Source organism: Drosophila ananassae, chromosome 2L, assembly GCF_017639315.1.
Source record: "Drosophila ananassae strain 14024-0371.13 chromosome 2L, ASM1763931v2, whole genome shotgun sequence".
NCBI classification, from domain to species: domain Eukaryota; kingdom Metazoa; phylum Arthropoda; class Insecta; order Diptera; family Drosophilidae; genus Drosophila; species Drosophila ananassae.
Window position 1 is genome coordinate 29,140,815 of NC_057927.1, and position 144,179 is coordinate 29,284,993.

At 42.0% G+C, this 144,179-nt stretch overlaps 4 protein-coding genes and 2 long non-coding RNA genes across 17 annotated transcripts; 2 read left to right on the plus strand and 4 right to left on the minus strand.

Moving 5' to 3' along the window:
* The first annotated feature begins 8,969 nt into the window (after positions 1-8,969).
* LOC26515379 (rabankyrin-5) lies at positions 8,970-104,031 on the plus strand. 5 transcript variants are annotated; one of them, XM_032449757.2, is made up of 7 exons: positions 8,970-9,085; positions 9,288-10,027; positions 26,718-26,852; positions 27,005-27,099; positions 29,301-30,157; positions 30,212-31,634; positions 31,694-31,942. In XM_032449757.2, the coding sequence occupies exons 1-7, from the start codon at positions 9,013-9,015 to the stop codon at positions 31,824-31,826; spliced, it is 3,456 nt and encodes a 1,151-aa protein (XP_032305648.1). In that variant the 5' UTR covers positions 8,970-9,012; the 3' UTR covers positions 31,827-31,942. The 5 variants fall into 5 exon arrangements, 3 of the variants coding, with proteins under 3 accessions (XP_032305648.1, XP_014760943.1, XP_032305649.1); XM_014905457.3 differs by having other exon boundaries at positions 9,004-9,154; XM_032449758.2 differs by lacking the exons at positions 8,970-9,085; positions 9,288-10,027 and adding an exon at positions 16,808-16,917.
* LOC26514730 lies at positions 12,808-16,747 on the minus strand. 8 transcript variants are annotated; one of them, XR_006506867.1, is made up of 4 exons: positions 16,609-16,724; positions 15,914-15,920; positions 15,026-15,082; positions 14,012-14,045 (listed from the first exon to the last, which is right to left on the minus strand). It is a non-coding gene; the product is annotated as an uncharacterized LOC26514730 (long non-coding RNA). The 8 variants fall into 8 exon arrangements; XR_004309764.2 differs by lacking the exon at positions 14,012-14,045 and adding an exon at positions 14,930-14,954; XR_006506866.1 differs by lacking the exon at positions 14,012-14,045 and adding an exon at positions 14,930-14,954 and having other exon boundaries at positions 16,593-16,674.
* Positions 59,814-64,931, minus strand: LOC123256982. Its single transcript, XR_006506868.1, has 3 exons — positions 64,768-64,931; positions 60,058-61,146; positions 59,814-59,996 (listed from the first exon to the last, which is right to left on the minus strand). It is a non-coding gene; the product is annotated as an uncharacterized LOC123256982 (long non-coding RNA).
* Positions 64,943-65,609, plus strand: LOC6505746 (NADH dehydrogenase [ubiquinone] 1 beta subcomplex subunit 2, mitochondrial). Its single transcript, XM_001964308.4, has 3 exons — positions 64,943-65,156; positions 65,222-65,345; positions 65,403-65,609. The coding sequence occupies exons 1-3, from the start codon at positions 65,059-65,061 to the stop codon at positions 65,469-65,471; spliced, it is 291 nt and encodes a 96-aa protein (XP_001964344.1). The 5' UTR covers positions 64,943-65,058; the 3' UTR covers positions 65,472-65,609.
* Positions 89,701-90,138, minus strand: LOC6502725 (transcription elongation factor 1 homolog). Its single transcript, XM_001964307.4, has 2 exons — positions 89,974-90,138; positions 89,701-89,913 (listed from the first exon to the last, which is right to left on the minus strand). The coding sequence occupies exons 1-2, from the start codon at positions 90,087-90,089 to the stop codon at positions 89,781-89,783; spliced, it is 249 nt and encodes an 82-aa protein (XP_001964343.1). The 5' UTR covers positions 90,090-90,138; the 3' UTR covers positions 89,701-89,780.
* A 32,907-nt stretch (positions 104,032-136,938) lies between the features above and the next one.
* LOC6502724 (vacuolar protein sorting-associated protein 11 homolog) lies at positions 136,939-139,358 on the minus strand. Its single transcript, XM_001964306.4, has one exon. It carries the CDS (start codon positions 139,255-139,257, stop codon positions 137,119-137,121), a length of 2,139 nt encoding a protein of 712 aa, XP_001964342.1. The 5' UTR covers positions 139,258-139,358; the 3' UTR covers positions 136,939-137,118.
* Positions 139,359-144,179: the final 4,821 nt, after the last annotated feature.

Consider the following 144,179-nt stretch of genomic DNA (forward strand, 5'->3'; position numbering starts at 1 on the left):
AGAAGGAAAAGTACTTTAGCAAGCTATTGTCGCACCCTAACCACCTGGCGAGAGGTCTAACAAGGTTGAGTAACCAATCACGACTTCGTCGGAATGACCTACCCACCCAGCGACCGTCTTGAGGAACGTGCAACCAGAATGCAGTCTTAGTCTACTGTTAGTTAAATGTTAATGTTAAGATTTGAAAACTTATTGTTAGTCTCAAAATTAAGAGAAGATCCAATAAATAAAAGCAAAGTTTAATAAAAAAAAAAAAAAAAAAAAATTACCTTCGCTGACTTCCTCCTTCTCTTCTATATAAGCTTATTAATGGTGATGTAGACATGTGGAATACAAATGTCTTTACCATATATAGTTGCTTTTCTCTAACCTTAACCATTGTATTCTCAACGCATTATCTGACCAACTCTCTTCCTCGTAATATTTTACTCTATTCTACTCTACGCTTACTCTATCTAGGATCAATCCCCGCGATTCAAGCCGTACGGTATGAGGCAGTGACCTTCGGTGAGTCGGGCGGGAGGTGGCCTACACGTATGCACTGCATACTATGCAGTGGGAGCCCCGCGAAAAAAACTTGGATGAAAAAAAGGAGACTCATTGGTTTGTATGATTTATCTTTTTCTGGCTTCGGATCATGATTATGATTGAGTGTTTCATTGTTCGGGAAAGAGACTAAATTTGTTAATGCCAATAAAAAGTTTTCTCTAACTTATTATCCAAGATAATAGTTTTTTTTACAATTAAGGTGTGATTTGATCTCAGGTGACTTGTTTGGAAAGATGTTCCTTCAGATGTTCCTTAATTACTTAGAGACGTTAGTGTTCTGGAATGAAATCTGTGTGGAGTGATCGTTGGTTATGGTTTGGCTTATAGCAGGTATTATGAACTTGCCAGTAACTGCATTTGGTTTAAAGATGTTGTGCAGGTGTTCCCCAAAAACGTTAGCTTTTTCTGTATCGCTCATGCAGAATCATTATCCTGTTCTTGCAACGGTGTTTTAGCTGGAATCGATGGAATTATATGAATGTGAATTTTTAGAAACCTAAGAGCGCTAAGCAAGTGATCGTTTGATAAATCAGATCGGTTATTTTCATTTGGTGTTTTTGGAGGGGTGGTCCTTGGATCTGATCCGTCGCTGTTTGTCACAGCCACTGAACCTTTTGATGTACTTTGAACCCCACTTGGCCACCGAAGAACATTAGCAATAGACAATCTATGTGTTGAGGCAAATTATATTGTCGGTTCTGCGTTAGGGGGTCTAGGTGCCCTTAATGGAGGGTACTGGAGGACATCGGCAGGTCCAACAGCTGGCGTAGTGTTGTACCTCAGAGGGTATGTTTAAGGTAGTATTATTGCTTCCCCACAAATTACCCATTTTCTGACTGTTCCATGTTCTGACGTAAAATTTACATTCGTAGAGTCAGTTTTTTATCTTGCTCATTTTAGAAGCATTTTCGTTTTTTTTCGGGCTGCTGTCTAAGCGTTTTACATTTGCATACCTATCAAGTTCAGTTTGTAGCATAGGTCGTTAAAGTGAATTTTTTGGTTTTAGATGTGCCTATTGCACAACCCATTATCATTGTGAGAGCAAAACTCTCCTTTGTAACAGTACTAATTGATGTTGACCCAGCGGTCATCGTCATCATACTTGCATAGTTTTGCGAATTTTTTACGGAGTAATTGGCTGCTGGGGGAAATCAATTTGTTGAAAAGTAGAAAGAGAAATGTTAATCTGCCATATCCGGACGTGGTTCTTCGATTGCTTTCATCATATTGCCTATATCTTTGACCTTTGATATAAGCTTGAACTTTACGCGAAAAGCTAAAATAGATTGAATTATTTTCGGAGTATATTCGACCTATATAGTTCATTGAACTATACCCGGCTTAGATACACAATTATTCTTCAATATTATTTCTGCCGCGCTTTAAGAATATTCATAAATATATTCTCTTCCTGAGTTCTATTCTCTTGACGCGTAACCGTTACATCATTGTTAGTCTGAAGTTGTTATTCGTCACGGCGTCTAGCCTCACTCGTATATATCTTTGGTTACGTCTTCTCTTTGACTGATCGAAACGTGCTTCTTTACCACAGCGTTTCCAACTTGCACTGCTAAAAAATGCGAGTTTGGAAGATCCATTACTGGTGATTCATGCTGACTTTGCAATAACTGCTCACATATTAAATTGATCTCCAAGGAGAAAAATTCCAATAACCACCTGCTGGCGGTTTAATCGGTACCCCTGCTTCTCATGTCTACAGAATGCTCCTGTTGTTCCGTCTCCTAGGCCTCTCACTGGCATGGCGCCTGAAATAAAATCTTCTGCATTTGCGCTTAGAGCTGTTGCACCATATTTGTCCGCCTTAAGCCGAATGCCACTGTGCATGATGTCAGGAGTCAACTCTTAAACCATCTTAAGGTAGCTCCTAATAAATTAGCTTTTTTTAAATTTAACTTTAAACATACGCGTAGTTTATCTTCTTTCAAAATAGTATTACCTGAATCCTACCTTGAAAAAGTACTTGATCCGAATGTCTGAACACAGTATTTTGCAAGAATTTTTAGCTTAAGACTCTCTAAATCCCAACTATGCCGATTCTGCTCAAAAAAACTGAAAATGCCTGAATGCCCACTGTCGCGAATCGATTATCGATATTTAGTATTTAAGTAGAATTTTTTTATTGTGCACTCGTGAAGAGATTGGGCACACTAGGATAGAAAATAATGGCGCGTGTGGTGAATTTGTCGTTGATGCCATAGAGTGTGGGAGGTTAAACTGCGGAAAGATTTTGTAATTTTATCATTCTTTCTTACTCTGACATGTAATCCCCATTAGAATAAAACATACGTTGTACGAATACACATTGGCTTGTGTTTTAGAGGCGGATTGCCCCATCGCCGCCGTACATATGTTGAAGGCATCTCCCACCCGAGAGACGACAGAAGCTTTTATTCTCAGTCAGGCGACTGGCGACAATGTTTTGAAACAGCACCCTGATGAAAGGGTTGATCTTGCCTGGACGACATGATACACCATTCGCCCAGAAGGAGTCCCCGACTAAACCAGTGACATAATATCGCAACGCAAGTAGATGGCAGCGTTTTGGCCCCGCAACCGAGTGTAGGGGCGTCGCAAGCCGGCGGCCGAAGCAGTGAAGCCCCGGCGTCATCAGCTCAGCTGGCAGCATCTGGAGCCCCCAGGAAACCGATGGTGGCCGACCTCATGGAAAGGATTGCCGAGCTAGAGAAGGAGTTGGAACGCGCTCGCAGCGCTAATATGGAGCGCACTGACCCCGTTATGTCGAGTGAGGTTGGGGTAGATCAGCCGCCATTTGCAATCGGCCTGACCGTACCCAACCCAACAAGTGTTTATCATGCGGCGTCAGAGAGACCGCCATCATGGAGCGGATCTAAAACGGTACCGTGTTCGCAGAACTGTACCACGAGGATTAATCACGCATTGCCACCGGCACTACGGTTACAGCGCATGGCTTCGGGCTACACAATGAAGTGACCGGCGGAACATCGGTACGAGCGCTTTCTCCTGGAGACGGTGCTTGGGCGACGAGTATTGGAGGAACTGCACGCTGGGCGCCACGAAAGCTTCCTGAACTGCCTACGTTCGGAGGGAAGCCAGAGGACTGGCCCATTTTCTACTGCGCGTTTACGGAAACGACGCAAGCGTATGGTTGTACGGACTTGGAGAACAACCAAAGGCTACTGAAGGCGTTAAAGGACGACGCGCGTGAGACGGTGAAGTCGTTGTTGATTCACCCCAGCAATGCGAATGCAGCGGTGGAGCAGCTGCGTTTCAGATACGGCCGACCGGAGCAACTAATACGCAGCCAGCTCAACAGCATTCGAGATGTGCCTGCAATTACGGAGCACAATCTAGGAAAGCTCCACACACGTCAGCAACCTCAAGGCTTTCCTACAGTCAGCGAAGGCGGAGCAGCACCTGGGTAACCCTATGCTGATGGAAGAATTTGTGGCTTATGCTTCATGTGCTTGCAAAGCGGGCATATGACTGGATCCTGCGCTGCGTCAGGAGAGTGCCCCGTGAATGGATGCAGGAGGAAGCATCAACGTCTTCTTCATGAGGCAAACAATGAAGGCTTCAGGAGACCGCCACAGCGAGGCGGCAATTGGAGAAGCTACAACCGGCAGGCAGTCGGACCGAGGAAAGGCGTCCGAGTAAATGAAGGAGCAGCCTCATCCGTGGATGCTTCTGCGACGCCGGAGAGAAATTTGAGCTGTGTCGACGAGGACCGAGAACGACTTCTATTGACGGTGACGCTATACGGAGGTGGGAAGCAGGTGGATACGAACGCTCTTCTGGATGAAGGTTCTTCGGTGACGATGGTCGACAACGAGCTGGTTGCAGAGCTAGGCGTACAAGGAGTACGTCGTCAGCTGAATGTTCAATGGTTCGGAGGCAGGGCCACAAGAGAGCCTACTAACGTGGTACGTCTGCAGATCAGTGGAGCAGGCAAGTCCTCCCGACATGTGCTGAGAAACGTGTATGCCATTTCGAACTTGGGATGAAGGGATGTTAGGAGAGTGAACAAGGACGCTCGATTACCAATGAAGCCCTACGTAAATGCAGTGCCGAAGCTGCTTATTGGTTTGGACCATGGACCATGGGCATCTAGGACTGCCATTGAAAACGAGACGGTTTGCCAGCGAGGGACCGTACGCGGCCGCAACCGAATTAGGATGGGTTGTTTTTGGACCTGTAGAAGGGCGACGAGACACGCCATCACCGAGGTCTTGTCTGCTAACCACGTCGTTGGATGATAACGTGGAACGGATCGTCGAGGACTACTTCGAGATCGAGAACTTCGGTGTGAAGGCGGCGCCAGCGGCCGCAGCCAGCGACTACGTGAGGGCTCAGAAGATCTTGGAGGACACTACGGTGCGAGTTGGCCGCCGATACCAGACGGGATTATTGTGGAAAACGGATAACATTGTGCTGCCACGTAGTTATAATATGGCGTACAATAGATTGATCAACATCGATAAGAAAATAAAGCGAGATGGGCAGTTCGCCCATGAATATTCACGGATTGTGAATGATTATGTCGACAAGCGATACGCTCGGCGTCTGGAGCGACAGGAGATCGATTCGGGAAGCGATAGAACATGGTACTTGCCACATTTTGGAGTGGAGAATCCCAACAAGCCAGGGAAGATCCGATTAGTATTCGATGCAGCGGCACGAGTGGGAGGAGTATCGCTGAATTCTGCGCTGAGCAAGGGGCCGCAAGACTATAAGGCCTTGGCATCTATCCTCTTCCATTTTAGGGAAGGTGCCGTCGGAGTCTGCAGCGACATTAAGGAGATGTTTCACCAGGTGCTGATCCGACCCGAGGATAGATGTGCGCAACGATTTCTGTGGAGAGATGGGAATGACCAACGGGACCCCGACGTCTACAAGATGTGCGTGATGACCTTTGAAGCAGCATGCTCACCGAGTGCGGCGCATCATGTGAAGACAGTGAATGCCAAGCGATTCCTGGATTCGGATCCCAGAGCAGTCAAGGCCATCGTGGACTACCACTCCGTGGATGACTATGTGGATAGCTTCGCCACAGAGAGCGAAGCCATCGAAGTATCTAGCAGAGTAAAGAAGATACATGCAGAAGGCGGTTTTGAGGTTTGCAAGTTTTCGTCCAGTTCGCCTACAGTGGAGAGGATGCTTGGACCCAGTGATCACGCCCAGAGTATTGGATGGGGTGAGGCCGAGCAAAAGATTTTGGGAATGCGGTGGCAGCCAGCCACGGACGACTTCAGGTTTCGAGTGAAGTACCACAAAGTCGCCCTCGTCGTGTCCGATGGGAAGAGAATTGCCACAAAAAGGGAATTCTTGAGTATGGTCATGTCAACGTTCGACCCCTTGGGATTTTTGTGTTGTCTAATGATAACAGCGAAGTTGTTGTTGCGAGAGGTCTGGAGAAGGAAGATCTCATGGGATGAACCACTACCGGATGAGATGTACAACGCCTTTATGGATTGGCGTAAAGAGATGGAGAAAGTGGAACGTTTTCGGAGCCCACGTCACTACTTTGGATCTGGGCTGGTGAAGACTATCGAGATGCACGTGTTTGTGGATGCGAGTCAGTCGGCATTCGCGGCAGTGGTCTACTGAAGGATCACGTATGAGGACGGCGACGTGCAAGTGAGGTTCGTGTGCGCAAAGACGAAGTGCGCACCGATGCGTACGATGACAATTCCACGGTTGGAGCTGCAGGCAGCAGTTCTAGGAACGAGATTGATGGAGACAGTCAGACAGGACCATAGTGTGCCCATTGCAGAGATTGTGCTATGAACGGACTCGTAGACAGTGCTGCGTTGGATTGGCAGCACGCACAGGCGCTACAAGCAGTTCTTAGGGAACAGAGTAGCCGAGATGCAGCGAGTGTAGGCTGCACAGAGCACGGCCGATGCCGCCGATTATGGGACTCCTGCCAGAGGATCGTCTGGAGGCCAATGGCTGGCCGTTTAAGAGCACGGGCCTCGTCTACTTTTGACCACTGCTAGTGACCGTTGCTCGGCACCAAGAGAAACGGTGGGTGGCCTTGTTTACGTGCCTGACGATCAGGGCGATTCATTTGGAACTGGCACATGACCTGTCCACGGATTCCTGCATAATTGTAATCAGGAATTTCATCTGCCGTCGAGGGCCTGTACATAGGCTGCGCAGCGACAACGGCAAGAACTTCGTTGGAGCGGACTGAGAGGCCAAAAGATTTTCGGAGATCTTCGAACCCGAGAGGATCCAGTCGGAGCTGTCAAGTAAGGGCATTGAATGGATCTTTAATTGCCCAGCGAACCAGTCAGAGCGTGGAGTCTGGGAGCGAATGGTGCAGTGCGTGAAGACGGTGCTGCGTCACACAGTACTGGAGAGTTTCCTGATAGAGGCGGAGAATATTGTTAATTCTCGTCCGCTCACCCATTTGCCAGTGAGTGCGGACCAGGAAGCCCTCTTACCCCAAACGATCTACTCAAGGGAGCAGCTTGCCCACCGGATACCCCCGGCCTGGATTAGCCTCGTTAAGGAAGGAGCTACGCGCAAGCAGTGTCGCGTGGCAAGGATGTTGAGGAACCGCTTCTGGAAGAGGTGGGTCTTGGAGTACCTACCCGCGCTGACACGGAGAGAGAAGTGGTGCCGCAAAGAGAAGCCGATTCAACGAGGAGACATCGTCTTCGTTTGCGATCCAGCCGTTCTGCGTCGAGACTGGCGTCGTGGAGGAGACCTTTGCTGGAACGGATGGTGAGGTCAGACGAGCCCTCGTTAGAGCCATGGATGGAGATCGCTGGATAACGCGCCCCGCTTCAAAGTTGGCGGCTTTGGATTTGAGTGAAGGGGTTCTTCACGGAGGTGGGGATCTCGCGGATCGATTATCGATAGTTTAGTATTAAGTATTAATATTGGAATTTGTATTGTGCCCTCATGAAGAGATTAGGTACACTAGATAATATGGGCGCGCTCGTGGTGAGTTTGTCGTCGAAAGCCATGGAGTGTGGGAGGTTATACTGCGGTAATTTATCTTTATTAGGATCACTCTTTTGTCTCTAATTTGTACTCCCACCAGAATAAAACATACATATATACATGCATACACTTTTGGCTTGTGTACTAGAGGCAGGTCGCCCCATCGCCGTATGTTAAAGGCAACTCCCACCCGAGTGACGACAGGCTATATAGGATATAGTCGGTCGATTCTTATGAAATTTTGTACATTTTGGTCAAATATAACATATATGGAAAGTCCCAATCCTCCCCAAAGTCCCCCAACCCCAAAAACACCAAAGTTATGGCATTTCCGATCAATCAGTTATATGGCAGCTATAGGATATAGTCGACCGACCCCAGCCATTCCGATTTATATACTACCTGCAAGGAAAAGAAGGATGTGTGTAAAGTTTCAACTCGATAGCTCTAAAACTGAGAGACTAGTTTGCGTAGAAACCGACAGTCAGGACAGACAGACATGCTTATATCGACTCAGAAGGTGATCCTAATCAAGAATATATACACTTTATAGGGTCGGAGATGTCTCTCTCACTGCGTTGCACACTTTTGACCAAAATTATAATACCCTCTGCAAGGGTGTAAAAACTCCATGGAACTAGCGTAGTGTTCTGAGCACTACCATACATGTCCCCTTGGTGTCTTAAGAATTTTTGGAAAGAACAATAAGCCGCTCAGCTGCTGCGTCACCCGTTGGCTCATCTGGATCCCAATCCCTTACGTTGCCCTTTCTCATTTCGACGAATGGTACCAGGAACATAACAGTGTTTTTCTAGGAGCCAGCCTGATGCTAGCTCTGGTGGAGTTCTGCATATTTGAAATTATTATGAGTGTGCCGGCCTGGCATCCGAAAGGGCTTTGGTGACAGGCTGCAAAGGACTGCCGATCGAAAATCGCAATTTTCCGTTTAAAATTCACACACAATTTTCAAGAAAAAAAGTTTATTTTTTATAAGGTGGATGCATTTTTTCAAATTATCGTGAATATTGTGAAATCGTTGTGTTGTTGGTAAATTGTTTTGAATTCGAATATAAAAATAGACAATGTTAAATGCATTTTCTGTTAACATAGCCGTCCTCTTAAATATTTTTTTACAATTTCCTTGCACAAGATGTTTTATTTATTTTGCATCAAAATGTTTTCTATCCCACAAATCCCAGACTGTAAAAACTGTTTTTTACCTACGTATGCCTCTTTCGCTCGCTCTCACCCATAGCTTCAAAAAATTGTTTGTCGATCTGAGTACTAGACATGAACCTTTAAAAACGTCATAAATATAATGGGAAAACCACTGCCAATAACATAACAAGCACATTGCCAAGTTTTATTATTATACTCTTTTTACTATGCATTAAATAATTTTATATATATTTTACCAATTGCGTCGTCTCAATTGCAGAATAGTTGTTATTTGAGAATGCTGATATAACGTTCAGCAAGATAATGTAATGATTTACTTGGAACTAGTTCATGAGCAAACCACAATCAGCTGTTACCGCAAAAATAATAACAGACGTACATATGTATATATATACACACATAGGTAGTCGCTTTTGTTTTTTTTACCTACATATGTCTATTAAAATATTCTGATATATTTAATAAAAAATGGGTATGTTGTTAAAAATGTAAAATACCTATTAAGGTATACGAAATAATTACCTATTTACGCAATTTCGTAAACTTTTTTTTTGTTTCTCGTTTTAAAGTTAAATTGATAAGTTATATTTCAAATTATTTTAAAGGTGAAAATAATATATCCTCCGAGATAAAATTGGAAAACCACTTCACATTAAAAGAAGAATATACAAAGCTTCAACAGGACTATGCTAAATTGGAGCAAAAGTACAATGATATTGTTGCAACGCAATCATGTGGAGATTACACAGGAGAGCTAACAAGTTTCTCGACTAGACTTTCATTAACCGCTGCGTCGTTATATGGGCGTAATACATATTCAGATATTAACATTCGCACCATATCGAAAATCTTCCCGGCCCATAGATTTGTCCTTCATGCACGATCTGAAAAATGGCAAGATGATGCATTATGCAGCATTCATGAACTTGACTGGAGTGACATAGAGGAAGATATTGTTTTGGTTCTTTTACGTTGGATATATACAGATCTGGTCGATTTGCACCATGACGGTTTAACTTTGGACTTAATTAAAGTTGCACATCGATTTAGTTTACCAACTCTCTTGGGATTATGTGAAAAAGCATTAGTCTCTTCAGCCGGAATAAGATCTTGTGTACGTTTTTATTGTGTTGCCGAAGAAATAGGAGCATCTACGTTGTTAGAATATTGTTCTGGAATAATATCAACGCATTGGAACGATCTAACATGTGAAGACTTTGAGCATATGTCAGGTCCGTTACTGTTTAAAATGCTTAAGAACAAAAGCAAGAATCCACTCCATTCAGCTGTAAAACTCGAAAGAGAAGACGTGGTTTTATTATGCATAAATGAAAATAGTGACACAGTAAGTAATATATGTCAAATTTAAATAAAGAAACTAGAATAAAACCTTTTTGTCACTCCTCGCATAATTTCACCTGATCCATTAACTCGAACCCTTAACCTCTAGTCATAAAAAGATAGTTTTGTGGGAAGTTATTTATTGAAAGAGTCCTGCTAAAGTGTTAAAGAGAGACAAATTTTCTGGATACTGTTATCCCCCCTTGGCAGAAGGTGATGATTGGTTTATGTTAAAATAGTGTTCGTGGGTAAGTTTTGTGTGGCCTTGTCTGGGGCGTAGTATTTATATATATACCCTTGCAGAGGGTATTATAATTTTGGTCAAAAGTGTGCAACGCAGTGAAGCAGACATCTCCGACCCTATAAAGTATATATATTCTTGATCAGGATCACCTCCTGAGTCGATATGAGCATGTCCGTCTGTCCGTCTGTCCGTCTGTCTGTTTCTACGCAAACTAGTCTCTCAGTTTTAAAGCTATCGAGTTGAAACTTTGCACACATCCTTCTTTTCCTTGCAGGTAGTACATAAGTCGGAACGGCCGGGATTGGTCGACTATATCCTATAGCTGCCATATAACTGATTGATCGGAAATGCCATAACTTTGGTGTTTTTTAAGTTAGAGGGTTGGGACTTTCCACACATGTTATATTTGACCCACATATCTTATGTACAAAATTTCATAAGGATCGGCCAACTATATCCTATAGCTGTCATAGAACGATCGGAATTGGCATAACTTTGATGTTTTTTAAGATAGAAAGATGGGATTTGGTAGAGATTCTGATTCTGAAACAATCTGATCTGCCAATTTTTATAAGGATTTGCCGACTATAAACGATCCGCTATATATCTAATAACATAAGATGGGTGGCGCCACCTAGCGGACTGCGACTGAACTGCAAGGGTATATCAACTTCGGCTCCGCCCGAAGTTAGCTTTCCTTTCTTGTTTTATTTTTTTTTGTCGATGTGCGTGTTGTCCTTGGGTGTGTAACATTTTGTTTTTTTTCGCGTATTGTTAAGAATTCTGACCTTAAATGTTATTTGATGTCTGTTTAATGACTCTCGGCCACAAATCACCATAATTTTTTGACAAAGATCTTCCAGAGTATTTTTGCAAAACAGCAGTCTGTAAGAATTTATTTTTGTTTTCTCAGTTTTTGGCTTAAGAATTGGTAACATGAAAGCCTCATTTTGTATGCTTGTCGTATGTGCCTGTCCGAGCTGTCGGGTTTTCATGGTGAATGTGATTTTTAGGGGGTTCTTTTGATGATTGTGGTTTTATGATTGATCTGGCTGGGGTTCCGCGGGGTTCGGTTATGATGTCTAGATTTTTGAGTGTTGTTTTTCTGACGGTGTGTTGGTATTTTTGGATTCGAATTTGCAACTAATCATAATAACCATGGAACCCATGGATTTCATGACATACATGCGAGTACCTTTATAAGAGTTAATGTTTAACCAAATCTTCTGATAAAAATGGACTTTTGCAACACACAGCGTTGCTACGGTATGCTTCCACTCGAAATCTCCTAAATTTCATTCAGCTTTAATATAGACTATTCCGTATATAAACTTTAGGTGGAATAAGGTGTTGGAACAATTTTAGTTCAGAAAGTAGTCTGTAAAATTTAATTATAGAGTTGTCAAGTACCTTATTTTTTTAGAGCTCCAATTTAGTATGTTTTCTTAAATAAATGTATTGAAGAATCAATTGAAAACCCATGGTTCTTGGGACAGGAAATCGGAAATAGGCTCAAAATCTTAAATTCTTTGTCAACGGAAATGTTTTAGAGCGGAATTGCTTTGATTTCTGTAGCACACTTGGCCATAAAAAATTTATATGCACACAAATTTATATTTGTAATATAAGATATTTGCCATTGACGCTGTATATCCGAAAGTACACAGTTGACGAAGCACAGTTCCCAATATAAAAAAGTTAGAAAAAAAGCGTTGCTAAAGGAGGCTCTAATACTTCTCCCTCCATCGTACCTATTTCCAGCTAAGACAGTTGAATTCAGCTGGGTAACATCAGGCTCTATAAGGCTGGAAGACGGACGATCAGGTCGAAAAAGGCGCTGGCGTTGGAGCATAAAGATTGCAGGATCTTCTGAAGGAGAAAATAAGAAAATGGTGCTTGTCGGTATAACTCGCCGTGTTTCTCGAAAACATTTTTTTCGCTTCAAAAAATATATTACACAAATAAATATAAGCTTATTTATATATGGTCGAAATAGGGATAGGCTCTTTATAGGGATAGGGCATATTTACTTTATAGGGTTGGAGATGTATCTTCCTAGTAGCAATAAAATTCTTTGCTTTGAATATGAATTGGAAGCATATACATATTACCCGTCCAAATCCTCCCCAAAAGTCCAATATTGACTTACAACAAATTATTTATATTTGAAATTTTTTAGCTTTGTTTTTTGTAACTTGTATTAGTTTATTTGAGTCATAGGTTTTTATAAATAAAGTGGTAACTAATATAAATAAACAAAACAAATAATCCTTTTTGATTAAATAAGTAAGAACCAGCAGAATTGCATAGATTTCCACGGCAATAGCAATGTATTTTTGCAGAAACCGCAAATGGATCCGTTTTAATTTCATCGCATTTCTCACTATAGGCTTCCTGAACTGCATGGTCTTGTTTCCATTTTTTGTTACGAAAAATCTACAAATAAATTGATATCCCAAATTATTTAGTTTTTCGAATACGTATATGCGTATATGCTTATATAAAATATTTCACCTGTGTGGTATTTTTTTGCTGGGCACATCCCCTTGTGATTGTTTCCTGTGACTTTCCACTTGGCAGGTGTAATATTAGTATTGACTTTAGGCACATCGTTGAATATGGACATTGCACTATATAATCGGTTGAGTCTTTAAACCTTGAGCATAACGGAGTAATAATGGTTTCATTGTCGAGAACATATTTTTCTACAGCTACAGAACATTTGTAACATAATAATGCATCACCACACCAACATTTTCCTGAAATAGAAAAAATTGTCATATTAAATACCGATTAAGCACCCGGTACTCGTAGAGAAATAAGGAACAATTAGTTCTAGTGAATTTATGTTGGAAGGGAGAAGGAATCATCTCCGGCCCTATTAAGCATCAATGACCAAGTCGATATAGCCATATCCATATTAACGCGTATATCTCAGAGACTATAAAAGTTATAAGGCGCTGTCCATATATTACGTAATCATTTAGGGGGAGGGGAGGGGTCAAGGAAATGAATATGTTTGATTACATGAGGAGGGAGGGGTAGGAGGAGGAGGGGGAGGGTGTTCATCAAATGATTACTTTTGATTACCAGGGGGGAATGGGTCAAAAATCGCAGAAAACGTAATATATGGACGGCCCCTAAGATCCAGAATATTTTCCAAACTGGCTTTGAATTCAAACTATTGCCATGCCCAATTTATATCTACAAAACAAAATCCAGCCAAATCAGATTGATTTGTAGAGGAATTTCAGACTTTTTATCATGCATCACGCTGGATTGTCTTTCTTTCTTGTTTTCTCAAGTAAATATCTCAAATTTCGCCTCATGCCATAAAAAATATATTTTTCAAAGAATTGGGTGTGGTTTTCAAATTAAATTTAAATTTAAGATTATAAAAATATATCATATCAGCTGCTTACTTTTCTGCCAGGTGGCATCAGGCCAGGTCGGAAAGATTCCTGACAATTGTTATTGTAAATATCTCTGAGAACTATTAAGTAACTTTCAACCTTGTGTTTCGCCCCCAAATTTAATTTTTTTATAAAAAATCAGTAAAACTTTCTATACCAGTTGACAGAAATGACTAGTAAATTATATGTTGCTCATTAAAAAAACTAAGTTTATTATAATTCAATAAAATTAAGAAGTGTAACCACTTCCAGGTGTAAAAAAAAAATTATACGAACCTAATAAAATGAGTATAAAACCAAAACCATTAATAGTTTTGAATCTGAGGTCCATTATTATATTTACATCGGCAAATTATGTAAAAGTCCTGTAATACAACCAAATTATTTATTATTTAAAATACATCAGACTTTATGCCAAACTCTATTAGTAATTGATATTAGCAAAATAATTAAAATTTTTTCCAATACAGCTTTTTAAAAACTTTCTTTTTATTCCCTTGCCGAGGCTATTATAATTTTGTCAAAAGTGTGCAACGCAGTGAAGGAGACATCTCCGATCCTATAAAGTATATTCTTGACCAGGATCACCTGCTGCTGCCATACCACTGATTGATCGGAAATGCCATAACGTTGGTGTTTTTCAAGTAAAAGATGTTATATTTGGCCAAATTATCTTATCTACAAAATTTCATAAGTATCGGCGGACTATATCCTATAACTGTCATAGAAAGATCGGAATTGACGTAACTTAGGTGTTTTTTAAGTTAGAAAGATGGGAATTGGTACAGATTTTGGGCATTTTTGGTAAAGTAATCCGATCTGCCGAATTTCATAATGTAACTGAACGTTCGGAAATGGGACAAACTTGCTATTTTATACATTTTTATTAGAAAAATAATTTGATGAGGAAACTTTATACGATCTTATATATAATACATATATATAATAATATTAGCTGCTACTTAACTGCAAGGGTATTAAACTTCGGCTCCGCCTAAAGTTAGCTTTCCTTTCTTGTTTTCAATAGATATTATTTTTGAAAGGTATATGTACCAAGCCAAATTATAAAATGGAATCGAGCATGTAAAATCTGCGAAGATAAATTTGTTTTCTGGCGGCCTGGGTATAGTTTCGGGGTATAAATCCAGCATTATGTTTTGATAGCCACCGCAAATCTGACGTTGTCGTTCATAGTCCCTATTATTCCTTTAATATTTAATTTATTCCAATAAATAGATTGCAATACTTTTATTACGTTTTTGCACAAATTAAACCTATTTTCCGTTTAAGAAAGAATAATTGAATTTAAATACCCATTTAAACTTTAAAGTGAGCTTAGAGATACCTTCAGCATTTGTAAATGGTGTTAATTTGACCCTCGCTGAACACTGGTTGCACGATCCTAGAAAACGTCATGTTAAACGAAACATGGATTCAGTAAAAACAAGAAAGGAAAGCTAACTTCGGGCGGAGCCGAAGTTTATATACCCTTGCAGTTGAGACGCAGTCCGCTAGGTGGCGCCACGCATCTTATATTATAAGATATATAGCGGATCGTATATAGTTGGCCGATCCTTATGAAATTTGGCATATCGAATTATTTAACCCAAAGAGCAATCCACTGAAACTCCCATCCCTCTAACTTGAAAAACAACGAAGTTATGGCATTTCCGATCAATCAGTTATATGGCAGCTATAGGATATAGACGGCCGATCCTTACGAAATTTGGCAGATCGTATAAGTTTGCCCAAGTTAGAAAGCATAGAAAGTCCCATCCTTCTAACTTGGCAGCTATAGAATATAGTCGACCGATTCCGGCCATTCCGACTTATATACTGCCTGCAAAGGAAGAAGGGTGTGTGCAAAGTTTCAACTCGATCGCTTTAAAACTGAGAGACTAGTTTGCGTAGAAACGGACAGACGGTCAGACGGACAGACGAACATGCTCATATCGACTCAGGAGGTGATCAGGAGGTGAAGAATATATATACTTTATAGGGTCGGAGATGTCTCCTTCCCTGCGTTGCACACTTTTGACCAAAATTATAATACCCTCTGCAAGGGTATAAAAAGCAAGGGCCATGTCCTTGTTAAGCGAGGGCCAAGTGTATAAAGATTAAGAAAACCAATCTGCAATAAATTGTTTAATTTTTTAATAGCTATAATAATCATTTGCATCAATGCAGTGCCACTGAAAAAAATTCCATAAAAAAACCACAAACATTTACTTACGGGATTACTATGCGGAAATCGCATCGTGTATAGAAAGTTACAGGATATAGGACAGCAGATTGTTATTCGTACAATACATGATTGGATTAGTTAATCAAAAATAAAATCGTGGAAAACTAACATAAAGTTACGGCATTGCCGATTGTTCAGTTATGTCCGTATATGGCTATATATGTATGTATGTATGTAATGGCTATAGGATATAGTCGACCGACCAATACACGACGTGCAAAGGAAATTTAATGCTTGCAGAGTTTAAAAGCGATAGCTTCACCTAACTAATTGAATAGATCAATTAAAAATCCATTGCACACTTTTGAGCCCAAACCCACGTCAAAAAAAAGTTCCCTTAACTGTTGGTGCCACCATTAATAAATACATATATGTACATACATATGTAAAAACATATGTATCACATGTGGTGTAGACCACAGTTTTAGTTTGCGAATTTTTATACCATTTTAAATTTCGTTTACATGTATGTACATACATATGTACATATTTTTATGTAAATATTATAATTGAACATTGAAAACTTTACAATTGGATTATTTAAGACAAAAAAGTTTAGTTATTTAGTTAATAATACAAATAATACATTCATATAAAGCTCAATCATATACATATGTACATACATATGTAGATTATAAAAATCTTTTGTAAACGCATTAAATCGTACATCTATTTATACATACAAATGTTCCAGTTTTTCAACAAATATATCGCAGATGTGTATAATAAATTTAAGAGTTAAGCAATCGCGAATTGACATGGAATTAATTAATATTTTTTATATATTTGTGCACATACATTAGCTACTATTTGTTGAAAAACTATACACGATTACGATAATATGAAATGTACATATATATGTACATATCTTCGGAGATTGAACTAGTTCAATCAAACTTATCAAAACCTTTTCTAACCAAATTGAAGCCACTGTTTTAAGGGGGTTCTCTCGTGTGGCGGCCAGTTTTTTCAGCGACCAGTAATTAGATAAGGTTTTTCAAATTTTAATTATTTATTATATCTATATATATAAAAGAACATCGTGTTTTATGTTACACCACTTATAAATCAAGAACGGAAGAACAGATTTGAGTGAAAATTGGTAGGGAGGTAGCTTAGAGCCAGGAGAAGGACATAGGATACTTTTTGTCCCGTTCGACAGCGTTCCTCCCTGGCCCATACTTTTTTATTTAGGCAGACAGCTAAGAAGAAAATGTCAAATGTCAAAATGTCAGTTACAAACGAAGTCAAATTCATAGTCAGGCTCTCAAATTTAACAACGAACCAAAAAGATTGTGTTGCGCTGAAATCAATATTAAAACTATTTCTATTAAATAAATAATTAACAAGTGGATTGAAGTGAAGTGAAGTTTAATTAATAATGCCGCGACCAAGACGGTCGAATCTTTCCCGACAAAGCCGTAATGCAAGAAGAATACAAAATATTGCATATGAAAGGACTGAAGAAGAACGAGAAATTGCACGTGAACAGCGCCGCAATAGTATGGCTCGACTTCGTGCTTCTCAAATAGATTTCAATTTGCGACGCAGATATTTAGCTGATTTGAATCGAGCTGCGTTTCGATACGATTGCAGCAATGATTACAGCTTGCATCCTAGCGTTTGCATTGGGCAAATGGACGTTGTTTGCGAGTATTGTGGTGCATTAAAGTTTTCCGGAGAACGCCTGGATTATGCTGCGTTAATGGTAAAGTGAAATTGCCAGTGTTGACTCCGCCACAAGAGCTATTGTATTCATTGCTTTGCGGCGAAACACAAGAATCACGCCACTTTCTTGCAAATACTCGAAAATACAATAGTTGTTTCCAAATGACGTCATTTGGGGCAGACATTATCGAAGAAGGAGGTTTTAATCCGACATTTAAGGTATTTATTTTTGTACTTACATAGAATGTAGTTAAAGAATCTGGTTTTTATTTTGTAGATAGAATCGAGCGGTTTAATATCATTTCCAAATAATTTCTGTAATTTTGTCTCATCAAAAGACGAACTTATCAACAATGTATTTCCAAATATTATTTCTAACTACAAAAATAATGAATGGTTGAGTGAGCGAGCAATTTTAGCGGCTAAGAATAAAGATGTAGATGACCTGAACTACATAATTCAAAATAAGATCATTGGAACAATGCATTCATTCAAATCTATCGACTGCGTCACAAATGAAGATGAAGCCACCAACTATCCAATTGAATTTTTAAACTCTTTGGACGTGCCTGGCTTACCACCGCACAATTTACGCCTAAAGGTTGGCTCCGTAGTAATCATGCTTCGAAACATAAACCAACCAAAACTGTGCAATGGTACGCGTTTGGTGGTTAGTAAATTGATGAACAATGTAATTTACGCTACGATAATGATAGGAAAATTCAAAGGTGAGGAAGTTCTCATTCCGAGGATCCCGATGATCCCAACCGATATGCCGTTTGAATTTAAAAGACTTCAATTTCCGATACGTCTTGCATTTGCCATGACAATCAACAAATCACAAGGCCAATCCTTAAAAGTTTGTGGTTTAAATCTAGAACATTCATGTTTTTCCCATGGTCAATTATACGTGGCATGTTCACGGGTCGGAAGACCATCTGCGTTGTTTGTTTTTACGCCTGATAATAAAACAAAAAATGTCGTGTATCACAAGGTGCTTAAGTGAAGAGCAACCTATGTACTAAAATACAGAAATAATAATGAATGATTAAGGAGGAGAAACAAAGAATATTGTATACCCACAAGTATTACAGAATTTAATTAATTTGAAAATTATTCTTTTTTGTTTGACTTATTTTTTATGCGTGCAACAACAATATGCCACAGCGAAACGTGGCAGGGTACTGCTAGTTGTTTTATAAATTCTTTCAAAATCCCCCCACGATATCAAACATAATCACTTTCAGCCATAGCTTGCAAATAACTGTTAACCGATTCGAGCGGTCTTAAAATAAGTGTTTGTCACTGAGACTTTGAGCAAAAAGTCTGAGAGCAACCGATTGAGTTGCTCGTATACAAATTTTGCTCGCGCTCAGTCAAAGCACACTTTTTTCTGTTTTCGTTTGGTCTGCTCATTCTAGGACCGTTTGCTTGCGTTCGACGATTCAAAAAGTCTTGTGCATGTATGTGTGTATGTGAAGTTTATTGGGGTCAACTTGTCAATTTGCTTTGTAAATCTCTCGTGTAAACAGTGATTCATCAAATTTATTGAAAATGGGACGAGAACTTAATAAAAAAGTGCATCCATTTTTTATATTTAACAAAATGGACAACAAAGTTGTCCAAAGTTTAGTTGTTAAGCTTAACTCAAAATAAATGAATTTATTAGTTTGAAATTGGAAAATTCACTTTTTAAATTTTAATAAGTTTTTTCGTCAAATTTCATGTACCATGTACCACTGTGCAGCGAAACGAAAACAAATTATTGAAAAGACTTTTTGCGCTGACTTTTTCAGTCAATCGGTCTTTTACTGAGTCTCTCTGTGCGAGTGTCACTCAAATCTCTCATTGAGCAAAACAAAACAAAACAAAGCCTGCTGCTCAGAGAGGAACCGAAACGGCATGCTTTGTTTCGGTTGCTCTCGCAAACAGAGCGTAAGCAAAAAACGGTTAAAAGTTATTTGCAAGCTATGCTTTCAGCTGAATTCACATATGGCCATTCACATAAGACCACTTTATGTACATGTTTTACTCTTTTAAATTCGAAAAATATGGATTTTATGCCGGGACTGCATTGAAAAACCTGCTTAACATACATTTTTTGCGATAAATGTACATAGAGCACCCATTCCTAATCTCCCATTTCCAAAGGTCCAGAATCGAGGGGGTATAAAAGGGAACTTGCCAATGAAATTGTGTCATGATGCTCGATAGTACTATTAACGGCTGGAGCAGAATAAAGGAGGATATAAGTTGAAGCGACCCAGGAGACTTAGGAACCTGGAAGAGACACCAGGCGGGCTCATTCTCCTGGCGTTGTCCTGGAGAGTGGAAATCATTCAACAAACCCGGAACGGCGACTGCTGAGCGACGGAAAGACAAGCGTCATCGGTGTAGCCGAGCAGGAGTAGCAAGAGGAACAGTAAGGATCTGGCGGAGGAACAGAGTACGTCATAATCAACCATCAGTTTATTTTCCAGTCATTGTAAATATTCAAGGTCTTCAAATATAGGAGGCATTATTTGTAGTAAAGCTATCTGTATTATTTCTGCGGTGTGGTGTGCGGTAAAATTGTCCCACAAAATCTTTGAGCCAACCGTGGCATTTGTTGTTAGCGAAGAAATAAAAAAATTAATTCGTTACAACCTAATATGAAAAATATGTGGAAACTGTGGAGGGAATCACACGGCAAACTAATTGGGGTGTGGGATATCCAAGAAGATGAAGAGTCGCATGCGACAAGCGAAAGCAACGCGCCACCAAACCACACGCAACGCGTACACGTCAAAAACAATGCCAGAAGCCTTCTTTGCTGAAGCTGCGAGATCCTCGTTCGGTCCCTTAAACACCTCCTACAGCATAGCTTATGTCGGTGCTCTAAAATCAGGAAAATCCACCTTAGACCAACCTGCAAAACGCTCAACAGGAACCAGGACAGACACATTTTTTTGACCATCTTTTAATAAAACCCATTGCACAACCATTGCTTTATTAACCTTGGTGGATATATGGTCGCTAAATTTAAGATTCAAATCAAATACGACTCATGCTGACGTGAGTTTATCGTTCTAAGGAATACCCATTGAGGAAGTATGTGATTGAGTGAGTTTACATTTCGATCAATTAATCTTTAGGTTGTTTGCCTAACACCATGATTGAAATTTATTCAAATTGGATATAATTTGAAACAGCCCAATCCAAATCTAGATTTGCACTGGGCACTGGTAAATCTATACTGACGACAAAGCTTATAGTCATCGGCATACATAAGTACAAGTGAATTAGTTAAGGCAAGGGGGCAAGTCGTTCAGGAACAATGTAAAAAGTAGGGGTTCAAGATGGCTTCCGTATAAGTAGCAGTAGTAGATCAGTAGTAGATCAGTAGTAGATAAGGAGTAGGTCAGTTGGAAATCCCAAAAGACTGATTTGAACAGAGTCAAATGCCAATGTAAAATCAATGAGACATCATCTCTTCGTAAGCTATTCCGGCAACCATCCGTGACAAAAGATGGTAGCCCCAATAATTAATGGGAAGCCATGCTGCCACGCTGATATTATTGATCTAAATGCAGAGTGATTAGTTTTTCAAAAAGCTTTGCAATTTCTGACAATTTATAAATGCCTTTATAATTGGAAGCGACGATTTTTTCCCCATTTTTATGCAAAGGAATAATGTAAAACTCGTTTCATTCGATTGCACCCCCGGCGCATTTCTTCAAAAAACATCCTGATACTCCAATGGAGCCTGCCGCATACACATGGTTAACATAGGGAAAAGCATGGGCATAATAAAGGGTTGTCTGATTGGATATTATAAGTGTATGGCTGAGGTGGAATGGTGCTAGATGAATACGTTGTTTGAAAAAACTGCAGGAAAGAGTTCCGCCATTGCCTGATGTTCGCATATGAGTTTTCAAACATTTTTATGCTTAATGTTTACAAAGTTATAAAACTGCTTTGGATGCTCCTGAGTAAACTGAATGCGCAGTGACGAATATAGCGCGGCGATATTCGGCGTTATCCACGGTGAAATTGGATCAAGCTACTAAGTATCTTGAATTATCTATTGAACAGCAGTTATTTTATGTTTATTTAAAAGTCTATTTCTGATGTTTTTTAAATTTAGTAGATCACTTGCATTAAAAGGTGAATTTATTAAATCGGACGTATATTTTCCCGGCACGCAAGAGTCGGACTTATCTACGGACCACTAACCCTTCAGGACGTTGACAAAAATTAAGTTGCATTAATGCAAAAAACAGTGAGTTCCCACTTTTCGCCCTCTAGCTTTATATGGATTCGGACATCAATTGCCCTAATATCACCCTGAAGTGCTCTATTGAAAGTGTTATCAGAGAGAAACGGCTCCCCGAGGTGACTTATAGACTCTAAAGGTCTCTATCGTCTGTAAACTATTCAATGGAATCATTAATTTTGGTTACTTCTCAAAGAAGCCAACCCTTTCGGGTTTCATAGTCTCATACACAATATCAGTCACAACTCTACAATTCTCAGTGAAATGCAACACAGCAATATCGGGCGACTACATCATTAAAGATGGAGTTCCACATGAATGCGTACTTGGACCTTCTCTCTATATGTGCTATGTACACTGCGTATATTCATAGAAACGAACTACTAACAACTATTTAGTAAGGTTTATAATTAGCTAAGTTAACAGTATATTTATTTTAATTTTAAATTTCGTTGTATAAATTGGTTTCTTTTAGAATTTGATGATTGCTTTAATGTTTTCTGCTGTTGGGTTCTTGAGATACTCAGTGACTGGCCGATTTTTTAGTATATTTTGCTTGTTCTGAGATATTGCTGGGCAGGAGTCTAAGATGTGTTCCATGTTTGTGGGGGTTGATGATTGACAGCGATAGCAGTTGCGTGGGGTGTTGGGGTCGAGGAGGTGCGGGTGTGTTATGCTTGTATGTCCTAGCCGAAGTTTTATAAATTTAATTTGGTCAATTCTGCTGATTTCTTCTTGTTGTATTTTTTAGAATGTGCTGATATGTGAGTGTTGTTAGTGTTAGTGTTTTTGTACCATGTGTTGCATTTATTTATTATTTGGTTTTGGTTTTGTCACTTGATGCCTATTATTAGGGCCAGTTTTTATCTTATTCGACGGGTTTCTGGTTTAGCCCAGAGCTCGTGCAAGGTTGAGTGAATTGATAATTTGGTTATACATTTGGTTTATAGTTGTATAATTTCTTCTTTTACTAATGGGATGTTAACATCTCGGTATCTGTATCAGTGTTGCGGATGCACCAGAACGCTGCGGATAAGGTCCTTACCAAATTTTATTTTATATTGTTGCTGGCATTGCCCTAAAGTTCTTTGCCACATTTTTGAGTCCTAATCCTAACAGGACCGTTTTCCCTAGTTCTTGCTACTTTTAATCGTGCGTCACACACCGCAGGATGTTCGCGAACATCGCCTCATCCTTGATCGTAATGAACAGTGCGTCCGATCTCGTCATCTTCGTGGGCGCTGAGTTCGATCTTCGCTGCTTCTTTTACCCCTTTTTGCGACCTATTAGCTTTGTTTCGGGTTACTATTCTGGATGGCCGTTTCTACGGCTTGCCCTGACACACAAGCTCCTTCGTCCTCGTTTGCGTCGTCGTTACGAAGGCCCCTCTTGCTCCCCTTGGTGTTTGGGATGTCTAGTCCGGTTCCCTTTTTTCTGTACTCCGTTGCCAGTCGAAATAGGGCTGAGGTTTGAGCCGCCTGGGAAGCCATATGCACTTCCTTGCCTTCCGGTTTGTCCTTCCGGTTGGCCATTCGCTCAAAGAGAGTTCGGATGCTCTCCATTTCGTCCCTCATTGGTTGGTTAATGGACCTCCTTTTTCCATCCTTCAGCAAGTCCACTAGCTGCGCGTTCTCCTTTCCGAGGTCTTGCGGCATTGTTACCCATCTCCTGGGTTCTGCTCTGTTGATCTTCTTATTTTGCTGTCTACATCGATTTTTTTCTTTCATACTCATGTCAATATTTCCCAACTCCTGAGCCGTTGTCCTTATGGGTTGTGCAGTCGCGCGGTTGGGATCAACCATGCTAGGGTTAACGAGGTATAGAGTTCAGAGTCAGATTCGCGAGGGTCAGGTATTGTTCATCTTAACCCATCTGCTTATGTTTCAGAATCCTATCTTAGGGCTCCAGTAAAGCCTTAGTCGCCTTATCGCGAGTTGCTCTTTCCCTGCATGGCATGAAGCCCGACCAACTATTGACCTGATTGAACCCTTCATCCTGCAGCCAGAACATGTTCCAGTGGTATTCCAAGCGCCATTTTTGGGAAAAGCTTTCTTCCGTTGCATCACATTGACCGGAAGAGAAAGAACTTTCCCCGTTCCTAACCTTAGCATTAGTGCCATCGATCCTGGCACGTCGGATTGACGTCGGTATTAGGGCGTTTCGCGACATACGTCGAGGTTTCCTACCGGCTAAGGCCGTTGCACTGTTGTGCGCTGTTGTTAAAAGTTTTAACATTAATTGCAGCTTTAAGGAGCGCCACATAGCATGCCTTTTCACTACCACCTTTAACCACCGCCTGCCTATTAACAGATAATTGTGGATAATTTGGTTGTTAAGGGTGGCGGTGTGTTTGCCTTTTTGTTGTTTATTCTTAAGCGCCAGTCAGTCGGGCTAAGTGGGCAGCTAGTAATGATGGTGACTTAATTGGACATTTTGAGCGACTTAAGATAGTATTGTCATCGGCGAATGTAGATGCCTTTAGTCTTTTGGTTTGTGGTACTTCTGCCCCGATGTCGAATTGCCGATTTGTTTGGCAACTATGTTATTGTGACTCACCATATATGCTCGGTTTATTTATTTCGGCATTGAATTTATTCTTACATGGCTACTATACAATCTAACTTACATAACCTAACCTAAGCCTAGCCAGTAAGTCCATAAAGCATGTTTTTCTGAGCCCCACCTTTTTCGGAGGCTGAGCGGTAACGAATTATTGCTCGATCTATTGGCTCATTTAAAAGATAATTGGCCCTACGACATGCAAGCCGAAAGGGAGCAAACGTAAGAAGATCCCTCGTGGGCACATTAAAGTTGATGAGTCCCAATAACATAGGGCAATCAATGTTGTGCGTCGATTCTCCAGTATACACATATGAAGGAGAAGGCACCGGCTATGGTAAGAGGATCCACATACCTTAAAGGGAGAAGTGTCAACTTTAAAAATTTCTTCTGCAGCCGCTCAACTCTTTTAGAGCTTATTTTATTAGCGGGGCTCCAAATAATAGACGCATATTCCTTGACCAGACGAATGCGGCATATACACTGAGCCTAAAGTACGGGCTCTTGAATTGATCTGTGTGCCCCTTCACAAATCCCAGCATGGCGTACGCCTTAGGCATAATAAAATGTAAATGACTAGAAAATTTTATTTTTTTTCCTAAATGGACGCCAAAATCAACCACCTCCTCTTTTAGTTGCAAGTTGTGGTTGCCGATTGCATAGGCAAATATCAAGCGCCAAAACGCTATATATGTAGCGAATAAAATGACATTTTAATAAAATTAGAGGAAGAAGATTGAGGGTGCTCCAAGAGGAGACTCGCAAATCCTTCTGCAGCAGATGACTATCTCTAATGTAAACTTGACAAACTTTATCGAAGCCCTGGAATCATCAACCTGGAATCGGCGCCGAAAGGCTTCAAGACAGTGCTTAGAGAAAACCACTAAGTTAGTTGAGTTGGATGGCCCAGGCATGAATCTATGCTGATTGTGTGATTTAAGGCTACGTATCAAAAATGTTAACTTTTTGGTGACTATAAGCTTAAGCAACTTGGCAATGTTAGAAATCTTGGCGATAGGACGGTAGTTGGTGACTTCTGACCTACTGCCACCTTTATGAATGGGCGTGATCGAGGAAATTTTCCATCGAAAAGCTAATTCACCCGATGATAGTGATAAGGAGAACAGAAGTTGCAGTGGCAAAGGATGAGATACATTTCTTTATGAAGAATGGGGAGATACCATCCATGTCAGTAGTATAAGACTTATTAAAGTAAGGTCACAATCTAATATGTCCAAGTTTCCAACCTTAAGAAAAGGCAAAATTTTGTGAATTACTTCCTGCTCATCTCAAGAGTCCATCAAAACTGGCAATATCGGCATTAATAAAAGGTTCTTTAATACACATTTAAGAAATAGGTGAAGCGGAAGTAAAAAAAACAATAATATTAAATAATTTTTTTGGATTTTATTTTTTCGCTCCGACAATAGTGGTTATCTTTTGATTTTTTTTTCGCTTTAAAAATAATGATCATTTTAAGATTTTTAAAATAAAAATAATTATTCCCTGGTTTTTTATCCTGGCTATTTTAAAGGCGTTTTCCAGATAAACATTCCAGATTAGATAAACATTTTAGAGGAAATTTATAGGAAAACATTTTTACTCTGTGACGATGTTATCGACAAAACCGTACCAAATACAATAGTCAAATTTAGCAGTGGCTCGGCCATACACATCGATATGGAGTGCTACAGACAAATTGATTAATTTCAAGCTTAAACAGCAGAAGAATACGGCTGGAACACTGCCAAGAAAAACTATTATTATTATAACAGTTATTATTAACTGTTATATGAAACAATTTTACACAATTTTTGTACATAAAATATTTTTGGAACGTTTTTTAGTCCATTAAAACACCGGACGAAGCCGAAGTTGATATACCCTTGCCGTTAAGCAGTAGCGTATATTATTATTATATATATCGGATCGTTTATAGTTGGCCGATCCTTATGAGAATTTCACCAGCAAATCAATTTTCTAATAAAAATGTTTAAAACAACCCCAAGCATCTTTAAAAATAGCAAGGTTGTTCCATTTGCGATCGTTCAGTTACATGCCAGCTATAGGATATAGTCGGTCGACCCCTCCGTAGAGACTAGCTTGCGTAGAAACAGACAGACGGACATACATATATCGACTCAAGAGGTCATCCTGATCAAGAATTTATAGTATATGTCTCCTTCACTGCATTACACATTTTTACGCAAAAAAATCATTACAGATGTCCAAAATTCCTAAAGGGACAAACTTTATTCTGTTTAATTAATTGTTTAATTGTTATTTAGTAATATATGTATATTTTTTCAGGTTTCAGACTGTGTTAATACTTTTTCAGAACACGGTCTTTTACCTTTACAAATGGCCCTAACAGCAAAAAACATGAAAATTTCCCAAACACTTGTGGAAAACGGAAGGGCAAATATTAATGCGCATGACAAAGAGGTATGAAAATTAGCCAAATACCTTTATAAGTAACGAGTAAAAATATAAAAGAATTATCGCACATAGAAGCTTAAAAATAGTCTCGTTTTGCCGAGAAAAAATAAATACTATATTAACTTTATAATATAACAATTTTTAAATAACAATAATAGGGTTCGCCGCTGCTTATATGGGCTCTGAGAAATGGTGACATTTATTCAACAAACTTTTTGTTAAATAAAAATTGCCTTTTGGACCTCGTGTCAAGGTAAATACGTTTGTTTCTTTTTTAAGTTTTTATCAGGGGTGGCACAGAAATCGACAGCGGAGTTTTAAGGTTTTTAGCCATTACACAAAACAGTTACCTTTACAAAATCAGAAGCCTTTTACGATTTAATTTCCCATGGGGTTGCACTATGGTCCAGGCGACCACTTTTGTTGGCATAAATTAATAACTCAAGAATGGAACCAGATTTTTCGATTAAAATTTAAAAAAAATGGGTGTGGCACCACCTTTTAAAAAATTTTTGTTTTATTTTATTAATTGTTCTAAAAAATGATCGTGTGGGAACAAATATAAAATTTATTTTAAGTTTTAATAAAAAACAAAGATAAAAACTGCATAAAGGAAAGCGCTTCAGAGATCTGAAATAAATATGGTTTAAGTTTGTATTATGCTTATTATATTTGATTAAATAACAGACCTTAATGTTGTCAAAGCCCTTAATTTTATTTTAAGTTTTGAAAAAATAAAAAATTGCTTTCTCCTTCGATTCTTGGGTCTTTACAGACTTCAAAGTTTCAAACATTTCCGATTTGTTGAATTTGAGGTTATGAACTTCAAACGCAATTCCAAAAAAGTGGTTGAAAGTGGCAATTCTGTCTATATACAATCGAAAAAGAAATAATTGCTCTACGCCGTACAATAGGTTTCAAGGTTGGACTAGGCTGGACTCACTTTCTACAGCCTTTTAAAAACAAGATTTCTAAGCAAATTTTCTCTATTGAGACAATTCACTTTAACATATAACTACGAAGGTGCAAACCCCACTAATTTTTATACCCTTGCAGAGGGTATTATAAAGTTGGAAAGGGTAAAAGGGTATTATAAAGAAGGATGGGAGTTTCAATGGATTCCTCTTTTGTCAAAATAATTCGATATGCCAAATTTCATAAGGATCGGCCAACTATATACGATCCGCTATATACCTAATAATATAAGATGCGTGGCGCCACCTAGCGGACTGCGACTCAACTACAAGGGTATATAAACTTCGGCTCCGCCCGAAGTTAGCTTTCCTTTCTTGTTATTCATAACTTAAGGTTGATCAGAATATTGTCCTTTATCCGTAATGAAAATGTCTCTTTATTTTTCAATTTACAATTTTCTGACTTCGGATTTCACGAATGAAGCGCCATCTATGAAAATTTTTGGTATGCAACATTGATAGTCAGTCTTCGCTGAATACAATTCCTTTAAAACCACTTCTTTATTTTAACTTTTAAAATTTGAATTTTGGCCAACAAAAGTGGTCGTCTGGATCATAGTGGGTTGGTAGCAACTTCATTGATTCAAAAAAATCATTTATTTTAACACTTATAATTTTAATAATTTTATTAACATTTATTTTGAATTTGGGCCTCAAATAATATGCAAGTTAAAGAAATCCTAAACTAACATCTTCAAACAACCGAATGACTTGACGCGATGCCACTTGACAAAAGTATAAATTCCCAAAAATGTTTTCAAAAATTTTACAACGGTAAAATATTTTGTTTACTTTAACAAATGTTATTATTTTCAGTAAAATTAAAAAAAATGTAATCTTGTTTCACGAATATATATTGTTTTAATACCTTGCATTGAGTTCTGAATAAAAAATTAAAGAAAACAAGAAGGGAAAGCTAACTTCGGGCGGAGCCGATGTTGATATACCCTTGCAGTTAATGTTGTTCCATTTTCGATCGTTCAGTTATATGTCGTCTATAGGATATAGTCGGGCGATCCTTATGAAATTTGGCAAATATGGCAGCTATAGGATATAGTCGACCGATCCCGGCCGTTCCGACTTATGTACTACCTGTAAAAAAAAGACGGATGTGTGCAAAGTTTCAACTCGATAGCTTTAAAACTGAGAGACTAGTTTGCGTAGAAACCGACAGGCGGTGGTCCTGATCAAGAATGTATACACTTTATAGGGTCGGAGATGTCTTCTTTACTGCATTGCACACTTTTGACCAAAATTATAATACCCTCTGCAAGGGTATAAAAATAGATGGCACCACCTAAGCCAGCCGAATGATAACTTTATCATAGCGGGAACATTATATAAAGGTCGAATAGGCTATGTCACACCTGAATATAATTTAGGAGGTTTCGGGTGGGAACGTTTTCTGTGGCACCCCTTTATATATGTAATATTTCCAGTATACTCCAGTATTATTACGCTTCACAACGTTTTTTTATAGATCTTCATCAGATACAGCTTTACACATAATTTGCAATTATAATTGTAAAAATGAAAAGTGGAAAGAAATTATGGAAATTGGAAAAAAAATTCTACAGAGAAGACCCAACGTAAACATGCAAAATGCTAAGGGAGAATCACCTTTGCACGTAGCTGTCATTAGTGACAATAAAGAAATGGTGCACGAACTTCTTAAAGTACCTAATATTGACATTAATTTGCAAACTTTTGAAGGAAAGTCTGCTTTGGAGCTAAGTTTAACGTCCGAAGAACTAGACTTTAGTATCGCTTCAAATCTTTTAAATATAGGTGCAGATCCCAATGTAGTGAAATCATTAACAGGGGACAGTTTACTTCAGTTTTTTGCAATAAGGGGAGAACTTTATGAGGACGCAGCAATTTTCATGACGGAGTTTTCAAATCTGGATCACAAAAATTTTCGAGGGTTAACAGCATTACACATAGCAGCTTCGAATAATCAATCAAACATAGTGAGGAAGTTGCTAATAAAAGGAGCATCATGCAATATATTATCGGGTGATGAGTTCTTAAGATCACCTATACATATGGCAGTTGACGCTAATTCTGTAGATACTTTGGAAGCTTTTGTTCAGATGAAAAATTCTGTTAATACTATGATAGATTTTAACTGTAAAGATGGCAATGGGGACTCGCCTTTAAGCTTATGTTTATCTCTTAATAGAACACATTTAGTACCCATTTTAATTCGCGGTGGTGCGGACGTTAATTTTAGAAATTCAGAACACTTAACTCTATTGCATCAATCAATTTTAAAGCGAGATGATGAGACTGCTGTGTATTTACTTGAAAATGGTGCAGACTTTACCACAGTAAAAGGTAAGATATTTAGATGAGTATATTGGCTGTTGCTATTATATATTTTTTTATTAGGGGAACAGTCGTCTCCATTAATTTTGGCAATTGAATTAAATCTACCGAGAGTGGTAGATGCCCTTTGCATAAAAGGAGCTGCACTTAGCACCTCTGATAATAATGGAATTTCACCATTGTGGACTGCTCTACAATTGGGGTACGAACTTGAGGCGCAGATACTTGTAAGGCACGGCGTTGATACTGACTGTTGGGACATTGGACCAAATGGGTGCATGCAAACACTTTTACATCGCGCAATAGAGGAACGAAAAGATTTTGCTGCTATATTTCTTATTGAAAGCCAATGCGACTTGGACTCTGCACGGCAACCAGGCCCGAACGATGAAGGTGCCGAAAGTGGACAAGATAAATCTTCCCCATTGCATTTGTGTTGTCGGTGGGGTCTTACCAAAGTACTCCAGACCCTAATTGACCATGGTGCTAATGTAAACTTGCAAGATACTGATAAGAAATCACCGCTTCATATAGCTATCGAAAACAATTACGATGAAATAATAACTATTCTTCTTTGTCATCCGGTCATAGACCTAAAAATACGAGATATATCTGGTAATACATCCTTTACAACTGCCTTAGAAGTACGTAATCACAAGGCTGCACAGCGTATTTTAGATAGACTCCCATCAGCAGCTGAGCAAATGGATCAAAGGGGGCGCAACTTCTTGCATCTAGCTATTGCAAAAGATGATTTAGAAAGTGTTCTTTTTTTAATATCAGTGCAGGTAGATGTAAATTCCCGTGTGCATGATGCCAATCAATCTACGCCATTACATTTGGCTGCATCATCCCAAAATGAAATGATTACTAGAAATTTAATTTTAGCTGGTGCCCGCATAAATGAAAGGGATGCGTTACAAAAAATTCCTCTGCATACTGCTATCGAACTGGGAAACCTTTCCGCTGTATCTGCTTTAATTCAAAATAATGCTGACTACGACGCAATAGACGTTGACGGCAATAATGCTTTACACCTTGCTGTTCGTAACGGGCAGTTTTTAATTGTTCGGGAACTTTTAACAGAATCAACGGTAAACGCAGAAGCTATGAATTTTAAAGGACGGAATCCTTTGCATGAACTATGTCGAGTTGTTGAGGACAATACCGCTGCTACCATTTGCGAGTTATTTCTAGAGTGTATGCCTAAATACCCAATTAACATTCCTGATATGGATGGAAATACTCCGTTACTTCTCTCTTTCATGCGTGGGCAGTCACCACTTTGTAAAGTTCTTGTAAAAGCAGGCGCTTGTTTAGGAACTGAAAACAAGGATGGAATTAATATTTTTAACTTTAAGCTTGCCACAAACCAATTGCTCCACAAATTGTTAGATCAATTGCCGCAGGAATCACCCTGGTCAGAGTCTGATGTATGTCAAGAATGTACCGTAAAATTTACAATTACCATGCGAAAACATCATTGGTATGTATATAATTTAGTCTCTTGATTTTATATTCTAATGTGATTTTCTTTTAACGAAGCCGACATTGTGGACGTGTTCTTTGTTTTAAATGTTCCAATAACGATGTTCCAATTTTGAAATTTGGTATAAACAAACCGGTCAGAGTTTGCTTCGTCTGCTTTACCATATTGCAGTGTGGAAATGGAATGTAACTTTTTATAAAATGATTAGTACAAGTTATTATTTGAAAAAAGTACACCTAATGTTTATTCAAAGCAAAAAATAAAAAAATTTACAAAAAATTTAGTGTCATTCAAAACAAAAAGAAGTGGTGTCTATACAAAAAAGTTGTTTTATTTAGCTGCGGTTCGGACAATAATTTTTTTTATATTTTAGTAAAATAAAAATAAATATAAATAATATTCTGGATACTAGTACTATATATCTGTACTTTATTTACGCATTTTCTTACCAAAAGACCAAGATTCTTTTTTGATTTTTGGATTTAAAAATGTCCAATTTTATTGAGCAGAGAAGTGTCCAATTTTTGTTTGTGGAATAAAGTTTCGGCTGCGATAACACTGAGGATGTTGCGGAAGGCACCCTCTTAAATTTCATTCCGCAAACAAAATTTGATGGCACTTCTCTGCTCTATGAAATCAGTCATTGTAAAAATCGAGAAAATACCCTAAATTTTTTTACTTTTTGAGTGCGAAACTACAAACCCCAGCCGATTGGACTAGCAGTAATGGCCTGGGAGTGAACGCATAAAAAACAGAATTAGTTCTCTTTAGTAGGAGATATAAAATTTTACCCCTCATTATACGAAGACTAAACAACCAAAGACTTTCATTCAGCAATAATGCCAATTACCTAGGGGTAGTACTAGACAGAAATATTAACTGGAAACTAAACATAGAAGATACGTCAAAGAATGCTGCCATAGACCTTATCACCTAGGACTCAAATGGAGCATGTCTACCGATATAGTGAGCTGGTGGCCAGCACTCCAAAAAGGCTACTTCCTCAAAGGTAGGAAAGACCTAGCGAGCATCAGTGGCGAGCTTCGATCCCCTCATAACGAAGCCCCAAGTGCTGTTCTCATCCTACCTAGTGGCAGGCACGGAGCAGTTCACCATTTTACTAAATCGTAGAGTAGTTGCATTATTGACATATTGAAGAAGATTGCATATCCTATGTGATTATTTGAAGAATCCGCAAAAATCTTCTCTTCTCTACATGATAATTGTAGCAAAATCTGTATGTTACAAAATATTCAAAATATGCCGTTAATCAATCCTATGCACAACATTTCCACGCTTCCAGCCCAGTTTTCTGTCTAGCGTGATCCCTATGTACTTTGCATTGCTGCTGACGGTAAGAGCTTCGGAAGTTCAAAATGTTGGAAGTGAATAGGACAAGTTCCATATTGGATTAATAACTCATTAGCTCGCGTGTGCAGTGATATATTTGGAGGTAAAATAATAATTTTGATTAATTTTCCCTCCAAACATAGCCCTGCTCTGCTTCTACATCTGGGTGTTGCTTTTATTGCTTCTATTCTCGCTCAATAGAGATTCTTATCTCTATTCTTTGCATTGTACTAACTCGCACCAACTGCTACCTTTAATCTCCCCCTTTCGTTTCCCTGGTACAGTGGTTCAAGGTTCCTCAATAATATAAACAAATAATATTAATAAATTAATTATTTAATTTTTAATAATCTTTAATAATTAATTATGGCAATCTCCTCTTCCCAGCCTACCATCCACTACTGGCTATGTGAAAACGTTTTACACGCTAAGTGTGCCGGGTTCACGACCTCAGTTTCGGATGCTATTTCACGTAGGTCTGGTCTCCACTTTTTCTGTGATGGTTGTCGAGCTGTTCAGGGCGAAATGAGATCGTTCATGAGGCAGACTAAAAGTTTATTCAAGGAGTTTATTAGTGGTTTTCGTAAAATCAATGACCAACTCTGTGCGCTCGATACACAGTTTAGTAGGCTTCAACTACTAAATGAGTCTTCAAAGCGTACGAAATCCTCTTTTAGTGATGTGCTTGTGGCGAATAATCTTCAGCCTGCTCAGCTGACAACTATGCAGCCGTTTATATCTCTGGCCACCCCAAGGGCCAAACTTGAGAAAAATTCGGCTTCCGAAAATCTCAGAATTCATGAGCAATTATCTGATATGTCCTCTTTGGCATCGCTTCAAGTGATCCCAGACCCAATAATTCAAACCCCCGTAACAGTTAACAAACAGGATAATCAACCGTCTGGACCCCCGGTACGTACTGATGCCGCAGTATTAGTTACGGTGGCACTTACAGGTGATACCACCATCGAAACACATTTTTGTTTCCCGGCTTGCCCCTGATACTGCTCAGATTGATCAGCCGAGATGGCTTACATCAAAGCCAACACAAAAGTCGACATAAAGGTGGTGGATATTAAAAATTTTAAATATTCATACACCAGGCACATGTCATCTTTCAAAATACGTGTGCCCTTGCAGATGTTCAAGACGTTTGATTCCGCCAGCTTTTGGCCAGAGAACATTTTCGTCCAAGAACCAAAAAAATAGCTAAGTACGGTGAAAAAAAAACCAAACCTGTGGGTGTAAAACTCTCACACAAACTTAAGCTCCGAAGTTTTTCCTAGTAGGTACGCCACTTTTAGATGTGATAGAACTCTGCGAAGGTGAGGAGGAGTGTTCATTTCTGTAGACTCCAAATTCGCTTCTGAAGAGGTAATATCACAAGAGTTTGATGACATTGAATTTCGTTGCATCTTTGTATGTTACCTGTTCTTACATACCACCTTCTTCATAATTTGTCCGCTATTCGTTTGGTTTTTGAGCGCCTGTCTGATGGTGACCAGCTGATAGCTCTGGGTGACTTTAATAACCCAGAACTAATGTGGTCTAATGTTGATAATTCTTACTTTAAGTCTTTACTGCTTAACTCACACCACGACTTCCCTGCAGGCATGTTCGACATGTCATTCGGGCAAATTAACCACGTTTGAAATTCTTTAGGTCGGCTGTTGGACTTATTTTTTGTTTCTGATCCTGATCGAATTACTCTTTCCAGAACTTTGCCCTTTTCTAACCCTGAGGATCAATATCATCCTACTCTTGAGATTTGAGGTTAAATTTCATAAAGTTCGTTTCTTCCGTAAGGCTGACTATGAAATTAAATAAGTTAACTTCGGAATTTCATTGGTCTGATTTACTGGCATGCGAGGATATAAGCATTGCATTACAAAAATTTTATTACACTTTAAACATATTTTTCGACGCTTGCGTGCAGTGGAAATATCCGTCCGCTTCAACGAATCCGCCTTGGTATACAAGGCATCTTATAAATTTAAAGAATAGTATGAGTAGACTTTTAAATAAACATAGATTATCTGGCTGTACAGTTAGTTATTCAAGATACTTAGTAGCTCGGCCCAATTTCACCGTGCATAACGCAGAATGTTATAGGAGTTATACTCGCCGCTGCAGGATTCACTTTACCGAGCAGTTGTATAACTTTGTAAACACTAAGCGTAAACATGTATCTTTTCCCCCACTGCTTACGTTTGAGAACTCTTATGCGAACACGGATCAGGCAATGGCCGATCTCTTTGCTCAGTTTTTTCAAACTACGTATTCACCTAGCAGTAGCTCAGCTCAGCCTTACACTTATAATATCCAATCAGCCAATCTTATATTTCGCCCATCTTTCGATCAAAGTGGTGCGTTATCGGATCTTCTTAAGGTCAAGCCCGCGTATTCGCCAGGCCCTAATGGAGTACCAGGCTGTGTTCTGAAAAACTGCGCCGAGCCTGTGCAAACCTCTCGTTAAACTTTTTAATCTATCGCTGGAAACTTTGATCTTTCCCCTTATGTGGAAGGAATCTTTCATTATTCCGCTGCATAAAAATGGGAAAAAATCCGACGCTGGAAATTATTAGGGCATCTCCTAATTGTCAGCAATTCCAAAGCTTTTTGAAAAACTTATCACTCAAGAGCAGCTCCACCACTACCAGCTTATTGAAACTAACATCTTTTATCACGGATGGGTTACAGAATGGCTTACAAACAGACGTCATTTACATATATTTATAAAGCATTTGACTCTGTTAACCTTTCGCTTCTTTTAAATAAACTCAGTTCTTTGGAATTCCCAGCTGATCTTTTTATCTGGATTTCGAGCTACTTATCTGGGAGAACCCAACGTGCCTTCTTTAAAGATTTAGTTTATTTTAGTCCGCGCAACATCTGTGGAAGCCCCAAGGAAGCTATCTTGGACCCCAACTTTTTACACTGTTTATCAACGGCTTGCCCCTTGCCCTAACTTATTCACTTGTACTTATGTTCAATGATGACAGTATAAATTTACTAGCGACCAGTCTAGACTTCAATCCGATTTGGATAAACTTCAAAATTGGTGTTTAGCAAATAACCTAAAGCTTAATGGATCGAAATGTAAACTCATATCTTTTTACCGTTGTAGTCCTCACCAAGCTATGTACTTTCTCTATGGGAATTCCTTAGAACGATTAACTCAGGTTAACGATCTAGGTGTCCTGTTAGATTTGAGACTTAAATTTACCGACCATATATCTTCCATGGTTATTAAAGCTATGGGAGTGCTTGGTTTTATTTAAAGATGGTTAAAAGAAATTTAATGACCCCTACATAACTAAAACGTTATATACATCATTGGTCCGTCCGATTCTTGAGTATGGATCGTGTGTCTGGAATCCTCAATACAGAGTACACCAAGATCACATAGAATCTGTACAAAAAAACTTCCTGACTTTCGCTCTTAGGAGACTTAATTGGAATGTAAATCTTTACCTCCCCTCTTATCGTAGTAGACTTTTATAAATCAACTTACCATCATTAACAAACCGTAAAACGATACTGGGGGTCATGTTTCTATATAATCTTATTTATAGAAATGTAGACAGCTAGCATTTACTAACACGCGTAAATTTTAACGTTCCTAGTAGAAGGACTAGAAACTTTCGTTTCTACTCCCCAGCGACATATGCCTAACACATTCGACATATGCCTAACACATCTCTCTACCACATCTTGTCACTTTGCTCCTTTAACAATCTTAAATTGCTTATATTGGCCGCCTTATCTGTGCAAAACTTTTCCTCGTGATATATATGTCCTATTCTTCGCTTAAACTATTTCGGATCTATTCCCGCGATTCCTGTACGTTACGCGGCAGCGTCCCGCGGTTGGTTGGACGGGAGGGCTATACGTATACTGTGGAAAAAAAAGCCAGCTAGAAGTCCGTCCGCAGTTTTAATATAGCCTACTGAATGCTGGACGCAGTACTGAATGCTGGAGCAGAAACTTGCCCAGAAATTCCTTTTCGCCATAACCACTACGGCTTTTTGAACTAGCGAGGTCTGACTTGTATGCCTTCCAAGCTTCTTCTGTGTTACTTCCCTTCGTGAAATTAAAGGCGTTAATGGCTTCTGTCAAAAATGGAGCCAGCGTCGGATCACCATGGTTGTTTCTTTAACCTGTCCTATTTTTCAGACAGGCTTTGTGGTACGCCGTAGACTGCCGTGAGCGCCCCCACAATGGAGTTTAGTCCATTCAGCCTATGCACAGCATGGAATTTAAAGCCTCAACCAAGAACCTCCTCCAAGATCCAAAGAATGTCTTCCTTTTCATCCGACATTCCTTCGGGGTCGAACGGCCCCTCGTTCAGCTCCTCCAAGACTGGCTCCTGCACGTCTGCCTGCAAACTCCGGCCTTGCTTTTGGCATCCGACCTATAGATTCGCACCATCACTTGCTCGAAACCGTATTTGATCCGATTTTCGGCTATTCCAGGAGCTTTACGGGTTTCTCATTTAATGTACAACCTGTCGGAGTAATCCTACCGCATCTTTCACCTTTGGTACCCGCTATGGAAAGGGCTGGGTTACACATCCTCAGCATAGCCTGAATCGAGCTATGTTCCACCGTCTTCTCTGCCATACGAGCGCAAATGGTACTTCGTCCTATTCCACCCCTCTAGCTTAGCTCCAGGGTACTTGTGTACTTGTGTACCCTTTCCAAGAAAGGATCATGTGCTTACAGAGACATAAGAATCTTACTTCTTAGCACGCAATCACCTTAATGCTACCTTGGTACCAGCCTGAGTCTTCGCATTCTGGTGATGGTCCTTCTTTATTTTTCCTTCATTTCTTCCAAAGACGTTCCGCAACATCCTCAACGTTTCCGCAGCTGAAATTTCATTCCGCAAATAAAATTTCATGGCACTTCTCTGCTCTATGAAATCAGACATTGTAAAAATCAAGGAAATACCCCCAATTTTGTGACTTTTTGAGTGCGAAACTACAAACCCCAGCCGATTGGACTAGCAGTAATGGCCTGGGAGTGAACGCATAAAAAACAGAACTAGTTCTCTTCAGTTGGATATATAAAATCTTATCTCTCATCACACGAAGACTAAACAACCAAAAGCTTTTATTCAGCAATAATGCCAAGTACCTAGGGGTAGTACTAGACAGAAATATTAACTGGAAACTAAACATAGAAGATACGTCAAAGAATGTTGACATAGCCCTCATCACCTAGGACTCAAATGGAGCATGTCTATCGATATAGTAAGCTGGATCTACATGGCCGTAGTCAGACAGATTTTATTGTATGGAGTACTGGTATGGTGGCTGTTCAGTTACTGAGTGTTTTCGGTAGCTTTATTTTTTTCTGTTCTAAATATTGCCTTTAATAAAAACAACCACAGTTCGATTTAAAGATGTTGATACAATTTATTTAATTGTATTGGCGTTTCTACAAATGATATATTTACAAATGTGACTGAGTAGGGTTGACGATCAAATTAAAATGATGTCGCGGGAGCGCGGCTCAATGCTTGATGCTGCGGAGCGACCGAGAGATCCCGCGAGAGAGCGAGACAAACGCTTGTGCATAACGGCAGATGCAGGTGGCCGATCGAATGCACAAGAGCGGGCGACGAGAATAGAGCGGGAGACGCGAACATAAATATAAAGAAAGTGACGTTACGAGTTCAATAAATTATTGCCGGCCAAACTTCTTTCCGGCGGCTGCTTGACCCGACATACTCCCCGCGTCGGAAGATGGGCTTTCAACAGCATCATGAAGGGGCAGCAGGCACAATTTATTGACTGCCCGCCTCGTAGCACCGGACGCCGTCCCCAGCAGCGCCACCCGACACACTCCGTCATCTCCGACGACCATTTCCGTTACCCTCTCCAGGGGCCACCTCATTGGAGGTAAGTTTTCGTCCTTCGCCAGCACGATGTAATTTACTGCTATGCCTTGACCAGGGATGCGCCATTTGGACCGTTGCTGCAACAGGGTTAAATACTCTTCCTTCCATCTGGACCAAAAACACTGCTAAAGAAAGACAACCCGTTTCCAAGCATCTAGCCGATTTATGTTGAGTTTTGTCTGATCTGGCTCACTGAAACTAGAAGGAGGACCACCGTGCAGAAAATGATTAGGAGTCAGGACATCCAGATCAGAAGGATTTTCAGGGAGAGGGACTAATGGACTCGAATTAATCACTGTAGCAATATTGTACACCAGCGTTTGCTAATCGTCGGCTTTTAGTACAGCCGAGCCCACGACCATGTAAAAATGATACTTGGCGGTCTTAACAGCAGCTTCCCACAAGCCGCCAAAGTGGGGAGAACCGGGAGGGATAAACTTCCACTCAATGGACTCTGGAAAGCAAAAATGCAAGACAGCTCTCTGGTGCTCGTCGCTAAGAAATAGTCTCTTTAATTCGCTCAACCGATTTTTGGCTCCAACGAAATTGATGGCGTTGTCGGACCAGATCTGTCGAGGCTTCTTCCTGATAGAAATAAACCTCCTCAGTGCATGCAGAAAGGCGGCGGTGGACAGATCCCTCACCAGCTCTAAACGGACCAGCTCTGTCGTAAAACAAATGAAGACGCTAATGTAACATTTTATGGGAGCCTTGTTGCGAACCTCCGACTTATAGAAGAAAGGACCGCAAAAATTGATGCCGGAAGCACGTTTTCGTGAAGTTGCTGCCGTCATCAAAAGTTAGATAAGACTCCTGATCCTCTTTAGGCACGCCGTTTAACACGCTAGGGATATTGGAGCACCATTCCCGCACCTGAAATTCACTCTTGGACAGTAGCGAACGAACGAAACCTCAGCAGGATGTGAAAAAGCTTATGTTGGATGACCGGCCCAGCCATCAATATGTCATCAATATGTCAATAAAGCACACAGTGATGTGGCAGAAAATATTTGCAATCTCGATGCAACTCCGGCGGAACCAGGGACAAATGACCTAGGTTAAGATACTCCTTTATAAAGGCCGAATACTGAGCGCGCAGTTCGGGCTGATGAGACAGTTTCCACTCCAACGACTGGAAACGACGAATCACCCAATAAACCGGTATTATGTTTAATTGGTATAGGCCGTATAGGCACCACCTTCTAACCGCACGAAGTTTTTAACAAAGTGACTCTCGCAATTCAGTTTTCTTTTGACGCCTTATCAATCGGATCGGAGCAGGTTACCACTTCCCAGAACTGTCGTAGAAGTTGATCGAGCCGCTCATCTAAAGGCCCATTTGGGCAGATTAGTCCCGGCCGCTCAGCAGCCATGAGAACCTTGCCGTTGTCAGGACCTCCGCCTCCACAAACAACCCAACCGAGCCGAGTTTTTTGGATTGAGGGCAAATCAGGCGACAAATGAATTTGCCCGACACAAAGCAGCTCGTAAAATAACCCAGCTCTAATTAGCAAATCAACTCGCTGCGGCTGGTGAAAATGAGGATCTGCTAGCTTTACATTGGCGGTAATTTTCCAAGAGCTGACGTCCAATGCAAAATTGGGCTGAAGGTCAGTGATGTTGGAGGCTACGATCGCGGTTAATTTCGCAGAGTAGTCAGAGCATTGGGATTGCAAGCTGACTTGCACAGAAAACCCATTGTTAGAAAACCCTGCGTCACCTATACCGGATACAGAAACCGGAGACATCTTCCGCAGCTGCAGCTGGTTCGCCAGCCTTGAGGTGACTAGATGCACCTGCGAACCTGCTCGCAGTTCGCTACTGAGTTCTGCAACATCCATCTCGGACAGCTCCTTGTGTGTGCTCTTGAAATCCGCAACGATTCCCTCCAATCCCTCTAATTCCCTCCGCTGAGCCGCACATTTAACATCGCGTCAGGAAATGTCTCCACTGATTTCAAGGAGGATAACAATCCTTGAAGATCCTCAAAAAGGACAACTGCACTTTGACTCGGGAATACTTTCCTTCCAGAAGAGGCACAATCGAAAAACGGATTCATTTTCGCAACAAATTATTTTAGTTTGTTTATTTATTGTCAGCTCACGACCCACTGTGCAACTTCTATATAACGGGGTAATATATGTATGAGCGATTGTAGCACTCTGCAAACAGCGTATGTATGTATGTCAACAGATGCTAATATTTCGCGCACAAATCACAAGCCTACCTAGTGGCAGGCTGAGAGAACCCCATCAGTGGAGCCTTTTTGGCACGGAACAGTTCACCATTTTACTAAATCGTAGAGTAGTTGCATTATTGACATATTGAAGAAGATTGCATATCCTATTTGATTATTTGAAGAATCCGCAAAAATCTTGATAATTGATAATTGTAGCAAAATCTGCATGTTACAAAATATTCAAAATATGCCTACAGAAATTTAAAAAAACTAACTTTAAAAACTGAACTTTAATATTAACTTATTAAGTTAGCTTTATAAGGTTTATAAATTAGCAAAAAAATAAAAATAAAATCTGTTGCGCTATCAGCGTTTTGATAGCGACCGAATTAATAAGGAGAGGTTTAATTTGTAATTCAATTTATTACGGGTCAATTTAACCCCAAAACAATTTAACGGCCGATCCAAAACAATGCCGAACAACAAGTGCATAAAACCAAGAGCTTACGCAGAAGCTCCACCAAAGCTCTCAAAAGAACATAGAACAGCTGATAACTGGCAATTAGTAATAATTATGATATTTGATGCTGGCACAAGTCCCAACAACCACCCCCCGTTGAATTTCAACTTTCAACAAAAGTCTTTAGGGGCATGGGACAGCTTCATCTCAGTTGCAGGTTGTCGTGTTCATCCAGCACTCGAGCCAGGCGTCAATAGAGTGGTTGAAACATCTTTCCGCGATTGCGCGGAGGCGCACCTTTCGACTGCAGGATTGGGAGCCTTAACGGGTGGAGCAGCAGCCACCTTGGCAGCTGCAGACGGCGGCAGCGACGAAGCTGACGACCTCCCCCAGTCAGACCTGGGCGCTGGCTTAATCGGCAGCGATGACAATGAAAGAAATCCCGGGCCAGATGAGGGATTAAGAACAGCAGCATCAGAAAATTCATCGCAGACAACTGCCAGATGCAACGTGGAAATAGCGACCAAGGGGGGAGCGGTGGATAGCAGGGGCACTGATGAGATGCAATTGGTTGTTTAAGTTTCGTTCCAATTTCAAATCCCGAGAACCCGATTGGATGTCCCGGTCCAGCGGGGAATCCTGACTGCATTAGCGACGATTTTTCAACAGACCACCATGCACCTTCATAGCCGCTATGAACCTGACCTGATGGTCAAATCGTCCTTCTGCACTGCACCCTTGACTGAAATGGATGCGTCTGTTGAAAGTGCCCCCGAAGAAATTTTTTTCTACCGGTGAGCTTCCACCGGTTGCGGCTGCCGCTGTATGGTCCATTGACTCTCGAACTCCTTCGTCCAACTGGACATGCATTAGTTGATATCCTTCATGAACAGCATCAAGTCGTTCTGCATTTGGTCCTTAAAGGCGTTGAACTCGGAATACTTTCCAGCCTCATACTTTTGTTGAGCCTGAAGCAACGCCGTGTTTACCGCTGCCCGGATTTCGGAAGGTAGCTATCTCTCTTCGGGACCGCCTTTTTGCTTTCGTGTCCGTTTCCGAAAATGATACCTTCGAACCCCATCTTTGCTTTCGTCTCATTTCCGTTGTCATTCCGCTTTTACAACTTTAAAAAAACTTTTTTCTAACCCCCTTTCATTTTAGTTTTTTTTAGTTACACAGACCACATCTTCGAACTGCTGGACTAAAACCTAGGGATTATCACTTTACTAACATATGTATTTTACTTTACTTTACCATACGAGAAAACAAGAATGTAAGCAAATGGCTTCATTTCGCAGGTCTTGGCTCGTCCTGGGAAAACTGGATCAAAAAACAAACAATAAATAACTACGTTACGCGAACAATATGAACAAAAAATAAAAAAATACGACTCCTTCCTTTTTGTCAAGATGATTGGATAAGAGTTTGCAAACTTCTGACTGCCGCTATAACAAAATGTATCCAATAATTATACAGATTAATAAAATAATTCAAGAGATTAAAATATACGAAGTTCGCTGCTCACACTTTAAACAGACAATCTATTGGGTATGGGGGGCAGCAGCGTAGACACTATCCATGTTCCAGAGACCAGAGACCGGCGCAATCGGGCAATCCAGCGGCGATGGTTGCATGCCCAAAGTTCATCGCGAAGGCTACACAGAGGCAAAACTGGAAGGACGGGCCCGGAGAATATTGGGATCGAGTGGGGCTTATACCCTTGCGAGGTAGAAGGGTATATGGTCTCCGACCTTATAAAGTATAGTCTTGATCAGGACTTTGACTTAATAATAATATAGCAGCGCCGCCGAAACCGGCCACCGTTGTAGAATATTTGAAGCGGCAAAGCTGAAGTTAACTCGTCATTCGCCACGACAGGTGCACTTGTGAACCGCAATCCAACTCCGGGGAAGGAACACTAACTCAGCATTGCTATCCTGGGTCCCAACAGTGTTGATTAAGCGGGATGGGTTCGCAACAGAAACTGCACTGATGGGACGTGAGACTTGTGCGGGTTAAACCTGCCTGCGAGGGTACAACAGGAAATAATGACGGTGATTGCACGTCGAGCAGCGGGAAGCTGAGCATCCGCGAGCGAAATGGCCATTCACTAGGCAAACACAGAGAGTCAGACTGTTATTGCCGGGACGTATGGCTCCCACGTTTCTTTAGCAAATACACAATTTTTCTTAATAATAATCTTTATTCATCAATATGCGTGTTATGAAAAGCGCTAAAAAACTTCGTGTTTCTTCCAGACGTTAACTTCACCGTATTTCTCTTTTTTTCTTTCTCCCTAGCGATGGCCGACGCTTTGCCTTCTTTTGGCCGTTACTAACCTATCGATAAATTTACATATGTGTGCTTATTCTAACAATTCAAATTTAAATAAAAAATTATATTACGGCGGCAACATTTCCTCCCCCGTAATTGATCCCGGTTCGTGGTCAGTTACCATCCTCCAAGCCGACGTCCAAAACCGCTATCTTCGTTGCTGGTCTTTCCAAAACGCCGTGCTGGGTCTTTATAGTCACTCGTCCTTTTAACCACAAGCTCCTGGGGAGGAGCTCATCTACGATGACTACGATGCTCCCAATGGTTATTGGAGGTACCTTCTCAAACCATTTGGTGCGCCTGGTTAATACGGGCGCATACACTTTAATCCATCGCTGCCAAAAATGGCCCCCGAAGCGCTGAGTTTCAATTCATCTACGCTGCAGATTCATCCCTTCTTTTGGCAATGGCTTGTATCCATTCGCTGACCCCAACAGTACGTGGTTCGGAGTCAGAGCGGCGTCATCCTCAGTGTTCAGACTTACGAACGTCGCGGTCGCCAGTTGATGATAAATTGTGCCTCCATCAAACTTAATGGTGATCTTATGAGAATATGAGAGAATATTTCCTTTGGCGTCCCTCGAAGCGCCATAAAATTGGAGAGGCACATGATGCATGAACTTGTGTCAAGACTATAGGCGATCTCAATAACGGGAAAAAATAATCGACGCCTGTGTAGGTAAACGGCCTCTGGAAGCTTCCTATTCGCGCTCTCGTAATCGGTGCCATCTGGGTGCCAATCAGGTGGTCTGGGAACTGCACTGTCAACTTTGCATCGTTGGCATGTACTCCGCACGGATTTGTACAACACTCGGAGGCGGCTGATGTAAAACGAAGCCTTGATGTCGTTTATTGCCGTCTCGTGAGCGAGATGATGGTACTTCTCGTGAAAGCTCCTCACTATTAGGTTAGTTATCCGGCATCCTGGAGCTAGTATAATAGCGTCCTCAGCTAAGTCAATTGAGTTCAGTCTGCCTCTAGTCCGCAGCTTTTAGGAACCCAGGGCCCGTTATCCACGTCTTCTGGTGGGTTTGGTCGGTGATCTTTGTAGCTCCGTCTGCTACGTTCAGCTTCGTGGGGACCCACCGCTATTGCTCGACTTGCGTTGTTTCCAGGATTTCGGCGACTCTGTGCGTCACGAACTGATAAAAGTTACGGGTGTCCATAGTTAGCCACTGCAGTGCTGTCTTTGAATCCGACCAGTATGTGGCGTTGTCGATTTGCAGGTTGCGCGTGCTCATCACCTTGTGGGCTAAGCGTGCTCCCCTAACTTCTGCCCGCAGCTCCATACAAGGAATCGAAAGTGGTTTTAAAGGTGCCACCTTCGACTTCGCCATCACCAAAGAGACGTCGACTTTGTCATCCATTGCTACACGCAAGTAGCAAACAGCAGAATACGCATATTCGCTGGCGTCGACGAATGTGTGGAGCTCCGTTTGACGTGGATCTGATGTGTCTGGGGAAAAGCATCTAGGCACCTCGAAAATCCTGATCTACTCTAAAAGAGTTTTCCAATGGCGCCAGTCTTCCAGCATCTTCTCGGGCAGCTCCTGATCACAGTCAATATTTAGCCACCATATACGCTGGAGAAGTATTTTCAGCCTAATCGTCTGGCACGACAAGAATCCTAATAGATCGAAGATCGACATAAGAACTTGCAGAACTTCTCGCTTGGTCGGGACTACGTTTTCTGCCAGGACGTCGCGTTTCAGCCTTTCAAATCTGCAGAGAAACTTAAACACATCCTTATGTGGGTCCCAGGACATACCAAGTATTTTTTCAGTCGGAAAAAAATCCACAGGTTTTTGGCTACCCACATTGCCATTACTTTGCAAGCTCTTAAGGACTTCTTTTGAATTTGATGACCAGTTGCGGATCTCGAATCCGCCTCTTCGATGAACCCTATGACTTGTCTGGTGGTCTGGATGGCCTCCTGTTCGTTTTTCATGCTATCGATGTAATCGTCGACGTAGTGCGCCTTTTGGATGGCGTTTAAGGCCAATGGGAAATCTTCGTGATGGACTTCTGCATTTTTATCTCGAACAAAGTGAGCTATGAATGGTGCGCAACTGATCCCAAAAGTCATAGCCCGCATAACATAGGTTTCTATTTTATCGCTGCTTCTGTCATACCATAAGAATCGTTGCGCGTGCATATCCTCCTCGCGGATATTGATAATGTGAAACATTTCCGCAATGTCTCCGCAAATCGCAAACTTGTTGACACGAAAGGTTAGTAAGACCTCTATGAGTTGGTTCAGGCAATCTGGTCCCCTGATTAAATAGTCATTCAGGGCACATCCGTGTGACTTCGCTGCTGCATCCCATACCAGCCTTAGCTTACTTGGCGTATTTGGATTTCGCGCTATGAATATCGGCAGACACCATGTACGGCTGTTCTCACGGCAGGTTTCCTCCTTGGATAGCTTAACCGCGTATCCTTTGTTCCAGAGGGATCTTTTTCTTTATGCAGGTAAGGCGCTTCAGATTGTCGATGCCACCACGCCACGGAAAACCGTATTTCGTATTTTCCTGATTTCTCTTGGCAGGTGGTCTCTAATATTTTGACTTCTAGCTTATCTTCGGCTGAATATAGCTTACGTGGTACGAGCGTCTCAAGGCTGTAATGGTCCTTGATGTCGTCATGAAGCTCCTGCCAATCGCAGTCGCAGTGATGCATGACAATGGATCGTTGTGGGTTCGTCGATCCTTGGATGGTCCATCCTAGCATACACTTCCATGCTATCGGTTCGTTCCATTTCCCTTCTCGGATCCTGCGAGGGACTGCTAGCTTTCAATTATTTGACCCGATTAGCAATGTCGGCTGGGCAGAATAAGACTCTAGCGGTAAGTCTCTCAAATGCTGGAATCTGCTACGTAGTTCTTTCATCTCGACTGTCTGTTTTGGCAGTGCTAGGTTCTGAACGGTCTGGACGTTGTTCAGCCAATAAAATCTATCGGAATTGATTTCCGAGATTTGGACTGACGCTTTCACGGATTCACTCTCAAATCGTGTTGTTTCTGCGGTCCACAGTAAACACATTGGCGCAGCTTGGCCTTCTAATCTTTGGAATACAGATGCGTCTACTAAAGTCACGGATGATCCTTCGTCTTGGAATGCATAGATTTCGATCATCCTGCTGCCATTGCGTAGCTTAACTGGAATGATGCGAAAGAATTGAATTCCGTAGTTGTCGTCTTGATGCGTACTCACGAGACTTTGTGTTCTGCCTTGTTCCGTGTGAAGTAGCTTATGGTGCCCCCTTGTACATCCGTTAACTCCACAGTTTCCGGTTCGGCATGTATTGCGATGTGAGTGTTAACTGCGCCTGATTTGTAAAACGATGGCGCCATTACTGAAGATGCTGCCTCAGCGATCTTGTACAAGCAATCGCTGAATGCTTTAACTGCCCAGTTTAGCTTGTGTTGGTGGGGAAGCTTATCTACGAGCTCCTTAACCAGCCAGGATTGTTAAGATGTGCCTTCAGATCGCATGCCTCCATAATCGCACAGACGTTGCGAACTGCTAGCGCGTACTCTATTAACTCTAAGAACATCTTCAGAGTGCTGATGACATCTGGAACTAGATTAGGAAGTAGACGTTTATCCCTAATTAGTTCACGAGCCTTTCCTTTAAGCGACTTTTGCAGACGTAGCATGTTTTCCACGTTAGTGTATATCGGCTGCTGTGGTGCTGTGTTCGAACGTGCTGATAAATAACGGCCACTCCTCCGGATCTCCACTGAATGTTGAAAGATCTTTGGGTATAGCTTGCCGGGCCGCTATTTGACTGCTCGTTGGTGAATCTGTAGCTCGAACCATCCCTGCTTCCGGTACATCAGTGGGATTCATCTGCATGAGAATTTTATACTTTTCTTCTATAAACTTTGCCTCCGTTTGCCTTTTCTCCTCTAGCATCTTTAAAAGCATTTGGTTCCTAGTCCTTTCCGGATTTCCTTCCTGCGCGTGTGTGTTCTCTCCGCTGCCGGCCGTATCGGTTAGAGTATCGACAGCTAGCGCTTTGTCGTGCGGTTCGGGGATGGCCATTGCGTCTTCGCGTGTTTGAGGCTGTACCGGTGATCTTTGCATACTGCCGTACGGTGCTATGTGGCTGCAACCCGCGAGGCAGAAATCGCAACTACATTCCCTGCTCTCAATGTCGTCCGCTACGCCGGCACACTCAAAATGGTACCACCTTCCGCAATCGTCACACTGAACCCAATTTTCTAACGCTGTCTCGTTCTTGTTCTCGTAAATTGGCCAAGAGGACAAACAGAAGTGCTATGTTCATGCATGTATACGTGTGCTTCTTCGTTCGATCTGCGTTCGATCTTACCTAGCTTTTCTTTCTAGGGCAGCCACGCCTTTACCTCTGCCTTGATCCGCAAGAGTCTTTTCGTTTCTGTAAATACGTGATCAACTCGACCTAGCTGTTATCTGCAAGAAATCCGACGCTTTGATCCGTAGGTAACGAAGTTCTCAGAACGAAGTTTGTCTGTTAAGAGTAAACGTTATATGCTTACACTTTTGTTCGATTATTTTAATGCGCCAATCGAACCAGAAGCAGAAATCAGCATTATCTGCGGGAAGAATGACCGACTGACCGAAGCAAGCAAAAACCAAGCAATGCATGAATAAGCAATCTGAGTTAGCAGACTCAGAGGTGGATGACCCTGGCATAAACATTAGTTTACCACGTCCATAACATTGACCTTTCTTAGATTTAATTATTTATAATTTAGCATCTTATCTAAGAATTTTTTTTCTGAAATAAAGATAATTGCGAAATCAGAGTGAATCGTCTCATTACTCAGTTTCTGAACTACGGGACTTAAAATCCACCTACTTCGAGTGATCCTGTGTAAAACGGTTCACAAGTTAGGACTCTCTTAAAAGCTATATACTTCGCGTGGCTCCAGTGTAAACGGACCACCAGTAGAACTTTCATCATCGAACCTACTTCGAGTGGCCCCTGTGTAAACGGACCACAAGTAATACTATAGTATCTAATCTACTTCGAGTGTTGCTCCCGTGAAACGGACCACAAGTAGACCCCGAGTTACCCAACCGACTTCGAGTATTGCTCCCGTGAAACGGACCACAAGAAGGTCCGACCGATAAGGAATCAGCCGAACCACCATACCATCTTGCCTTGGGCATCTGGAGCGAATAAGGATAGCGGTATCGCCGACGAACGTTGACATTGTTAGTTGTGCGTTTGTAGGAATTCTTGGGTTGGAATCGAGTAGGCTTCCTTGTGGAACTCCAGCTTCGATGATGTAGTCGCCCGAAGTAGGTGCGTTGCATCTCACTAAGAATACCCTATGGTAGAGCTATGATTCCAGTAGCTTATGGGTGTATGTTGGCAAATAAGTTTTAATTCTGTGCATGAGTATTCAGTATTCTCGCTGTTCGAAGGCTGAGCGTATTTCGGATGTTAATCTGTTCACTTGCTCGATGGTTCCGTGGTTTCTTCGGAAGCCAAATTAGTGTGCCGGGATAATTTTGCAAGCTTCCAGATGTGGTATTATGCGAGTTAGCAAGGATTTTTGAAACAATTTAGACAAACAAGACAGAAAACTTATTGGTCTGTATGATGACGAAGTTGTATGGTCTTTTCCAGGCTTCGGTATCATTATAATGTTGGATTTCTTCCACTTTTTTGGGAAATAGCCAAGATTTATGATACCATTAAATAGTTTGCAGACGACCTCTATAGCACATTTTGGAAGTTGCGATCAGCATCTTTGGCGTCAGTAGGTCACCACCGGGAGCCTTTTTTGGTTTTAGACCTCTATTATAAATCAATATTTAATTTAATTTAATTCAAATAAATAATTCAATATCGCTTCAAGTGTCCAGTGGTATATTTGGAGATAAAATAATAAAATTATATATTTTCTTCTTCTTCATCATTTTCTTTGTTGCGTCTATTGTCGCTCAATAGATCTCTATTCTTTACAGTTTTACTAAGCCTGACTAATCGCTCTTTTTAATCTGGGTTACATGCCATTACACGTAGGTCTGGTCTCCACTTTTGCTGTGACGGTTGTCGTGCTGTTCAGGACGAAATGAGATCGTTCATAAGACAAACTAAAAATGGATTCAAAGAGATGGTACTAACGGTATAACGGCACTGGTATAACGGCTCTAAAGGTTTAAGTCTACTACGCCCAACTGCCGGGCAGTGGCATAGGAGGTGCGAACCGACTCCTCTTCCTCCTCCACGTCCCTGCAGTTGTCGTTGTAGGGCACCATTAGCCGTGCTGTGTGTGCGCCAGCCAGTCCCCAGTAATTGCCCTTACCGCTAAACTGCAGTCTAGCTTGTTGACGAAAATGAGTATCGCCAATCTTTTCCGAAACGACTGGGCCAGATCATGCGCGAGGTACTGCTGGTCTGGAGATCACTTTGGGCTGTCAGATCCAAATAATCCCTGTATTTGAGCCTGCTAGTGAAATAACGTGAAGTGGTGCAGTTCCAACTTGGTATGACCATAACTAGTTCTTCTCCATTCATTCGCTTCACGCAGTTTTATTACCGCAAGTGTGGATAACTTTATCCCCATCAGTTCCACTGGTTGTATGATGAATGTTCGCAGACTGCCTACCAGTTATTAACTACTACCAGTTAGAGTTTGAGTTTCCCCTAGGAGCTTGGGAGCTTAAGGTTAGATATTTTATACTTCCAAGTAAACATAACGAGCTTTGTCTTGAACGGATTAACTTCATACACCTTCTTTTTCGCTCAAGTTCAGAGCATTCCCATTGGTAAGATTTCTCTGCCTTAGGAATAAACCTTCGTACGAAGACTGTGCTCCATTGCTTTAGGTTATTTGAAAAGATTTTGGGGGAATTTTGAAGGATTTAAAATTTTTTATCGCCCATTTAAGATTCCCATTACTTAAGAGGTATTCGAGTGTGCCCTGGTATCCCTGCCTACGCATCTACTGAGCTGTCCTTTCCAGAAAACTGGAAAGTGAAAACTGAAAAGCGATGACTCTGACTTGCTCCTCGCATCCAACTTGTAGATCCTCACTGCTACATGCTGTTACACTGCTACACAGCTCGGACCCGTACTTAATACGATTACCGGCACCCAGGATCTTCACGGTTTCCTCTTTTAGGGTGCGGTCAACACGTCGCCGTAGCACCACTGCTTTCTTCACCTTGGCGACCCTCTAGACCGCTGTTGGAAGTGTAGGATTACACATTCTAAGCATGGCCAGAATTGTGGTTGGGTCTGACGGCTTCCATACGCGGGCCCTCGGTTTGCTGGGGATCTTGTCCCACCGTCTCCAACTTGGCTCCTGAGTATACCTCTCCCTTTTATGCTCTTGTAATTGTCACATCCTCTTGTCACTTCCTCTCTTCACCTTAAAGCGAACGGACGTGTTTTTTTTTTTAAACTCACTACTTTATTATAAAATCTTTCATTAGTTAACATTAAACATTCCGGTGTTTACTTTTATTATATTACATTTATAAAAACCAACTTTTGAATTTCATACATCCGTATTGTTTCGCGTGTGCAGCATATAATCAGTTTCAAAAAACTAATGTCTTCACTAACACTTACCTAGTAGTAAACTTCCTAAACTGTATTCTGATAGTTCTTCCTTTGCATAGACTTTTCAGAAACTTGGTTAGAGCCGGAGCTCTTATGCTCCGAATTTTTTCCAAGTATGTATAGCACTTTTGACGTGAAAGAACACTTTGAAGGGAAGCAGCGTTAATTTCTGTTGACTCCAAATTCACTTCTGAAGAGAATCACGAGATTTTGGTGATATAGAATTTTATTATAATAAAATCGTATTGTCTGGTCAATCTTTATACGTTACCAGTTCTTACATACCACCTTCGTCCAAACCGCCCACATACTGGCAACATTTGTCAGCTATTCGTTTTGGTTCTGATCGCCTATCTGATGGTGACCAGTTGGTAGCTCTGGGTGTCTTTAATAACCCAGAACTCATGTGGTCTAATTTTGATAATTCACCGTCTTTACTGTTTAACTCGCACCACGACTTTCCTGCGGGCTTGTTCGACATGTCACTCGGGCCAATAAAGCAAGTTAGAGATTCTTTAGGTCAGCTGCTGGACTTGTGTTTTCTTTCTGATCCTGATGGCATTACTTCTGGAAAGAGTAATGCCCCTTCCTAACCCTGAGGATCCATATCATCCCACTCTTGAGGTTTTAATCGAAAACAATAGCTTTATTGGCCTTAAGTCTACACATAAATCTCATAAAGTTCGTTTCTTCCGTAAGGATGACTTTATGAAACTAAATAAGTTAATTTTGAAATTTGATTGGTCCGATCATGGCATGTGAGGATAAAAACATTGCCTTACAAAAATTTTTTCACACTTTGAATACATTTTTCGACGCTTGCGGGAAATATCCGACCGCTTCAACTAATTCGCCTTGGTATACAAAACACCTATTAAACTTAAAGAACGTCATGAATAGACTTTTAAATAAACATAGATTATCTGGCTGTACAGTTAGTTATTCAAGATACTTAGTAGCTCGGCCCAATTTCACCGTGCATAACGCAGAATGTTATAGGAGTTATACTCGCCGCTGCAGGATTCACTTTACCGAGCAGTTTTATAACTTTGTAAACACTAAGCGTAAACATGTATCTTTTCCCCACTGCTTACGTTTGAGAACTCATATGCGAACACTTATCAGGCAATGGCCGATCTCTTGGCACAGTTTTTTCAAACTACGTATTCACCTAGCAGCAGTTCAGCTTAGCCTTACACTTATGATATCCAATCAGCCAATCTTATATTTCGCCCATCTTTTGATCAAAGTGGTATGTTATCGGATCTTCTTAAGATCAAGCCCGTGTTGTGCCCAGGCTGTGTTCTGAAGAGCTGCGCCGAAGCTCTGAGCAAACCGCTCTTTAAACTCTTTAATGTATCGCTGGAGACTTCGATCTTTCCTCTTATGTGGAGGGAATCTTTTAATATTCCTCTGCATAAAAAAGGGAAAAATCCAACGCTGCAAATTATAGAGACATCTCTAAATTTTCAGCAATTCCAAAGCTTTTTGAAAAACTTATCACTCCACATTTGCAACATCATGTAGTTCAATAATAACTCCGTGCCAGCATGGCTTCATGAAGCGCCGCTCCAGCACTACAAACTTATTGGAGCTAACATCTTTTATCACGGATGGCTTCCGGAATGGCTTACAAACAGACGTCATTTACACTGACTTCAGTAAAGCATTTGACTCTGTTCGCTTCTTATAAGTAAACTCAGTCTTTTGGGATTCCCAACTGATCTTCTTATCTGGATTTCGAGCTACTTATCTGGGAGAACCCAACGTGTTTTCTTTAAAGATGTTACCTCGCGTTTAGTCCGCGCCACATCTGGGGTGTCCCAAGGAAGCTATCATCAACATCTTGTATATATCTGTTTTCCAGTCATCTATGTTACGAATAACGTCAAATCTGTTGGGCTTGGACGCTGTCGGTTGCTTTAGCAAGTCCTACTCAGTTTTTTTTCTGTTTTCCTGGGAATCTAGTTGTAACTTTTAGTATTTTTTTATTGAAATCTTTTAGTTCTTCGATGTTTATTCTAGATGAGGCAGCTGCAATTTAATTGTTTTTAACCTAAAGGTATCCTTCCTAACCTTTTTAGGTTCATAATCCTAACCTACTGCTTCCTAATTCCGTCATCGGACGGAATAGGGTAGTAAGTTGTTAGGTCAAATTTTTTATCATCGGACATTTCGGACATCGGAAAATTCCATTGTTTGTGCACTAGTGTCCTAGAAATGTGACTTCGTGCATAAAGAATGTGGATTTTTTGGGTGTAAATTGAGATAGATTTTTTATCATATGATTTTCGAAACAACCTATTACGACTAAGTCTACATGGACGACTGGAAGGAGGGAAAGTTTTGAGTGGTTTTAATTCCGAAAATGCTATTGTCATCGTTCAATGGAATTAATTAGGTGCTATTTTTAATTCATAGGACAATCTTTTAAATCTGTATGATCCAAAAAAAAATTAAAATTGAAAATTATGGTATTGGTCTGAACTTTTTATATAGAGTAATTTGGTGAAATCTAGACATCAGATCTAGGCAAGAAAAGAATTATATTCTATCAAGTTGATTTAATATATCTTCGATTCTTGGTAGTGAGAGTGCTCATTTTTTATTTGACAATTATCAATAACTAACCTCCATCTTCTTCTGAATGGTTTTATTCTGATACTCAGGGTTCTACTATGTCATCTTCTATATATTAGTTTTTCTACTTGTTTATCTATTTCTTATTTTGGGCTATGGCGTGTTCTATAGTTTTGAGTGTACATTGGTGTATTATCTTTTAATGTCAGATTTTGTTTGTAAAAATTATTTTCTGGAATGGATTCCGTTTCTAACCGTAATATATCAGTAAATTCGGTACACAGCTTGGGGAGGGTATACAAGAGTAGGAAAATTGTTTATTAGTTTTGATACGACTTCTTGATTTCTTGTTTACTTTTTTTTGTATGATTTGATAGTTTTTAATTTATTTGTACTCGATTTTGAAAATTTTTAGAATTTTATTTTTATCGGTTGTATTTAAAATACGGCAAAATGTATTGCTTAAATCAGTTATATTGCTAATTATAATAATGTCTATATATATACATTGGTTTTTAATGACTTCTTTGTGAGAGGTTGTTATGTATAGTTGTCTTACAATTTCGGATAGCGCTGGGATAATTAAATTATTAGTAATTAAATTTGTAATTGGTATATTTGTCTTAATTGAAATCTAATGGTCGAGCTAGTTGGCAATTAAAATTTTTTACGAAGCCTATTCCTCACATGCTATGTATTAGGAAGTCATTGCTTACTGTATGGAAATGAAATGGAATTATTATTTTTGTTGTGTGTATTTCTACAAAAGTTTGTCCTTGTGATTCAAGAGTACTTTCTTCTATTCCAGACATTTTTGTAGTTTTTGTTGTATCTATTTTATCATATTGACCGGAATTTATTTTTAAAAAATGTCTGAGCCTGTATCTATTAATAGGAATTAAGGGTCTTTTTGTAAGATGATTTTTAATGGTTACAGAAACATAAACGTTTTTCGATTGAGCTTCAATATTTTTAACTGGAGAATGTAGTTTTTCCGCCAGTTGTTGTTGTAACCATTTTTTCCATCAAAGTTATTACCTCTAAAATTTCCACGACCTCTTTAATTAATGGTGTGGTTATTATAGTTTTGGGTGTAACCCATATTTTGGTAATACCCATTGTTTCGGTGATAATTATTATTGAAGTAACCTCTTCCATATCCTTTACCCCGATAATTACCTCTGAAGTTATTATTTTTGTAGGATTGTCCTTTTCGGTTGTAAAAAATTGAACTCGGGTTTCTCTCATTTCAGTACTAAATTTTATGCACTTTGTAACGGCTTCGTTCATTTTTGAGACATCCATTTTTGTTTTAATAACCTGAAACGATATATGTTCCTTTTGTTATGTTCACCAAAATAAAATCTGTAATAAATCTTTGAAGATCAAATTTTTGGCCATTGAATTCTGGGATGGCATTAAAAATATATTTTATTTATGCCCGTTGGGCAATTGTTTCGTCTGATATGTGTTCTCAGTGCCTGGCAGCCGGACAAGGGCCTCCATAACTCTCTCCCTAGCGACCCTGAATTAGAAGTCTCCTGACTGGACCGTGGTGCCCCGAACGGAATTTTCGTTGGGTTTGAGTTCCCGAGTTAGCCACCCTGGGTCATTGCGATAAGGATGCGATAAGACATACGCCAGACCGGTCCGATTTTTGTGCTTCGATACCAAGTTACATTTTCAACTGGGATATGATCCAACCCGACTCGTTTACATTGCGCCACGGATACTTACCCACGGGGGGTCCTTTTGCCTATCACTCATACATCTTTCAAAAAAACTTTTCCACTTTATTATCGGATTCTCCAAATGCGGTCCTCCTTCCATCGGTGGGTTCCCTCTTACACCCCCTTGACCCTCCTCGGTCCCGGACTTTAGCCCCGGATCTCTTCCGTTCCGCACCGCCTTCCCCGCCCTGCTACGTTGTTGCTCGCAGAAGTTTTGATAGGACAGCAGAAGTGCTCCTCCTAGGACCGTTACGTTCCACGGCGTCTCTGCTTTCTTCTTCTATGCATTTTTTATTAGACCCTTGCAAAGGGAATTATAATTTTGGTCAAAAGCTTGCAACGCAGAGGTCGGAATGGCCGGGATCGGTCCGCCATATAATTAATTGATCGGAAAAGCCATGATTTTGGGTTTTAAGTTAGATAGATGGTACTTTTTACGAATTCCATTTTTGAAAAACTAATTTTATCTACCAAATTTTATAAGAATCGGCCGACTATATCCTACAGCTGTCTTATAACAGAATGATCGGAATTGGCGTAACTTTGTTGTTTTTCGAACTAGAAGATTGGGACTTTATAAATATTTTATTTGGGAAAATAATCTGATCTGTCAAATTTCATAAGGATCGATTGACTTTTCCTTCCCTTTTCCTTTTTTTAAATGTCCTTCTGAACAACGCCCTTCGTGTCATCGTTCCGTTCCTTAACTACCTTTCTACACTCCTCGGGCTTGCGTGCCCTCGCTAGCGCCGATTGCAGTCTCTGGCACTTGTCTTTAATTCCGTTGTATGCCATAAGCTCGGTCCTAGCATCCCTCGCCATTGCCGCTCTAAAAACTTGCCGTGCTGCCTTAATTCGCTGCACGTCCCAACCGGGCACGCCGAGGATCTCTAGGTCGCTTTCATCCGTCAAGACCTCTGGCGTGTATGTGCTCTGTGATGACATCGTCTATGTTCCATGCTCGAAAAGGCCGCACACCTCAGTCTCCCGCAGTCTTTTTTTAGTCTGACTACTGTCCGCCTAGAATAGTCATCCTCCGTCCTAGAAAATAGTTTTTTTTATCTTTTCCCCTATTTTGTATACCCGTAGCGCCGACACTTTTGTCGGTTTGGCTTTGAGCTCGCTCAGGTGTGCCCTCTTCTTCTTCTTCATGCCGACGTGCCGTAGCACGGCAATCACTGGCGACACAAAATGTACATCCTTGTGCGGCCTGTCGTATCGCGGTGCTAGTTTTGACACGCTTGAGTTTACTGCCAGCATTAACTCTAGTCAGAACTCCCCACATTTCCTCTGGCCATTTCCCTGCGGCCATCATTACCATTTTCCCTGCGGCCTGCATCGGTTCGTACTGCAAGCATGTTTTACCCTTTCTGACATATTTCCGGATTGATATCTGCGTCCCTGGCTAGAAGCACCTTGCTACTACTTAGCAATTGTTTTCCTTTGTCCTTTTCTAAGTGTCTTCACAGCTTCCATGACGCCCCTTCTCTATGCGGTTTATGACGGTAAACCAGGCCCGCTACTTGCATGTAATCCGGATATTTTTCTGGGTTTTCCTTATCTTTTCTTTCAGTGCGCTTATCCATTGCTGTGGCACTTCTTAGCTTCTCTTATTACTGGCTGTAACCCATCTCGCAACTTTCCAAGTGGGCTATATACGGTGTTTAGTCATTTCAGCGCCTTGTGGTCCGTGATTGCGTCGAATTAGTACCCCTTTAGGTATGATCTCATTTGGCGAATTGTCCTAAGCTAATTAATCCTTCTCAGTCGCCGAGTAATTTTTTCAGCCCCGATCAAAGTCCAACTGGCGTTGATCCCTCCCATGTGCCATGCGTTAGGACCGCATCCACACCGTAGTCATTGGCGTCTGTTTGCAGTACAAATCTTTTTGAGAAATCCGGGCATGCCAGGGTTTTAAATCCCTCCTGGTGTCTGGCAGTCCATTCCCATTTCGTCCCGCAGGAGATCAAAGGCTTCGCGATTCTGGCGGGGTCTGGGATGAAACGCCGATACCACCGATACCTCTATCGCCATAAACTGGCGAACTGTCTTTTCGTTGCAGCTCCGTGATCTCGGCAACCTTTCCTCCCTAAAGGAATGGTACTTTTCCGCGTTTATCCTCAAGTCCGCCGCCTTCAGTCTCCGGAATACATCCTTCGAGATTTCCATATTCTCCTCCCTTGTGCGTCCGATCACGAGTACGAATGTGAAACGATGCTAAGTGCAACCGATGACGACATCGCCTTCCATTGGTACAGACCTATTCCTGGTACTGTGAAGGCAGTGTACTCCTTTCCTTTTCCAGTGGGCTTTGCCAATATCCGTCCTTTAGGTCGAGGCTACTGAAAAATCGTGCCTCCTTAAGCTGCTCCAAAATGCAATTGATTCTTGGCATTGGGTACGCAACCTTTATTGATCTAACGTTTATCTGTCGGAAGTTCACACACATCCTTCACTGACCCGTCTTCTCTTTCACCATAACAATAGGTGAGCTATACGCGCTACAGCTGCTCTTCCAACTTCGCGCTTATCTCTCCTTGTATTTTCGGGATTTTTGGATAATACCTCTGTTTTATCGGGATGTCGTCCTTCATAGTGATCCTGAGCTGTGTTATGTTCGAGCAGCCTTTCTGGCCTGCGAACGCCTTTAACTCCTCCTCCATTAACCTGTTGTCACGCTCTTTTTCCCAGTTTTCCGAGGATAGCTATTGACAGCCTATCCTCCAGGCAGCATCTCCATCTCTCCATCCTAAAGATTTCCACAGATTACTGTCCTCCTCCAAGTGTTGACCGCGAAATTTCCGTAAGCAATGCTTAGCGAATTGGAAGGCATCGTTGCGGAAGAGCACGTACAAGGAGCTGTCCGAGTTGGATGTTGCGGAACTCAAGAAATCCGATCTGCGCGTCAACTACACAATTAAACGTGGAAAGCACGATGCATTCTGGACCAGGAGATTATTCGGTGCTCCAGTTTGTTGCCTGCGTGCTCGACGCTGATCAACGCTACTTCCGTCACCAATATCGATGCGTCGTTTGGCGAAACTTTCCAGGCTTTGCCGTCACTGTCGCTTGTGGAGGTTAGCCGGAGTGGCTTGAATTCCGGTTACTGTTCTCTACCATGAGGGACACAAACCCATTTATAAGTCGTATGGAGAAGCTTCAGCGGCTGCGGTCCTGTCTTCGTGAGTCGGCCTTGAAGACTGTGCATTTGTTGGAGGTGCCTGACAATAACTATAACATTACCTTACAGCTGCTAAACATGGGTTCAGTAATCGCCAGCTGAATTTTCTAGCTCATATAAATGAAATACTACATCGGCCCGTGGAATGCGCATCGGCGACCAGGCTTTGCGAGCTTTCGGATAAATTTAATTTTCATATACGGGCACTGGCAAGCTTGGGCACATCTGAGCAGATTGTCAGCTGCATCATTTTTCAAGTGCTATTGCAGAAGGTTGATGATGCCATACAGCATTTTACAATTACTTACTCGTCGATTACGATTACTTATTTCGATTCGACTTATTACGATTACTTATTAGTCAGGCGGATAGTCAGTCCCCCAGGTACTATGGATGAGTGGCTTGATCAACTTTTTCGTCAGTTCTGGGATGTGGAGATCCCATCGATCCCATTTTGAAGGCGCGCTGCGTCGTTTTCAGTCTGTGGAGAGGGAGCTGTCTCATCAGCGAAATACTTTGCCATTATAAGGGAGTATCTTAACTTTTCTTGGTAGGTCATATGGCTTTTGTTTCGCCAGAGTTGCATCGGGAATGCAAAAATATTTTTTTCCGCATTACTGTGTAGAAAGACAGCAACATGACGAAACTTAGGGTGGTGTTTGATGGGTCCGCTGCAACCATCTTAGCTTATTCCTTGAATTAAATTTTTTGACTGTCAAAATCTGTACAATTTACTGGCGTGTGATGCTTAGGACGAAGCCGCAGAATTTCCAGTGGAAGCCAAGACGCTCCTGTCTAAAAGCGAACTTCAGCTGCTTGCATGAAGAGGATAGGAAGTCTTATTTTATCTTCGATGATGGCAGCCACTTTAGGAGAACTTACCGACTGGCTTAGGATGCTTTCTCTTCCTCTCCTCGAGCTTTCGTGGAGATTCATAGCTTCTGTGACGCCAGCATATCTTCGTGTATTTACGTAGTTTCCACGTCGCCAAGGGCTGAGGGCCGATGCCTTGGTTCGAATTCTTATGTAGCTCCTTTTAAGATGTTAACTTTACTGAATTTAGAGATTGCTGGAACTAAGTTGTTGGCGACAATCTTAGCTGTCTTAGCTGACTTAAACAGAGTGGCGTTACGTACCTACATCACAAGATCCAGACGATATTATAAGGGAATTAGCTCTATAGCTGTTCAGCGCGTGACTTCCGGTAACGCTAAGCGTAATGACTAGCTTTCATGCGAAGAACCTTCAATGGCTATTAGCGAAGATACGTTCTTCATATTGGCCTATTGGGGAGAAAAAGACTGTGCTTAAGGCGATTAATAAATGCGGTGCTTTCGAAAAAAATCCGCGTTTGATGGAGCAAGCGATCTTCCGGAGGGAATTTCAGTTTATCAGGTCTTCGATGTAACCGTCAACGATTTTTGCCGTCCTTCCTGTACAAGACGAAAGTTCGCAACAAGGCCCCCATAAAGTGTTACCTTTACATCTGGGACCCTGGCATTCCATAGGCCACCTGCATCAGCAATCATGCGCTAGTGTTGTCTCGCTCTCTCGTCATGCTCTAACGGTGTCTCATATTTACAATTTTATGCCGATTTACATTGTAGAATAGTTATGTGATTTGTACCGATATATTTATAGAGATTTACATACCAAAAGGATACATTATAAATCAAAGAAAGAAAAGCTTACTTTGGAAGGAGCCGAATTTAATATACCCTTACAGTTAGGTAGGAGCTTATATTATTATATTGAATCGTATATAGCTGGCCGATCCTTATGAGAATTCCACCATCAAATAAATTTTCTATTAAAAATGTTCGAATGCATCTTTCAAAATTGGTTATGCCATTTCCGATCGTTAAGTTCCTTATGACATTTGGCAGATCGGAATAGGTTGCCCGAAATGGAATTCGTAGAAAGCCATCCATCTAGTTTAAAAATCAAAAAAGTTTTGCCAATTCCAATCGTTGGGGTATATGACAGCTTTTGTATAAAATCAGCCAATCCCGTTCCGAGTTATATAATGCCTGCAAATAAAAGAATGATGTGTGGAAAGTTTCAAGTCAATAGCTTTAAAACGGAGAGGCTAGTTTGCATAGAAAAAGACATACCGACGGACAGACGGATATGCTTATATCGACTCAGGAGGTGATTCTGATCAAGAATATATATTCATTTTAGGGTAACCTCTTATAGGGTTTGACAAAAAATTATAATACACTCTGCAAGGGTATAAAAATGTAGAAAAATAAAATGCATATACAAGAGTAAAATTAAAATAAAAATAAAGAAAAAATACAATACAAATAATAAGTAAAATATGAAAACAAAACAAAGAAAATTTATAGCATTTGGCCTTTCTTCTATGTGTCAGTTCAGCTTCCTGTCTAGTATTACCCCTAGGTACTTGGCACTGTTGCTGAAGGAAACTCTATGGTTGCTTTTTCGTGGGAGGACGAGTGGCGGGAGGACGAGTAACTTATTAACTGCTTGCTCTTTCGGCTATGATTTGTAGTTTCGAGCTCACAGAGTCTGTCTGTGGGTATTTTCCTGTGAACAGGATTTCAGGATTTCGTTATCCGCATATGCATATACCTTGCAGCCTCTTTCTATGATGCTATGTTCCATAGGAGAAGGAAGAGGAATCCCCCTGTGGTGTACCTCCGCTGATGGCCCTTGTGAAAGAAGATGTGCTTAGTCAAGGTCGTCACTGTTCTGCAGGTTATCAGTTGATCAATCGAAATGGACTAGATATAGATAAGTAAATAGAAATTGAGATTTGAGATTAACAATTTAAAAGTGTGGATCGTGTTACAATATTTTGTCGATTACATATCAGCAATTCTTGTTTCCGTTTGTTTGGTTCTTTAAGTCATCGTTCTTTATATAAGCTTAATATTTTCTTTATTGTGTCTCTGTTTTTGTACAATTGTGTTTTTTGTGATTTAATATTAAAGTCTTATGACTTAAAAATTATCCCGGCTGTTGAACAGTCGTCCGTCGTCCAGCTCTATAGAATACTGCCCTAGGGACGGTTCGGGAGTTAATCTTTTTGTAGTGCCTTTAGCCTTTGGAGTCCAAATAGACCGTTTGTGTCGCAGGATGAAGAAGTTGATCAGTATCAGCATGATGATTGAAATGGCCAAAGCTGCGTATGACATGGTTGTCTGGTGCTCCAGTTTGTTCGGTGCATTTTTTCCTTTTATATCGCTAACCGATATTGTTGAACCTCTGTCGTCCATAGTTGATTGGGTGGGAGCCCTTAAGACGGATTCTAATGCTTCCTCTATGGGCTCTATGAGCTTGACTCTGGTACATCTGGTAATTTGGTAAAAGGCATTACTGTGCCTGCAGCTGTATATCTCTCCTCCAAATGTGTCCTTCGCGGCCACCATGCCTGCGAATTTTGTTATTTGTTCTAAACTTGTTGAAATAATGGCTGGCCCCGTTGTGCAGTTCTCCCTTGGTCCATGTGAGAACAGGGGTCCACAAAACTACATACTGTTGATTGAGAGCTTGCCAACTGTTGTTCCTCTGGACAAGACGTCAGTTGCATTATTGGCGGATGATACGTGATGGTCGGTACATTTAAGTTTAAAATCTAACCTGGTGAGCACTAGTACTATAAAATAACATGACTTTGCAGTTCGATCCATTAAGCTTTAGGTTATTTATTAAACATCAATTTTGAAATTTATCCAAATCGGATTCATGTCTAGATTGGGCCCTGGTGAATTTATAATAAGGACAAAGCTTAACATCATCAGCGTACATAAGTATAAAAGACTCAATTAAGGCAAGGGGCAAGTCGTTAATAAACAGCGCCCCAGATGTGACGCGGACTAATGGCAAGGTAACATCTTTAAATTTAGGTAACATCATGCCCGCAGGAAAGTCGTGGTGTGAGTTAAGCAGTAAAGACGGTGAATTATCAACATTAGACCACATTAGTTGTGGGTTATTAAAGACACCCAGAGCTACCAGCTGGTCACCATCAGACAGACGATCAAAAACGAAACGATAGCTGACAAATGTTGCCAGTTCGGACGAAGGTGGTATATAAGAACAGGTAACGTATAAAGATTGACCGGACAATACGATTTTAATACAAAGAAATTCTATATCACCAAAATCTGAAAAGTGTTATACCTACTTGGAAAAACTTCGGAGCTTAAGATCTCCGGCTCTAACCAAGTTTCTGTAAAGACTATAAGTAAGATGCAAAGGAAGAACTATCAGAATACAGTTTGGGAAGTTTACTAAGTAATCCTCTAGTATTCTGATAAGTAAATGTTAGTGAAGATATTAGTTTTTGGAACTGAGATGAGTTGGAAGGTTGGACAGTGGCCTAACATGTGGGAGTTTTACACCAACAGGTTTGGTCATTTTTTTTCTTCACCCTACACTTGGCTAAGGTTCTTGGACGAAAATGTTCTGTGGCCAAAAGCTGGCGGAACAAATCGTCTTGAACATCTGCATGGGCACACGTATTTTGAAAGATGACGTGTGCCTGGTGAATGAATATTTAAATTTTGTAATATCTACCACCTTTATGTCGGCTTTGATGTAAGCCGAGATATCAATCTCAGAAGTGTCAGGGCCAAGCCGGGAAACAAAAATTTGTTTCGATGGTGGTATCACCTGAAAGAGTTTTGGTGCTTCCGTAACTACTACTGCGGCATCAGTTCGTACCGGAGTTCCAGACGATACCACAGAGGACATATCAGACAATTTCTCATTTATACTGAGATATTTGGAAGCCGAATTTTTCCCAAGTCCGGCCGGTCCGGTCTTATCACAAGTCTTCAATGCACAATCAAGTTAATATTCCATGATTATTAATTAATTAATTAATTAATATTTTTTTTTTATTGAGGAACCTTGAACCACTGTACCAGGGACGCGAAAAAAGGATATTAAAGAGAGCGATTAGTGTGGGTTAGTAAACTTCAAAAAATAGAGATAAGAATCTTTACTCAGCGACAATAGAATCAAACCCCAAAGATGAAGAAGCAGACCTGAGCTATGTTTGGAAGAAAATTTGGCACACGCGAAGCGATACGGATACATCAAAATGCTTTATGTCATACAAATCCCAAATCGTTCAAGTTTGTTTCGCCTTCCCGCTTCCAAAAACACCAACACCAATCCAATCCAATCCAATCCAATCCAATCCAATCCAATCCAATCCAATACAATACAATCCAATCCAATCCAATCCAATCCAATCCAATCCAATCCAATCCAATCCAATCCAATCCAATCCAATCCAATCCAATCCAATCCAATCCAATCCAATCCAATCCAATCCAATCCAATCCAATCCAATCCAATCCAATCCAATCCAATCCAATCCAATCCAATCCAATCCAATCCAATCCAATCCAATCCAATCCAATCCAATCCAATCCAATCCAATCCAATCCAATCCAATCCAATCCAATCCAATCCAATCCAATCCAATCCAATCCAATCCAATCCAATCCAATCATCAAAGTTATGGCATTTCCGATTAATCAGTTATATGGCAGCTATAGGATATAATCGACCGATCCCGGCCGTTCCGACTTACAATATACTGCCTGCAAGCAAAATAAGGATGTGTGTAAAGTTTCAACTCGATAGCTTTAAAACTGAGAGACAAGTTTGCGTGGAAACAGACGGAAAGACGGACATGCTTATATCGACTCAGGAGGTGATCCTGATCAAGAATATATATACTTTATAGGGTCGGAGATGTCTCCTTCACTGCGTCGCACTCTTTCGACCAAAATTATAATACCCTCTGATAGGGTATAATAAAAAAATCCTCTTGATGAGGTAAAAAACGGTGGCAAACTCACATGCCACGCTTAAAATATCTGATATACATTTGGAAAGAATAAAGTTTTTGAGCTAAAATGAATTTGGCAAAAAATTTTTTTTTTTGTATGGATGATGTTTGCAATAACCTCTGTAAAAAGGTTGTATTGAAAAAATATACCAAAAAAATAGAAATGCAAACGGTGTATGTATGTGTAGTAGACATTGTCACTGAGATCTTGGTGGTTTTATTTAGTACATTTCATAAGTATTTATATTCTGTTCCACAAAACTAAATTTTGTTTCTTTAAATAATAAACAATTAAGATAAAATGAATATTGCTCGCAATTTTCATTCTTTAAAAACGGCTCTTGGCTGTTTAAACCGAAGTTCATTGACATCTAAATCAATACGAAGAGAAAGCCATGTGTAAGTTCTCTTCTAAGATTAATTTCTTCCCAGACATTGCAATGAATCTTATATAATTTTATAAGGGTTTCATATCGAAAGGGTCCACCGGCTCATTCGAATGCCACTAAGATTGGTGCCATTGCTGTTGGAGGAGCCATGTGGTGGTGGGTAATTTGGCACTTGTGGCATGAACCTGATCATATTACGGTAAGTTTGAATACATATGTACATAATATACAATGTAAATATTTTGAATATTTTTAGGGCGAATTTGAATATCCAAACTCGGCAAAATGGAGCAACTCGGAATTGGGAATACCAAAAGATGATTAATAAATAATATGGGCTATCTGTTGTTTGCATAACATGAAAAATAAAATCTAACGAAAGTAAACTTGGTTTACGACTTATCCTAGTATCCTTTTCATGTCAGCAATGATACAACAAATAAAAGCGAGACTTTTAAATGTACTTTCGAATTAGTTTAATTAAAGGATACATATAGAAGGACAAACTAACTTTTTTTGTTAAAAATATATAGAACATTAAAATTCAAACAACACTTAAAATATAAGCACAATCACAAAAATACCAATCGAAAATGTGCATTTTCAGGGTCGGAAACGTTTATGTACCCGAGGCAGCTTTCGCTGCATACATACAGCAAAAATATTACGAGAAAGATTGTTGCTCAGATAAAGTATTAGGAATATAAGAGTTGAGGTTAAAAGTAGAGCTAAGCCAAACGATGTGGTATACCCCGTTGTAGCGCATATGTCGAATTACAATGGCTAAGCACTCAAGTATTGTATCAAGTATCTATATTCAAGTATCGGACTGACTAAAGATGAATATAAAGTTTTTCTTACGTAGGGGGTCAATAAATTAGTTTGACCATCTTTTAATAACACCAAGCACGCCATTTTCTTAATAACTTTGGTGGATATATTGTCCATATATTTAAGTTTCAATACTAATATAAATCAGTTTTTAGTCGGACATTCCCGTATCCCGACGTGTTTTTGGGATTGCTCTCATCTGATTCGGTTGAGAATGCTGTATATTTTCACCACCTTGAGGCTATTAAGTTCGTTTTTTCATTAGTCAATGACTCTGATTTTGTCCTAATTATGGGTGATTTCAACCTTCCCCAAATCTTTTGAATTTGAAACATTTTTTTTTACTCTTTCCCTTGTGAGAATTCAAAAATAACAATTCAATTGACAAACTTGAAAATTTTTATGACTATATAAAGCGAAATAAATGGTGTTTTTTTTTCCTTCAGAAGAGTCCAATCTTGTTGCAAAGAATCCGGAGACGAGTATTAAGGATCGGCTTTGTCATCATATCTGCGAGTTGTTCTTCAGTCGGGATTTGTTCGATTCCGAATTCTCCCTCAGCAATTCTTTCCCTGATGAAGAAATGCTTGTTGGCTATGTGCTTGGTCCAGCGATGGAACTCGGGGTTTTGGGCCAGCATGGCAGCAGTATTATCGACCTGGAGAATCGGGGCTCGGTCCAATCTGTCGATTTCCTGAAACAATCTTTTAAGCCAAATTATTTCTTTTGCAGCTTCATTGGCTGCTACGATCTCAGCCTCTGTAGTAGAAATGGCCACCATGGCCTGCCTTTGAATTTTCCATGAAATTGCTCCTGAGGCAAACATGATGATGATCCCTGATGTAGATCTCCCAGTCTTCGTGCAGCCACCAAAGTCAGCATCGCTGTAGCATTCAAGGATTCCTTTCTTCTGTTTCCGATAGACTATCCCAACGTTGATTGTTCCGGAAATGTAACGGAAAACCCTCTTTACTTGTGCAATGTTTTCTTTTGGAGGATTTTCAAGCGTTCTTGAAAGAAATCCGATGCCGCCTAGTTCCAAGCATGAGGTACATGAGAGCTCCGATGGCTTGGCGATAAGGGAACGCAGTCGTCTCTGATTCTTGCCCTGCTGTCGTAATTTCCAAATTCCTGAGAAGTGGGGTTGAAACAGCTTTGCAATCCGAGAATCTGAATCTTGTTGGCTAATTTTTAGTCAATTTTCTTGTTTCTTGATTTCGATTCCCAAGAAGCACTCAGCCTTGATAAAGACAATTTTGAACTCTAATTTTAACTCGTCCAAAAATTCTTCCAAATCTTGCGTATCTGTTGCTGCGGCGAGTCCGTCATCTACGTAAACAACGAGTAGAATCTTTTTGCCATTTCTTTCCCTGACGTAGAGACATGGGTCTGCCTCGCTGACTTTGAAATTGTGTTTCCGCAGGAAACCTCCGAAGCGTTCTTGCCAACATCTCGGCCCTTGCTTAAGCCCGTAGAGACTCTTCTTTAATCGTTGCTGTTGATGGCTTCATGGAAGGAAGCTGGACTATCCAGCACAAAATTCTCGGCTGTTGCTACGTAGTCATCCAGATGCTCCGGTCTCTTCAACTTCGAACGATCCCTCAACCGCATTGATTGCATTTTTCTCTTGTTTTTTTCTTCGTCAAAGCTTGTTTCTACTCCGGTTTCGTAATTGTCTTCGCTTCCTGTTTCGGCTGTGTCTTCTTTCAAGTCTTGCTCCTGGAGTGTGTCTTCGTCCTCGCTCTTGTGCAAATTCGCGTCTTCTTCTTCCTTGTCTTCGTCCTCGCTCGTCCTTGGATCCAAATCCATCTTGGAAAGGTAGGTTGACGCCTGGTTCACAGTTGCTGAATTTCTCTTGAAATTTTACATCCCTCGACACGACTTCTTTGTACTTCTCTGGTAAGTAAATACGATACCTCTCATCGCCGTCGTAACCCACCAGGTACCCCTTTTCAGCTTTTTCGTCCATCTTCTTCCTTTTTTGGCATGGAATGTGTACATAGCACGTCGATCCTACGATTCGAAGATGTTTGATTCTTGGTTTCTTGCCCAGCCAAAGTTGGTAAGGGCTCAAACCTTTCAACGAAGATTTGCCAGTCCTATTGAGAACGTCGACTGCTGTGCTGACCAACTCGGCCCAAATTGCTTCTGGAAATTTTATTTCTGGATTAGAATACTCGAAAGTTCTCGCCATTTCGACTATCGTTCGATTCTCTCTCTCTCGACACCACCGTTTTGTTCTGGAGCATACGGAGCGGTGAGTCGAAAAGTTATACCAGCTTCCTGAAGAGTTTCTCTCACTCCTGCACAGTCGAATTCTCCTCCATTGTCGCTCAGGAATTCTCGAATTGTGTGCCCTTGTTGCTTGGCGTGAGAAACCATGTGTCGTAGCACGTCCTTGACCTCTGATTTCTGCTTGACAATGTACCCATATCGAAACCTGGTGAAATGATCCTTAAAAACTACCAAATACCTCTTCTTCTGGAAAGAATCCTCAAATGGGGCGCAAACATCGCCTGACATCAATTCTCCTGGCTTCGTCGCTGGTTTCCTCGTTCCAAATGGCAATCGATGCGCCTTTCCAAGGATGCAAGGCTCGCAAAAGCTACTCTCAAGCTTGACTTGAATGCCCATTTCTCTTTTGAGCATGTCCTTGATGTGGTTCTTGTCCTGATGTCCCCATCTCTCGTAGTAGAGTTGGAGAATCGAAGTTCCTGAAGTTGCGACGTTGACATCGACGTTTCGTTCTGGAAGTATGGGCTCGATCGCTGCTCTGTAGAGTGTTCCTCCAACTTCTCTGGCTCCAACGAGGACAATCTTGTCGTTTATTTTTAGGGTGCACTCGGTTGCTGACGACTCGAAACGACTACTTGGATTATTGTCTTGAGCAGCCAAAACTGAAAACAGGTTCTTCGTTATATTGGGAACAAACCATACATTTTTCAAACAAAGAAAAAAAATTTTTCGATTGACAATAGTTTTGACTTTGATTGTGCCCTGGCCCAAAGCTGACAAGGTTTCATTTCCAGCTGCTCTGATCCAACTCGGATTATCAAACTTCTCAAAATGCTCGAAATACTTCGCAGTCTTCACAACGTGTTTGGTTGCACCGGCGTCTATCCACCAGTCGACCTCTGAGTTTGCCTCTGCTGCAAACACGCCATTGTGGACTGAGACGAGAGTTAACGATGCTCCTGAATCCTGATGATGCTCCTTTTGTGCTGTGGTAGAAAAAGCCTCCTGGCTTTCCTTTTCGTCATTTTCTTTTGTTCTAAAATTTCTCTCAAACATGACAATTTGATTAATTAATTCGTCGAAAGTCTTTTCTTCTTCTTTTGTCAAGAGCATCCAACTTTGACGGAACGTTTCAAAGGTTTCTGGCAAAATATGTAGCTTTTTACAAACAAATATTAAATCTGGCAGCTCAGCTTCATTTTTGGCCTTTAAAGCTTGATTTAAATCGTTCCATAGACTACGCAATTTTGCTATGTGGGTTGATATATCGTTACCTGGATTCCAAGAGAAAGCGAAAAACTCGTTGCATATCCTGAATACCTGGTCCTTCGCTGTTGCTTCAAACTGATTTTTCAGGGCTTCCCATGTATCGTGTGCTGTCTCTTTGTCCATGATCTTCTGGTACACCGAGTCCGTGACCGAAGTGGTAATCATGGATTTTGCATAGCTGTTGGCCTTACGAAAAAAGTCGCTCTTCTCCTTGTGCTTCTTTTCATCTGCTGTTGAGGCACCTTCTTCTTTCCGTCCAACGCGTCGAGAGCACCGTCGTGATAATCTATCAGGTCTATTAGGTTATGTGTTTATGTTTTGATTCGATACAAACGATGTGATATTAAAAGCGCCTTGGCGGGTATTTTTTATTAATTTGAAACATTTATCTTTAACATCCTTAACACACCTAGCAGATCTCCAGACCTTATTTTCTCTAATATGATATCCTCTGTGACTGTAAATCGGTCTTCACCACTTTCGCTTCCTGAGAACGTACACCATCACTACACTATTGCTTTCGGTATTAATTGATGTCCCTAATATTCATGCTAACTATAAGGCTCAGTATCGAACTAAATGTTTCCGAAAAACGAATTACAATGCTCTCTGCAATCATTTGGCTGGAATTGACTGGGAATATCTTTCATCTTTTAACTCTATTGACGCTGCTACTGATTCTTTTTATGATGTAATCCACAACGCGTTGGAAAAATTTGTTCCTGTGGTTTCATCGTCTTCATCAACGAAACCGCCTTGGTTTAATAAACACCTTTCTCGTCTTAAGAACAGGAAATGTAGCGCTTACAAAATGTGTTTTAAGTCTGCATCTTTGTTGCATCAGACAAACTTGCTTTACATTCACAACCAGTTTATTATTCTCAATAATAAACTTTATAAGCGTAACATCGTGAATTGTAAGGTAAACTTCCGAAGTGATCTGAGCTCCTTCTATTCGTTTGTCAATATGAAACGTAAATCCAGTTTTTTTCCTCCTTCCCTAACTTATAAAAATATTTCTGATTCTTCAGAACAAGGTATTGCTAATCTCTTTGCTTCATTTTTTCAATCAACTTATTCGTCCGATTCTTATAATTTAAGTTCTACATACCCTTATAAAATTCCGTATATAAAAAATATTTACTTGTCTAAATATAGTCATCTCGATGTTTCCAATGCTCTTTCAACCTTGGATATCTCATTTTCTGCTGGTCCTGATAATGTCCCGAGCTGTATTCTCAGGCACTGCTCCGATATCCTATGCTACCCTCTTGCTACCCTATTTATCTTTGGACCTCTCATGCCTTCCCAAGAGATGGAATGAATCTTTTATTATTCCACTTCATAAGAAAGGTTCTAAAATACTTATGGATAACTACCGCGGAATTGCTTTTTGCGATTCCCAAGCTGCTGGAGAAACTGGTTACATCGCAACTGCAACATCATTGCAAAAGCATAATTTCATCCACCCAGCATGGTTTTTGAACCTCGAAATTGAACCTTTGCTCTGTCAAAATTTTCGGTTCCGAATATAAACATATGGTTATACACAGCTGTCGTTGGCTGTGTGTTATATGTGCACGTATACCATGCGCATGCCCCGAGCGCGCATGTTTCCCGCGTGAAATTCAAAATGTGTAAATCGTCCAAGTTGACGATATATGGTATTCGATTATTTCGAGTGGGTAATTTTACTACTCGGGATTTCTCGAGTGGGTCTAGCTACCCACTCAACCCACTACTCCTGCCGGGCCTGCTTGTGGTGCTCTAATAATCTCCTCTCCCTAAACTGCTCAAAGTGAAAGGTTATGACGTTTAATCGTAGCATGCTTCATGTCATCTCGTACTCACTTGGGAATTACTTTTTAGATCGTGTTTCCTTAATTAATGATCTTGGAGTTGTTTTCGATCACAAGCTGTTGTTTAATGAACATATTTCTGTAACAGTTACTAAAGCCAGAGGAGTTTGATGATCCCTTCACCACTAAAACGTTGTATATCTCTTGGGTTCAATCGACCCTGGAATACTGTGCGTTTGTAGTCCGCAGTATATGATTCATCAAAGAAGTATTGAATCAGTGCAAAAGCAGTTTCTTTTATTTGCCTTAAAATATTTAAACTGGGTCTCAGATGGTGTCCTTCCACCATATCGTTGTCGGCTAAAGTTATTAGACCTAACACCATTGCAGGTACGTGGTACTTGTGCTGGGGCCATGCTCCTCATTGAACATCTGCACAGCCACACTTATCTTGAAAAATCACGCGTGTTTAGTATAAGTGTATTTAAATTTGTGAATGCCCGCCACGTTTATGTAGGCTTTTATTTTGGCTTTGATCCTCATTTACAGTAGTAACATCAGTTACTTAGGTAAAATCAGTTACTTAGGTAAAATCAGTTACGAAGGTAACATCAGTTACTAAGGTAACATCAGTTACTGCAACATCTGTCGATACACGAGGTCCGGACAGTTGATTACACTTTTGGGTAACTTTAAAGGGGGTTTGAAGCAGGCAGAAGATTATTGCGTACAAGAACATAACTAACAGCGGATTTTGCGGATTTCACATGAACGACCTTATTTCTGTCACAACAAAAGTGTAGAACAAAACCACGAGAAATGGCGAACGAAACCGAGGTCGTAAACCCGGCAGGCACCGATGGTTGGCTGGAATAATAAATCGTATTATGTCAAGATTAAACAGAACAAGCATAAATTTCATTGTGCCAGCATCAAATATTGTAATTATCACTAATTATTTCTTTCAGTGTAACTAGCCGGTCCACTAATTGCCCGTCATCAGCAGTTCCATCTTCTTTGATTCTCCAAAAATTCGCATGTGCTTTGTAGCGCATGCAGTTTGGTAGAACTCTTAGTTAGGCACTTGTATTTTCGGCATTGATTCGACCGGCCGCTGCGTTTGTTTTGGGGTTAAATTGACCCAAATTATATATTGAAATCAAATTCGGCCGCTATTAAAAAGCTGATAGCGTTACATCAATGTTTAATAATTACACAGTGTAACAGTGATTTTGAACTTTTGAAGTGACATAGTAGGAATTGTTTATTGGGTCGTGTATATCACAAAACCATGTTTGAAATATTTGTAACACCCTCAAAATCTTGATTTATGGGGGCAGGATGGTTTCAGAGGCTGAAAAAAAACAGATTTTTGCGATCTAAGTGAATATAATTATTTAATTTTTTTACACGATACATGGCTATATTTTGAGATTATCTAGGAATTTTTTTGTTAAGAAATAATTATTATTTATCCCGTGACAGGCAGTCGGCCGGAGTCGCTTCAAAAAATTAATATCTTGCGGTGCGTAAAGGTTGGCCTTACAGTGTTATCGGAAATAAAAAAATTGAATTGATTTACTTAAAATATTAGTTTCTTGTGCGAATGAACGAAACCATTTTGAAAAATATGCGATTTTTAATTTTTGGCGCGGTTGTAAAGTCGGAGGTACCATTTTTACATAAAAATTAGCGTATTATTGCCCGTAAAAATGGTAAAAAAAAAATTTAAAAAAAAGCGTTCCGCAAGTATTTATTGTATTAAAGAATTGAGAAAAATTTTATTTGGATCCGAGCATTACTTTTTGAGTTACGTTACTTGAAAAAGTTGTTTTGAGAAAAACGCGTCTAAAGTTTTAAAAGCAATTGAAAGTATATGGAGAGAAAGAAACTAGAAAATCGGTATCTCAGCAAGCTTTTGTCCGATGGACATGAAACTTTCACAGGATATTCCTGAGATAATGTTATATTATATAAAAAATTTCAGAAAAAAAATTTCAGAAAAACAATTTTTTTTTTAAATCTCAAACCATCCGGCCCCCCTATGGTCAAAAAACCGTTTTTCGGGACTTCTTTGCGCTTAAAAATTCCTGAACGCGTTTTTTTAAACCGATTTCAAAATTTTTGGTGTTTTTCAATAGTTAAATGTTGTAGCTTTTGAAAAAAAATATATCTTCGATTTTGTTAAACAAAAAGGTCAAAATAAGAACTCTTATTCTTTTATACATTGTTACTCCAGAGCGCTCGCTAGGTTGAATTCGACAAATCAGATTGTTTTTCTTAAAATAGAATCTGTACCAAATCCCATCTTTCTAACTTAAAAAACAACAATGTTATGCCAATTTCGATCGTTCTATGACAGCTATAGGATATAGTCGGCCGATCCTTATGAAATTTTGTACACAAGATATTTTGGTCAAATATAACATGTGTGGAAAGTCTCAACCCTCCAACTTAAAAAACACCAAAGTTATGGCATTTCCGATCAATTAGTTATATGGCAGCTATATGTATATGATTGTATGTATATGATTTTTTTTGGCTTGTTTTAACGGACGCCAAATGACGCGCTACCCTAAAAAATGTTTGCGGTTTCATTGGTGACCAATTACACAGGCCGACAATTTCCAACTTTTTTTTCCTCCACGAATAATTTTACCTGCTCCATAACCTTTAGGATCCCCTGAACCAAAGTCCAAAACAAACATAGGTTCTATCACCCACAGTTTCCGCGGTACACCTAAGAGAAGAAATCGATCAAATTTTACCATATATTGAATTATGTAGGCCGTGTAATGGCGATGACCATCATTGTTTTTAGTGCATATCAGTTTTGAAATGTATGTGTTCCAACTAAAATTAAAAAATGGTATCTAGCAGTTACCATATCTTTGGAATACTCATCCAAAGTCGAAATCTCCGATTTTCTACATTAATTTTTGGTTTTCTATGATTTTTTCCCAAAAATTTTCCTATGGAAGATTTTTATTTTCCTATTGAAATCAGTAGATCATACCAATATTTTAATTTTGGATTTAAGGGAAAACTCGAAATAATTTTATTGAATTTATTATAGTTAGTTAAACAAGATTTTCTTCAATTAAAAAGGTGTTTCTATGTTCAAAAGGTATCTATTGCAGGCTCAGCTGGTTTAGTAAAGCTTTACAAAAATTTTAAAATAAATAAATAATTATTTATTTAGTTTTGAGTAAAGTGGATGCTGTGACCAGGCCAAAATGGGATGAATCACTGGATTATGAGGAATTACCGCTGTTGCCGCCGATATTTAAATTCTGCTTCGATCCCTTCAATATGGTCCTATTAGAAAAAAAAGAAGGGATTTTGGCTTATATGGGTGAACGGCCACACAACTGATCTACCGTTACATTGCGATACTATCGACCGGAGAAAAAAGACAAAGTTTTTTAAAGTTTTTCTTTTCCAACTTGTAGTTAAATAATAAATAATAAAGTCGAATTACTAAAGAATTTGTCTATACTTATTGGTCGGTCGAGCCAACACATTTGTGCCGCAACATTTCTTTAAAAAACTTTACTTCAACAAACGCCAAATAAGCGAAAGCCAACAGACGCCTGAATTTCATCAGAAATTGTGAAATACCCGAAGACATCTGCACAGACGCCCACACATGCACATACATACATGTAAAAAAGGCAATCTGAATGCAACCTCGTGTAGTACATCACAAAAAGTGAACAGGTCCTAACAGGCAAACGCAAAAACAGCACCATAATAGAATCGTCAACATCAAATACACAATTATACATAAATATCTTGACATTCCAAAATGCCTACGGAGCAAGATACAACGGTGTGTAACATATGCAAAAAAAGTCGGCTAAATAGCGGTGTCCAAAACTCGTTACGGCGGCACCAAAACCCTTGCAGGTGATCCCACCATCGAAACACATATTTGTTTCCCGGCTTGCCCCTGATACTTCTGAGATTGATCTCTCGGCTTACATCAAAGCCAAATCAAAAGCCGACATAAAGGTGGCAGATATAACTAAATTTAAATATAACTACACCAGGCATACGTCATCTTTCAAAATACGTGTGCCCGCGCAGATGTTCAAGACGATTTGTTCCGCCAGTTTCTGGCCAGAGAACATTTTCGTCCAAGAACATCAGCCAAGTACGGTGAAGAAAAAAATGACCAAACCTGTGGGAGTGAAACTCCCACATGTTAGAGCCACTGACCAACCTTCCACGTCAGCTTCAAAAAACTAATGCCTTCACTAACACTTACCTATCAGAATACTAGAGGGTTACGAAGTAAGCTTCCCAAACTGTATTCTGATAGTTCTTTCTTTGCATCTCACATTATAGTCTTTACAGAAACTTGGTTAAAGCCGGAGATCTTAAGCTCCGAAGTTTTTCCAAGTAAGTACACCACTTTTAGACGTGATAGAACTCTGCGAAGGGGAGGAGGAGTGTTAATTTCTGTAGACTCCAATTTCGCTTCTGAAGAGATTAAATCACAAGAGTTTGGTGACATAGAATTTCTTTGCATTAAAATCATATTGTCCGATAAATCATTATACGTTACGTGCTCCTACGTACCCCCTTCGTGCGAACCGCCCACATACTGGCAACATTTAGACGCTATTAGGTTTGTTTTTGATCGTCTGTCTGATGGTGACCAGCTAGTAGCTCTGGGTGACTTCAATATCCCAGAACTCAGGTGGTCCAATGTTAAAAATTCACCGTCTTTATTGCTGCATTCGCACCATGACTTCCCGGCGGGCATGTTCGACATGTCACTCGGGCAAATTAACCACGTTAGAAATTCTTTAGGTCGGCTGCTGGACTTGTGTTTCGTTTCTGATCCTGATGGAATTACTCTTTCCAGAACTTTACCACTTTCCAACCCAGAGGATCCATATCATCCCACTCTTGAGGTTTTAATAGAAAACAATAACGTAATTGGCCTTAAGCCTACACTTAAATCTCATAAAGTTCGTTTCTTTCGTAAGGCTGACTTTATGAAATTAAATAAGTTAATTTTGGAATTTGATTGGTCCAATCTACTGGCATGTGAAGATGTAAACATTGCCTTAATTAAATTTTATTATACTTTGAATAAATTTTTCGACGTTTGCGTGCCATGGAAATATCCGTCCGTTTCAATTAATCCGCCTTGGTATACAAGGCACCTAGGAAATTTAAAGATCGTTATGAATAGACTTTTAAATAAACATAAAATATCTGGCTGTACAGTTAGTTATTCAAGATACTTAGTAGCTCGGTCCAATTTCACCGTGCATAACGCTGAATGTTATAGGAGTTATATACGCCGCTGCCGGATTCAGTTTACTCAGGATCCGAAGCAGTTTTATAACTTTGTAAACACTAAGCGCAAACATGTATCTTCTCCTCCTATGCTTATGTTTGAGAACTCATATGCGAACACTGATCAGGCAATGGCCGATCTCTTTGCACAGTTTTTTCAAACAACATACTCACCTAGCACCAGTACAGGTCAGCCTTACACTTATAATATCCAATCAGCCAACCTTATATTTTGCCCCTCTCTTGATCAAAGTGGTGTGTTATTGGGTCTTCTTAAAGTCAAGCCCGTGTATTCGCCAGGCCCCGATGGAGTACCAGGCTGTGTTCTGAAGAACTGCGCCGAGGCTCTGTGCACACCGCTCCTTAAACTCTTTAATCTTTCGCTGGAGACTTCGATCTTTCCCCTTATGTGGAAGGAATCTTACATTATTCCTCTTCATAAAAAAGGGAAAAAATCCGACGCTGCCAATTATAGGGGCATTTCTAAATTGTCAGCAATTCCGAAGCTTTTTGAAAAACTTATCACTCCACATTTGCAACACCTATGTAGTTCAATAATATCTCCATGCCAGCATGGCTTCATGAAGCGCCGCTCCACCACTACCAACTTACTGGAGCTAACATCTTTTATCACGGATGGGTTCCGGAATGGCTTACAAACAGATGTCATTTACACTGACTTCAGTAAAGCATTTGACTCTGTCGACCATTCGCTTCTTATAAGTAAACTCAGTCTTTTGGGATTCCCAACTGACCTCCTTATCTGGATTTCGAGCTACTTATCTGGAAGAACCCAACGTGTCTTCTTTAAAGATGTTACCTCGCGTCTAGTCCGCGTCACATCTGGGGTGCCTCAAGGAAGCCATCTTGGACCCTTACTTTTTACACTTTTTATTAATGACTTGCCCCTTGCCTTAACTGATTCACTCGTACTTATGTACGCTGATGACGTTAAGCTTTGTCTTCAGTATAAATTCACTAGTGCCCAATCTAGACTTCAATCCGATTTGGATAAATTTCAAAATTGGTGTTTTGCAAATAACCTAAAGCTTAATGGATCGAAATGTAAACTCATGTCCTTTTATCGAACTAGTCCTCACCAGGCTATGTACTTTCTCTATGGGAACGCTTTAGAACGATTAACTCAGGTTAACGATCTGGGAGTCCTTTTAGATTTGAAACTTAAATTTACCGACCATATATCTACCATGGTCTACCATGGTATCTACCAAAGCTATGGGTGTGCTTGGCTTTATTAAAAGATGGTCAAAAGAATTTAATGACCCGTACATAACAAAAACGTTATATACATCATTGGTTCGTCCGATTCTTGAGTATGGATCGTGTGTCTGGAGTCCTCAATATGGAGTACACCGAGATCACATAGAATCTGTACAAAAAAACTTCCTGATTTTCGCCCTTAGGGGACTTAATTGGGATGCAAATCTTCACCTTCCCACTTATCATAGTAGACTTTTATTAATCAACTTACCATCATTAACAAATCGTAGAACGATGCTGGGTGTTATGTTTCTATATAATCTTATATATGGTAATGTAGACAGTCAGCATTTACTAACACGCTTAAATTTTAACGTTCCTAGTAGAAGGACTAGAAACTTCCGTCCTCTACTCCTTAGCCATTGTAATTCGACATATGCCCAACACGATCCGTTCAGGGTATTATGTTCGGACTACAATGGTCTCTACCACACCTTGCCACTTTGCTCCACTAACAATCTTAAATCCTTTATACTAAACGCCTTATCTATGCAACACTCTTCCTCGTAATATCTTACCCCTACTCTTCTCCTAAACGTTCTCGGATCTATCCCCGCGATTCGAGCCGTACGTTATGCGGCAGCGTCCCTCGGTCGGTTGGACGGGAGGTGGGCTGTACGTATGCAGTGGGAACCGCGCGAAAAACTGTGTCCAATGCGACATATGCAAGCTATGGTTTCACTTTTCCTGCGCTGGAGTCGATGCCAACATAAGAGAGCGTCCGTGGAAATGCACATTCTGTAAGGAAGAGGAAGACGACGTAATTTCAACTTGCAGCGATTATCCAGTACCACCGCATCCACAGGAAGTTCAATCCACTAATAGCGCTAAGTCTGCCCAGGAACAGCTGGATGCCTATCAACCACAAATTCAACCCAACAAGCAACAAGCCTTCAAGTAAGCTGAGCCAACAAGTGCCCCGAGCAACAGTAATCTAATGCTGGCAATGCTTGAAGAGACGCGTGAAGCTGAAAGAAAGTACATTCATCAAAAGTATACCTTTCTTGCCCAGCAACAGGGAGTAAACACAATCCCCTTCCCAGAGATTGGACCAACTACTGCACAACTAGCCACAAGACAAGTCTTGCCAGCGGATCTTCCCCCATTTAGCGGTAATCCAGAGGAATGGCCCAAGTTCATAAGTATGTACGAAAACAGTTGAGCTGTAGCAGGCTTTTCGAACGCAGAAAACATGCTGCGGCTTCAAAAATGCTTGAAGGGAAAAGCGTACGAGTTGGTCCGTGATAAGCTGCTGATACCAACACTGGTTCCAGAAGTCATCAGTACGCTGAAAACATTTTTTGGACGACCTGAGCAAATCCTCGATCGACTGATAGACAGGATCCGTAAAATCAACGTGCACAAAGATAAGCTGGAGACACTAATAGACTTCGCCATGGCAGTCCGCAACGCCTGCGCCACAATGGAAGCTTGCCAGTTACATAGACACATGGACAATCCAATGCTGCTACGGGAACTCGTTGACAAGTTACCTACTCATCACAAATTAAGCTGGGCTATGCATCAACGCTGCGATTCGATTCCCATAATACAATCTTTCAGCGACTGGCTATATAAACTAGCGGAAGCAGCCTCTACCGTACTACCCGGATCAAGCGCAAAGACCAACAGTGTAAACACCCATTCACAAACTCGACGAGGATCGTCGAACGAAGCAACTTTCGATACGGAGGTCGATCTCCAGGAAGAAACCAGAGCGAGCCAAACGTGCATTATGTGTAATTCTATTGAACACACCGCCGCCCAATGCGAAAAATTTAAGCTGCTAACTGTTCCAGAAAGACAAAGAATTATAAACGACTCTCGGGCTTGCTACAGATGTTTGAAGGCCCATCGTCGTAAATGTTTTTCCAGGCGCGACTGCGGAGTCGACAACTGCCAATCCAAGCATCACCCGTTACTTCATAGAGATCCACCTCAATCAGAGCTAGTTAGTGCTCATCATGAAGAAGTCATTATGGAAGAACAATACTTCCGAATTCTGCCAGTCACTCTGTATGGAAAAGGAACTTCCATTAATACATTTGCCTTTCTGGACGAAGGCTCATCAGTAACTCTCATCGAAAGCGTACTCCTGAAGGATCTAAAAATTGCCACAACAAATGAACCGCTATGCCTACAGTGGACCGGCGGCACCACCAGAATGGAGGATACTTCAGAGAGAGCGCAACTTCAAATATCAGAGACTGGAAATTCGAAAAAGATGTGGCTTAACAAAGTGCACTCTGTTAAAAAGCTGTCATTACCAAGCAGACCGTTGATGCAGACAAACTATGCAAAAGGTATAAATATTTACATGGATTGCCTCTGAAATCATATTATAACGCAGAGCCTATGATTCTTATCGGTACTAACAACTGGGCATTAGCAGTTCCCAGAAAAATCCGTGAAGGAAGACGCAACGAACCCATCGCCTCAAAATGTGCTCTAGGATGGAGCATCCAAGGAACAGGAAACTCAAGCAAACATGTTTCTCTACATCACTGCGAATGCAACTGGGGCGAACTCGACAAAGCCATCAAGGATAGTTTTAACGTAGACCCTATAGCTCCACGAAAGATTCAATCGGAAGATGACAAAAAGGCCATACGCATTCTTGAAGACACATGCAAAAAGGTAAATGGCCGCTACCAGGTTGGTCTTCTTTGGCGAGATGACCGTGCTACGCTCCCAGAAAGCCTTTCAACTGCTTTAAGACGCCTGGAATGCCTGCGGTCAAAAATCAAGAGAGATCCAGAATTTTTCGAGCGAGACCAAGACCAAGACCAAATCAACAATCTTGTGTCTAAAGGATATGCAATCGAACTAGAACCTGCAGACATAAATAAGGAAGAACATCGGGTATGGTATCTCCCAATTTTCATCGCCTTAAATCCTAATAAACCTAATAAAGTACGATTGGTTTGGGACGCAGCTGCGAAAAGTCACGGGAAATCTCTTAACAATTTTATTTTAAATGGACCCGATTATCTAAATCCACTCGCAGAGGTTCTCATGGCATTTAGAGTTGGCCGTATCGCCGTGTGCGCCGACATTGCAGAGATGTTCCATCAAATTACCATATAAGAAAGCGATATGCAAGTTCAAAGGTTCTTATGGTTCCATAACGACAAAAAACCCCAAGGACCTTCGTCATGCGTTCGATGACATTCGGAATTTGCTGCGCACCTTGTATCGCCCATTATGTACGCGACAAAAACGCAGAGGCATTCAAAGACACAAATCCTCGAGCATACGAGTCCATAACCAAGGCACACTATATGGACGATCTCATCCTACACCTACAATAATGATTCCGAGGCGGTATCAGTGGCATCAGCAGTCAAGGATATTCATGCGAATGCAGGATTCACAATAAGAAACTGGATCTCAAACTCCGCCGCGGTTAAGCATCATTTTGGAGAGCGCCAATTAAACACCCACAATCCAAAGGAACTTGGTGGACCTGAAAAGGTTCTCGGTATGTATTGGGATCCAAAACACGACGTTTTTAAGTATATATTTAGGTTCGCAAGACTTCAAAGAGATGTCCTGAACGGAGACGCTACACCAACCAAGCGAGAAATCCTGCAGGTACTCATGTCCGTCTTTGATCCACTGGGCTTAATCTCTTGCTACACAATCGGCCTAAAGATGCTACTTCAAAAAGTGTGGCGGTCAGGCATAGACTGGGATGAGGAACTTCCCGAAGAGCTACTTCAGTTTTGGATGCAATGGAAAATCGTCCTTCTACAAGCTACTAAGTTGGAATTTCCCCGTCACTACTCCAGATTGCTACCAGATGCAGAGCAAATCGATCTACATACCTTCGTAGACGCCAGCGAATACGCTTATGCCGCAGTTTCATATCTTCGTATAAAAAAGGAAAACAATGTCGATACAGTCATAGTAGCCGCAAAATGCAAGGTTGCACCGCTGAAACCCGTCTCCATTCCACGTATGGAACTCCTGGCAGCCGTTATGGGAGTCGGACTAGCAAAAAAAAATCAAAAACACGCGAGGTTTACGAATCGATAACTGCACTTACAGGTCAGATTCTAAGACTGTTCTTCAGTGGCTAAAAATCGACCCACGCAATTTCCAACCCTTCGTCATGCACCGAGTTGGCGAGATCATTGATAATACTACCATTAATCAGTGGCGCTGGGTTCCAACAAAAGAAAACATAGCAGATTTAGCCACAAAAATCGTGAAGGCTCCAGAGGCTTCTCGATGGATTAAAGGGCCCCACTTTCTTATCCAGCCGGAGGGTGAATGGCCAGAACCGGGCGTGTCCTTCAATGAAGAAACAAGCAAGATTGAATTACGTAAGCATGTACTCATAACAACCAATCTAAAGAATTTCGAATTTGCAGTTTACTATTTTTCGGACTGGAAACGCTTATACAGGGCTGTGGCTAATTTCCTCCTATATATCGAGAAGCTACGTGCCAAATGCTGTGGCAAACCTTTGCCTAAACGTCTAAACCCTGACATCGTTCGCTCAGCCAAGACATGGCTATATAAACAGGCGCAGTTTGAATTGTATGCTGCCGAGATCACCTCTTTAAAATCCAGATCATGCATCAATAAAGCCAGCCCCCTTATCGCCCTAAACGTCTATTTGGATGCATCAGGTGTCATACGTGTGCAAGGCAGAATGAACAAATTGAACCCAGCAGGTGACGCCATCGTACTGCCCAAAAAATAACGGATTACCTTCTTAATCGCCAAGGATTATCACGAAAGATCTCATCACATGCTCCATGAGACAACATTAAATTTGATACGTACCGACTTCTACATTCCACGTCTGCGAGTTCTTTTTAAGGAAGTCCGAATGAGTTGCCAAAAATGAAAAATCATAACCGCCTTACCTAAACACCCACAAATGGCCCCTCTACCAGCTGCCAGACTCGCTTCCTTTGAGAGACCCTTTACGTATACCGGAATGGACTACTTCGGCCCGATCCTTGTCAACGTTGGAAGGCACAAGGAAAAGCGTTGGGGAGTTCTGTTCACGTGCTTAACTTTGAGAGGCGTGCACTTAGAAGTAGCCCACAAACTCGACGTTAGTTCCTGCATAATGTGTTTAAAAAACTTCATGGCACTTCGAGGAGTACCGAAAGAAATCTACTCAGATAACGGCTCTAATTTTAAAGCCACAGAAAAGGTAGTGAAGGAGGAACTAAAAAGGATTAACTTCGACAATATAACCATACTCTATGACGCAACTATATGGAAATTCAACCCTCCGGCAGCGCCTCATATGGGAGGAGCGTGGGAAAGGCTTGTTCGATCTGTTAAATCAGTCCTAAAATCGATCTGCCCAACAAATAACTTTAACGACGAAACTTTACGAACTGCCTTAATGGAAGCTGAAACTATCTTAAATTCCAGACCATTAACCTTTGTTTCTCTAGATTCCGAAGACGAAGAGGCTTTAACCCCAAACCATCTACTCCTGGGATCACCGAGCGGTTACAAGCCAATGTTAGAAGACAACACTGACCTGAGGCTACGATGGCACCAAACGCAGCTTTTCGCCGATAAATTTTGGAAGCGTTGGATAAGGGAATACACGCCTACACTAACCAGACGATGCAAGTGGTTTACCAAACGCCCACCATTAGCCATTGGAGACATCGTAGTTGTCGTCGACGATCAACTTCCCAGAAACTCGTGGCCCAAAGGACGCATAACTGACGTAGTGATTGCCAAGGATGGACAAGTACGCAGGGCAACAGTATGGACGCTGAATGGAATTATGATCCGCCCAGTAGCCAAAATAGCAGTCCTGGACGTCGGCTTAAAAGAAAGTGAAGATCCGAAGGACGTTCACGGGGGGGAGAATGTTGCCGCCGATATTTAAATTCTGCTTCGATCCCTTCAATATGGTCCTATTAGAAAAAAAAGAAGGGATTTTGGCTTATATGGGTGAACGGCCACACAACTGATCTACCGTTACATTGCGATACTATCGACCGGAGAAAAAAGTCAAAGTTTTTTAAAGTTTTTCTTTTCCAACTTGTAGTTAAATAATAAATAATAAAGTCGAATTACTAAAGAATTTGTCAATACTTATTGGTCGGTCGAGCCAACACATTTGTGCCGCAACAACCGCTGTGGTTCGATTTCGAAAAAAATATTAAATCGTAGGTTTCAGCACCTGTCCGCTGAAGAGACTGGCTAACCAAAAAAGAAAAAAACTGAGTTTAGCAAACAACTTAATACATGTTCGTTGGCTTGCTCCTCTGCAGTTATTGTAACGCTCAAGACCATTTTTTTGACAAGTGTATTCCGTTCGCTTACCTTGCTGTAATGCTAAGGTTTGAGTTTATTAAATCAGTCTCCCTCTGCCTACATTTTCTGCAAAAAGGTCTCACGGTAGCGATATGCAAATCGACTAAATTTCTAATCTGTGCAAGATCGCAACATGAACTTCTGCACCGATTTACACTAAAAAAACTAGCGTGACTAAAAATAACCTAGCGTCACTACCACCAACAGAAAATCCTCCTCCAGCGTTAACGCATGATGGCCTTTTTACTTTACATGCGTCATACCTAAAACGGGTTAGCGTTAGCGACGTCGATCGTAAGCGTTCGAACAACATAGCCTACCGAACCGTAGGAAAAAATCGTACATCAACTTGCTTGGAATTGATCAAGCTAATTTACAAGTAAAGAAAAAGATACAATTTTTAAAAACAATTTTAGGCTATCACCCTTTACCCTCGTAAAGCGGCGACTCCGGAGAGTATGGATGCTCTCAAGGAACCCAAGAGACAAAACCGCCCTTAACAGAGCGTCCAAACTTCTGTCGGATACGCTGTCGAGGATGAGGAAAGAGGCGTTTGACGGGTTCGTTGAGCAACTAGAGCCAGGCGACCCTCAGCACAACCTATGGCGGGTCACCAAAAGCATCAGGGTGCCCCTGAAAAGGACCCCACCCGTGAGAAGAACTGACGGCATCTGGTGCAGATCTGAGACGGACAGGGCCAACGCCTTCGCAGAACACCTCGAAGAGGTCTTCACGCCCTTCAATCGTTGCTCAACTGAAGACATCATAAGCAACACCAAGGCCCCAGGCGATGATGGTATCAATGCAATCGCATTAAAGCTGCTCCCTCCTACAAGCATCCAGCTAATCACCAGAATCTACAATAGATGCTTAGAGATAGGGTACTTTCCGTCCACTTGGAAACGTTCCCAGGTAACTATGATACCTAAGCCCGGGAAACCCGAAGCGAATCTTTCGTCCTACCGACCAAAAAGCTTGTTACCAATGCTCTGCAAAATACTGGAATGAGGGGTTTTGAACAGAGCACTGCCAGTACTGGACGAGGCCGGAATGATCCCTGATCACCAGTTTGGCTTCAGGCGGCGACATGGAACACCTAAGCAGTGCCATAGGGTCGTGCAGTACATCCTAGACGCTTTTGAAACCAGAAAATACTGCATGGCCGTCATGCTGGACGTTAAGCAAGCCTTCGACCGGGTCTGGCATCCCTCTACAAACTCAAAGCAGCCTTACCTCGACCATACTTTTTATTTTTGAAGTCTTTTTTGGAAGACCGAAAATTTGCGGTGAGATGCGGTGAAGCCATCTCAGAGCTTAGAGTATTCCACGCCGAAGTTCCCCAAGGCAGCGTTCTTGGACCGCTGCTATACAATGTATACACGGCGGACCTCCCCGTCCTGCAAAATCCGAACCTGATGACTGCTACTTATGCAGATGACACTGCATTCTTGACCGCTTCGGACGGCGTCATGGAGGCTGCTCAGGTCATGCAAACACAGCTCAACCTGCTCAATATATGGCAAAAGCGATGGAATATCACTTTTAACAACGAAAAGTCCACCGCCACCACATTCTCTCTCCGCCCAGGCAACTGCCCTACAGTCTACCTAAACGGCTCCCCCATCCCGCAAGAGGACACTCCAAAATACCTTCACACACACTTGGGTTCACACTTGATCGGAGGCTCACCTTTAGGCCTCATCTATTGAAGAAGAGAAAACAGGCTGATGAAAGACTTCGATCCTTCTACTGGCTCATGGGTAGGAGATCGTCTTCGGAGGAGATAGGAACGTCTTCGAAGCTACTGGTGTACAAGACCATAATAAGTCCAGTCTGGACATATGGCATCCAACTCTGGGGCACTGCGAGGTCGTCGAATGTGCGGATCATCCAAACTTTTGAAAATAGAGCCCTTAGAATCGCCACTGGGGCCCACCTCGTCCACGACAACCATACAATCCACGAGGTCCTGAAGTTCCCATGGGTGAGAGACGACATTCAGAAGAGCAGTGCGCGCTACTTACAGAGGCTCCACGACCATCCAAATCTGTCGGCCATTGCCTTGCTGGACAACAGCCAGCAGATCAGAAGACTGCAGAGAACGCACCATCTAGACCTCGCCCGGACTTCCTAACATGGAAAAATTTAGAATTCACAACTTATTGTCATTTCTTTCCTACACACTAAACTAGAATACCGGCCTTTTGCTCCAACATTTAATGCACCACATATTATTGCAAACACACTCTAATATATCCCTAGATTCACTACATTCTGCTAACATACTATAAAGTACTCTAGTCTAGTATTACTTAGTTCTACATGCATTACTAATAATAAGTGAAGTCGATGTTAAACAATTTAATGGTTGTCCGCAATGGGCCGTTTTAAATACAAATGTACCCTGCTACTAAAAAAAAACCCTGACACTTCAGTAAACGTGAAAGATTGATCCATACCAAAGAAGTTGCCAAAAGCAGACCCGTATTTTTTTAAACCTCACCGGATAGATTTGTTAATTGGAGCAAAGTCATTTTTCGAGCTTTTGTCTGTTGATCAAATAAAACAAGGTCCGCACTATCCCATACTTTGAAAGACTCATCTGGAAAGTATATGGCAAATTTATCAACTCCTCAACCACCGGTTTCTAACCTGTATTGGCAAGACGAAATACTTGAATAAACAAACAAAAATTTGCAAAAAAATTCTGGTCGTTGGAAGAAGTTCCATCTTTTAAAAAGCTTTTATTGCATGAACAGGAGTTAGGTGAGGAAAATTATCAGAAGAATACTAGAATACTGCTTTCAGGTTCCATTTAAGTCGGATCCCAGGGTTTTGGCCAACTCAGTCGAGATAGCCAAACTCCGTTTTTTTGTCGCTCGAGAGAAGATTATCTCGAGATCCGAATTTAAAGAATATGTATTTAGAATTTATGGAAGAATACGAATGACTAGGCCAATGTCAATGGCAAGCAATGGTGTTCTATCTGTTCCTCATTAATTAATACCCCACCAGTGTGTTACGGCCACAAAGTACATCGCCCAAATTACGAGTCGTTTTTATGCGTCTTGTAAGACATCCACATAGATAACGCCTAAACGCACAATTTCCCATTTCAGGATATAAGGTGTTTGAATAGGTGTCTGAAGCAACTCTGGCTCTTCAAAATGCTGGGAGTAAATGGTTTTCAAACTCGCCCGAAGTTATAGCATCCAAGAGCACCTTCAAACCAATAACACTTTCGAACTCAGAGCTGACCAAAGCATTAGTAATCGCTTGGGTTCCTAAAGATGGTGTATTTTAATTTTAAATTGATACTCCAGTCATGGGTCAAGAGCACCTTCAAACCAATAACACTTTCGAACTCAGAGCTGACCAAAGCATTAGTAATCGCTTGGGTTCCTAAAGATGGTGTATTTTAATTTTAAATTGATACTTCAGTCATGGGTCAATGGGCGACTAAGCGGAACGTTCTTTCGGTGACATCAACGCTAATTGACCCTCTTGGCTTTTTGAGACCAATACTTATCAAAGGAAAGATTCTATTGCACGAACTGTGAACCAAAATCGAGTGTGCCTTGTCGCAGTTAGAAGATATCTCAATACCAAGATTTGTAATGAGTGAGCTGATGTCACCAATTCGAATTCATTCCTCTATATTAATTGCAAATCTGCATAAGGTCTCGTTGCAGAGTGTAGAAAACTCCAAAGATGGAAGCAAAAAAGAACGCGGTCGGATTAGCCGCAAAGGTCTCCACCTCATATTTATTAAAAGATATAGATGAATTTTTCTCTTCCGTGTAATTGCTGGGAGTGTTCGTTTACATGTTTCGCTTTATAAGGAAACGGAAAAAATAATTAAGTACTTCTGATGGTGTACCATTCTCTGTCGAATATAAAGGTTTTAATAAAATTGTCCCGATAGTTTAAGAGCACGAGTATCAAGAAGAAATTAAAAAGATGACCTGGTTGTAAGCCCAAGTCTACAGAAGCTAAATTCGTTTGTCTATGAAGCCTCTGAGGCTGGGCTTACATTTTTGTTGTTGCGGGTCGCGCAGCAACTAGACTTTTTATAAGCTTTTCAAAGGTTCTTTTGTCGCCAAAGATGTCTTCAAACCGTTTACTGCGAAAACGCAACGAATTTCGTCGGAGCGAGTCGCCACTTCGTGGCAGGGAATCGAGAAAGAAGCGGACGAACTGCTTTAATGCGCATCAAGAAATGGACTATGGGAGTCGAACCTCGTTAGAGTCGATAATATCAATAAATATTTATTTAATATAATCCTATGTAAAAAAAACCCAAGAAATATTTAAAAGTAATTTTTGATCAGTTATCTATCAATATAATCGTTCGTCTTCGAACTGTTTTTGACTGTAAGCGTTTTAAGTTTAATAAATACAAGAAAGGACCCTCATACCCCAAAAATTTTAATTAACGTTTCTGTAACGCTATCAGCATTTTGCCGAATAGCGGCCGAATTAACCAATTTTAACCAAGGTTGAATTTTAATATTTATTTGTATTTATATATTTATTTTAATTGCGCTCAAAATAACAAGATAGCGCCGGTCAATATTAACTCCAAAATACAAGTAAAGCTAAGAGCTTTGGCGCAGAAGCTCTACCAAAGCTCAAATAATGTGCACGGGAAACTGAAGGATAGTCAGACAAGAATAAATGCTGCTCGGGTTTGCTATTGGCTTCTTGGCCCAACAGTTTGAAAGTATATATGTACATATCACAACTAAATTATTTTTATAAATGGTATAATTCCTTTTTTGTTATTATAATATATATATATATATATATGACGGAGATCCCTCCAAAGTTTCCATATTTTCAGTAAGTTTGCACAGCAAGTTCTGCTCGTTGCAAGAGACGCTTCCAAACTGACCTGCGTAACACAGAGTTCTGTCTAATTTCATCATTTCTGCAAAGTCTATTGCCATCTCTGTTACTTGCATTCAGTCCGCGCTCTCCGATCAGACCATGCTCAGCAGCAGTGTGTCCCTTTTTCTCAGCTACTGTGCATTCTAAAACTACTAGCGACAATGTGTCGCCACACCAAAGCTGTACGCACATGTACAATGGGCAAACTAACCATTCTACGACATGTACAATGGGCAAACTAACCATTCTACGACATATATATATTTTCTATTTAAAATAAACAAATTATAATTATCAATATTTTCAGTTTTTGTTTTCAAATCAAAAGCAAATGACAACTTTCAAACATGAACAGCCGAAGAGAATCGCAGAACTTCGTCGACTACTTCACCGTTCGTGACATCCTATTGAATTGTTTTTGTTTTCCGAAAAATATTTTTCCCATAGAAAAGTCCCGGGAAGAAGCCAAGCCAGGAAGCTTGGTATTGGTTTCTGTTTTCAGGCATACATATGTATGTAAATACACATATCAGCGCTGTGCACAAACCCTTACGGAACCACGAATATATGCGTAGTAATAAAATTAACTTATGTAGATCTGCGAATCATATTCGAAATAATGGTTAGAAGTTATCGCTTTTTATGAAACTGTATAATTTTACTTAATACTTAATTAAATATCGATCTTTTTTAAAATAAATGTACATATGTGTTTAATTGGCAGTTTCACAGGCATCCACCCAATCATTGTAAACATCAATAGGTTCTGATAGAAAGTTGATTCCAGTCTGGAAATCTTCCAAGCAAACACGGCAGGTTATTTTTGCAGTATTCCTCCCCTTATCCCTGCAAGAAAATCGAAATTTAATTTCTCTTATTCTAAGATACATATCTGAAGAGATTTACATTTTAACTTCACACGACTTCTCATGGTTACAAAATGGACAGTTAAATTGTTGATCAAGAGGTTCAATGTTTTTTCGTTTTGGAGGCGGCTTACGTTTAGACTTTCTTCTTCCCATATTAACAATATATATGTCGTATAAGTAAATATATTATACATACAAACAACATATACTAAAACGGTCAAGATAACGTCATGGTCTATACACTTTTTGTGACCGCCTCTACTAAGACCGACTATACTACCAGCAATATCTCAATTAATAAAAATACCATATTTTATACACCACATTTTAAATACAGGCCGAGTATTCATTTGTACCATAATTTTGGCACCTTGACAAAAATGCATAGTTTTATCACCATCAATTTCCGCGGCCCCCTAAAAGAACAAATTTATCAAATATTAACCTGTTTTCCAGGAAGGTTTAGTTCCCGTTGGTTAGCGCCAGATCGGATAAAAGAAAAATATGCATAGGCTTCCTTAATACATACAAGAGGTGTTCCAAAGTAAACAGGACTTTCTGAATTTAGCGTCTCCCGGCGACGCCATCTACATATGTGTCGACTGGTGCGATAGAATCTCATATAGTCGCTCATTATCACAGAAGTGTCGGCTACGCTACACGATCTGGTATTTTCTTGTTTCGGTGAAGAGGCGACTCCCGGGATTTGGATCGGCGTCATTTCTTTTATTCGCATTCTTTGAGTTGGAACTCGAACGGTACTCTAACACATTCGCCAGGACGGAGTTCCAGGCCACTCAATCTGAGGCTACCGCAGCTACAACTATATATGCAACTTCCGGCTTGCCGGCCAGCTTAGCGAATGCAGACGGTGGACGGCAGCGGCAACGGACTCCAAAGAAAGGAATCTGGGTAAAACTCACTAGAACTGCCCAGATGGAAGCGCCAGGACAGGATGTGGACCCCTCGACAGATTGCGACGCTTATTGCAAGAATCGCAAACCTAGAGAAGGATCTCCTACAGGCAAGGGAAAATGTAGAACCTGCAGCGCCGTTAGGATCCTGTCGATTGGCGTCGGAGTGAGCGGTGCGGCGAATACACCGCTAGGAGAGGCGCCATGCTAGAGCGCAACGGTGAGGCAGATCTTGAGTGAAAATCTGCCAACGGGACCACTAGAGTTAGTGACGCCATCTTATAAGATTTGACTTTTTATCATAATAATCAGTTGCCGGCATAATTGAGTGCAAATCTGCCACCATAATTGAGTGGAAGCTTGCCGCCATATTAGAACGGTAATGCGCAATAAGCGGCAATTAGGGCAATAGAGCAACAAGTCACACGGACAGGCTGTACAACCGTAAGCTGCTCACCGCCATGTTCTGTCAAAGCCACGGTGCAGCCAGAACGAGGTTATTTTCACGCACCACGGGATTTACAACACAGCTTCGCGGCAGAGCGCCATTGCCTGATCTTCCAGAGTTCGAGGGTCAGCCAGAGGAATGGCCAATATTCCAGTGTGCGTTTTAGGAGACGACGGCGGCGTATCAGTATACAGAATTAGAAAATATCCAAAGGCTAGTGGAGGCTCAGAAGGGTGAAGCGCAGACGGCAGTCAAATCACTGCTTATTCATCCCAACAACGACCAGGCCGTAATAGAAAAGCTGCGCTTTCGATATGGGCGTCTGGAGCAATTGATCCGGAGCCAACTGGATCGCGTGCGGGAGCTGCAGCCAATTCAGGAGTACAACATAGGAGGGTTGTATCGTTCTTCACGAGGGTGAGCAATATTGCAGAGTTTCTACAACCAACCGACAGCGGCGACCAGCATATAGGAAATCCGTCCCTGATGGAGGAGCTGATCACCAAATTGCCCCATAGTAAGAGGTTGGTATGGGCCAGGTACGCGGCCACGATAGAACCATACCCGACGATAGTTCATCTAAGCTGGTATATACCGTTACGGACATGAGCAGTAAAGAGTAAAGAGAGCTTCGTTAAGAAGCGTGCCTCGAAACTGGATACATGGTACGGTTCTGCAAAAGGAGCCGTAAATGCAACGTCTACGGATGCCTGCGGAAGCATCACTACTTGCTGCATGACGAAGCCGATAGTCTCAGACGGTCACAACATTCAGACGGTGGTCACAGGAGGGAGCTACGGAGTAACCACAAACGGGAGCTACACAAGGTCATCAGTCAACGCAATTGGATGCCGCAGTCAGCGGATCCAACAGTGAGTAAACTTTTCATGGCCCATGCAAGAGGCTTAAGGAGCGCTGGCCGTATGAAAAATGAGAACCAAAGCGGCCAGGTATGCCGCATAGAAACTTTAGTTGTGTCGATTCGGATGGAGGCCACCTGCTGTTCTGCCCGTGACGCTGTACGGGGAGAAGCAACAGGTGGACACGTACGCACTGCTCGACGAGGGATCGTCTGGGACGTTCATAGACAACGAGCTCGCCCGAAGCCTACACCTACAGGGTGTAAGTCGACAACTAAGCGTGCAGTGGTATGGCGGTAAGTCCGCCACAGAGCCTACGTGGATGGTTAGCCTGCAGATCAGTGGAGCGAGCAAACCGAAGCGGCACGGTTTAAGGAACGTGTACGCAGAAAGCATTCTAAGTCTTCCGATCTGCATCGTCGTTTACGTCGAGAAGATGTCAGGCGGCAAGGACGAGAGCACGCTTAACTGTGAAGCCGTACAAAACGCTGCGCCAAAGATCGTTATTGGAATGGATTATGCGCACCTAGGAATACCCCTGCAGACCAGAAGCTTCGGCACAGGGAGACCATACGCAGCAGCTACCAATCTATATGGACCAGTAAGACATCAAGCGAGTTCATTGATGGTTACCCAGAATGACGCTATGGAGAAGATGATCAGCGATTATTTCGAAGTAGAGAACTTCGGAGTGAAGCCAGCGCCACCGGTCGCAGCCATCGACGATGAACGAACTCTGGGCATCTTGGAGAGGACGACTAAACGGATGGGTCAACGCTACCAGACTTGGGTGCTATAGAAGGATGACGAGATGAGACTGCCAGACAGTTACAACATGGCGCAACAACGACTCGTCAACATCGAAAAGAAAATGATGCGCGACGCGAACTTAGCGCAGGCCTACAATGGAATCATGGTTGACTACGTCAAGAACGGATACGCATGACGACTAGAGCGGCAGGTCATTTACGGCAACAGTGACTAGTTGTGGTGGAGTTATATGTCCGAAACGACCCGGAGATCTACGAGATGACAGTGAAGACGTTTGGAGCAGCTTGTATACCATGCTCAGCGCAGCACATGAAGACCGTTATGCTTCAAGGCACGTGCACAGTGATCCCCGGACGGTACTGGCCATTTATGAGTACCACTACGTAGACGATTACATAGACAGCTTCGCACCCGAGGATGAAGCATTCGACGTCACAAAACGAGTACATGCAAACGATAAACGCAAGTGCCGGTTTTGATCTGCATCGGTTTTCTTCCAGCTCGGCGAGTTGGTCAGAGCCTTAAATCCGTTAGGCCCCAACGAGAACGTCCAGTTGTCCGAATACGAGCAGAAGGTATTGGGCATGTATTGGTATCCGGCTACAGATGACTTCAGATTCTACGACAAGTACCATCGGTTCCCAGCAGGTGATCACCGGGGAAAGCGACCCTACGAAGAGGGAGTTCCTCAGCTAAGTGATGTCCACATTTGATCCGATTGGGTTCTTGAGCTGCTACATGGTAACCGCCAAGCTACCTATGCGACAGATTTGGCGGAAAGGAATCACATGGGATGAGCCGTTGCCAGGCGAGCTAGCCACGGCATTCGAGTGCTGGCGGCAAGAGATGAGCTACGTGAGGGAGTTTCGATGTCCACGCTACTATTTTAGTAATGGACGAGTACGAGCACTTCAGCTGCACGTTTATGTGCGCCACTCGGCGTTCGCTGCGACGGTATATTGGCAAGCCAACTAAGCAAACGGTGACGTGCAGGCGTATGTTCCCAAACGAAATGTGCAGATGAACACAGTGTCGAGATAGGCAGATAAGTAATCGGGCCTGATTCCAAAATAGTGCTGCACTGGATAAGCTGCACCCACCGGCGGTATAAACAGTTTTTTTGGAATACCAATTGCCGAAAACGTGGCAGACGACGCAACCATGCCGCAACGCCATGTGGGGATCACTCAAGGGCCACGATGACTACGCGGCCGACAGTCGTACGGGAGCCAGAAGAGAATTGGCCGAAGAGCTCCTCTAGTGGTAGTGGCTGCACGAGAGCCCGTGGCTGCACGAGAGCCCGGGCTCTGCACGAACGATTGGTCGTCGCGTCGAGAAAGGTGGGAGGCACTGTTCACCTGTTTAACCACGGGGGCCATGCATTTGTAGATGGCCCATGATTTATCTGCAGATTCCTGCATCATCGCTATGAGAAATTTCATGAGCCGGCGAGGACCGGTGGTCAAGATGAGGAGCGATATTATGAAAAATTTTGTTGGAGCCAATCGAAAGGCCAGAAAGAAGATCTAGGGTGAGGTGTCGTCCAAAGAAATCAAATGGATTTTCAACTGTCCAGCGAACCGAGGTGAGGATGGCGCCTGGGAAAGGATGATCTAGTGCGTCAATAAGATGCTGGCCCATACGATGAAGGAGCTGGCTTCTGGACATGCTTCGACATGCTTCTGGACCGTGCAAAAAGTCACACCTAGAAATCTGATCTAATTAATGTTCATCAGCGTGTCGCAATATTCAATAATCAGACCCACTAATCTATTGGCACTGTTAGCGCCAACACGACAACATGTGGTAAAATAACGAACGAGTTAGTAGCAGAACAAGCGAATTAAAAAATGTCATCTCAAAGAGTTAGTCTCAGAAGAAGCGTAAAGACGAACAAGTTTTTTTAAAGCTCGTGTAATTTGATTAAATAAATATTATAATAATTAAAAGCGTGCTATTAGAACGTGTTTTTTTGGACATTGTCATCCTGGGCTGCAACATTAATTAAAAAATACTTACTCAAACTCCCCGTTTGTGATCTTTGGTTTTATTGCGTATCTATTCATACATGAACGAAGAAGTTCACTTTGCTGCGTAATTAACTTGAACACAAATACAGCTCAGTTCTTTCTTGTCTAATAAGGCTGAAAACAGGCATAGATACAACAAAGACAAGAAGCAAGAAGAACAGAAGTAATAACCATGATATCCCGTGAATACAACCAAACAGAATGCAGTGCATGCAAAAAGAGTAGTACCGGCAAAGACATTATATGGGTGCATTGTGATATTTGCACGACGTGGTACCACTTTGGCTGCGTTCGAGACGAGAACGCCCAGAACACAAAAGGATGGAAGTGCGTCTCCTGCAGTAAACAGCCACCTGACTCAACTACGCTGACTGACGCCGACACAGCCGCTGTCCAAAGTGTCGCTTCGCAAATAACCGTTTCGCTAGACCGTACCAACTTTGCTCCGACATCGGGGCACTCGACCGGGGCTGTGAAAAAAACAGCACAAGCAACTGCCGACTTCTTCACAAGCTGAACGTGCCAATGAACATATTTTGATACAAAACAATACTCTAATGCTACAAATGCTAGAGGAAAAGCGGCAGGCCAATCAAAGCTACATTGAACAAAAGTACAATATACTAGCTCAGCAAAGTGGAGCCGCTCTGACCACATCATTCGGGCCTACAAGTACAAGCTGTCAGCACGTCAAATACTGTTACCCGATCTACCGACATTCAATGGCAATCCGGATGACTGGCCAGCGTTACTCAGTGCATTTGAAAATAGTACCACTGTAGCTGGGTTTTCAAATGTCGAAAATATGCTACGACTCCAAAAATGCCTCAAGGGAAAGGCACTCGAACTAGTAAGAGATAAGCTTCTGCTTCCAGTCATGGTCCCTGACGTCATAAACACTCAGACGGTGGTCACAGGAGGGAGCTACGGAGCAACCACAAACGGGAGCTACACAAGGTCATCAGTCAACGCAATTGGATGCCGCAGTCAGCGGATCCAACAGTGAGTAAACTTTTCATGGCCCATGCAAGAGGCTTAAGGAGCGCTGGCCGTATGAAAAATGAGAACCAAAGCGGCCAGGTATGCCGCATAGAAACTTTAGTTGCGTCGATTCGGATGGAGGCCACCTGCTGTTCTGCCCGTGACGCTGTACGGGGAGAAGCAACAGGTGGACACGTACGCACTGCTCGACGAGGGATCGTCTGGGACGTTCATAGACAACGAGCTCGCCCGAAGCCTACACCTACAGGGTGTAAGTCGACAACTAAGCGTGCAGTGGTATGGCGGTAAGTCCGCCACAGAGCCTACGTGGATGGTTAGCCTGCAGATCAGTGGAGCGAGCAAACCGAAGCGGCACGGTTTAAGGAACGTGTACGCAGAAAGCATTCTAAGTCTTCCGATCTGCATCGTCGTTTACGTCGAGAAGATGTCAGGCGGCAAGGACGAGAGCACGCTTAACTGTGAAGCCGTACAAAACGCTGCGCCAAAGATCGTTATTGGAATGGATTATGCGCACCTAGGAATACCCCTGCAGACCAGAAGCTTCGGCACAGGGAGACCATACGCAGCAGCTACCAATCTATATGGACCAGTAAGACATCAAGCGAGTTCATTGATGGTTACCCAGAATGACGCTATGGAGAAGATGATCAGCGATTATTTCGAAGTAGAGAACTTCGGAGTGAAGCCAGCGCCACCGGTCGCAGCCATCGACGATGAACGAACTCTGGGCATCTTGGAGAGGACGACTAAACGGATGGGTCAACGCTACCAGACTTGGGTGCTATAGAAGGATGACGAGATGAGACTGCCAGACAGTTACAACATGGCGCAACAACGACTCGTCAACATCGAAAAGAAAATGATGCGCGACGCGAACTTAGCGCAGGCCTACAATGGAATCATGGTTGACTACGTCAAGAACGGATACGCATGACGACTAGAGCGGCAGGTCATTTACGGCAACAGTGACTAGTTGTGGTGTCCGAAACGTCCGAAACGACCCGGAGATCTACGAGATGACAGTGAAGACGTTTGGAGCAGCTTGTATACCATGCTCAGCGCAGCATGAGTACCACTACGTAGACGATTACATAGACAGCTTCGCACCCGAGGATGAAGCATTCGACGTCACAAAACGAGTACATGCAAACGATAAACGCAAGTGCCGGTTTTGATCTGCATCGGTTTTCTTCCAGCTCGGCGAGTTGGTCAGAGCCTTAAATCCGTTAGGCCCCAACGAGAACGTCCAGTTGTCCGAATACGAGCAGAAGGTATTGGGCATGTATTGGTATCCGGCTACAGATGACTTCAGATTCTACGACAAGTACCATCGGTTCCCAGCAGGTGATCACCGGGGAAAGCGACCCTACGAAGAGGGAGTTCCTCAGCTAAGTGATGTCCACATTTGATCCGATTGGGTTCTTGAGCTGCTACATGGTAACCGCCAAGCTACCTATGCGACAGATTTGGCGGAAAGGAATCACATGGGATGAGCCGTTGCCAGGCGAGATAGCCACGGCATTCGAGTGCTGGCGGCAAGAGATGAGCTACGTGAGGGAGTTTCGATGTCCACGCTACTATTTTAGTACTGGACGAGTACGAGCACTTCAGCTGCACGTTTATGTGCGCCACTCGGCGTTCGCTGCGACGGTATATTGGCAAGCCAACTAAGCAAACGATGACGTGCAGGCGTATGTTCCCAAACGAAATGTGCAGATGAACACAGTGTCGAGATAGGCAGATAAGTAATCGGGCCTGATTCCAAAATAGTGCTGCACTGGATAAGCTGCACCCACCGGCGGTATAAACAGTTTTTTTGGAATACCGATTGCCGAAAACGTGGCAGACGACGCAACCATGCCGCAACGCCATGTGGGGATCACTCAAGGGCCACGATGACTACGCGGCCGACAGTCGTACGGGAGCCAGAAGAGAATTGGCCGAAGAGCTCCTCTAGTGGTAGTGGCTGCACGAGAGCCCGTGGCTGCACGAGAGCCCGGGCTCTGCACGAACGATTGGTCGTCGCGTCGAGAAAGGTGGGAGGCACTGTTCACCTGTTTAACCACGGGGGCCATGCATTTGTAGATGGCCCATGATTTATCTGCAGATTCCTGCATCATCGCTATGAGAAATTTCATGAGCCGGCGAGGACCGGTGGTCAAGATGAGGAGCGATATTATGAAAAATTTTGTTGGAGCCAATCGAAAGGCCAGAAAGAAGATCTAGGGTGAGGTGTCGTCCAAAGAAATCAAATGGATTTTCAACTGTCCAGCGAACCGAGGTGAGGATGGCGCCTGGGAAAGGATGATCTAGTGCGTCAATAAGATGCTGGCCCATACGATGAGGGAGCTGGCTCCCATGGAACATGTTCTGGAGAATCTTTTGATCGAGGCGGCGAACATAGTTAATTCTCTCCCACTAACGCAAATGCCAGTCACTATGGATCAGGGGGCTCCACTATCTCCCAACGACTTACTGAAAGGAGTACCCAATATGCTGGACCCAATCAGCAGTAGATGGAGTGCCCAGACGAGCGGCGGAATGGATAGACGGTCGAGTCAGGATGATTCGTCCTTCTTCGATGCTGGCTCTTCTGCTTGAAATGAATGCAAATGCTTCACGGAAGCGGGGATGTCGCGGAGCAGCTTATCTGCTAGAATATCGATTGTCAGTCAGTTTGAATTCCTGTCCACAGATTTCTCAACAGAATAAAACGCTCATATAGTCGCTCATTACCACACTTATCGAGTTTCAAGTGTTGCCTACGCTACAAAATTTGGTATTTTCTTGTTTCGATGAAGTCCAGAGTGTTATGGCAACTCCCGGGATTTGGATCGGCTTCAACAGTCATTCGACATGCTTCTGGACCGTGCAAAAAGTCACACCTAGAAATCTGATCTAATTAATGTTCATCAGCGTGTCGCAATATTCAATAATCAGACCCACTAATCTATTGGCACTGTTAGCGCCAACACGACAACATATGGTAAAATAACGAACGAGTTAGTAGCAGAACAAGCGAATTAAAAAATGTCATCTCAAAGAGTTAGTCTCAGAAGAAGCGTAAGACGAACAAGATTTTTTAAAGCTCGTGTAATTTGATTAAATAAATATTATAATAATTAAAAGCGTGCTATTAGAACGTGTTTTTTTGGACATTGTCATCCTGGGCTGCAACATTAATTAAAAAATACTTACTCAAACTCCCCGTTTGTGATCTTTGGTTTTATTGCGTATCTATTCATACATGAACGAAGAAGTTCACTTTGCTGCGTAATTAACTTGAACACAAATACAGCTCAGTTCTTTCTTGTCTAATAAAGCAAGAAGCAAGAAGAACAGAAGTAATAACCATGATATCCCGTGAATACAACCAAACAGAATGCAGTGCATGCAAAAAGAGTAGTACCGGCAAAGACATTATATGGGTGCATTGCGATATTTGCACGACGTGGTACCCCTTTGGCTGCGTTCGAGACGAGAACACCCAGAACACAAAAGGATGGAAGTGCGTCTCCTGCAGTAAACAGCCACCTGACTCAACTACGCTGACTGACGCCGACACAGCCGCTGTCCAAAGTGTCGCTTCGCAAATAACCGTTTCGCTAGACCGTACCAACATTGCTCCGATATCGGGGCACTCGACCGGGGCTGTGAAAAAACAGCACAAGCAACTGCCGACTTCTTCACAAGCTGAACGTGCCAATGAACATATTTTGATACAAAACAATACTCTAATGCTACAAATGCTAGAGGAAAAGCGGCAGGCCGATCAAAGCTACATTGAACAAAAGTACAATATACTAGCTCAGCAAAGTGGAGCCGCTCTGACCACATCATTCGGGCCTACAAGTACAAGCTGTCAGCACGTCAAATACTGTTACCCGATCTACCGACATTCAATGGCAATCCGGATGACTGGCCAGCGTTACTCAGTGCATTTGAAAATAGTACCACTGTAGCTGGGTTTTCAAATGTCGAAAATATGCTACGACTCCAAAAATGCCTCAAGGGAAAGGCACTCGAACTAGTAAGAGATAAGCTTCTGCTTCCAGTTATGGTCCCTGACGTCATAAACACGCTCAAGACGTTTTTCGGACGTCCCGATCAGATACTAGAGAGATTAATTGAAAAAGCGAGAAAAATCTCTATCAATAAGGAACGACTTGACACTCTCATAGATTATGCCTTGGCAGTACGAAATATTTGTGCTACAATGGAGGCTTGTCAGCTTAATGACCACCTAAACAACCCCATGCTGTTGAGAGAGTTAGTAGACAAACTTCCCAGCCATTACAAACTGACCTGGGCTATGCTCCCAAAAGACTCAAGCGCTGCATTGATTAAGTCGTTCAGCGACTGGCTCTACATAATCGCCGAAGCAGCATCCACAGTGACGCCATCAATTTACTCCAGGGCCAACAACGTACACACCCACGTCCAGTACAGCATGGATGCCCAAGGTTGATAAGGCCGTTAAAGAAAGCTTCAACGTAGAACACGTAATTCTAAGGACATTTCACTCTAAAGATGATGAAAAAGCTTTCAAAATTATGCAAGAGACGTGCGTAAAAATCGACGGACGGTACGAAATCGGCCTGCTTTGGCGCCATAAAGATACGGTACTTCCTGAAAGCTACACAAACGCATTAAAACGCCTAAATTGTCTGAAAGCTAAAATTGAGAAGGAACCAGATCTACGAGTAAAAATTCAGGAGCTTGTCAACAATCTGATGGAAAAAGGCTACACCATCGGTGTCTCCTTAAATGACTTCATGCTTACTGGTCCGGATCTTTTACATCCACTGTCCGACGTTTTGATGACATTCAGAGTCGGCAAGATAGCGGTCTGCGGTGATATAGCAGATATATAGGTGATATAGCAGATAAAGGAAAGCGACATTCATGTACAGCGTTTCCTGTGGATCGACGAGCGAATGCAAAGTCCAAAGGAATACGTAATGAGAGCAATGTCGTTCGGAATATCTTGCGCCCCTTGTATAGCTCATTACGTCAGGGACAAAAATGCGGAGGACTACAAGATGCAGTATCCAAGAGCCTATGAAGCCATCACCCGAGCTCATTAAGTTGACGATTATATAGACAGTCTAAACGACGAAGAGGAAGCTACTAAAGTGTCGAAGGCGGTCAAACTAATACATTCAGCTGGGGGTTTCCATATCAGAAACTGGACTTCCAATTCACCCCAAGTCTTAAACGCATTAAATAAAGAGTCAGCCCCAACACAGCCTAGAAAGGACTTAGGAGACACTGAGAAAGTCTTGGGTATGTTTTGGAATCCGGAGAGTGATACATTTAAATATATTTTCAGATTCGCAATACTAGAAAGGAATGTACTAAGTGATACGGTCCGCCCCACTAAAAGGCTCTACAGGTTCTGATGTCAATTTATGACCCCCTTGGATTTTTGTTATGCTATACTATTGGACTTAAAATTCTTCTACAAGAAACATGGCGATCAGGGATCGGATGGGACGACGAATTACCGGAACCTTCACAGAGTTGCTGAACAAAATACTATCACACGCTAAGTCTGTACATATACCACGACATTACTCACCATTGCTGCATACCGATGTGAGCGAATACGTATATGCAGCTGTGTGCTACCTTCGCGTGATCAAAGGATTTGACATCACGACAAATCTAGTCATTGCTAGTCATCTAGTCTAGTCATTTTATCGCCAAACCAATCCTGGAGCAGTGGACCAGCGGACCGGCATTCCTGAAAAGTCCCAAAGACTAGTGGCCAAATCATCAACCAAGTCTTCCACCGGGAAACGATAATAACGAGCTCGAAAAGGTAGTTTTAGTAACCAAAGTATACCAGTGCTTATAAAACTAAACATTGAATCATTCTCAATCTGGAAACGACTTTATCGAGCCACAGCGACGTTCATCATGTACGTAAAAAACCTGAAAGCGAAATGTCGAGGAGAAACCATCACCAAAACGTTGTCAGATAAAATAATTATGCAAGGAAAGAACATACTTTATAAAGTAGCCCAAAACGAAGCATTCAAGGACGAATTAGATTCTCTCCAAAAAGACAACAATATTCAAAGGACCAGCGCGCTTATTGGGTTAAACATCTACCTAGACGATTGCGGCATAATTCGCACCCAAGGAAGGTCTCAAACTATAAACCCGAACGACGACCAAATAGTACTACCAAAACGCCACCCGGTTACATATCTCCTTGTCAAGCACTTTCGCGAGAGCAACCACCATTTGCTGCATGAGGGAACTATAAACATAATCAGGAGTCAGTTCTTTATACCTCAGTTACGCGTGGTATACAAGTCCGTTCGAAAAGGGTGCTAGAAATGTAAAAACAATACAGCAGCTCCAATAGTGCCGCAGATGGCCCCATTACCTGCAGCCAGGATCGCCAGCTTTCAAAGACCATTCACTTATACTGGAGTGGACTTCTTTGGCCCCATCGCGGTCAACGTAGGCCGACACAAGGAGAAAAGGTGGGGCGTGATATTTACGTGCCTTACTATACGCGCCGTACATATAGAGATAGCGTATAGCCTCGATACAAGCTCATGTGTAATGTGCCTCGCAATCTTTATGGCCCGACGAGGAACTCCAAGAGAAATATACTCGGATAATGGAACCAATTTCAAGGCAACTGAGAAAGTTGTTAAGGAATAGCTGAAGAATAAAGACTTCAATAACCTAACCATTAAATACGACGAAATTAAATGGAATTTCAATCCTCCAGGCGCTCCACACATGGGGGGAGCTTGGGAGCGCTTAATACGATCAATCAAAATAATATTGAAAAGCATCTCTCCTAATTAAAGTTTTAACGACGAAAGCCTAAGAAACGCCTTGATGAACGCCTTGAGTACGTTATCAATTCCCGTCCTCTAACATTCGTATCCTTAGACGCAAAAGATGATGATGCCTTCACTCCAAATCATTTATTGTTAGGATCCGCAGACGGGTACAAGCCAATCGTCACCAAGGACTCGGATGTAAGGCAACGCTGGCACCAGGCCAATGAGGTGGCAGAACTTTTCTGGAAACGATGGGTCAAGGAGTATATTCTCATAATTATTTTATTTAATTTGATTAAATAAATATTATAATAATTTTCAAGCAATCTGAGTCAGCAGACTTAGAGGTGGGGAACATTCCCTAGACTTAGTAAATGTATATTTGAGCATTTTATAAAATAATTGTTCTTCTGAAATAAAGATAGTTAAGTGTCAAGTTACGGCAGTTAAAATTAACCTACTTCCAGTTTTGCTCTTGTGTAAACGGACCACAAGTAGAACTTTCGTTATCTAACCTAGGTCGAGTGTTGCTCCCGTAAAACGTACCACAAGTAGGACCCGCGATACCAAACCTACTTCGAGTGTTGCTCCCGTGAAACTGACCATAAGTAGGACCCACGTTACCCAACCTACTTCGAGTGTTGCACCCGTGACACTGACCACAAGTAGGCCACTCGTTGCCAAACCTACTTCAAGTATTGCTCCCGTGAAACGGACCACATGTAGGAGTACCTGTATCTGTACTTGAGAAGAACCAACCCAGGACTTCAAGAATCTCACATCAACTGCAGCCTGATCACAGCAAGCGCCTGTTTAATCCGAGCAGACCCTTGAAGAACCCAGTTCAATTTAGTCAGAACTTTTATACGTTCTTTGACTACGACTCCGGGACCTACCGTTATGCCCGCGAGTTCGACGTAGTGGCCGCATAACGCTTTACGGACGAACACGGAGCTCTACGGAACTGATTTGAAGCAGATGGAGACTGTTTTAAATAAAATAAATTGTTTTTGATTTATTATTTTTTTTAAGTCTTGTTTACTTTTTGGAACTCACCTTGTATATAGGTAATTCTCCAGATTTGTGGTTGACTCACAACCAAAAAATGAAATTCAATGAAAGTATGTTTTTTCACGTATTTCTATAGGGAAAAATTTTAAATAATTTTCATTTAATTAATTTAATAGTATTTTACATTTACTTATAATATATTTTGAAATATTTTATTCCAAAATCTCTATTTCAGTTATGCGGGAGCGCGGGTAAACGCTTGATGCTGCGGAGCGTCCGAGAGATACCCCGAGAGAGCGAGACAACTGTAGAATGATTAGATTATATTAGTAGCATAATTAAAAGTCGAGAAAAAATTGAAGTCTAGTCTAAGTTAGCATAGGGCGGAGCGGGAGCGAAATAAAAGCTCAGTTGCACTCTCTTGCGAATTCGCCCCGCTTCGCCGCAATAGATAAGCTAGGCTTAAGTTCTTTTTTGGTTGAATATAGTGAATTATAACGTTGAGTCGAGAGCTTGTATTTTCTTTTCGTCCTTGTGAAAATTTTATTGAACAGCCACTTTTAGTTTTTTTGAAAGTGTTGAGATAAACTAATCTCATTAAAAATTTTGGCGCCCTCGTTTGGACTTGTTTACTATAATTTATAAATAAAGCAACTAGTGACAGTGACACAAAGAATATATAGCAAACAAAAAAAATAAAACAAAAAGTTGCTCGCGACGGTAGTGCTATGAATTTTAAAAAACAATAAACAAAAAACAATTTAAAGTTCGCGTCGCGAAACAACATTTGTATCAACTGAAGTCATCGTCATCCCCATGTCCTGCACCTCCATCGAGTATCCTAGGGAAGTAGCCGCAGGATTAAAGGATCCAAAATCAGAACTGCAGGCATTTCTGCAAAAAATTGAAAGTCGAGAAAAGACAAAATAATATTCGTCTTGTGCTGGAATATTGCACCCTCCTTTCAATTCTTGGCGCATACGTACTTCAAAATAGTAGAGCTAAAATGAATAATAAAGTTTTATTTAAATTTCATTAAAATATTGCTAATATAAATGAACAATTGCCTGTGGGCAAAATAAAGACGCATAAATTATTCCAAAATCAGTGTCGCCCCTACCCCTCGTTCTCTATATTGCAAATATTTTCCAATAAAATAGGTAAAGTGCAGCAAAAAAATGTTGTATATTTGTGCATAAATAATTTGGAACATACAAATGATTCAGCGGTGAACTTATCGTTTTCGCCTCCCTCCGTTATCCGCTGCTGTATGTATGCACGTATATGAATTTTTTGCTGTTTTTGTTCAACGGAACGCCAAGTGACGCGATACCCTACAATTTGGTTCGGTATATTGTTTTCGTTATCACTGGCGAACAAATATTTAAATACTCAGTGCCTCGACTATATTTCGACTATCAATTAATTAATTAATTATATTTTTCGTTGGTTGAAAATTAATAATTTATTTTTTTTATAAAAAAAATAATTCACAGAATTACTTTAAATTAAAAAATTTTAAATAAAAGTAATTTAGTAAATTAATTAATTATTATTGTTTTCGTTGTTTGTACCGAAATTAAAATTAAAATTTATTTAATTTTATTTACATATTAAAATTTTATTTATTTTTTAAATTTTAAATATTTAAATTGCATCGAAGTCGCTTCTTTTTAGAAAATAAATAATTATAGAATGGAGAGTAATAAATCCAAAATTCGTTCCACGACCCTTCATGATTTTAAAAGAAGATTAAATGTTAAAGTTAAAAGCATTCCCCGGTTAGAGGAACGTTTGGAAGCTGGATCACTTCCTCTAGCAAAGACCGAGCTAGAATGCAGGCTTCAGGTTTTAGATGAGACAATTTCTAAAGCAAATAAGTTGCAAGACCAGATCGGGCAGTTAGACGAAATGGATGAATTTGGTGCCGAGTTGGAAGAATTAACAATCACAACCAAGGCAAGGATTGTGTCCTTATGTAATGCTGAGGACTCCCGCTAGACTTCCCAGTTTAGCATTACCAAAATTCAGTGGAAATTATTCGGAGTTCAAAAATTTTATAAGTCTTTTCGAGACCTTGGTACATTCCTGTTATTGAGAAATTTAATCATTTAATTTCTTGCCTCTGTGGTGAAGCCTTACGAACTATCAAGTCTATGATAACGGATAGAGTCTATGTAAACGAATGTCTCATCTTTTCGAACCAAATAAGTCAATTGTTCAGCTTTCCGAAAATTTCCCAGCCGTCTGCGTCGTCGTTGGGGGTCTCATCGACACTGTGTCATCGATTTATGGTTCATTATTTTCATATTTCAAGAGTTCGAGCAAAAAGTGGCGAGCACATATTAGCCCGAGCATTACTTGACTCAGGGTCACAAATGAACTTCATTACTGAAGATCTTGCTCAACGCTTAGGGGAGGAATCGTGCATCAACTTGCTTGGAATTGGTCAATCTAATTCACAAGTAAAGAAATAGATACACCCTGTGGTGAAGTCGAGAATCAATGGTAGCGAGTTTCCGTTCGACTATTGGATTTTAAAAACCATTTCAGGCTATCACCCTGACCAGTCAGGGAACTTAACAAATTGGACCCTACCAAAGAACTTGCCCTTAGCAGACCCATATTTTTATAAACCTCAGCGGATAGATATGTCAATTGGAGCTGAGTCATTTTTCGAACTTTTGTCCGATGGCCAAATAAAGCAAGGTCCGAACCATCCCATACTGGATACTTGGATGGATAGTATCGGTAAAATACAAGGCAAATTCTTCAACTCCTCATCAACCGGTCTCTAGCCTGAATTGCCAGGAAGAAATATTAGAATCGATAGATCACAATTTGAAAAAATTCTGGTCATTGGAAGAAGTTCCATCTTCTAAAAAGAATTTGTCGCCAGAACAGGAGTTGTGTGAGGAACATAATCAAAAGACTACTAGAATACTGCCTTCAGGTCGATTCGAAGTCAGACTTCCATTTAAGACGGATCCAAGCGTTTTGGGCAACTTATTCGAGATAGCCAAACGCCGTTTTTTGACGCTCGAGAGAAGATTATCTCGAGATCCGAACTTAAAGAAAATGTATGTGGAATTTATGGAAGAATACGAATCCCTAGATCATATGTCCCCTGTACGCAATGATGTTCCTGCTACGCCACACTACGTAATACCCCACCAGTGTGTCTTACGGCCTCAAAGTACAACGACCAAACTACGAGTCGTTTTTGATGCGTCCTGTAAGACATCCACACAAAAATGTTGAAGGTGGGTCCAACAATTCAGGAAGAGCTGTACTCAACTCTTCTTCGGTTTCGGCTAAACAAATTCGCTCTGATAGCCGACATCAAAATGATGTATCGCCAAGTAATGGTGAATGAAGCAGATAGGCGATACCAGTTGATAGTGTGGAGAAAAGAACCATCGGAGTCCTTGAAATTGTGCAAGCTCAACACCGTTACATATGGCACTGCACCAGCCCCATTCCTGGCCATAAGGTGTTTGAAGAGGTTGAGTGATTCCGCGAAAAATACATTCCCTCGAGCTGCTAAAGTTATTGGGTCTGACTTTTACGTCGACGACATGTTATCGGGTGCTGGTTGCGTGGAGGAGCTAAAGACAATTAAGTCTGAATTAACTCAGGTTCTTCAAAACTCTGGGTTTGAATTGAGTAAGTGGTTTTCAAACTCGCCTGAAGTTACTGCATCCGAGAGCACCGTTAAGCCAATAACACACACTCAGAGCTGACTAAGGCATTGGGAATCGCTTGATTCCCAAAGATGACATGTTTAAATTTAAAATTGATAAGTCAGTCATGGGTCAAAGGGCGACTAAGCGGAACATTCTTTCGGTGACATCAAAGCTATTCGACCCCCTTGGCTTATTAAGCCCAATCCTTATTAAAGGAAAGATCCTGTTGCAGGAGCCTTGGCTTAATAAGCTAGATTGGTATGAGTCGATTCCACTGCATTTGGAATCAGCGTGGAACAAAATTCAGCTCGCATTGTCACAGGTAGAAGATATCTCAATACCGAGATTTGAGTGAGCCGAAGTCACCAATTCAAATTCATGCCTTTTCTGACGCATCGATGAGAGCGTATGGAGCCTGCGTCTATATTCGTTGCGAATCTGCAGAAGGTTTTAAAGCCTCGTTGCTGACTGCAAAGTCCAAAGTAGCGCCGCTCAAGACAAAGACGCTCCCCCGCCTTGAGTTTTGTGCCGCTCACCTTCTCGCAGACCTCTGCCGCAAAATCAAGCCTCTTATAAAAGTACCGATCCGAAAGTACCGACCGAAGTTTGTCTTCATTGGATACGTTCCCATCCATCGTCGTTGTCAACGTTCGTATCAAATAGAGTTGCTAAGATTCAAGAGTAGTCAGAGGATAGCACGTGGCGGCATGTACCAACTAAACAGAATCCGGCAGGTATCGTGTCAAGAGGTGGAGACGTAAAAGGAGACGGTGGAATCGATCCGTCACCAGAGGTGTTGCAGATGGAAGTAAAAAAGAATGCGGTCGGGTTAACCGCAATGGTCTCCACTTCATATTTATTGGAAGTGATAGAAGGATTTTCCTCTCACTTAAAACTGCTGAGAGTGTTCGTTTACATGTTCCGCTTTATAAAGAAGTGTAAAAAATTAGTAGTTCCTTTTGATAGTGTACCTTCACCTGTGGAATATCAAGAAGCTTTTAATAAAGTTGTCCAGATAGTTCAAGAGCACGAGTAACAAAAGGAAATTAAAAATATTCGAAAAAACCTTGTTGTTAGTCCAAGTCTACAGAAGCTAAATCCATTTGTCCATGAAGCTTCTCAGTCTGGGCTTGCCTTTTCGTTGTTGCGTGTCGGGGGGCGACTAGCTAACGCTCCTATATCGTACGATGTCAAGTTTCCATTATTGTTGACGAAGCGCTCTCAATTTGTCCAGAACTAGGTCCGATACTTGCACGAGTCGAATTTTCATGTGGATCCACGAGCACTGGTGAGTGTCTTGCGACAGCATGTTTGAATAGTAAACGCGTAGGAAGTCTGCAGCCAGATAGTCGGTCATGCATACGCTGTTTTAAATGCAAGCCTCATCTGATGACTCAAATCATGGGAGATTTACCCGTAGATCGAAACCGTGCTCTCCGCCTATTCTCTATATGTGGCGTGGATTTCTAAGGCCCTATTGAAACGACATTGAATATTCGTGGTAGGCCAACCTACAAGTCCTACCTTGCCCTTTTTGTTTGCTTTGCGTCCAAGGCAGTTCATTTAGAAGTAGTATCTGATTTATCAACTGATTCCTTTTATTGGCATTTTAAAGGTTCGTTGGGCGCCGAGGATGTCCGCACTTCGTCGGAACTTCGTCGGAGCGAGTCACCACTTCGCGGCACTGCGGCAGCGAATTGAGGACGAGGCGGACGAACTGCGACAATACGCATCAGAAAAGGATCATGGGTCCGCACATGGGCAGACTATGTGAGGCAGGTGTCAAATCTGCAAAGCACCTACTCCAACAAGCGATGGGCAGCGCGAGATTGACCGCAGATGAGCTGCAGACCGTCCTCGTTGGAGTCGAAGCCGTGATGAATTCGCGGCCCCTGGACGCCCTCAGTCAGGACTTAAGCGACGGCGAGGCGTTGACTCCCGGGCATTTGTTGACAGGCGGGCCGGGTCTAACGTGCTTACGGCGATGGCGGCTTGTCTCGTCAATCAAGCAAACGTTTTGGCAGCGATGCGGTCGAAGTGGCATTGGGAGCAGGAAGACATCAGGAAGGGCGGTCTGGTCCTGTTCGCAGCAGACCAGCTTCATCGGGACCGGTGTAGAATGATTAGATTAGATTAGTAGCATAATTAAAAGTCAAGAAAAAATTGAAATCTAGTCTAAGTTAGCATAGAGCGGAGCGGGAGCGAAATAAAAGCTCAGTTGCGCTCTCTTGCGAATTCGCCCCGCTTCGCCGCAATAGATAAGCTAGGCTTAAGTTCTTTTTTGGTTGAATATAGCGAATTATAACTTTGAGTCGAGAGCTTGTATTTTCTTATCGTCGTTGTGAAAATTTAAGTAAACAGCCACTTTTAGTTTTTTTTGAAAGTGTTGAGATAAACTAATCTCATTAAATAACAACGATAGCGCATGTTGACAGACGGTGGCCGATTGAGTGCGCGAGAGCGGGCGACGCGAATAGAGACATAAAGATAAAAGAAAAGATAAACAAATTCAATAAATTATTGCCGGCCAAACTTTCCGGCGGCAGCTTGACGCGACATACTCCCCCCGTTGGAAGATGAGCTTTCAATAGCATCATGAAGAGGCAGCAGGAACAATTTGTTGACTGCCCGCCTTGTAGCTCGGAACGCCGTCCTCAGCAGCACACCCGACACACTCCGTAAACGTCGTTTTCGTCCTCGTTGTCACTGCAGCTGGGCGATGGCATCTCGGTAGCCATTTCGCTGCCAAAGTCAAGAGCGGCTTCACATCCTCACTGGATAACATATGACCTATACCGGATACAGACCTTATCTTCCACAGCTGCCGCTAGTTCGCCAGCCTGCGAGCAGCGCTCGGCGGGCAACATTTTTTAGCTTATTTTTTATTTCTTTAGCACATCCTAGTGGCCATCTACTGCAGAAGGAAAGTTTCTAGGTTTATTTGTCAGGATATTTGCTGAGGACATTCCTTTACATTTGGCGTTTTGTAAAAATTGGGTATCAACCTGTCGGGGGTCGAGGCTCGCAGCTGCTGCTGCTGCCGCAAGTTACCAGATAAATTTATAGTCAACGGAAAGGCGCGCAAATATAATAACATTGACAATTGCCGCAATAGATAAGCTAGGCTTAAGTTCTTTTTTGGTTGAATATAGCGAATTATACCTTTGAGTCGAGAGCTTGTATTTTCTTACCGTCGTTGTGAAAATTTAAGTAAACAGCCACTTTAAGTTTTTTTTGAAAGTGTTGAGATAAACTAATCTCATTAAATAACAACGATAGCGCATGTTGACAGACGGTGGCCGATCGAGTGCGCGAGAGCGGGCGACGCGAATAGAGAAATAAAGATGAAAGAAAAGATAAACAAATTCAATAAATTATTGCCGGCCAAACTTTCCGGCGGCAGCTTGACGCGACATACTCCCCCCGTTGGAAGATGAGCTTTCAATAGCATCATGAAGAGGCAGCAGGAACAATTTGTTGACTGCCCGCCTTGTAGCTCGGAACGCCGTCCTCAGCAGCACACCCGACACACTCCGTAAACGTCGTTTTCGTCCTCGTTGTCACTGCAGCTGGGCGATGGCATCTCGGTAGCCATTTCGCTGCCAAAGTCAAGAGCGGCTTCACATCCTCACTGGATAACATATGACCTATACCGGATACAGACCTTATCTTCCACAGCTGCCGCTAGTTCGCCAGCCTGCGAGCAGCGCTCGGCGGGCAACATTTTTTAGCTTATTTTTTATTTCTTTAGCACATCCTAGTGGCCATCTACTGCAGAAGGAAAGTTTCTAGGTTTATTTGTCAGGATATTTGCTGAGGACATTCCTTTACATTTGGCGTTTTGTAAAAATTGGGTATCAACCTGTCGGGGGTCGAGGCTCGCAGCTGCTGCTGCTGCCGCAAGTTACCAGATAAATTTATAGTCAACGGAAAGGCGCGCAAATATAATAACATTGACAATTGCCGCAATAGATAAGCTAGGCTTAAGTTCTTTTTTGGTTGAATATAGCGAATTATACCTTTGAGTCGAGAGCTTGTATTTTCTTACCGTCGTTGTGAAAATTTAAGTAAACAGCCACTTTAAGTTTTTTTTGAAAGTGTTGAGATAAACTAATCTCATTAAATAACAAAGATAGCGCATGTTGACAGACGGTGGCCGATCGAGTGCGCGAGAGCGGGCGACGCGAATAGAGAAATAAAGATGAAAGAAAAGATAAACAAATTCAATAAATTATTGCCGGCCAAACTTTCCGGCGGCAGCTTGACGCGACATACTCCCCCCGTTGGAAGATGAGCTTTCAATAGCATCATGAAGAGGCAGCAGGAACAATTTGTTGACTGCCCGCCTTGTAGCTCGGAACGCCGTCCTCAGCAGCACACCCGACACACTCCGTAAACGTCGTTTTCGTCCTCGTTGTCACTGCAGCTGGGCGATGGCATCTCGGTAGCCATTTCGCTGCCAAAGTCAAGAGCGGCTTCACATCCTCACTGGATAACATATGACCTATACCGGATACAGACCTTATCTTCCACAGCTGCCGCTAGTTCGCCAGCCTGCGAGCAGCGCTCGGCGGGCAACATTTTTTAGCTTATTTTTTATTTCTTTAGCACATCCTAGTGGCCATCTACTGCAGAAGGAAAGTTTCTAGGTTTATTTGTCAGGATATTTGCTGAGGACATTCCTTTACATTTGGCGTTTTGTAAAAATTGGGTATCAACCTGTCGGGGGTCGAGGCTCGCAGCTGCTGCTGCTGCCGCAAGTTACCAGATAAATTTATAGTCAACGGAAAGGCGCGCAAATATAATAACATTGACAATTGCCGCAATAGATAAGCTAGGCTTAAGTTCTTTTTTGGTTGAATATAGCGAATTATACCTTTGAGTCGAGAGCTTGTATTTTCTTACCGTCGTTGTGAAAATTTAAGTAAACAGCCACTTTAAGTTTTTTTTGAAAGTGTTGAGATAAACTAATCTCATTAAATAACAAAGATAGCGCATGTTGACAGACGGTGGCCGATCGAGTGCGCGAGAGCGGGCGACGCGAATAGAGAAATAAAGATGAAAGAAAAGATAAACAAATTCAATAAATTATTGCCGGCCAAACTTTCCGGCGGCAGCTTGACGCGACATACTCCCCCCGTTGGAAGATGAGCTTTCAATAGCATCATGAAGAGGCAGCAGGAACAATTTGTTGACTGCCCGCCTTGTAGCTCGGAACGCCGTCCTCAGCAGCACACCCGACACACTCCGTAAACGTCGTTTTCGTCCTCGTTGTCACTGCAGCTGGGCGATGGCATCTCGGTAGCCATTTCGCTGCCAAAGTCAAGAGCGGCTTCACATCCTCACTGGATAACATATGACCTATACCGGATACAAACCTTATCTTCCGCAGCTGCCGCTAGTTCGCCAGCCTGCGAGCAGCGCTCGGCAGGGCAGTAGAACTCCGTAGCGATTCCTGACCAAAATATTGGCAGTGGCTAGTAGCACCACATCACCAAAACAATCCTTAGCGACGAGAGAATTGACGGCGGTGGACGCTGAACCAGAAGCAGCGTCGCTAGATGTGGAAACCTCGGGAGAGGGGTGTTGGCCTTAAGCTGGCGAATTGCCACCAAAATGCGGCAGACTATAATGCCTGCGTCCACACGCACGACAGCTTGACGCATTGCAATGCTGAGATAGGTGTCAAAACCCAAGGCACTTACGGCAAAAATCCATTCGCCTAACTTTGCCTAAACGATCCTCAGGCGACAAGCTTAAAAACCTTGGGCAGGAGTTTATTAACTTTGTGATAATAGCCATCACAAATCATGCATGCCGTAGAGTTTGTTATCAAAAATGCAGAGTTACCTGGATGAAAAAGTCTACGCCGTCCTACCGCAAGGTTTGGTGCATATAATGTCGTCGGCAAGTCCATGCTCTCTAATGTCCGGCATCTCTGCTCAAGGAAACTGGCGATATACTCCCACGTTGGAATGGAATCCAAGGAATCCGAATCAGCTTGCATTTCCTTCCACTTAGACTGCGTGGCATCAACAACATTCTGAAATAGCAACGTGGATTAGAGAGTCATTATCTCAGTAACATGAGCTTGAAAAATGAGCCTGCGATTACTAAACCTTTTGTTTAGCAGCTCCAATGCGACGTCATAATCTTTGTTCGTGAGCTCGTGAGCAGGACCCGATTTATGAATGGGTGTGTGTTCACCATGGTCGAGAACGGTGATCGCTCCTGAGTTCTCAAATATCCAGCTCGGACAGCTCCTTGTGTGTACTCTTGAAATCCGTGAAGATGCCTTCAACTTCGCTAAGCCGCACATTTATCATCGCCTCCGGAAATGTCTTCACTCCTTTCAAGGAGGACAGTAATCCTTGAAGATCCTCAAAAAACACAACTGCACTTTGACTAAGAAATACTTTCCTTCCAGAAGAGGCACACTCGAAAAACGGATTCATTTTCGCAACAAAAAATTTATTTAAGTTCATTTATTTATTGTCAGCTCACGACCCACTGTGCAACTGCTATATAACGGGGTAATATAAGTTATCACCCGGCACATTCGAGCCCCTCCCTTTGCTCAGCATTATTCGCCCCCTACCACTACGCCCTGAACTCGACCCAGACTCTTAAACCCGAATCCACAACATAAGCACAATTCCCAATATTCAAGTGCTGTGGGTTCAAGTACATCCGGCTATGTCGCAAGAGTGCAACTAAGTCATAAGTGTGCAACTATGTACGCTGACTCAAATGTTGCGGGAGAGCTGACACCAACTCTTGACACAAAGTGTACGCCGACTCTTGACCGGAAAGCTGACACCACACACGCCGACACCACACACGTTGACACCACACATAGAGTTGGAATGGGAAATCGGCCAACTCCGGACTGACGATCGGAGGGTCACGACTCTGCGTAGTCAGTCTTCTCCGGACCTCAGAACCTGGCAGCTGAACCTAATATTCTTTTACTCAATTCCAAATTGTATCCTTTAAACATTATTTCCATTAAATATCGAACCAATTGTTAGATTAAGAATCAAGGAATAAAATTGTATCAACCCAAGCAAGCATGAACGGACTTCTCCTTATCAAGTGACCAATAAAGGACACCTTAACTGGCGCCCGAGCGGGTAAGTAGAGTGAGTGTATTGCGAGTGCTGAAAAGTGTTTTCCCAAGAAAAAATCAATCGAAATGTACAAACATAGAAATCCTTCTCGGAAAAAAAACCAAAATATTCTTCGTTTTGTCCCCAAACAAAATTCTTTCCCCAAAATAAGATAAAAAAAGGGGAAAAATGAATGGCAAAAAATTTAAAAAATGTATAAATTTTTCCAAAAAAAAGGGGAAAAATGAATGGTAAAAAATTTAAAAAGTGTAGAAATTTTTCCAAAAAAAAAGGGGAAAAATGAATAGTGAAAAATTTAAAAGTGTAGAAATTTTTCCCAAAATAAAATAAAAAAAAAGGGGAAAAATGAATCGTAAAAAATTTAAAAGTGTAGAAATCTTTCCCAAAATGAAATAAAAAAAAGGGGAATAGTGAAAAATTTAAAAGTGTAGAAATCTTTCCCAAAATGAAATAAAAAAAAGGGGAAAAATGAATAGTGAAAAATTTAAAGGTGTAGAAATCTTTCCCAAAATGAAATAAAAAAAAGGGAAAATGAATAGTAAAAAGTTTAAAAGTGTAGAATTTTTTCCCAAAATAAAATAAAAAAGAAAGGGAAAGTGAATAGGAAAAAGTTTTAAGTGTAGAAATCTTTCCGAAAATTAAAGGAAAAAAAGAAGGAAAAGTATAGAAGTGAAGTAACGAGGGGTTTTTTGTTTTTTCTTTCAAAAAAATAAAAGAATAAAATCAAGAATAAAAAATAACGTAAAGTTTTTCAGAGTAGAACAAAAGTGAGGAAAATGGTTGGGAAAAGTGTAAAAACAAGCGTTGGGAAAAACGTAGTTTTTTAAAAAAAAAAAAAAGAGGAAAAAAAATAATAAAGAAAAAATGAAAATTTAGATAGGGGAATTTTTAGAGAGGTAGAGGGTTTTTTCCTTAAGGTATAAAGAAGTAAAAGAAGGTTAAAGTAAAACATTAAGGTATGGGAAAAGAGCGGGTAATTTAAGAACGAAAATAAGAATGAAATTTAAAAATGAAAATGAAATCAAAGAATTACGAAATATGAAACAAAATTAAAAAGAAAAAGAAGAAAAATATGTGTTGTAATAAAATAATGAAGTAATTACCCACCGCGGCGGTTTGCTACCATAGCATATTCGCGGGTGCTAAAATATTGCTTCATATAAAGAAATAAGAGAACCACCGCGAAGACATTCGCGAGTGGCAAGAATTATAATAAAAAAAAAAATATAAAAAAAGGGTTGTGTTGTGTTACAAAAATAAAAGAAACGGAATTACCCACTGCGGCGGTTTGCCTCTGGCATATCCGCGAGTGTTAAAATATTGCCGTGTATAAAAAAATAAGAGAACCACCGTGAGCACATTCGCGTGTGGCAAGAAAAATAAACTAACAAATAAAGATAAAAATGGTGTGTGGCAACCTGCTGGAAACGCTAAGAGGTGTGGAATGCACCCAAAAAAAGCTGCCCAGTGGGTTGTGTGAGCAACCGTACCTGAGTAGGCCTGCGGGCTAAAACGGAACAATACGGACCACCGCGCCCAGTGCCAAAAAAATACAAAACACAAGACAAACCCGAAACCAGAATTTACAACACACAAAACAAAAGAAAACCTAATTTTTTTTATACGAATAGAAAACCTAATTTTTTTTCCTAAATAGAACATTTTCCCCTTCCTCTTGAAATGGAAGAAATCAAGGCCACCCTGCAGAAATTCGACGAGAGCCTTAAGACCCTCTTAGATCAGGTTGTAGCAGTTAAGGAAGATATTAGGAAGGTCGGAACGAGGGTAGCTACACTCGAGCAAGACCATGAAAGACGTAATCCCGCGGTGATCCAACCCGTTCCCCTGGTCCGTCCGCGCACCGAATATGAACTGAAGGAAACTTCTACTTTGCCAGATTGCGTTAAGGAACTCCAGACTTTTGAAGGGGAGTCCGGGAAATTCGTGTCCTGGATTAACAGGGCGCAAGCCATTGTCAATGATTATGAAATCATTATAGACAAACCCTTGTACAGGACCATCATTCTTTATATTAGACAGAAAATAAGAGGTGACGCCGATTTGGCGCTCTCTTCTTACAATGTAGAAGACGATGATTGGTCGGAAATTAAGCGGGTCCTTTCGCTTCACTACGCCGACAAGCGAGACGTCCGAACCCTTGAGTATCAATTAAGCCAATTGACACAGGCAGGTAGAACCCTAGATCAATTCTACAATGATGTCAATAATCACTTTTCCTTGATCCTAAACAAATTAAAACAATCGGAGCACGCGCCTAACGTGGCCAGTGCCCTGATTGAGATGTATAGGGACAAAGCACTGGATGTTTTTGTAAGAGGGCTCAACGGCGATGCCTCTAAATTACTGATCATCCGGGGTCCGAAAAATTTGCCGGAGGCATATTCCTTTTGCCTAGAGCTGCAAAATGTATCGGTCACCCCATTTTTCCAACCCCGCTACCCAACAAACGCATCACGCTATGCGCCTCCAACAGCCCCACGGTTTCCGCCTTCGTTCCAATCACCAGTGAGGGCACCGGTGGGCGCAACCTTTAATGAAGGTTCATCCGGTAATTCACGGGGCTTTAATAGATTCCAGGGACCACGACCAGCCATTAAGATGGAATCAAATCGGTCTGGTCAGTCGTATCAGTCCGGCTTTGGCATACGCCGTGGAAACGACTCCGTGTATGGGTCCCAAAATACTTCATCCGGCCCGAATCCCTTGAAGAAGGCACAAAGATTGTACCACATGACGGCGGTTCCGTCTAGCGTGGTGACAATGCCTGAGGACGACATGCAAAATTCCGCTTGTCAAACTACTTACGTAGACGAAGCGGTGAGCGCCCACGACACGAGCCTTGAGTATGATGCCCCATACCATAAGGCCGACAACGAAAACGCTAACGATGAGGCAAATTTTATGACGGACGCCTATCCAGCGTGCCGTACATAGAATACGTCGCGCGGAATGGCAACAAGTTAAAGTTTCTTATCGACACCGGCGCGAATAAGAACTTTGTTAGCCAAAAACACTCCGCCGGCTCCATCCCATTATCCACTCCCTTTTATGTTGAATCTGCTACTGGTAATGCTAAGATCACGCATTGCCTGATAGGACGATTCTTTGAGCCCATTGGCAATGACTCAATTACCACCTTCTACGTTCTGCCTGGTCTGAATTCCTTCGACGGTATCATCGGTGACGATACTCTCAGGGAAGCAAAAGCCCTAATTGATCGGAAAAACGATCTCCTGTTAATATCCCCTGGCAATGTCCATGCCCTGATTGATGGCGATCATGACGATGAAACCAAACAAGCGCTGGACAATCTACTTAAAGAATTTGCATCAATTTTTGAACCACTTTCGTCAGGGGAATCGGTGAATACAACCGTTAAGGCCGAAATACGTACTAGTACCCAAGACCCCATTTTCACTCGCAGTTACCCATACCCCGCGAACATGAGGGGGGAGGTTGAAAAGCAAATACAAGAACTCTTAGACGGGGGAATAATAAGGCCATCTGCCAGCCCGTATAACTCTCCGATCTGGATTGTCCCAAAAAAACCTAAGCCAAATGGTGAAAAACAGTATCGCATGGTCATTGACTTCAAGCGCCTGAATGCGGTTACGATATCCGATACTTACCCAATACCGGATATAAATTCTACTTTGGCTAGCCTTGGGAAGGCCAAGTATTTCACGACAATTGATCTGACGTCTGGCTTCCACCAAATTCACATGAATGAGAAAGACATTCCTAAAACGGCCTTCTCCACCCTCAATGGGAAATACGAATTCCTTCGTCTACCATTTGGCCTAAAAAATGCCCCAAACTACATGTAAACTTGGAGAAAACACGTTTCCTCTCCACACAGGTTGAGTTCTTAGGTTACATTGTTACGCAGGACGGCATTAAAGCAAACGCCCAGAAGGTGAAAGCAATAACCGATATGAAGCCCCCTGCTAACGTGAAGGAACTGAAAAGTTTTCTTGGAATGGCCTCATACTACAGAAAATTCGTTCAGGACTATGCGACAGTCGCAAAACCATTGACGGATTTGACGAGAGGAGAGTTCGCTAGAATTAAAGCATCGCAATCTAAGAAGGTTCCGATCGAACTGAATGGTGTAGCTTTACAGGCCTTCAATGACCTGAAAGCGATTCTTGCCTCCTCTGAAGTCCTGGCTTTCCCCGATTGTAGTAAATCATTCCATTTGACCAGTGACGCGTCGGACTATGCCATAGGTGCTGTTCTGTCCCAAGACGAGCAGGGCAAGGATCGTCCAATAGCCTACATTTCTCGTGCACTGAATGAAACTGAAGAAAACTACGCTACCATAGAGAAAGAAATGCTCGCGATAGTATGGGCATTAGATAATCTTAGATCTTATCTCTATGGCGCGGGGTCAATCAAAGTATACCCCGATCACCAACCACTTACGTTCGCGTTGAGCAATCGCAACTTCAATGCGAAACTCAAGCGATGGAAGTCGCGAATTGAAGAATATGGCTGCACAATTTCTTATAAGCCCGGTAAATCCAACGTCGTCGCTGACGCCCTTTCGCGTATCACGACGCAAGTTAACTACCTCGGGTCAACTACGTGCACTGCCTCTGAAACTGACTCCTTGGCCACCGTTCACAGTGCGCTTGAGGATGCTTCTCAATTGATACCTCATGTAGAAGCACCAATCAATGCGTTTAGGAATCAGCTGGTTTTTGATGAAAACCAGCTTGAGTACTCATGCGAGCACCCGCATGTTGGTTATGTCCGTCACTTAATCCCACTTAACGACGAGACCATGTCCAGTTTAGTAAACATTCTCGAAAAATATTTAAAACCCTCCATAATTAATGGGGTAAAGATTGCCGAGACTTACCTCCCATCCTTCCAATCTACATGCTTTGAGAATTTTAAGTTATATAAAATTCGAATAACGCAGAGATTGGTATAGGATTTGTCCGATCCAGAGCAAATCTCCGAGATAATAGAAAGGGAACATCGCAGGGCCCACAGAGGTCCAAAGGAAGTCACCATCCAAATTCTGGAGAAATTCTATTTTCCCAGAATGGCAAGTACGGTTCGTGCTCAGTTGTCATCGTGCGACTGCTGCAAACGATTCAAATACGAGCGTCATCCCAATAAACCAGAATTGCAACTGACACCCATCCCAACCTACCCATGCGAAATATTGCATATCGACGTGTTCACCTTAGAAAAAAAGGTTTATCTAAGTTGTATTGACAAATTTACGAAATTCGCCAAACTTTTTCCCCTACAATCCAAGGCATCAATTCACCTCCGCGAAACATTGTTAGAGGCCCTTCATTACTTTACGGTGCCTAGAATGATAGTGTCGGACAACGAAAGGGGTCTCCTTTGTCCGACGGTATTAAACTATCTCCGAACATTGGAGATAGAATTATATTATACCCCTACTCTGAAGAGTGAAGTCAACGGCCAAGTGGAAAGATTTCATTCAACCTTCTTGGAAATCTACCGGTGTTTAAAATTTGAACATCCCAAATTCACAAGTGCACAGTTAGCACTGATCGCTGTAGACAGATACAACAACTCTGTCCATTCAGTGACAACCAAAAAGCCCGTTGACCTATTTTTGAACCGCGCATCGCGCATAAATTATCAGGGATTATCAAACTTCAAGGAAAAAACACTTGAAGACGTTAGAGGCCTGATCGAACGAAACCAGATTATGGCCAATATAGCGCATAATAAAAATAGGACCGAACCTAAACAATACGAGTCGGGGGATAAGGTTTTCGTCGCTAATAAGCAGATTAAAACGAAAGAAAAGCAACGTTTCAGACCAGAGGAGGTCCAAGAGAATCGTGAAGTGACAATAAAAACTAAATCAGGGAAAATCTTACACAAAGCAGACTTGAGGAATTGAAGAGCGCTTTACAACCCTCTATTTTTTAAGAAAAAAAAAACAAAAAACACAAAAAACTTTTTTATTTTTGACACTTTCACAAAACATTAAACGTAGAATAAGATATTATAAGTATGAATAGTATATACACAAGCTTTTCTTTCCTTCTTGATCAATGCCCTACAAGCCTCACAATCATCGGTCTCGCGTCAGCCGCGCGCATATACAAATACAACGCACCCGTCGTACCCCTGCAACAAGGAGGAGTATGGCGCATCAACGGAATGTTCAAGCTAGTTCACGTCATCGACATATCGAGGATGATGCAGCTAGTGGACGAAACTAGCCGGGATGCGGCAACCCTGCCGGATCAACGCATCAAAACTATAACGAGGAATTACCTGGAGCAGGCAGCGGAAGGGATGAACAGAGTAATGAGGCCAACATCACGCAGAGCTCGAGCGGTTAACTGGCTGGGTTCAGCCTGGAAATGGATAGCAGGATCACCGGATGCAGAGGACTGGAATGCGGTACTCAACTCGGAGAAGATGATCAACGAAAACATCAACCAACAAATTCGGATCAACGCTCGACTCTTCGACGCAAGCCACAAATCGATTCAAGAACTAAATGATGTGGTAGCGAGAGTCAATGCGATTGACGGAGATCTCCACGCAGTTACAGCAACACTGCATAAGGCAATTATCCTGGCTGGCCAAGTGGCGGAAATCACGAGGGCCTGCCAACTTGCCAAAACGGGAGTAACGAATTCAAATCTTCTGGATCACGAGGAAATTGAAACCATACTCACGGAAGTCAACGATCTCCCGTACCAGAACGCTGTGGAAGCAGTGGAATTTTCCCGGCCAACCGTACTCTCCAATGGCACGACGCTACTATACATCCTGGCTCTCCCCAAAGTATCAAACAGGAGATACGAACTTGTACGCTTGTATCCAACAGTATCAGGCGGAAGACAAATAGTGCTCGAGCACCACAAGTTCGCACTGAACGGAGAGGAAACATATGCAGTAGTGGGCAGCTGTTCCTCCATCGGCAATATAACAGTCTGCCCAGAAGAGGATTTAATAGCCTTGGAGGAGAACTCATGCATTCCACGGCTCCTGAAGGGTGGCCATGCATCTTGCTCATACCTTCGGATCAACGAAGAAGTCGTGCAGTTAGTTGAGGATGGGACATTATTCCTCTCCAATTATAATGGATCGCTTGCAACACTCGAAAGGGACTACCAACTGGAAGGGACGTACATAGTCCAGTTCAACAATGAAGTCGTCGCAATCCGGAACCAAAACTTCACCGCCTATTCCGCAAATCACCCTATGGCCTTACCACCAGTACTGACCAACATTACGGTAGCTGGCTATAGACCTTCCCTTGGTTACGTTGATGACGTCAACACTCAAAACACACAGGCGATGTCTGGCGTTTCACGAGGCGTAACCTTTTCCTACGTCTTGGAGGCTTCACTAACACTAGTAGTCTTCTTGATCCTGTTCATTATCTGGAGGAAGCTGACCTCCACCGAAGGAATACCAACCACGAGGGTTATAACGGAAGACCTGGAGAACCCAAAGAGGACATCGACAACAGCCCACCATTCTGTTAATTGATCTGCGGGACGCAGACTTTTAGAGGGGGAGGAGTTATCACCCGGCACATTCGAGCCCCTCCCTTTGCTCAGCATTATTCGCCCCCTACCTCTACGCCCTGAACTCGACCCAGACTCTTAAACCCGAATCCACAACATAAGCACAATTCCCAATATTCAAGTGCTGTGGGTTCAAGTACATCCGGCTATGTCGCAAGAGTGCAACTAAGTCACAAGTGTGCAACTATGTACGCTGACTCAAATGTTGCGGGAGAGCTGACACCAACTCTTGACACAAAGTGTACGCCGACTCTTGACCGGAAAGCTGACTCCACACCCGCTGACACCACACACGCCGACACCACACATAGAGTTGGAATGGGAAATCGGCCAACTCCGGACTGACGATCGGAGGGTCACGACTCTGCGTAGTCAGTCTTCTCCGGACCTCAGAACCTGGCAGCTGAACCTAATATTCTTTTACTCAATTCCAAATTGTATCCTTTAAACATTATTTCCATTCTGTTAATTGATCTGCGGGACGCAGACTTTTAGAGGGGGAGGAGTTATCACCCGGCACATTCGAGCCCCTCCCTTTGCTCAGCATTATTCGCCCCCTACCACTACGCCCTGAACTCGACCCAGACTCTTAAACCCGAATCCACAACATAAGCACAATTCCCAATATTCAAGTGCTGTGGGTTCAAGTACATCCGGCTATGTCGCAAGAGTGCAACTAAGTCACAAGTGTGCAACTATGTACGCTGACTCAAATGTTGCGGGAGAGCTGACACCAACTCTTGACACAAAGTGTACGCCGACTCTTGACCGGAAAGCTGACTCCACACCCGCTGACTCCACACCCGCTGACACCACACACGCCGACACCACACATAGAGTTGGAATGGGAAATCGGCCAACTCCGGACTGACGATCGGAGGGTCACGACTCTGCGTAGTCAGTCTTCTCCGGACCTCAGAACCTGGCAGCTGAACCTAATATTCTTTTACTCAATTCCAAATTGTATCCTTTAAACATTATTTCCATTAAATATCGAACCAATTGTTAGATTAAGAATCAAGGAATAAAATTGTATCAACCCAAGCAAGCATGAACGGACTTCTCCTTATCAAGTGACCAATAAAGGACACCTTAACTTATATGTATGAGCGATTGTAGCAATCTGCAACCAGCGGATAAGCGTACGTCTGTATGTCAATAGATGTTAATATTGCGCGCACAAATCTCTAACCGAATAATGTTTTTTTATGTTTTTATTTATTTTATATTTTAAGCCGCGCAGCTTGGCTTAATCTCTGAAAAAAAAACCAAACCTGTGGGTTTAAAACTCCCACATGTTACAGCCACTGACCAACCTTTCACCTCATCTTCCTCAGTTTCAAAAAACGAATGCCTTTTACTATTCTGATAGTTCTTCCTTTGCATCTCACATTATTGTATTTACAGAAACTTGGTTAAAGCCGGAGATCTTAAGCTCCGAAGTTTTTCCTAGTAGGTAGGCCACTTTTAGATGTGATAGAACTCTGCGAAGGGGAGGAGGAGTGTTAATTTCTGTAGACTCCAAATTCGCTTCTGAAGAGGTAAAATCACAAGGGTTTGGTGACATTGAATTTCTTTGCATTAAAATCATTTTGTCGGGTTAATCTTTGTATGTTACCTGTTTTTACATACCACCTTCGTCCGAACCGCCAACATACTGGCAACATTTGTCCGCTATTCCGTAGGTTTTAATTGAAAACAATTGCTTAATTGGCCTTAAGTTTACACTTAAATCTCATAAAGTTCGTTTCTTCCGTAAGGATGGCTTTATGAAACTAAATAAATTAATTTTGGAATTTGATTGGTCCGATCTACTGGCATGTGAGGATAAAAAACATTGCCAACATTTTATTACACTTTGAATACATTTTTCGACGCTTACGAGAAATATCCGACCGCTTCAACTAATTCGCCTTGGTATACAATGCACCTATTAAACTTAAAGAAAGACATGAATAGACTTTTAAATAAACATAAATTATTTGGCTGTACAGTTAGTTATTCAAGATACTTAGTAGCTCGGTCCAATTTCACCGTGCATAACGCAGAATATGCCGCTGCCGGATTTAGTTTTCTCAGGATTCGAAGCAGTTATATAACTTTGTAAACACTAAGCGTGAACATATATCTTTTCCCCCATTGCTTACGTTTGAGAACTCTTATGCGAACACTGATCTCTTGTTCAAACTACCTATTCACCTAGCAGCAGTTAAGCTAAGCCTTACACTTATAATATCCAATCAGCCAACCTTATATGTTGCCCCTCTTTTGATCAAAGTGGTGTGTTATCGGATCTTCTTAAGGTCAAGCCCGTGTATTCGCCAGGCCCTGATGGAGTACCAGGCTGTGTTCTGAAGAACTGCGCCGAGGCTCTGTGCAAACCGCTTAAACTCTTTAATCTATCGCTAGAAATTTCGATCTTTCCCCTTATGTGAAAGGAATCTTTCATTATTTCGCTGCACAAAAAAAGGAAAAAATCCGACGCTGCTAATTATAGAGGCATCTCTAAATTGTCAGCAATTCCAAAGCTTTTTGAAAAACTTATCACTCCACATTTGCAACACCTATGTAGTTCAATAATAACTCCGTGCCAACTTATTGGAGCTAACATCTTTTATCACGGATGGGTTCCGGAATTGCTTAGAAACAGACGTCATTTACACTGACTTCAGTAAAGCATTTGATTCTGTTAATTCGCTTCTTATAAGTAAACTCAGTCTTTTGGGATTCCCAACTGATCTTCTTATCTGGATTTCGAGCTACTTATCTGGGAGAACGTGTTTTCTTTAAAGTTCGTAGTTACCTCGCGTATAGTCCGCGCCACATCTGGGGTGCCCCAAGGAAGCCATCTAGGACCCCTACTTTTTACACTGTTTATTAACCACTTGCCCCTTGCCTTAACTAATTCACTTGTTTATGTGTACGCTGATGACGTTGAGCTATGCCTTCAGTATAAATTCACTAGTGCCCAGTCTAGACTTCGATCCGATTTGGATGAACTTCAAAATTGGTGTTTAGCAAATAACATAAAGCTTAATGGATCGGAATGTAAACTTATGTCTTTTTACCGATCTAGTCCTCACCAGGCTATGTATTTTTTCTATGCGAACATCTTAGAACGATAAACTGAGGTTAACGATCTGGATGTCCTATTAGATTTGAAACTTAAATTTACCGACCATATATCTACCATGATTAATAAAGATATGGGTGTGCTTGGTTTTATTAAAAAATGGTCAAAAGAATTTAATGACCCGTACATAACTAAAACGTTATAGACATCATTGGTCCGTCCGATTCTTGAGTATGGACCGTGTGTCTGGAGTCCTCAATAGGGAGAACACCGAGATTAAATAGAATCTGTACCAAAACTTCGTGACTTTCGCCCTTAGGGGACTTAATTGGGATGCAAATCTTTACCTCCTTTCTTATCATAGTAGGCTTTTATAAATCAAATTACCATTAATAACAAACCTTAAAACGATGCTGGGTATAATGTTTCTACATAATCTTATTTATGGAAATGTACACAGCCAGAATTTACTAAATCGCATTTACTCTACTCCTCAGCCATTGTAGTTCGACATATGCCCAACAGGATCCGCGGCGCATGAACAAGCTCGACATTACAATCTGAGATGGCGGGAGTGGAGCCCGAAGATCGGCAAAGAGCACCATTTGTCCAAAACGGCCGAAGGTTTCGCGGCGAAGTTAGCGCCAAAGTACGACGGGCCGTACACAGTGGTGAACTTTGTGTTGCGAGTGATTGCTGTGCTATGTCACGCTGGCACAAGGAAGTAAAAGAGGGCCCACCTGACTGAGTCAGGAGTTGGTGCAGGCTTAAGCATTTTTTTTTGTTATCCTATTGCTCCGCTTGGGAGCAAGTGCATTCCACCGGACCCTATTCTGCGCTGTTCTTTTTGCCAAGTCCCAGTCAGAGATTTCGCGTAATGTTGATCGGCGCCAGGTTTGCTTGGGGCGTCCCACTCTTCTGCTTCCTTGCGGGTTCCACTTCAAACGGGTTGGGGATCTTGTTTCAGTTTTCTGATCTTGTGTTTGTTTCTGTAATCGTTATTTTTTCGGTCGTTCCGGTGATTAGCCGAGTGCAACCTATCTCAGAAGTGGGGCTGTCACCTAACGACATCTGGGAATGCCGGTTTTTCGGGTTTCATGCACATAATTATAAATAGAAAAAATCCAACGAAAACTTTCACTATTTACATCATATGCGCGAGCACCGAAAAACTTTCAGGGCCATGCACTTGACATGAGTGGGGCTCGAGAACCCACGACCTCATGTTTAGCGAGCTAGTACACTAACCACTAGACTGTGAGGCCCACTAGAACAGGCAAGCTAGCACGGCGGCGTCGGATGGGCCAGCGCCTCGGTGTTTAGAAAGTACGGAAGAGAAGAAATGCGTCGTGTGCAGATGGTGTGCGGGGGCAGAGGTATCAGCACGGCGGCGCGCACGAAAGAAGGAGAAAGAGGAAACACCGTGGAACGTAACGATCCTGGGCGGGCCTCCACGGCCACGCTCGAATGTTATAGGAGAGAGCGAGGAAGGCGGGGAACGAAGCGGCCCGCGACTGCGCAGCTCTGTTTAGAAAAATGCACAAAACACAGAAATGCATTTGGAGTGACCAAAGGGGGGCGCGGGGGCATCTGGACGAAGTCCGACGACCAGCACAACAACAAAACGAATCGAAGGCCCAAGCGGGGAAAACAGGGGGGGGGGGGGGACAAATAAAAAAAGCCCGCCGATAAAAAGGCGGCGGGAATTGGAGGAAGTTAACGGCGAGAGCAGAGAAGCGAAGGATTAACGGTAGAAAGCGAGATTTGCAAGGATTAAAGGCGCCTCAGGCACTATATAAGGAGGGCCCATGGAGCAAATCGGGACCGAGTCTTCTAGGGAAGCTGGAAGAGTTGAGTGAAAGACCCCCCGTGGGTAAGTCTGACATTCCATCGGGAAACTTTCCTTGGAGGGAATTAGGAGTATAGGCTGAAGGATCCCCCGTGGGTAAGTCCGACAGTCTCAAGTGCGGGATTTACAGCGAGTGCGCCTGTGGGTAAGTCCGGCGGCGGTACGCGAATCAGCCAAAAAGTAGAAGTCAGGAGCAAGTGGGAAAAGGATCCAGTATCCGCGGCGGAACTGAAGCCCAAGGGTAAAACGAGTCGGGTTAGGTTATTCCCGGATACGACAGGTATCCTGGTGATAGCGACGGATCGGCCTGGCGTACGCCTTGTCGGTTCCTGACCATTAAGACTAGGTGTGATCCTGTAAAGCACGGGATAGCCAGCTCGGGAACTCAAGCCCAACAGTGAAACCAAGCAGTGAAACAGCAACGAGGAGAACCGTTCGAAGAATATATGGTGGACCTTCAAACGCTAATGAAGCCTTTAGGAAAGTCCACGAAGGAGGTCATTGAAAGGCTAGTGGAGAACTGCATGCCGCGCATGAAAATGTTCATGAGGCCATACGCATGTGCATCGCTCGAGGAGGTTATGAGTCTAGCCGAGGAATTCGAGGAGCTGGCTTTGGAAGAAGATGTTTTCAATAGACAAGTCTCCGCGGTAGACAGAAGATGGCCAAAAGAGGAACCGCACCAGAAACCACCGGAGCAACAGAGCCCCCCAGGACAGGGGTGGGGGCAGAGATGGCAGCCTGAGGAACAACGCCAAATGCCACAGAACAGCAGCCAAGCCAGCAATGGACAGTCCCAAGGCAACAGCAGCCAAGTCAACCATGGGCAGCAAGCCAAAGTCAAAGGCAGCCAAACCTGCAGTGGGCAGCGACGCCTAGACAGGGACATATAGAAAACCCAGCGCAGGCATGCAACAGTGGGTGCAGGAACCCCAGAATTTTGTTCTGCAGGATGTGCGGCGCAGTAGGGGCGAGAAGCAAAGAATGCTGCCAAAGAGCGGGAAACGTGCAGCGATCTTAGCCGTAGAGAGGAAGGCAGAGATCGCGAGGTGCTGCCTCTCAGAATCGGCAGTCATCAATGTCGGAGGTGCAGAAGTGAGGGCCATGATAGACACCGGTGCAACGGCTAGCTTAATTTCAGAAAAGCTAGCAGAGAACCCGGAAATCGCCGGAGAACGGAAAGCAACAAGGAGACTAGTAAAGTTGGCCAACGGGAGCCACACAGAGACTCAAATGGTACTCCTATCAACAGTAAGCTTTGGCAACAAGAAAAAGGATTTGAATATGTTAGTGTTGCCAGGCATGGGAGACAACGCGGTGCTTGGATGGGATTTCCTCGCAGAACTCGGCACAACAATAAACTGCGCAGGCCACCAAGTCACGATCCCGAGAAGAAAAAGATGGAGTGGATGCGAATGAGAGCGAATGGGAGAGCGAGCGGGACAAAAAGTTCATCGAAGAAGAGCTGGCTGCGTTCACAAACCAGAAAGGTTGTTCGAACATAACCCAGCATAAAATCACGATTAAGGACGACATCCCAATAAAACAAAGGTCTCACCCAAAGAATCCCAAAATACAGGGGAAGATCAATAAAAAGGTGGAAGAGCTGCTGGAGAAGGAAGCACCTACAGCCTACAGCTCACCCATTGTCATGGTGAACAAAAAGACGGGACAATGGAGAATGTGCGTGGACTTCCGACAAATAAACGCAAAGTCAATAAAGGACGCTTACCCGATGCCACGGATAAACTTCATCCTGGAGCAATTGAGGGAGGCAAAATTTTTCAGCAGCCTGGACCTTAAGGACGGCTATTGGCAAATCCCACTGGAGGAAGGGAACATAAAATACACGGCATTTATGGTACCAAAGGTCTGTACCAGTTGAAGGTTATGCCGTTCCGATTACACTCAGCCTCGGCAACATTTCAAAGGGCCTTAGACCAGGTCATTGGCCCGGACATGGCTTCGCACGCATTTGCGTATCAGGATGACATCATCGTGATCGGACGCACGAAGGAGGAGCATATGGCAAATTTGAAGGAAGTGTTCCGAAGACTGAAGCGGCAAACTTAAGAATAAACACGGATAAGTGCCATTTCTTCAGGGACGAGCTATTGTACCTGGGCCACCGGATAACAAGTCAGGGGATTGGTATGGATGCTGGAAAGGTTGCAGCGATTACGTAATTGGAACCCCCGACAAACGTGAAAGGGCTACGGCAGTTCATTGGGATGGCGTCGTGGTATCGGCGATTCGTCCCGGACTTCGCTGGAGTCGCAAAGCCTTTGAACGATCTCCTACGAAAGGGATCAAAGTGTGAGTGGACGGCAAGACACCGAGAGGCGTTTAAGAAGTTAAAGTCGCGTTTAGCAGAGGATCCAGTGCTGGCATGCCCCGATTTCACGAAGAAATTTGTGCTGCAAACAGATGCCAGCGACTACGGCGTGGGTGCAGTGCTGACGCAGGACACGGATGAGGGCGAGCGAGTGGTCGCTTACGCCAGCCGAACGCTAATAGGCGCGGAGAAGAATTACTCGGCAACGGAGAAAGAGTGCCTGGCAATAATATGGGCAATTCGGCAGATGAGACCATACCTGGAGGGGTACCAGTTCGACGTGATCACGGATCACATGGCGCTGAAATGGTTGAACAATATAGAGAGCCCACTCGGAAGAATCGCGAGATGGGTCTTCGAGTTGCAACAGCACGACTACGTTATCAGCTACAGAAAAGGCAAGCTGAACATAGTCGCGGATGCACTTTCCCGCCAGACGATAGTAGAGAAGCTGAGGAGTGGCACAGCAATCGAAGACAAAAGTAGCAGCAAGGTACTTCTGGCCAGGGATGCAAAGAGATGTGAGGAAATATGTCAGGAAGTGCCAGACATGCATGCGATATAAACCAAGCCAGATGCAGGCCGGAGGGAAAATGCTGACACAGATTCCAGAGGAGCCGTGGGCGACGGTATGTGCGGACTTCGTTGGACCGTTGCCGAGGTCCAAGCATGGAAACACCATGTTATTATTGATGATCGATCGGTTTTCAAAATGGACAGAAATGGTCCCAATGAAGAAAGCCACAACGGAGACGCTGCAGAAGGCAGTCCGCGAATGGATCATCGCTAGGTACGGGGTGCCAAAGCTGATGGTGACAGACAATGGTTTTCAGTTCACCAGTAGGAGCTTCAAAAAATTTCTCGAGGAGCTGGGAGTTTGTCATCAGGTTACCGCACCATACACGCCGCAGGAAAACCCTACGGAAAGGGTAAACAGGACGGTTAAGACGATGATTGCCCAGTTTGCAGGCAAGGACCAAAGGACATGGGACGAGCACTGGCCAGAATTAATGCTGGCAGTAAACTCAAGCGTGTCAGACTCCACGGGATACTCCACGGGAAGTGTTCGAGCTGGTGCGAAGGAATATGGAACGCGCGGCGCAGGAACAAGCTCGGCATTACAATCTGAGATGGCGGGAGTGGAGCCCGAAGATCGGCGACACAGTGTGTAACGAACTGTTTTTGCTATATTTTGTTCGCAACAAATGCCGCGACTAGCTCACAGAGGTTGAGGGTACGTTCCACCGAATGTATAGATTCGACGTGATTGCCCGAGCCCAGAAATAACACGGAATGCTTCGTTTCAATCAAATCCCCTTTATTGTCTTTGCTTTACAACGAATAAGAGAATCTCACCGGCTGTTTGGCTCAGCTGACCGACCGCTCGCCCTCCCGTCGATCCCCGATCCCCCAAAGATTGCGCCCGGCAGGTCGTGTGGTCTTGGTGCCTGGCACCGAAACGGCTCACGGTTCCCTTCGTTCGGACTTACGGACTCTGGTTGCAGGGCCTGTGTTGTTGCTGCCGTCTTTTGCGCTGGTCTTCTGCTGCCGCTGCTCGTCCATCGCCGCCGCTCCCTCGTCGTCGCTGCTCCTCTGACGCTGATGCTCCCTCGTCGATGCCGCTGCTTCCTCGTCGTCACCGTCGCTCCCTCGTCGTCGCCTCTGCTGTTGCTGCTCCTCCTTTTTGGGTGCCGTGGAGCTTCAGACTCTTTCGCTCTCTGCACTCGCCCTTTCGCCGTGGCCGGCACCTAATCCGTGTTAACAGGCCGAGTGGCTCACCTCCCAGGCATACGCCGGGCAGGATATGCTCCTCGCTGCTTAGCGGCCGGATCAGGGCACGAAGGGCCTACCTACCGCACAGGACACGCCCCCAGTCGCGTTCGCCACTCGCCTCCAAACACCTGCGTGCCTACGCCCCGCAGGATCTATGGTAGGCCAGAGGTTTAGGCGTCGCGTCTCCTTTGACTCCAGGTGATACGCTGTGCATACGCTCCAGCACCTGGATCAGGATTCTCTTGACTTTCCCGGGGTGTCCCTGCGTGGTTTTACTGTTGGGCTTGAGTTCCCAAGCTGGCTATCCCTCGCGTTACAGGATCACACCTGGATCGAACGGTCAGGAGCAGGCAAGGCGTACGCCAGGCTGATCCGTCGTTGCCGCCACTACACCAGGATACCTGTTGTGTCCGGGAATAACTCCACCCGACTCGTTTACCCTTGGGCCTCCGCTTGCCGTGGATCCCTTATCCTTTCCCCTTGCTCCTTGCTCGACTCGCTTACCGCCGCCGGACTTACCCACAGGGGTCCTTAAGCTATTGATCGAATATCCTTGCTCACTCGCTTAAAAGCCCGCACTTAAGACTGTCGAACTTACCCACGGGGGGTCCTTCAGCCTGTACTCCTAATTCCTCTAAGGAAACTTTCCCGCTTGAATGTCAGACTTACCCACGGGGGGTCTTTCACTCAACTCTTCCAGCTTCCCTAGAAGACTCGGTCCCGATTTGCTCCAGGGGCCCTCCTTATATAGTGCCAGAGGCGCCCGTTAATCCTTGCAAATCTACTTCTGCCGTGCTGACGGCCGCGCTCGAATGTTATAGGAGAGAGCGAGGAAGGCGGGGAACGAAGCGGCCCGCGACTCCGCAGCTCTGTTTAGAAAAATGCACAAAACACAGAAATGCATTTGGAGTGACCAAAGGGGGGCGCGGGGGCATCTGGACGAAGTCCGACGACCAGCACAACAACAAAACGGATCGGAGGCCCAAGCGGGGCAAACAGGGGGGGGGGCAAATAAAAAAAGCCCGCCGATAAAAAGGCGGCGGGAATTGGAGAAAGTTAACGGCGAGAGCAGAGGAGCGAAGGATTAACGGTAGGAAGCGAGATTTGCAATGATTAACGGGCGCTTCAGGCACTATATTAGGAGGGCCCATGGAGCAAATCGGGACCGAGTCTTCTAGGGAAGCTGGATGAGTTGAGTGAAAGACCCCCCGTGGTAAGTCTGACATTCAATCGGGAAAGTTTCCTTAGAGGAATTAGGAGTATAGGCTGAAGGACCCCCCGTGGGTAAATCCGACAGTCTCAAGTGCGGGATTTACAGCGACTGCGCAAGAATCTGCGATCAGTAGCTTAAGGACCACCTGTGGGTAAGTCCGGCGGCGGTACTCGAATCAGCCAAATAGTAGAAGTCAGGAGCAAGTGGGAAAAGGATCCAGGATCCGCGGCGGAACTGAAGCCCAAGGGTAAAACGAGTCGGGTTAGGTTATTTTCGGACACGAAAGGTATCCTGGAGATAGCGAAGGATCGGCCCGGCGTCCGCCTTGTCGGTTCCTGACCATTAAGACCAGGTGTGGTAAGACCAACCCACCTAACCCCTTGAATTCACTATCATGCTATCAAGTGCGGCCGAGTATGCTAATGTGACACATTATATAACGTTATTATCTATTATTATATTTTTAGTTTTTATTATATATAGTCGGTCGATATGGAAAAAACTCTAGTACGCATGTGTCGTTGTGAGTGCCCACTGTAACAATAACAATACAGTGCTACAGTGTAGTTGCATGAAAATAAGGTCCCGGTCAAGTGGCCAGTGGATATACGACACATATGTATGCCTCATTGCCCAGGGAAGTGCCAGTGACAAAACATTTCCATTGTGTGTGTTGTCACACAAGCGAGCCAAGCATACAACACTCTTGCGCTCCCGATGCTAACAGCCCTATATAGAAATATAAGTACATGTATGTCGCTGCCGAGCTTTTCTATGCAGCGCAGCCGCGAGCCATATATTGCAAAAGGCATTCTCAATAGAACTTTCAACGAATAAAGACCAGAACGACCCAAAAATTAAAATCTAATCCGAAAAAGAAGAGGATCGATTTTTTTTCATAATTCGATAGTTTTGATATTCAAAAATAGCTTTCTAAAAGGATTTTTAAAAACTCAAAATTGTTTCAAAGTTATATCCGTTTTCGGGACGTGGCAACTAGACCGAGCGAACTTTAAACTCGTTTTTCTCGAAACTACTTTTTTTTATCCGGTAGCTATAATATCTTAAGTTCTAATTAGTCGGTTTACTTGAAATTTGGCATGAATATTTTTTAAACACATCTCTACAACTTGAATCAATAAAAAATAAAAACTTAACATTTATATTTTTTAGAAATTGGAAAAATTAGTGAAAAATCAAAAGTTTTTATAAAGTTGCGATTTAAAAAAGTTTTTTTTCGTTTTGCTGCTTCATGACACGCAAAATTCGAGCTCATTAAGAATCTATCATTGTTTTATTTTTCAAATGACGAGAAGACTAGAAAGCCTGGCGACGGGGACATGGCATAATGATAAAAGAAAATAGGTTTTATATTTTAATATTTCAGCTTATATTATATTTTATGATTGTTATGGAATACGATTAAGTGGTAGCTGTAAAATGAATTTCATATATACATATATATATATCAACGAATGAAATAAAATCTATATATTAAGGTAGGAACAGGGTATATTTCAGTCGGCGTCATCAAAAACCCCGATTGCTTTAAGTTGCAGTTCTGCAAGCAGATAGTGCTTCCATACCCTGTAACGAACTGTTTTTGCCAATTTTGCTCGCAACAAATGCCGCGGCTAGCTTACAGAGTTTGGGGGAACGTTCCACTGAATTTATATATTCGACGTGATTGCTCGAGCCCAGAAATAACACAAGGTGCTTCGTTTAAATAAATGTCCCTTTTATTGCGATAAAGTTACAAAAGGGTGAATCTTACCGGCTGTTTGACTCAGCCGACCGACCGCTCGTCCTCCCGTCGATCCCCGAATCCCGCTCCGGGTTGGTCCCAATATAGGACGTGTGGCCTTGGTCCTTGCCGCCGAAACGGCTCACGGTTCCCTCCGTTTGGACTCACGTGCTCCAGCTGCGGGGCCTGTGCTGTCGCTGTTGTTGTCGTCGCTGCTCCTGTTGCTGCTCCCGTCGCTGATCCTGTCGCTGCTTCTCCTTTGCGGGTGCCGTCGACCTTCGGTATCCTTGGCTCCTGGGAATGCCCTTTCGCCGTGGCCGCCACCTAATCCGTGTTTGCAGAACTATAGGCTCACCTTCCAGGCATTCGCCGGGCGGGATGCGCTTCTTGGTGCCTGGGGGCCGGATCAGGGCATGAAGGGCCTAACTACCCCGCAGGACACGCCCCCGGTTGCGTTCGCCACTCGCCTCCAAACACCTGCGTGCATACGCTCCGCAGGATTTATGGCAAACCAGAGGTTTTGGCGTCGCGTCTCCTTTGACTCCAGGTGATACACTGTGCATTCGCCCCAGCGCCTGGATCAGGATTCTATTGACTTTCCCGGGGTGTCCCTGCTTGGTTTCACTGTTGGGCTTGAGTTCCCGAGCTGGCTACTCCTCGCTTTACAGGCGGTGTAATAATTTTTAATAATTAATAATTTTTTTAAATGGTGATTCTTAATAATTGCGATTATTTAAATATGCAAATTCAAAGAGGTGTATTATTGTCTGTCGCAAACTACGCGCGATTCCTTAATAGCTTAGAGGCTTGCATGACGGTCCAGTATACAAAAGCACTAAGGCTCAAATACCAGTGAAGGGTGATTATTATTAAATATAGTTTGCAATATTCATAGTGTAATGTTACTTAACATATTATTTTAGTTTATATTTGGTACAATATAAATTAACGGAAATTGTTTAGGAAAACATTAAAAATAATAATTATTAAATTGGGAGATTATAAGGAGACATTTTTTTCTTTGGGTCATGAATGCGGCCTGATTTAGCCACGATTTTCAGAGAAGAATCATGCTTTCTTCTGTTCTGAATCAGGGCTGATTTCAAAAATTTCAGAACAAAATTCATGGCAGTCAGTTGTAGATTTCAGGGCTGATTCATAGGTGTAGGGTATTCATGGGGTGGAAAGTCGATTGCTACAGCGTGTTGCTTTGTCATTCCAGGATCACCTTCTTTCCAATTCCTCCCCGTGCCGTCGATCCAGGTTCACAATCAGGACCCTCAAAATTACAATCCACTGACAGATCATCTTTTTCTAGATTTCTGACTCTGAAACCAGGAAGTACAACTTCCAGAGTCCAACTTCGCCTATGTGGCCCCATATCGCCCACGGATGAACATTTGGTGACCCCAGCGTGACCCTTCAGTAGGATCACCTCCAAGACACAAACTACACGGTATAGATAATTATCAAAACCTCAAAGGCCCAACCATTGCGGCGGTCTCATCCCATCCCTGATACAAAGTCCACAACAGACATAGGTTCCATCACCTACAGTTTCCGCGGTGCACCTAAGAGAACAAAATTGATCAAAGTCATGTCGTAGAACATACAATTCTTTAATTTTGGATTTTGCTAGAAAAAGAAAAAGCTTGCTAAAAAACAATATTTTCATCAATTAAATTTGAGTTTTAAATGTCATTTTTCCAAAAAGTCACGGATAATACCAAGTATGCTGCCGGTACCCAAGGAGGTCCACCAAATACTGTCGCTAAGGCCGCCATGCCGATTTCGAGGAGTTTTTAAGCATCCGTGCCGACGAAAGGAAGGTTTCGTCTGACACGCAACACATGCGGGAACTATGGCACGCAGATTCGAGATGGCTACTGCGCTCCCACCCTCTACCGCTCCGTCTCAGTCCAGAGTCAACAGCCTATCACCAACAATATTTTCTGCAGTAGCACTCCTCACAACCGTGAGTAGCACTGCTACAAACCGCTAAAGTATAAATACATGGACGAGCGGGACTCCTAAGCAATGCTGGACAATCATTGGTTGGGATTACCACGTAAGCTAACGTTATCTGCATGAAGATACACCGGGAATCTAATTGGTAAAACGAAAAAAACTAAAGCCCCTAGGCAAGCAGTACTAACTTTATCATCTTCACTAACAGATATTCAGATCAAAGTATTCGTACTGCCAGAGGTACTGCCTGACCAACTACCTCACCCGATTCAGACACCAAAAAATATTGCAACTCAGTTGAGCTTGGCTGATTCGAAACTTATGCAGCCCCAGAAAATTGGTCTATTGGGGGCTGAGTATTATCACCAGCTTATAAGGACACAACAGGTACAGGTTGGGATCGGGACTGCCACTACTCCAAAACACAGTGCTGGGATAGATTTTGACCGGGCAACAGCGACTGGCATCAGCTCCACAGCCCAAACCAGAACAGATTATCCGTATAATCATGTGTCCACGACCCAGGAGCCGGAAACTACTAAGCTAAAAAGAATGATTGGTAAGAACACATCGGAGCGACGTTGCCCATACTTTCATCATCAAGGAGCAATCAGGCGGAAGAACATTAGGAAAGTCCCCTCCAACAGCCAAAAGGGAACAAAGCACATTGATTTCTCAATGATTACCCAGTTAATCCTTTGGGCACTACATGGGATCCCCAGAGAGAGTGGTTACGCGAGCAACAAGCAAAGGAAACAAACTGGCGACCAGAAGAGTCCTCAGGTTATATTTTGTTTCTGAAATTAATAAAAAGCAACACTTTTGTTAGTATTATAAACATTTTATTAATTAATAATTCATAAAAAATATAAAGACAACAACATAATTATATTTTATATAATGTACCGTCCTAAGTTATTAAATACGAAACAGAAGATAAATTGAAATATAATTATGATTAAAAATAAGCCTCAAGGTTAATTTGCATTAACCTCTTTATTTTATATGTTTAAATGCATAGAACCATATCCTTTTACCATGCCATTTAGTGATATAATTTTTTCAATTCCAGATTCTCCTTTTTTAATTCCCAGAGAAAATAATTTTGAAATTCTAATCACAATATCAAAGGATTCGGAAAGAAATTGAACTGAACTTTTTTCATCGAGAAGCGAGTATTTTCCTCCTGCGCACGTAACACAAACCAAATCTTTATATTTTAAAGCTCTGTAATTTAAACATTCTTTATGAAAGGAATGTTGGCAAAGAAAATATATAGACTGAGAACCTAAGGTTTCACCACAGATATCACATGTATCATTTCGAAATTCAATTGGATTGTGGGTGAAAGACAAAAGTTTGTATTTTGTGCTTTTCATTTTTGTGTTTAAATATTTAATTGCACCTTTTTCATTTGTAGACTCAACCTTAAAGCGCTCGCTTTTTTCCACAACAATAGGTTTAATCTTTAGTAATAAATTCGATTCGTTTGTACAAGCACTTTTAAAAGCCATTAGAAGGGATTTATTTAAGTTGGTCGCCAATTCGGAACTTCTTGGAAAGGTACTATCTTTAGGTATATCTTCATTAAACAAATGGTTTATAAAGTCTTCTTTCCCATACTTATAATTTTGATTTGCTGGTTTAAAATACTTTGTTGGTAAATTTGAAATTTGTTGAAATCCTTGATAGTGTTTCAAGAGAGACTCCAATTCCTTAGAGTCAAATAAAAACTTTAATTGATTGATTTCATCGTTTAAATGCCTACTATTTAAACAAAATTCATGAAGTTTTCTTACGGTCTTAGAAGGTTTAATCTTTTCGACTTCAGATAAATAATCTATAAGATTTTCGTTGTACCTCATATAAAGAAGTTTTGAAATCACAGAAGATGGTTTAGTAAATCCAATGGTTTTAATATATTTGTTAACAGCACTTTCTACGTCTCCCTTCAACAGCAAATAATTTCCATATAGGAAGCGTATGTAGGCAGCATCAAATGAGTAGGCGTAATCTTCGTAGTTTAATGAGCTCAAAGCGATTTCATACATATTTTTTTCAATAAGTAGACGTACTTTTTTATTCAAATCATACTGTTTTATTATATTTAAAACCATCACATTTGAGTCTTTAGATTTAGTTATGTACGCAAATTCAAATCCGCAAATGGCACATAAGAAATTTTCGACTTGCTTGACTAAAACAACAACTTTATTATAGGTATCCACAACTATTAAACTAGTAATTTGATTTCGATTTGGAAATTGTGTTGAATTTATTGCAACAAAAAGATACTGACCTACCCAGGAAATGAATTTCTTTTTTCCTTCAATTGCAAAGCAAGGGCCTCTGCCATCGCGGGTGTAGCAATATACAGCATCATCGCGACCTACTACAAACATTGATTCCTCCATTTTGCCATCTTCAGATTTTCGAATGGTACAGAAATCATTGTAATGGCCTTTTTCATTACCTATTTGAAAATTAGTTACTATTTCAGAGTTATCCTTTAAAAAGAAGCTTATGACTCCAATAGAGCATGATGCGTACATGTTGCAAGTTTGGGTGTTTGATCTTTGCTTATTAATGTCAAAATACAATCCATTTATTGGGTTCTCACTAATTGAATATCGCCGCATATTTAAAGATGTAGATGGAATAATTTTCCCGTAATGTAGTAAGATGTCGCCATTTTCCAAGCCAAGTCCCAAAGCAAGGAAATTATCGTCGATAGTCTCTACATTAATGCAACTGATTTTACATGAAACATCGACGTAAGCCCACGCAAATAATGGTGCTTCATCACCTTTAATGAGTCTTCGTAGATCGTATAGATCAATATTTGATCCAAAATTTGTATCCTGAGTGACAATTGCCAGCAAGTTGGATGAAGTAAGTGCACAAAAGTTGGCTGCTTTTTGCCTTAGTTTTCCTTTAAATTTAATAAGGTCAAGTTTAGAAGAAATATATATTAAACCGCTTTTTTCACAAAACACAACTGTAACTTTAGGCTCCCCGTTTTGGGTTGTTACATTGCAACAATAACATGCAATGTCAGAATCAGTAAGACATTTCAAATATGATAATTCGGCTATATCAAATAGATCAACTTTTTTCCATTCTGACACAATCATATCCATTTTTTAAATAGTATTAAATAGTAGTAAATGATAGATGTAAAACCCCTTTATGTGTAGCTAAGCTGGCGACGTTAATTTTTAATTAGTAGTGGAACGATAAATTTTAATATGATTACAAAAATAAAAACACATATGATATACATAAAATATGTTCTCAAATAAATATCATAAATGTACTGGCCGTATCTTTGGCAAAAAATTATAGTTTTTTTAACTCTCTAAAGTGTTAACCCAAGTAATCAGAATTAAAAAAATTTTTGACTAGCAAAACAGTTTATTCCAGTGTGAACGAATTTTTTGAGTTCACTCAAATTGTTTTACTATGGTCCTACTGTCAATCAGCTGTGTTTCTTTGCAATTTAAATTAAGAGCTTAGAAGTGCAAATATATAAAATGTAGAAAAATCTACATACAACGGTATTCATAGTAAAAAATCACCAAAATCAAAAACAAAAGCACCCATATTGGGTCATAAAGCAAAACACGCTCCCCGATGCCATCCAATAAAAATTAAATGGCTTTAGTTGTAGAGTATTTTTATTTCATTCATTCATAGAGATTTCTTGGTTCTGGAACTATGCACATTGGGTCCATGTATGGAATAGGCGAGCAGCATTTTATTTTGAGAGCGACAGCCGATCCCACAAATCGGAAAAATCAACTTTTTTAAATTCTTTTAGTCAACAAAAATAGATTAAGTAATCTGTTCTGTTAGTCCGTATATTTTTTTCTGAATTGACTAAAACCGAATTTATTGATTTGATGTTAAATAACATCGATAGATTTCTCTCCACTTTTGCCTTCCACAGATTACAATTTACAGAACAGATTATAATTAGCCGGCTTTTCCGCCGCCGCTCCTCCGGTTGCGTTTAATTGCGGTTCGGTTAATTGCTCCTTCTGTTGGGACTCACCTGCTCGGGCTGCGGGGCTTACGTGGCACGTCCCCTGCTTCTGTTGTCGCTGATCCCGACGTCGATCAACTGCTGCTGTGGCGTCCCTGCTCCTGTTGTCGCTGCAGTCGTTTATTGGATCTGCTTCATCTTCGTTCCTGGATCACTGATCTTTCCTTTGCCACTGATATGCGTTCTCGGTACCTAGAGACAGGAAAAGGGCACGAAGGGTATTTCTACCTCTCAGGACATACTCACGGTTGCGTTCGCCACACACCTACATGCATATGCCTTGCAAGATTTGTAGTACGCCAGAGGATAAGGAGACTCGGTCGTGGTGTTCTCGATCGGTTTCTTTGCTGTGCTTCCCAAGCTGGCCACCCCTCGCTTTGCAGGATCACACCTGGTCGTTGCTGTCAGGATGCAGTAAGGTCTACGCCGGAACGGTCCGTTTTTACGCTTAAACACCTGGTAACCTGCTGTGTCTGGGAAAGTGCCTTCCGCACTTTCTTCTATATTCGCGATCGACTCGAAGGTTGACTAACCTACAGGGGTATTGCCGAACCGTCACGATCCACGTTGCTTTCCCTCTCAGGTGCGGCCGCGCTACCCCCTTCACCCCCATACGTGTCCCTCCTTGCCACGTGTCTTGGCGAGTGAGAGATTCATGTCTTAGTTGGTAAAAGTTACCTTCTGCTGCTTCTGTTGTTCCCAAAATTTTTGTTGACTGTCGTGATTGCAAAAAGTTATTTTCTTTAGTTAGTGATGAGAAACCATTTTCATCAAAATCCTGCGTATGGTCATACTGCTTCTTATATATTTTTGATGATTTGCTTAGTGATGAGAAAGCAGTTCTGCTGCTCTTCCTCTATTCTGTCTTACATGTCCCATGATAATTATCATTAATAATTCCTAATATGAATATCTTTAAATTCGCGCGGTTCACGCCGCATAACGTCCGGCTCGCGGGGATAGATTCGAAATAGTAAAGTTAGTGGGAAGAGATAAAGATAAAGCGTTAAGGATAAAAGGTTTCTGGATATAAGTAGAGCAAACTGATAAGATGTGGTAGAGACCATTGTGTTGAAACGTTTCTAGTCCTTCTATTAGGAACGTCACTTCCTCTCTTTATCTTAAAGCGGACGGACGTGTTTTTTTGTACGCAGTGGGTTTTTATTCAATTTGTATTAAGCTTTCCATAAACAATCGATGTTTATTCCATTACACAAATAAAATAAAAAAAATAAAAAAACATCTCTATCTTTGCATCTTACTAACACGCACTAACTGCTCTCAGTTTCGGATGCAATTTCACGTAGGCCTGGTCTCCACTTTTGCTGTGACGGTTGTCGTGCTGTTCGGGACGAAATGAGATCGTTCATCCGGCACACTAAAAGTGGATTCAAGGAGTTGATTATCGGTTTTCGTAAAATCAATGACAAACTCTGTGCGCTCGATACCCAGTTTAGGAGTCTTCGCCTACTAAATGAGTCTCCAAAGCGTAAGAAATCCTCTTTTAGTGATGTGCTTGTAGCGAATAATCTTCAGCCAGCTCAGGCGACTACTGTGCAGCCGCTTATATCTCTGCCCACCCCAAGAGCTGGAACTGAGAAAAATTTGGCTTCCGAATATCTCAGAATGAATAAGCAATTGTCCTCTGTGGCATCCCTTCAAGTGATCCCAGACCCAATAATTCAAACCCAGGGGTTACAGGTAACAGTCACCAAACAGCGTAATCAACCGTCCGGACCCCCGGTACGTACTGATGCCGCAGTATTAGTAACGGCGCCACCACAACCCTTGCAGGTGATCCCACCATTGAACCACCTTTTTGTTTCCCGACTTGCCCCTGATACTTCGGAGATTGATGTTTCGGCTTATATCAGAGCCAAGACAAAAGTCGACATAAAGGTGGTGGATATTAAAAAATTTAAATATTCATACACCAGGCACACGTCAACTTTCAAAATCATCTTTCGTCCAACGTCATCTTTCGTCCAAGAACATCAGCCAAGTAAGGTGAAAAAGAAAATAACCAAACCTGTGGGTGTAAAACTCCCACATGTTACGGCCACTGACCAACCTTCCACTTCAACTTCCTTAGTTTCAAAAAACTCATGTCTTCACTAACACTTACCTATCAGAATACTAGAGGGTTACGTAGTAAACTTCCCAAACTGTATTCTGATAGTTCTTTCTTTGCATCTCACATTATTGTATTTACAGAAACTTGGTCCTAGTAGGCACACCGCTTTTAGATGTGATAGAACTCTGCGAAGGGGAGGAGGAGTGCTAATCTCTATACACTCCAAACTCGCTTCTGGTAAAATCACAAGAGTTTGGTTACATTGAATTTCTTTGCATCAAATCCGTTTGTCCGATCAATCTTTGTTTGTTACCTGTTCGTACATACCACCTTCCGCCAATATACTGGCAACGTTTGTCCGCTTTTCGTTTGGTTTTCGATCGCCTGTCTGATGGTGACCAGCTGAAAGCTCTGGGTGACTTTAATATCCCAGAACTTTTGTGGTCAAATGTTGATAAATCACCGTCTTTACAGCTTAACTCCCACCAAGATTTCCCTGCGTACATGTTCAACATGTCACTCAGGCAAATTAACCACGTAAGAAATTCTTTAGGACTTATGTTTCGTTTCTGATCCTGATGGAATTACTCTATCCAGTAATTTGCCCCTTTCTATCCCTGAGGATCCATATCATCCCACTCTTGAGGTTTCAATCGAAATCAATTGCTTAATTGACCTTAAGTCTACAGCTAAATCTCAGAAAGTTCGTTTCTTTCGTAAGGCTGACTTTATGAAATTAAATAAGTTAATTTCGGAATTTGATTGGTCTGATTTACTGCGAAGATATAAACATCGCATTACAAAAATTTTATTACACTTTGAACATATTTTTCGACGTTTGCGTGCCTTGGAAACATCCGTCCGCCTCAACGAATCCGCCTTGGATTCTTGGATACCAGGCACCTTATAAATTTAAAGAACAGTATGAGTAGACTTTTAAATAAACATAGAGTATCTGGCTGTACAGTTAGTTATTCAAGATGCTTAGTAGCTCGGTCTAATTTCACCTTGCATGACACAGAATGTTATACGAGTTATATTCGCCGCTGGCGGATTCAGTTTACTCAGGATCCGAAGCAGTTTTATAACTTTGTAAACACTAAGCGTAAACATGTATCTTTTCCCGCTTGCGAGTTCTTCTCCCACTGCTTATGTTTGAGAACTCTTATTCGAACACGGATCAGGCATTGGCCGATCTCTTTGCACAGCAGTCCAGCTAACAGCAGTCCAGCTCAGCCTTACACTTATCTTCTTTCGATCAAAGTGATGTGTTATCGGATCTTCTTAAGGTTAAGCTCGTGTATTCGCCAGGCCCTGATGGAGTACCATTCTGTGTTCTGAAAAACTTGGCCGAGGCTCTGTGCAAACCGCTCGTTAAACTTTTTAATCTATCGCTGGAAACTTCGATCTTTCCCCTTTTGTGGAAGGAATCTTTCATTATTCCGCTGCATAAAAAAGGGAAAAAATCCGACGCTGCCAAAGTCCAAAGCTTTTTGAAAAACTTATCACTCCACATTTGCAACACCTATGTAGTTCCGTCCCAAGCGTCGACCCACCACTACCAACTTATTTGAGCTAACATCTTTTATCACGGATGGGTTCCGGAATGGCTTACAAACAGACGTCATTTACACTGACTTCAGTAAAGCATTTGACTCTGTTAACCATTCGCTTCATATAAGTAAACTCAGTCTTTTGGGACTCCCAACTGATCTTCTTATCTGGATTTCGAGTTACTTATTTTTTTTTTTCGCGCGGTTCCCACTGCATACGTATAGCTCACCTCCCGCCCAACCGACCGAGGGGCGCTTGCCGCATAACGTAGGGCTCGAATCGCGGGAATAAATTCGAGTTAGTAAATATAAATATAAATAGAAGGATTATAAAGAAAACGAGGAAGAATTAGTATGCTCTTGAAGGTAATTTAAATTGGAGGTTTTCAT

What these genes read in the sequence shown, in the direction of transcription:
- LOC6505746 (XM_001964308.4), top strand. Translation starts at nt 65,059, where the DNA reads ATGAATATTGCTCGCAATTTTCATTCTTTAAAAACGGCTCTTGGCTGT. An exon ending in ATACGAAGAGAAAGCCATGT is followed by an intron (nt 65,157 to 65,221) that starts GTAAGTTCTCTT and finishes TAATTTTATAAG; the next exon opens with GGTTTCATATCGAAAGGGTC. An exon ending in ATGAACCTGATCATATTACG is followed by an intron (nt 65,346 to 65,402) that starts GTAAGTTTGAAT and finishes GAATATTTTTAG; the next exon opens with GGCGAATTTGAATATCCAAA.
- LOC6502725 (XM_001964307.4), bottom strand. Translation starts at nt 90,089, where the DNA reads ATGGGAAGAAGAAAGTCTAAACGTAAGCCGCCTCCAAAACGAAAAAAC. An exon ending in AAGTCGTGTGAAGTTAAAAT is followed by an intron (nt 89,914 to 89,973) that starts GTAAATCTCTTC and finishes ATTTTCTTGCAG; the next exon opens with GGATAAGGGGAGGAATACTG.
- LOC6502724 (XM_001964306.4), bottom strand. Translation starts at nt 139,257, where the DNA reads ATGGATATGATTGTGTCAGAATGGAAAAAAGTTGATCTATTTGATATA.
- LOC26515379 (XM_032449757.2), top strand. Translation starts at nt 9,013, where the DNA reads ATGAGCAAACCACAATCAGCTGTTACCGCAAAAATAATAACAGACGTA. An exon ending in TTAATGCGCATGACAAAGAG is followed by an intron (nt 26,853 to 27,004) that starts GTATGAAAATTA and finishes TAACAATAATAG; the next exon opens with GGTTCGCCGCTGCTTATATG. An exon ending in AGACTTTACCACAGTAAAAG is followed by an intron (nt 30,158 to 30,211) that starts GTAAGATATTTA and finishes TTTTTTTATTAG; the next exon opens with GGGAACAGTCGTCTCCATTA.